This window comes from Ornithorhynchus anatinus, chromosome 2 (genome assembly GCF_004115215.2).
Source record: "Ornithorhynchus anatinus isolate Pmale09 chromosome 2, mOrnAna1.pri.v4, whole genome shotgun sequence".
Lineage (NCBI taxonomy): Eukaryota > Metazoa > Chordata > Mammalia > Monotremata > Ornithorhynchidae > Ornithorhynchus > Ornithorhynchus anatinus.
In genome coordinates, this window is record NC_041729.1 from 21,815,835 (window position 1) to 21,937,088 (window position 121,254).

Consider the following 121,254-nt stretch of genomic DNA (forward strand, 5'->3'; position numbering starts at 1 on the left):
TACAATACGATTGACTGACTGACCAAAGATCTTACAGTCTACAAGAGGAGTTTACAATCCACAGTCTCAGCAACACGTTTAAATTATAGTTAATTCTGCAGTCAGCCTCTGGTTATCAGGGTCTGATCATCCAGTCCCCTTGCTTCTCCTCCTTTCCTTTCTAGCTGCTGGATTTTGGACAGTTCACTGGTCATCAGCAACTTCCTCTAAGACTGAGCAGGAAAAGAGTGAGGGAAAAAGTTGAATCAGTCCCTGAGCTTCTTGCAGTCTTCTCAAGTTTACTGAGGAGGAGGTGAAACTCACAGTTGGCTGCATTATTCATCCTATTTTAGCTTTCTTTTCTCCTCTAAAGTCTTGAAGACGGAGACAAGGAAAGGGGAAGGGAAAAAAATAGGCCTGAACCCAACTGTAGACGGGCTGTTGTCTTAGGCCCCAGGCCTTATTTCATGAAAACAGAAGGCTCTCGGTCGCAGTGTTCTCCTCTCCTCCATGGGGCTTCCCCGCGAAGGTCTATTTCCCAGTCCATGGTATAATGTGCTTGGAGATCCTAGGAAGGAGGGGCTAGACTCTTGGTAGTCAGAAGGACATGTTTTCAGATCACAGGGTTTGCCCGGATAGTTTAGGAGAAAGAGAGAACCATGCAAGGAGGTAGAGCCAGACATTTTGTGTTCAGAATTTACCTTGTTAAAGGGCCCAACTTCTCTGAGAAAGAAAGGTGAAAGGATTCTTTTGCTTTTTGTCGAGAGAGGTCATTTCAGCTCCCAGAAGTGAGGAAGAGTGGGGAGGGAGGAGCCCCTTCAGTAATCTAATTCAAGGTCATGGGTTCTAATCCTGTTTCCACCATTTGTCTGCTGTGTGACCTTGGGTGAGTCACTTCACTTTTCAGGACCTCTGTTAACTCATCTGTAAAATGGGGTCTAAAACTGTGAGCCTCATGTGTGACAGAGACTGTGCCCAAACCAATTTGCTTGTATGCCCCTGTCACCTCCCAGGGTTTAATACAGTGCCTGGCACATAGTAAGTCCTTAATAAATGCCACAATTATTATTATTATTCAGGGAAGGTCTTCCTAGCTACCGTGTAAGAATGGGAAAGCAAATTTAGGGATTCCCAATTTGTAACTCAACAGCCCTCTATTCCCTGTCCACACAACAACACAACTTTATACTACCATTCCGACACACCCCTATGGGTACAGAAATCTGAATGCCTGAGTGCCTTTTCCCTGCAGATGTTCTGCATTTTGAGAATAACTTCAGCTTTATCCACTTTAAGAAAGCTACATGGTGGGAGTTTTGCTCCGAGACAAAGCCTCCCAGGAGAAGATCTTTTAGCAAGAGGACAAGTAATGCCAGCTCCACTTCATGCCTCTTTCATCACTGGCAGCCACCTGATCCTTGCCCCTCACTGTACCCTCCCAACCCTCAGTGTAGCCTCCCACTTCAGCTGGTCCACCTCATGAGCATCCTGCAGACTTGAAAACCTTAGAGATAGTTCCTTGCTGCTCCAGGGCAACTCTGAAGAGTGTCTATTTCTAGGAGGCTGAAGGGAGGGGTCCTCTGGGAATGAGCTGGGGCCGAAAACCAGGGACAATCCTGTTTTTTTTGTTAATGGTACTTGTTAAGCACTTACTATATGCCAGGAACTGTACTGAGCTCTGGGGTAAATACAAGCTAATCAGGTTGGGCACAGTCACTGTCTCACGTTTTTACAGATGAGGTTACTGAGACACAAAGAAATTAAATGATTTCTCCAAGGTCACACAGCAGGCAAGTGGTGGAGCTGAGATTAGTACCCACATCCTTCTGACTCCAGGCCCGTGCTCTATCCACTGGGCAACGGTCCTTCTCCAGCATGTTCTATCTTTCCAGTTCTACCCTATATTATACTTTCCCAAGCGCTTAGTACAGTACCTTGCATACAGTAAGCGCTTAATAAATACTATTGACTCACTACCTATATAGTTTTACCCTTTCATTCATTCAATCATATTTATTGAGCGCTTACTGTGTATAGAGCACTGTTCTAAGCACTTAGAAAGTACATTTCAGCAATAAAGGGAGACAATCCCTGCCCACACCGGGCTTACAGTCTAGAGGAGGGAAAACAAACATCAAAAGAAGTAAACAGGCATCTATATATAAATAGAATTATAGATATTTACGTATATACACAAGTGCTGTGAGGTGGGGAGAGGCGGGTAGAGCATAAGGAGTGTGTCGGGGTGATGCAGAGGGGAGGGAGAACTGAGAAAAAGGGGGGCTTAGTCTGGGAAGGCCTCTTGGAGAAGGTGAGCCTTCAGTAGGGTTTTGAAGGGAGGAAGTGTGCTAATTTGGCAAATGTGAGGAAGGAGGGCATTCCAGACCAGAGGTAGGATGTGGGCCAGGTGTCGACTACAGGACAGGCGAGAACGAGGCACAGTGAGGAGGTGAGCAGCAGAGGAGCGGAGTGCGTGGGTTGGGATGTAGAAGGAGAGAAGGGAGGTGAGGTAGGAGGGGGCAAGTTGGTGGAGAGCTTTGAAGCCAATAGTTAGGAGTTTCTGCTTGATACGAAGGGTGATAGGCAACTACTGGAGATTTTTAAGGAGGGGGGGGTGACATGCCCAGAACATTTCTGTAGAAAGATAATCCAGGCAGCAGAGTGAAGTATAGACTGAAGTGGGGAGAGACAGGAGATTGGGAGAACAGAGAGGATGCTGATGCAGTAATCCTCTCGGGATATGATGAGTGATTGTACTAATGTGGTTTCCTCTTATTCACAGAGGAAATGGACCCTACGTACCTTCCCCTTCAGTACACCTTAAGGTTTTCCTTTAGCCTTCTCTTTTCAGGCTCAGTATCATGATACTCCCTCTCAGGGTCGCACCTGGAGAGTTTCCAGTTCTCTACCAGTCTTAACTATGGGAGGGAGAGTCAAGCAGAGGCCTGTTCATTCCATTCCTAGCTTGGACAGTGGCTAGCGAGTGGAAGACAATCCGCTTACAAGTCAAAACTCACCCAGGGTGGGAAGCAGCGGTACGGGAGAGAGTCGAGGGCAGAGACTCAAGTTCACTGTGTGGAAGAAGTGAACCAGTTCCATATTTTTACCAAGAAAACTCTTTGGGTATGCTACCAGAACAATTGCAGATGGAGGTGGGGTGTTCTGGAAGAGATGTGCCCATGGTGTCCCTATTACTGGAAGCGGTGATGAATATAGGGAGCGAGTCAGGGTGACACAGAAGGGAGTAGGAGAAGAGGAAACGAGGGCTTAGTCAGGGAAAGCCTCTTGGAGGAGTTGTGCCTTCAGTAAGGCTTTGAAGGTGGGTAGAGTAATTACCTGTTGGATATGAAGAGGAAGGACATTCCAGGCCAGAGACAGGTGGTAGGTGAGAGGTAAGCAGAGAAATAGACAAGATCTAGGTACAGTGAGAAGGTTAGCACTAGAGGAGTGAAGTGTGCTGGCCGGGTTGTAGCAGGAGAGTAGCAAGGTGAGGCAGGAGGGGTCAAGATGATTGACTTCCTTAAAGCCAATGGGGAGGAATTTCAGTTTGATGCGGAGGTGGATGGGCAACTAATGGAGGTTCTTGAGGACAGAGTAATTGGGGCCTGAATATTTTTGTAGAAAAATGATCCGGGGAGCAGAGTGAAGTATGAACTGAAGTGGGGAGAGACAGGATGTGGGGAGGTCAACAAGGAGGCCGATATAGTAATCAAGGTGGGATAGGAAAAGTAATTGGATTAATGTGGTAACAGTTTGGATGGAGAGGAATGGGTGGATTTTATTGATTTAGGATTTAGTGATGGATTGAATATGTGGGCTGAATGAGAAAGAGGAGTCAAGGATGACACCAAGGTGGGCTTGTGAGAAAGGGAGGATGGTGGTGCCGTCTACAGTGATGAGACAGGGAGAGGACAAGTTTTCAGTGGAAAGATAAGAAGTTCTGTTAAAGACATACTATGTTTGAGGTGATGGGAGGACATCTAAGTAGAGATGTCCTGAAAGCAGGAGGAAATGCAAGACTTCAGAGGAGAGGGATCAGGGTTGCAGCAAATTCCAGGCATACTAAGGCCCTTCTAGCCTTCTCAACCACTCCTTGTCGGAAACCATAGGCTCAGAGGATTTAAGGCTTTCCCTTCCAAGTAACTTAGGTGGACAAAAGAGGGGAGTTGGAGGGAGGGTCCTGCATCATTTGACTGCCAGATTCAAGCAAATGGTGACGATTTTTTTCCTTCCTCAACTGTATGATTTCCCTCTCCTTCTTACCTCCCACACTCCAACTGATGGGTTTGCCACTCCAGTTTCATCTCAGCTCCCAAGATTTGTGTTGCTCCTCTGTGTCCAGTGGGAAGAAGATAATCAAGGAGAAGCAAGGGAAGCATTCTCATGGATGACAGTATGGTTACTGGCCAAAAGACTTGAATGTGGTGCTATTTTCCCTACTGCCCTTTTCACATTCACATCCTCCTGCAAATAGATCATTGCTATATCAATTCCATCAGACAAGTGACTGATATTGATTGGTTTCAGTGTTAGAATCAGCATGAAAGACCGTTGAGAAGCAGTGTGGCCTAGTGTATAGAGCACTGTCCTGGGAGTCAGAGGCCCCGAGTTCTAATCCCTGCTCTATGACTTTGCTGTGTGACTTTAGTCAAGTCATTCTATTTCTCTGGGCCTCATCTGTAAAAGAGGATTAAGACTGTAAGCCCCGTGTGGAACATGGACCGTTTCCAACTGATTAACTTATATTCATTCATTTATTCAATCTATCAATCATATTTATTGAGTGCTTACTGGGTGCAGAGTGCTTGGAAAGTACAATTCAGCAACAAATAGAGACAATCCCTGCTCACAATGGGTTCACAGTCTAGAAGGGGGGAGACAGGCATCAAAACAAGTAAACAGGCATCAATAGCATCAATATAAACAAATAGAATGATATATATGTATATATACATCATTAATATAAATAAATATAACTATAAATATGTACATATATACACAAGTGCTGTTGTGGGGGAAGGGGGTAGAGCAAAGGGAGAGAGTTGGGATGATGGGGAGGGGATGGGGAGCAGAGGAAATGGGGGGCTTAGTCTGAGAAGGCCTCCTGGAGGAGGTGAACCTTCAGTAGGGCTTTGAAGGGGAGGAAGTGTGATTGTATCTACTTCAGTGGTTAGTAGTCAGTCAATCACATTTATTGAGCACTTACTATGTACAGAGCAATGTACTAAGCGCTTGGGAGAGTATGATACAATAATATACCAGACACATCCCTTGCTCATATGAGCTTTCCTGGAACATAGTAAGCGCTTGACAAATCCCATTAAAAAAATTGAGGTCCTTATATGCACCTTAGCACTTGGTAGAGTGCTTGGCATATAGTAAGAACATAACAAATACCTTAAAAAAATTGAGGTCCCTGACATTCAGAATGGATTATAGAGGAACTGGGCTTTGTGTGTGATTCCTTAAGGTACTATATATTGAGCTGTGATTGGGTATGTGTAATTGATGCATCATAAGGAATAGACCTTCAGTATTTCTAGGGCAGGAGACCTGGGTTCTAACCCTGGTTCTGCTTGTTAGGGCTATGCCATGAGAGGTGAACGTTTCTGACCCAAGAACCATCTAGGGAGGTTCACGAGGTGGACAGACCCAGCAGGAATCCTGAGAAATAAATACTGGCTAATGTGGGCGGGGAAGACCACAGGGATCAATTACTAAGGCAATGACTTGGCCGCTAATTTTCTTAGCTGACTTCATATTTAAGTCAACAAATGTTTCCTCATACACAAACAGACCCAATCTGAACAGTTGATAAAGGCATTTTATAATTCTGGTTATATAAATAAAGAGTGGTGATAAGAGAAGTTGAGCCTGGCAAAAACTTGGCACAAAGCTACACTGCAGAACTCTTGCCCAGTATGATACCAGGATGATACACAAAGAGTTCAAAGGGTGGAAAAAGCCAGTTACTAATCTGATCACCTGAAATAATCTTGTTTTTGTTTTATGGCCTTTGTTAAGCACTTACTATATACCAGGGATTGTACTTAGCACTGGGGTAGATCCAAGCTGATCAGTTGGACATGGTCCATGTCCCACATTGTGCTTAAAGTCTTCATCTCCATTTTATAGATGAAGTACCTGAGGAACTGAGAAGTGAAGTGACTTGCCCCAGGTCACTCTGCAGACAAGTGGCGGAGCTGGGTTTAGAACTCGTGGGCAGGGAATATGTCTCCCAATTCTGTTCTATTGTACTCTCTTAAGGGTTTAGTACGGTGCTCTGCACACAGTAACCGCGCAGCAAATACGATTAATTGATTGAAAAGTCATTCCTATCTTTTTCCTTAGACCTCCTCATCTGTAACTGGCTACAGTGCTTAGGGACAGTGAGGACCAGCGGAGTGCAAAAGCTAATGGAAGGTAAGAACAGGAGGACCTCATTGTTGTGACAGACTAATGATTAATCCAGTCTCCAATGAAGCACTTCGACTATGATCCCTGTGTGGTACAGGGACTGTGTCTGACCTAATTAACTTGTAATAATAATAACAATAATAATAATGGCATTTTTTAAGCCCATACTATATGCCAGGGACAGTACTAAGCACTTGGGTTAGTAACAAGCAAATCGGGTTGGACACAGTCCCTGTCCCGCATGGGGCTCACAGTCTCAAACCCCATTTTACAGATGAGGAGAGAAGTGAAGTGACCAAGGTCACATAGCAGACAAATGGCAGAGCTGGGATTAGAACCCATGACCTGACTCCCAGGCCCGTGCTCTATGCACTATGTCAGTGTACATACCCCAGTGCTTAGAATAGTGTTTGACACATGGTAAGCCCTTAACAAATAGCATTAAAAAAAGCACTAGGATGCTTGGAGGGATCATCATCATAATAATAATATTAATGATGGTATTGTTAAAGCATTTACTATGTGCCAAGCACTGTTCTAAGCACTGGAGTAGATACAAGGTTATCAGGATGTCCCAGGTGGGCTCCCAGTCTTAATCCCCATTTTACAGATGAGGTAACTGAGACACAGAGAAGTGAAGTGACTTGCCCAAGTCACACAGCAGACAAGTGGCGGAGCCAGGATTAGAACTCGTGATCTCTGACTCCCAAGCCTGTGCTCTTTCCACTAAGCCACGCTGCTTCTCTGAGATGTGCTGTGATGGCTTGACTGTAAGCTTATTATGGGCAGGGAACGTTTCTGCTAATTCTGTTCTATTGAACTCTCCCAAGCACTTAGAACAGTGCTCTGCACACCACCGATAGATTGATTGATGGTTGCTATCCAAGACATCCATCCTAATGTTTAGAAATTTTCCATCTCTGTCCTTGACTTTTCCTTCCTTATCCCTAACCTTTCCTCTGTATCCCTAACTTTCCCTTTAATAATCCAGTAATGGGCCTCTTTTATTCAAATCCCTTTTGAACTTTCTAATTTCGGTCTACACAGCTTTCTGAGATAGCAAAGTCCTTACGTTCAGCACCCTTTCTACTGGATCATGAGGGGCTATCCCATACTTGGGTGGAGAGATGAAGTGAATGAGAGGGCTACGACTGAGAATTCTCAGTGTAGAAAACCTTTGAAAAACAGTTTAAATCTCTGATCAGTTCAGAAAGAGCATGGTCTAGTGGAAAATGGAAAGAGTCAAGGGAGTCAGAGATCTGGGTTCCAATCCCAGCTCCACCATTTGACCTCGGAAAAGACGCCTAACTTCTCTGGATTTCAGTTTCATCACCTGTAAAATGTTGATTAAGCATCTGTTCTCCTTCCACTTTATAGTAAGAGCACAATGTAGGACAAGGAGAATGTTCCGCCTGATTAACTAATATTGCCCTCAGGGCTCAGTACAGAGTAAGTGCTTGACAAATGCCACACTTATTATTTTAATTGAATTAGTGCTTCTTTTCACACTTCCTGTGGTCTCTTTCATCCTAGCTGGAGAGCCAACTGTTGTAATTCCGTTCTTTTCCGACACTAAAGCTGTCAGACCAGCCCCTCTCCTCTCCCCTTCCTCTCCAGAGCTCAGGTTGGTCTGTGTAATATCACCTCGAAGAAGACAGACGGATGTAAAGGAAGGGAAAGAAATTCAAGTTTTCAAAAAACCTCCCACCAAACCTAACAGAAAAAATCCCTAAATAACAAGTGATTGCATGCTAAAAGGGATAAAGTAGCGTCAGGAACCCTAGAACACCAGAGATAAGCCACCAGGAGGCAATGCTCACACAAATATTTCCCTTTGTGCCCCACCAGAACCCAGTTAAACCCTTCGACTAAATCACATACGATTAAGAAGAAAGTCTAGCAGAGGCGGGTCCCTTTCATTCATTCAGTTATATTTATTGAGCGTTTACAGTCCAACACAGCACTAAGCGCTTGGGAGATTACACTACAATAACAAACATATTCCCTACCCACAACGAGCTCACAGTTATTTGAGGATAACTATTAGATATTACTAGAGGATAACAATGATGGTTTCATTAAGCACTTACTTTGTGCTGGGCACTGTACTAAGCGCTGGAGTAGATACAAGCAAATTGGTTGTCACAGTCCCTGTCCCATGTGGGGCTCACAGTCTCAATCCCCATTTTACAGTTAACAGGCACTGAGAAGCGAAGTGACTTTTCCAAGGTCACCCAGCAGACAAGTGGCAGAGGAAGGATTAGAACCCACGCCCTTCTTACTCTCAGGCCCGGGCTCTATCCACTACGGGATGTTGCCGTGCAGTGCAGTTCAGAACCTAAATGTAAGAGAAAGAAAACTAGAGAAGTCTTGATGTCTATTGTGGTAATAATAATAATAATGGTATTTGTTAAGCGCTTACTATGTGCGAGGCACTGTTCTAAGCACTGGGAGAGATACAGTGTGATCAGGTTGTCCCATATGGGGATCACTCTTTTAATCCCCATTTTACAAATGAGGTAACAGGCACAGAGAAGTTAAGTGACTTGTCCAAGGACACACAGTAGACAAGTGCCAGAGTCAGGATTAGAACCCTCTGACTCCCAAGCCTGCGCTCTTTCCACTAAGCCATGCTGCTTAACATGGGTTTTGGAGTCAAAGGTCATGGGTTCAAATCCCAGCTCTGCCACTTGTCAGCTGTGTGACTGTGGGCAAGTCACTTAACTTCTCTGTGCCTCAGTTACCTCATCTGTAAAATGGGGATTAGGACTGTGAGCCCCACGTGGGACAACCTGATTCCCCTGTGTCTACCCCAGTGCTTAGAACAGTGCTCTGCACATAGTAAGCGCTTAACAAATACCAACATTATTATTCTTGTGCTTCACACTGGTGTGATGCATCCTAAATTCTGGCAGTGATGTCTTATGTCACCAGAGAATCAGTGTGACCTAGTGGAAGAAGCATGGGCTTGGAAGTCACCAGAGAAGGGTTCTAATCCCTGCTCTCCCACATACCTTCTGTGTGACCTTGGGCAAATCACCTAACTTCTCTGTGCTTCGGTTACCTAAACTGTAAAATGGGGATTAAGACAGCAGAGGCGTGTCCGTGTCCAACCTGATCATCTTGTATCTACCCCAGCTCTTAGAATTGTGCCTGGCACATAGTAAGCGCTTTAAAAATAGCATTTAAAAAATATTGGCTCAGCCATCAGTCTACCCACAAGGAACTGGACCTAGATAAAACTCAATCAGTGACATTTATTGAGCACAGTGCTTGGGAGAGTAGAATGCAATAAATCCCTGCCCACAGGATCTTATAGTCTGGAGGGGGAGATGGATATGAAAATAAATTATGGATGGAGAAAGGGCAGAATGTAAGACTATAATAATAATAAGAATAATAACAATGGTATTTGTTAAGTGCTTACTATGTGCCAGGCACTGTACTGAGCGCTGGGGTGGATACAAGCAAATCGGGTTGGACACAGTCTCTGCCCCACGTGAGCTCACAGTCTCAATCCCCATTTTACAGAGGAGGTACCTGAGGCCCAGAGAAGTGAAGCGACTTGCCCAAAGTCACACGGCAGGAGGGCGGAGGAGCCGGACTAAGTACGTACGTGTTGCGGAGCTGAAAGTGGGGTGATATAAAGTGCTTAAAGGGTACAGATCCAAGTGCATAGAGGATGCAGAAAGGAGTATGAGTAGGAGAGATAAGGGCTTAGTCAGGTTAGGTCTCTTGGAGTTGTGATTTTAGTTGGGTTTTGAAGGTGGAGAGAGAGAAAACTTGCCCCTCCTACCATTTGGATATGTACATATCTTTAGTTTATTCATATTTATATTAATGTCTGTCTCCCCCTCTAGACTGTAAGCTTGTTGTGGGCAGGGAATGTGTCTGTTTATTGTTACACTGTACTCTCCCAAATTCTTAGTTGCAGTGCTCTGCATACAGTAAGCGCTTAATAAATGCAACTGACCTACTACCCCAAACCTGATGTCAGTGGTATCAGAAGTGTCCGCAGGATCCTGGAGTTGGCTGGGCTCCACTAGCAGGCCAGAGTCCAGCTCAAACCCTTGCGTAAGACTTCACCTGGCTCCCAGCTCTCTCCTAGGATTCCGCAATTGCACAAGGGATGGGCCTGTCCAAGGAGGACAGCGAAACTGGTGAGGATCCAGCAGCCTCCTTCGGAGTTGGGGAGAGAAGATGGAACGAGATGGCCCGGTAGGTGACCAGTAGGCCGGCCGTGAGGAGAGCAGAGGGGAAATCTGGGCCAGTGGGGGCATTTATCTTCCATTTGACTTATAAGATGGTTTCTCAGCCTTGACTGAGCTCCACGCCCTCTCCAGTACTCCTGAGCCTCGATCTTGGAAATCCACTGCCCTAGTTCTGACTTCCTGGCCCAGTTCTGAGCACACTCCCCTCCTGCCCTGTTGTGTACATGTGGATACCCAACGGGAGAGACCTTGCGTTCGGTTCAGTCCTGGCTCCCTGGGATTGGGTAGGACTGCCTGGAGTTTTCTGCCTGGAGTTTACGCGTGACCTCGGCTTTTTGTTTTTGTAATGATAGTTGTTAAGCGCTTACTATGTGCCAGACACTGTCCTAAGCACTGGGGTAGGTACAAGATAATCAGGTCGGACACCCCGACCCACATAAAGCTCACGGTCAATCAATGATATTTCCTGAGCACTGTGTGTGCAGAGCACTGTACTAAGAGCTTGGGACGATTTAACCGAGTTGGTGGACGTGACAGTCATAACCCCCTTTTTATAGCTGAGGTATCTGAGGCACAGTGTAGACCGAGGCACAGTGTACACACAGCAGACAAGTGGCGGAGCTGGGATCAGAACTAAGGTCCTTCTGACTCCCAGGCTTGTGCTCTATCCACTAGAGATGACAGATTAGTGAAAATAGAAACAATTCTGTACCTGTCAGGCTGACTTCCCTGGATTCGGGGAGGATGTCGACACAGGGAGGATGCCCACAGGCGGGACTCTTCCCCAAACTATTCCCAGCACCCTCTGGGTTGCCAATCCCGGGTGAGAGAACTGCATCAGGCAGTTGGGCCTGCTTGTGGCAGAGACAGAAGAGGAACCTACTAAGGCTGTTAGGGCAGAATCTGTTATAAAACTCTCTTAGCTGCGGCCTGGAGAAGGTGACCTCGGTGTCCCCAGTATCCTCAGGCAGTGTCCATTCCACGGAGACCAACGGCTATTTAGTTAGTGTTTGCATTTAGGCACCTGGTGCTTTGCAAACAGAAACCAAGCACAAGGAGAGGGAAATGGTTTCTATGGTGAGGGCCAGCTTTGTGTTGAGTAAGGGAAAGAGGAGAAGGGGGAGACATATACAGCATTGAAGACACCTTCCTGGCCTGCCGGGGTTGGGGGAGTTTCTCTGTAAGAAGGTAGTGTCAAGTGCTCAGAAACTGTTCCTCACCTTTGACTTTAAGGCACTCATTCATTCAATCGTACTTATTGAGTGCTTACTGTGTGCAGAGCACTGTACTAAGTGCTTGGAAACTACGATACAGCAATAAAGAGAGACAATCAGCAAACCTCCTCCTACTCGCCTCACTGGTCTCCTGCTATAACCCAGCCCGCTCACTTCACTCCTCTAATGCTAACCGAGTCACTGTATCTTGATCTCATCCATCTCACCCATCAACACCCTGCTCACATCCTCCCTGTGGTCTGGAACTCCCTCCCTCTTCATATAATAATTATTAATATAATAATGATACTTGTTAAGCGCTTACTATGTGCCAAGCACTGTTCTAACTACTGGAGTAGATACAAGTTAATCAGGTTGGACATAGTCCCTGTCCCCTGGGGCTCACACTCTTCATCCCCATTTCTCAGATGAGGGAATCGAGGCCCAGAGAAGTGAAGCGACATGTCCAAGATTACACAGCAGACGTGGCGGAGCCGGGATTAGAACCCAGGTTCTTCTGACTCCCAGGCCCGTGCTCTATCCACTAAACCACGCTGCTTCTCATATCAGACAGACCACACCGGTCCCCACTCCTCAAATCCCTACTAAAACCACATTCTCCTCCATGAGGCCTTCCCTCATTAACCCCTCATTTCCCCTACCCATCCTCCCCTCTGCATCACCTGTGTACTTACTGGGGTCTATACCCAAGTGCAGCAGAGAAGCAGTGTGACTTAGTGGAAAGAGCACAGGCTTAGGAGTCAGAGGTCTTGGGTTCTAATCCCGTCTCCGCCACCTGTCGGCTGTGTGACTTTGGACAAGTCACTTAACTTCTCTGTGCCTCAGTTACCTCATTTGTAAAATGGGGATTAAGACTGTGAGCCCCACATGGGACAATCTGATTAACTTGTATTTACCCTGGCGTCTGGAACAGCGCTTGACACATAGTAAGTGTTTAACAAATACCATTATTATTACTATACCTTTAAGCACTTGATATTCACCCCACCTTTAGCCCTACCGCCGTTATATATACATATCCTTACACTCTTCCATTTCTCCTCTCTGCAATTTAATGTCTCTTTCCCCTTCTAGACTGTAAACTCCTTGGAGGCAGGGATTCTGTACACCAAATCTATTATATTGCATCTCCCAAGCTCGACACACAGAAAGCATGCAATAAATAGCATTGATTGTTTGACTTTTTTATGCACCTGCTATGTGCCAGGCGCAGTACTAAGCGCTCTGGTAAATACAAGCTAATTAGATTATACACAGTCCATGTCCCACATGGGGCTTACAGTCCTAATCCCCATTCTACAGGTGAGATAACTGAGGTTTAGAGAAATAAAGCGAATTGCCCAAGGTTACACAGCAGGCATGTGGGTGAACCGGGATTAGAACCCAGGTCCTCTGATTCCCAGGCCTGTGCTCTCTCCACTAGGCCGTGCTTCTCCTTAAAGCCTCCACTCGGCTTCTTCTCTCCTCTTCCCTCATCCCTTTGATACTAGTAACCCCTAGTCTCTTCCGTTCCTTTCACAGGAACTTTCCAACGCTTTTCAGTCCGGGAGACAAACCTCAACACTCCCTTTCCCACTACAACCTGTTTTCTCTCTCCACCTCGGTTTCCTTCTGCAATACCCAAAACAATTAATAATAATAATAATAATGTTGGTATTTGTTAAGCGCTTACTATGTGCCGAGCACTGTTCTAAGCGCTGGGGTAGACAAAGGGGAATCAGGTTGTCCCACGTGGGGCTCACAGTCTTAATCCCCATTTTACAGATGAGGGAACTGAGGCACAGAGAAGTTAAGTGACTCGCCCACAGTCACACAGCCGACAAGTGGCAGAGCTGGGATTTGAACTCATGAGCCCAGACTCCAAAGCCCGTGCTCTTTCCACTGAGCCACGCTGCTTCTCACTTAGAAAGTGAGAGAGAAAAGAGACTGGTGGGAAAATGGCTAGGGATTAGAGGACAATAAGGGAGGAAGAGGAGAAATGTGATCCACTGAGCTCCAGGATGGGTGGGGAGGGGTGCGTGTGTGGTGGGGTAGGGGGTGGAGGCAGGCCTGTTTGCATTTTTCAGCAGCAGACAGGAATGCAAAGTGGACTGTGGAGTGGGGACAAGGAGAGCTGTGAAGGGAGAGTTAGCTAACTGCAGAGGGACACAGGGTTCGAGGCCCCGAATGCGAGGACTGTCTGTCGGTGGCTGACCGTCCGGCCTGGGGCGGGGGCAGACCCGGAGGGTTTGAGTTTCAGAGGGGTGAGGAGGCCTTTCCTAGAGAAGGACCAGTTCTGACTCTTTCTGTTTCTGAAGTTTGGGTCTGGCTGGCCACGAAGCTCCCTGCGACTGGTAGGGCAGCCATCCTCTGAGACTCTGCCATTTCAGGTAGGCACTGACATACCTGGGAGGGAATTAGAAGGCCTTGGGGACCAAGCTGGACAACCACGCGGCGGAAAGTTTTCAGCTGGGGGTTACGGTGGTCTCACCCAGCTGGATGCACTTGCTCCCTCTGAACGGGCCCCATTCCTCCTTCTGCCGCAACATGGGGTGGGAGTGGGTCTGGCACTCATTTTCAAGTTTCCGTAAGGACTCCATCTGGCCCCAAACTTGTCTTCCCAGCTCTGCCTCTGGTCCAAAGTCTAATGCCTCTTGGAGATCAGATCTCCTCTCTCCCTCCCCACACACTGCCTGCTAAGGTCCTCAAGTCTCTGCCTCAGTTGGGGAATGTGTGTCATTTTTTTTAATAGTATTTGTTAAGGTCTTACTATATGCCTCACAGTCTTAATCCCCATTTTACTGATGAGTTAACTGAGACCCAGAGAGATGAAGTGACTTGCCCAAGTTCTCACAGCAGACAAATGGCGGAGCGGGAATTAGAACCCAGGTCCTGACTCCCAGGCCCAGTCAGCTCACTGAAGGCTTCCTTAAGAGGACCATTAATTAATTGGTGCCCTCTCTTCTGGGCAAATAGGAGAGGAAGCTGCCTCTGTCTTTATGTACCGAGTCCCTCCCTCTTCTTGCCTAGAGTGTACATTTAATTACTCTTTCAGTGCCAATTTTTCAATGCCGTGTTTCACTTTTAACAAAGTGCCAGAAGGTCTTCCCTCACCTCACAGTGCTCCTCTACATGGCCCTGGGTCTCTGTTCCAATATCTTTCTCTGGGTTTGTGCCAAGGCCACACACGTGATCCCACCGTCTCCAAATTATATAACGTGTAGTACAAATAAGGAGCCAAACAAGAGGCGGTGTTTGGTCAGGCCCAGTAACCCTGGCAGAGGGAGCAGGCGGTCCTGAGGTCGTGCAGAGGGACGCCCGGATCCAACTTTCCATCTCCCCCAGCCTCAAGTAGCTGAGCTCCAGGGCCACCATGAGCGGCAGAGTCGGAGATCTGAGCCCAGGGCAAGCGGAGACCCTGGCCAAGGTGAGGTAAACTGCTCCCTCCCTTCCGAGCTGCCCCACCCTCCCAAGTGGTTGGCATCTTCTCCCCCACCCCAACCCGGAGGATGACACCGGGAGGGATCTCTTGCCTCAGGGCAAGACCTGCCATGGCCTGGTGAATAGAACATGAGCCTGGGAGTCGGATTATAACAATAATCATAATGATTATGGTATTTGTTAAGAGTTTACTTTGAGCCAGGCACAGTACTAAGCGCTGGGGTGGATACAAGCAAATTGGGTTGGACACAGACCATGTCCTGCATAGTCTTAATCCCCATTTTACAGATGAGGTAACTGAGGCACAGAGAAGTGAAGTGACTTGCCCAAGGCCACACAGCAGACAGCAGGTGGAGTTGGGATTAGAACCCATGACCTTCTAACTCTCAGGCCTGGGCTCTGTCCATTATGCCATGCTGTTTCCCTGTTCTATTCTTGGCTCCTCCACTCGTCTGTTGTGTGATCTTGGGCCAGTTACTAACTTTTCTGTGCCTCAGTTCTCTCATCTGTAAAATGGGGATTAAGTCTGTGTGGGATGGGATTGTGTCCAACCTGTTAACTTGTATCTCCCCCAAGTCTTACTACAAGTATCATAAATAAAGGTGCTTTTGACCAATTTCCCTGCCCCTCCCTTTCCTCAAACAACGCTTGGTCTATCCTGTCAATTTTAGGTCCTTTGACCTCCGGTCTCCCCTCTAGATTATAAAGTCATTGTCGGCAGGGAACACGTCTACCAATTCTTCTGTATTTTATTCTCCCAAGCGCATACTACAGTGTTCTGCGCTCAGTAAGCGTTCAATAAATACCATTAATGGATTGATTGGTTGGTTGATCTGGAATGATTCACTTTCCCTCTCAGAAAAGTGGGTTCACGGCTTTAGGAAAGTGATAACATCACCATTCCCTGTTGCTCTAGTCTGTAACATGCATAACTGCCAAGTCTCTAGCTTCCAGCTCACAATCATATCATCAGCCTCTGTTTTTTTATGGTATTTGTTAAGTGCTTACTATGTGCCAGGCACTGTACTAAACTCTGCACACAGTAAGCGCTCAATAAATACGATTGAATGAATGAATGAATGGGGAAGATAGAAGCTAATTCATTCATTCATTTAGTAGAATTTACTGAGCGGCTTACTATGTGCAGAGCACTGTACTAAGCGCTTGGAATGTACAATTCGGCAACAGATAGAGACAATCCCTGCCCAATGATGGGCTTATAGTGTAATCAGGTTGGACAGAGTTCCTGTCCCACGGGGGGCTCACAGTCTTAATCCTCATTTTACAGATGAAGTAACCGAGGCACTGAGAAGTGAAGTGGTCTGCCCAAGGTTACACAGCAGACGAGTATCTCCTCTTCCCATTTGCAGTGCAGTTGGTCCCTTTTTCCAAAGGACCTGGACTACACTCCTTCTCTAGGGCCCTTACTGCCCAGAGCCAAAGCAGAAAGAACGTGGGGGAAGACAAAAAAGGAAATTAAGTTCTCTAGGATCATCTTCGACTTTGAACTTTGCAGCCTCTGGGCTCTGACTCATCTCCTTGGGTATCCAGAGCTAGTAGAGTTAAAATAGAGTGCTAACGTAGAGTCAACGTGGAGCTGTTGAAATATGGGTGTATGTTCTCCGGAATGTGAGAGAGAAAACCAACAGAGGCAAAGAGACTGAAATGGAAAGGCAGAGAGTCATTTACACCCAGTGGTCAGTTGGGAATCAAACTTTTCCCGATGTGTCTTCTAGAGCCTTTCTTTCTTGATGGATTTCGGGAGTGGGACTAGAACTAAGAGCCCTAAACCTAACGGCCACCGGTTTGGGTGGACCGGTGGCAGGCGATAATTGTGGCTACAGTTTGGAGCTTTATTTCAGGGCTCGGTGGGCCTTTGGGGGATTTTTTTTCTAGGTGTGATAAAGGCCACCGCGAAGATGAGGTCGTCAAATCCAGAGAATAGACCGTGCCTGGTAGGGAGCAAGGGTGACATGTTTAGAAATCACTTTTAATCCTGCTCCCCCAGGAAGGTGAATTGGGATAAAGCTTGGTCTGGGAAGGGTTTAGGCCCCATGCAATGACTGTGTGGGAGCTGGATGTGCTGGGTCAGAGAGTGGCATCTAGGGTGACAACTGGCCTGGTTCGGGAGCCAACAGACCGGTTTTCTGACTGCTTTTAGCATGGCATAGTGGAAAGTGCACAGGGCTGGGACTCAGGAGACCTGGCTTTGAGTCCTAGCTCCGCCAATGGCCTACAGCGGGACCTCAGACAAATCACTTAACCGCTCTATGTGGCAGTTCACTCACTTCTAAAATGGGGCTAAGAAAGATATTGAGCCCTGTTTGGAACAGGGACTGTCCCACAGAGGGTTTAATTAATTCCATTACCATCACTTATGCCTCTTATATAGCGTGGCCTAGTGGATAAAGCACTGGCTTGGGAGCCAGAGGACCTGGGTTCTAATCCTGGCTCTGCCACTTGCCTGCTGTATGACCTCGGGCAAGTCACTTGACTTATCTGTGCCTCAGTTTTCTCAACTGCAGAATGGGAATTCAATACCTGTTCTTCCTCCTACCTCGATTGTGAGTCTCAGCAATCAATCAATCAAACAATCAATGTACTTTCTGTGTGCAGAGCACTCTACCAATTACTTGGGAGAGTACGACAGAGCTTTTCATTCATTCACTTGTATTTACAGAGCGCTTACTGTGTGCAGAACACTGTTCTAAGTGCTTGCAAAGTACAATATAGCTATAAAGAGAGTCAGTCTCTGCCCACAATGGGCTTACAGTCTAGAGGAGGGGAGACACCTGATAAACACATTCCCTGCCCACAATGAGCTTACATTTCCTGACCGTGTCGGACAGGAACTGAATCCAGCCTGATTAATTTGTTTCTACCCTAGCCCTTAGAACATTGCTTGACATATAGTAAAACATTAACAAATACCTAAAACAACAACAACAACAAAAAAGAGGATTCCTCTGGAGCAAGAGGGAGAATCAGGGGACCAGAATCCAACTTTCCTCAAATGGCACTGATGACATCATCAGACTGTGCAGAGAACCAGGCATAAGGCGTGTTGTCTCCCTCTCTTCTGTAAGTGCCCTGTGGGCAGGGAACATGTGTACCGACTCTGTTATATTGTAATCTCCCAAAAGCTTAGTATAGTGCTCTGTAAACAGGAAGTACTCAATAAATAGTTGATTGATTGACTGATTGAAAGAAGGCATGAGATGAGATGACACATGCATCTCCTTGTCTGGTATCTGAGAGCACTTTCAGGAACCACCTTAGTGCTCCATCGCTATGCTCTTTAAGTGTCTACAGGTGGTTTCTTAGGCAAGATGATGCCAGGCAGAGAGAGAGAGTCCTGAGGGCCCTCACTTCCCCTTGACTGCCCCATGGAGTGCCCTCCCAGCTGGGTCACTTCCTTCCTAGGCTTCAGGTTTTCCATTAAAAAATTCTCATTTCTTAAGAATAGCATTGATTAAGTGCTGGGTTAGATGCGGGATAATTAGGTCAGACACATTTCCTGCCTCACATGGACCCACCAATCTAAGAAGCACGGAGAGCATTTTACATTTTACAGATGAAGAAAAGGAGGCCCAGAGAGGTTAAGTGACTTGTTAAAGGCTAAACAGTAGGCCAGTGGCAGAGCGGGGATTAGAACCTGGGTCTCCTGATTCCCAGTCCTACACTATTACCACCAGACCACCTCCAAATTCTTAAATATCAAGCAATTTAATAATGTTGGTATTTATTAAGTGCTAACTATGTGCCAAGCACTGTTCTAAGTGCAGGGGTAGATACAAGGTAGTTGGGTTGTCCCATGTGTGGCTCACAGACTTAATCCCCATTTTACAGATGAGGGAACTGAGGCACAGACAAGTTAAGTGACCTGCCCAAGGTCACCCAGCAGACAAGTGGCGGAGTTGGGACTAGAACTCACTACCTCTGACTTCCAAGCCCGGGCTCTTTCCACTAAGCCATGAAGCAATTTGGGGTAAAATGCTCACACCACCCCTTTTCTTGATGTAAAACCAAGAGTCAAAATGACAGTTGTATTCAAAATGATGTAATTCATCAAGTCCTTATTTTTATGGTATTTATTAGGTGCTTATCATGTGCCAGGAGATGTATTAAGCATTGGGGTAGATACAAGATAATCGTGTTGGAAACAGTCCCTGTCCCACATAGGGCTCACAATCTTAATCCTCATTTTATAGATGAGATATTTGAGGCACAGAGAAGTCAAGTGATCTGCCCCAGCAGATAAGTCGCAGAGTCAGGATTGGAATCCAGGTCCTCTGACTCCCAGGCCCATGATCTTTCCTCTAGGTCATGCAGCTTCTCACCTAATTCTCTGCACCTTTAGGGCAACCCCTAAAATAACCCTAAAGCTCAGTGGGAGCAAAATGCTGGGGGTCTGACAGGAGGGAGGGGTGGAGGAAGAGGAGGATGAAGATGGGTGGAGGCAGCAGCGGAGGGCATAGCGAGAGCCTGAGAGAGAGATGGGACTGATGTCGGTGCCTTTCCCTGCAGTTTCGGGAAAACCTCCAGGATTTGATGCCTTCCTTGCCCAAAACCGACGACTACTTCCTCCTGCGCTGGCTCCGAGGTAAGGGGTGCAGATGGAGAGGGTTTTCTGGGCAGAGGAGGAGGCATCCGGGCAAGGCAGACGAGAGGAAAGGATGTACTTAACATTCTTATTTGTAACACCCAAATCCTTCCAAGGATCAGAATATTCCATCCCATCTCTCAGCATCTCCCGGTTTCTAGGGTTTGGGCTGAGGTAAGGGGAGCTGGGAGGGAAATGGCGGTTGTTGGTCCCTAGTCTCTGAACAAGATCTTGGGAGGAGGGTGGCAGAAATCACCACATCTAAATCCTCAAGTCCTGCTTCTCCCGTCTCCCCTTCTTGCAGCTCGTAACTTCGATCTGCAGAAGTCAGAGGCCATGATCCGGAAGGTGAGTCTGACCCAGATCATCATTTCCAGCTCCTAGTAAGAAGAGTAGGAGGAGTATAGTATAGTAGGAGGAGGAGGAATATTTATTGAGCACCCACTTTGTACAGTATATTTGGAAAGATAAAAGAAGTAACAAGTTTCCTCCCCACAAGGGGGAATGGAGAAGACCAACATAAAAATATTCACACTTGTAGGCAAAATAAATAATTGAATGTACAATTGAATATATAAACATATATTTTGTAAGATTTAATACGCAGGGTACACTCCTCCTATAGTCCTCAATTGCTTTTCAATCTTTCCTTGGGTCCAGTTTCTTCAACTATAAACCTTTTCAGTGAGCAAAGACTCTGAACCATTCCAGTGACTCCATCCCCTGCCCCGGCTGAGAATTACTGTATAGAAAAGAGATTTAACTGCTACTTTTTCTGATGCCGTGTCTGCTGTGAATTTGAAGTTTGAGTTTCATCGAGAAGATTCCCAATCTCCTGACCCCTTTGAGGATTTTTGGAGCCTGTTCTGGTCTCAACTGAGGTTTCTGATTTGTTTATGTAGTACATGGAGTATCGGAAGAATATGGATATTGACAACATCTTCAAGTGGCAGGCTCCAGAGGTGAGGTCAAATAACCCTTTACCCTCGAAACAAACCGAGAACCCACTCCAAATGGAGATTTCTGAGTATGGAAAGGGGTGAAAACTCTCAAGTGGGTCTTTGGTGCTTTTAGACACTGGATCAGTCCTGGCCTTTAATCGTTAAATAAATATTGCATCATAGTCCTGGTGGTGTGAGCAATTCTCTCTTTCTACCGCCCACCCCGCACGCTCCGCTCCTCTGCCGCCCACCTCCTCACCGTCCCTCGGTCTCGCCTATCCCGCCGTCGACCCCTGGGTCACGTCCTCCCGCGGTCCTGGAACGCCCTCCCTCCTCACCTCCGCCAAACTGATTCTCTTTCCCTCTTCAAAACCTTACTTAAAAATCACCTCCTCCAAGAGGCCTTCCCAGACTGAGCTCCTCTTCCCCCTCTACTCCCTCTGCCATCCCCCCTTTACCTCTCCGCAGCTAAAGCCTCATTTTCCCCTTTTCCCTCTGCTCCTCCACCTCTCCCTTCCCATCCCCACAGCACTGTACTCGTCCGCTCAACTGTATATATTTTCGTTACCCTATTTATTTTGTTAATGAATTGTACATCGCCTTGATTCTATTTAGTTGCCATCGGTTTTTACGAGATGTTCTTCCCCTTGACGCTGTTTAGTGCCATTGTTCTCGTCTGTCCGTCTCCCCCGATTAGACTGTAAGCCCGTCAAACGGCAGGGACTGTCTCTATCTGTTGCCGACTAGTTCATCCCAAGCGCTTAGTACAGTGCTCTGAACATAGTAAGCGCTCAATAAATACTATTGAATTGAATGAATGAATGAATTCTCTGTGTCTTTGGGCCTACCTAGGTGATCCAGAAGTATTTACCAGGGGGCCTGTGTGGCTATGACCGGGATGGCTGTCCCATCTGGTATGACATCGTTAAATCCCTGGACCCCAAGGGACTCCTCTTTTCGGCTACCAAGCAGGACTTAATCAAGGCCAAAATGCGAGATTGTGAACGGCTCCTTCATGAGTGTGACCTGCAGACCGAAAGGGTGAGGTGAAGAGAGAGGTTTGGTCCTTACAGGAGAGGTGAGATTCCTAAGGATGGGGAGGTGAGGTGGAGGGTGATCCCCTGAGCTCTCAAACTCTGGGCAAGGGAATGGGATGTTCTTATCGACACATAACTACTCAGAGGATGGTCTACCAATCACCCTAATGGGCAAATCTGCAGAATATTAGGGTAAGGAACTGCAAAGGAATATGGAATCTGACTTTGATAGGGTGTGTGTATGGGGTGGCGGGGGGTGGGAGGGGTGGAAGGGGAAGAATTGAATCATAAAGTTGGGTGAGACCTTGACCTATGCTTTGGTCCAATTCTCTGAGAGCAAATGTGATCGGAGCACTTCCATCTTTGATCCAGATTTGGTTTGTCTCCAAGTAGCTAGGGAAGAAGGTGGAGACCATTGTGATGATTTTTGACTGTGAGGGTCTGGGACTGAAGCACTTCTGGAAGCCTCTGGTGGAACTGTACCAGGAGGTAAGATGGGACTGGGCTCCAGGTTCCATGATTCTGCAAACGAGGCAATGCCAGTTATTCCTATGCCTGTGGCACGACTGTATCTCCTAGCGTTTTCCTATTTCCTCCTCCTCGCTGCTTACATTTTATTTTTAAAAAACCTCCCTCAGAGTCTGCAGCCCACATACATCTAGCCGGTGCCAACCACAGCCTCTGGCTTAGTCCCACAAAGTGAAGACCACTTTGGCTTGGAAAACCAGAGGGACTTACCAACTCTCACTCTTCCTTGGCCCCTGGGAAAGAATTCTGGAACCCCAAGTCTAACTCTGATTAGCTTCAGTCCCGGAAAGCCTAAGGAGCTCCACCCCAGGCTCACAGAACCGTTACTTGACTCCACTTGGGCCCAGAAGTTATCAAGGATCCTGGGGTTCATGCTGAGCAGCTCAGATCTTCAGGGTCAGCTGTCCGTTGGCATTCACCTCCCGTGACCTCTCAGGGAAGACTCAGACCTTTTTCTGGCTCCCTGAAAGGGCTGGACGCTATTTGATTGGCCATTTCTCTAGACTGTAAGCTTGTTACGGTCAGGGAGCTTGCCTGCTAATTCTGTTGTATTGTACTCTCCCAAGCTCTGTACATAGAAAATGCTCAAAAAATGTGATTGATTGATTCATTGATTGATTCCTGGCCCCTAGTAGGCATTGGAGGAAGTGATATTCCAGCTGAGGTTGTGTGAGATTTTTGTGGGAATTCCCAGGTGGCCTGTGATGGGAAGTGATTAGTGGGGTTTTTTGAAGTGATTGGTGGGGCTTTTTTTCCCAGCAGCATTAGATGGATAGACAGGGAATAGAATGGACAGTTCTGTACCTTGTGTCACCATCATCATTCTCAGCGGTATTTATGGTATGCTTACCTTTCTCAGAGCACTGTACTAATATAGAGCACAACAGAGTTGGCTGACATGTGCCCTGCGCACAGTGAGTTTACAATCCAGAGGGAAAGACAGAAGATTTAATAATTTATAATATATAATTTGTAGCTATGTACGTAAGTGCCGTGGGGTAGAGGATGGGGCAAATACCCAAAGGTCACAGATCCAGGTACACAGAGGATGCAGAAGGGAAAGGGAGCTGGGGAAAAGAGGGCTTAATCGGGGAAGCCCTCTTGGAGGAGCGGTGACCTTAGTAATACTTTGCATCCTGGGAGAGTGGTTGTCTGACATATGGAGGAGAAGGGAACAAAGCACAGTGGTCAGACCTTCAGAGGTCCATCTGGCCTGATGGTGATCCAGCTCAATCAGTCAATCAATGATATTTATTGAGCACCAACTACGTCCTGAGCACTGTATTAAGCACTTGCACTTTACTAAGGTCAGACCCAGTAGGTATTTTGAATATGGTGTTCCGCCGGCTCAATCCAAAATCCCAATATCCCTCCCCATCCCTGGCTCCCTGCCCAGCCCTGCCAACTCCTCTAGCTCGATGAGAGCTGTGGCCTCGCTTGCTGCATCTTCCCATCCTGATCAGCAAAAAGCCAGCCAAAGTCCATATGAGAAGTTACAGAAGTCATTTTATTCTGCTCCAAGGGGTTCTCAAACCCAGGCTGGTCTCTATTACCATGCACCGCCTGAGGTCTGGGTTGAGAAAGGAGAGAGACTATCACTGGAGGCAGCTGAAAAGCATAGGGATCTTAGTCCCAGATACGTTAGGGGTATCTCACCGTCACGGTAAGCATCTCTGGGAGTGGTGGAATCTCTGGCTTGGGGCGACAAAGTGAAGAAGGGAAATAAAGGGTGTAAATTGAGCTCTGACTGGGACTGCCTTGGCTCCACAGTTTTTCGCTCTTCTTGAGGAGAATTACCCTGAGACTTTGAAGGCTATGATCATTGTGAAAGGTAAGCCATGTGGAATGGGGAATGTATCCGATCTGATTGCACTGAATCTACCCCAGCAATGTGCTCGATGCATAGTAAGCACATAAGCGTTATTAGAAGAGTCAGTCAGGGAGGGGAAAAGAATGTGTTTGGGTTGCTGTGGAATGTGATGATGTGGGGGAAGCTTTTGCCTTGGAAGGGGACCATTGTTCAGAGGTGGGAGATTAGAGGGTGTGGCCCAGCATAGTGGATAGAGCAGGGGCCTGGGAGTCAGAGGCTGTGGATTCTAGTCCCTGCTTGCCGGGTGACCTTGGGCAAGTCACTTCACTTTTCTGGGCCTAAGTTATTTCATCTGTAAAATGGGGGTTTAGACTGTGAGCCCCATGTGGGACAGGGAGTGTGTCCAACTCTGCCTACTACAGTGCCTGGCACATTGTGGGCGCTTAACAAATACCATCATCATTATTATCATTACCTCAATTTCCGGCCCAGGTAGCATCAGCAGTTACCACCCGCTCACTCAAGGATAGCCATTTCTTCTCTTTGGTGTAAACTGTCCCGAAGTTCTCATCCTGGGAGCGGGGCAAGAGTGCTGCCTAGTGAGAGTTGCTGAAGGGCATAGCTCCTCCCAGGATGGCACCTGGAGAGTTTCCAGTACCCTACCAAGTCTCGGCTACAGGAGGGAGAATCAAACAGAGGCCTACCCATTCCATTCCATTCCTAGCTTGGGCAGTGGCTAGCGATGGAAATCAATCTGCTACAAGTCAAAACTCATGGGTGCTGGGCAGCAGCGGCCTGGGAGAGAGTCGAGGGCGGAGATTCAATTTAACTGTGTGGAAAAAGGCAGGAGTAAACCACTTCCGTATTTTTACCAAGAAAACTCTATGGATGTACTACCAGAATGGTTGAAGATGGAAGTGGGGCTTTCTGGGAGAGATGCGTCCATGGAATCGCTATGGATCGGAAACGACACGATGGCATAAGACAAGACAAAAGGGTTATAAAACAGCGGGTGTTGCCCAGCTCTAACCATCAGGAGGCAAAAGGCAGGAATGGGAGTCTTTCTTCCCAGCCTCATGACTTGTGTCCTTCCAGCCACGAAACTCTTTCCTGTCGGCTACAACCTCATGAAGCCCTTCCTCGGTGAAGACACCAGAAAGAAGATTGTGGTGATGGGAGGTGAGGACCACTAAGGTCAATTATTATTATTTTATTGTGTTCTTCTGATACAACACACTGGCAATGCTGAGTCCAGCTTTGTGCTTGGATTCCTGACAGCCCATGAGAGCCAGAGTTCTTCTTCCAGGGAGACATAGACTGGCCCCTGAGCAGTAGTGGTCTTGTCCTCAATTAGCTCTTGACACTAGTAGCTCTAATAATAGTAATAGTAATAGATTGATTGAGGGCTGCATTATGCAGAAGGAAGGTGAAAAAAAGTGACACCTACTCTTAGAGAAGCAGTGTGGCCTCGTGGGAAGAGCACAAGCCTGGGCGTCAGAGAGCCTGGGTCTAATCCTGGCCCTGCCACTTGTCCGCTGTGTGACCTTGGGTAAGTCAATTGACTTCTCTGGGACTCAGTTTCCTCACCTGCAAAATGAGGATTCAATAGCTGTTCTCCCTCCTATTTAGATTTTGAGCCCCATGTGGGACAGGGACTGTGTCCAACCTGATTACCTCGTCTCGACCCCAATGCTTAGAACAGTGCTTGACTCATAGAATTTGTTTAACAAATACAGTTATTACTACATAGTGAGTGCTTAACAGAAACCATTGAAAAAAGAAAATCACCCTTATTCATTCAGTCGTATTTACTGAGCGCTTAGCCTGCTCGTTCTTTGGGACTTGCCTGCTCCCTGCCCCACCTTCGGCCATACCACTGACCCTCCCTCTCCCGCCAGCAAACTGGAAAGAGAGATTGCTGAAACTCATCAGTCCTGAACAGCTGCCCGCTCATTTTGGGGGAACCATGACTGATCCTGATGGAAACATCAAGTGCATAACCAAGGTACAGGGCTCCCAAGGGTTGGGGGGAGAATGCCTGGGGAGGGGGTGTTGGGAAGAGTTGAGTCTCCCCTCCCTTGCTTTGCCTGCTCACCCACCGTTCTCTACTTCCAGATCAACTTTGGGGGCGAGGTCCCCAAGTCCTTCTACATGCGGGACCAGGTGAAGACGCAGTTCGAGCACTCCGTCGTCATCAGCCGGGGCTCCTCCCACCAAGTGGAATATGAAATCCTTCTCCCTGGCTGCCTTCTCAGGTGGGGTCTTGCCCCCAGCTGCCCCTCTGGCCCCCCGTACGGTTCTGAATGGGTCCACAGGGATGGGTGTCTCCTCCAGGTGGCAGTTCGTGTCGGACGGAGCGGACATCGGCTTTGGGGTTTTTATGAAGACCAAGATGGGGGAGAGGCAGCGAGCGGGCGAGATGACAGAGGTGTTAGCCAGTCAGAGGTACAATGCCCACATGGTCCCCGAAGACGGGACCCTCACCTGCCCCGAACCCGGTGTCTGTAAGTATCCCTTTCCGCTGGTCCTGAGGTATATTAGGCTGGTCCTCCCCATACTCCTCTCCTGCTCACGTTTCCATACAGAAGAGCTTGGCCGGAGACGCCATCCTGGGTACTTAAAGCAGCTTGATCTGGAGAACCAGAACTCCTGGGTTCATTCATTTATTCATTCAATCGTATTTAATGAGCACTTACCGTGTGCAAAGCACTGTACCAAGCGCTTGGGAGAGTGCAATGTAATAACAGACATTCCTGCCTACAGTGAGTTCACAGTGTAGAGGCGGAGACAGACATTAATAGAAATAAGTAAATTACAGAGATATACATGTGATGTGGGGAGGGAAGGGAGGATGAATGAAGGAGCAAGTAAGAGCGGTGCAGAAGGGAGTGGGAGAAAGCCTTTAGTCCCTCTTATTGTGGCCTTAGTAAATACCAATTCTGCTAAGCAATGGGGGCTTGTGTGGAGACAATAGGGAAGGATAAGTGGACCTCATTAGGGATAGAAGACTGTGCCCAACCCAATTCGCTTGTATCCACCCCAGTGTTTAGTATAGTGCCTGGCTCATAGAGTAAGCGTTTAACAAGTACCACCATTATTATAAGCCATTCTTGGACTTGCTGCTGTAACTTAAGAGAAGCAGCATGGCTTAGTGGCAAGAGCAAGGGCTTGGGAGTCAGAGGACGTGGGTCCTAATCCCGACTCTGCCACTTGTCTGCTGGGTGACCTGGGGCAAGCCACTGAACTTCTCTGTGCTTCAGTTCCCTCATCTGGAAAATGGGGATTAAGATTTGTGAGCCCCATGTGGGACAACCTGATTACCCTGTAACTACCCCAGCGCTTAGAACAGTGCTTGGCACAAAGCGCTTAACAAATACTATAATTATTATCATTATTATTATTAGGGGTGACTGGGGCTGGTGCCTGCCAAGAGAAGGTGTTCAGTAAAAGGACAAGCTGCAGGGAGGGAAGGGTGGTTAGTCGGTCAGTCAATCGCATTTTTTGAGCGCTTATAGTGTGCAGACCACTATACTAAGCGTTCGGGAGAGTACAATAGAAAAATAGAACAGACCCATTCCCTGTCCACAACGAGCTTATAGACTAGAGGGGGAGACAGACATTAATATAAATAAACAAAATGACAGATATGTACATAAGTGCTGCGGGGCTAGGAGGGGGGATGAATAAAGGGAGCAAGTCACGGCAATGCAGAAAGGAGTGGAAGAGGAAAAGGGGAGCTTAGTCAGGCAAAGCCTCCTGGAGGAGGTGCGTCTTCAATAGGACTTTGAAGGTGGGGAAAGTAATTTTGTCGGATATAAATAATAATTATTATGGTATTTGTTGAGCGCTTACTATGTGCCAAGTGCTGTTCCAAGCACTGGGGTAGATCCAAGATAATCAGGTTGCCCCACATGGGGCTCACCGTCTCAATCCCCATTTTGCAGATGAGGTAACTGAGGCCCAGAGAACTGAAATGACTTGCCCAGGTCACAGAGTAGGCGCGTGGCAGAGCCGGGATTAGAACCCACATCCTCTGACGCCCAAGCCTGTGCTCTTGCCACTAGGCCATGTTGCTTCTCAAATATAAAGAGGGAGGGCATTCCAGGATAGAGGCAGGAGGTGGGCGAGAGGTCAGCGGTGAAGTAGACGAGATCGAGGTACAGTGAATAGGTTGGCATTAGAGGAGCAAAGTGGTTGGGGTGGGTTGTAGCAGGAGAGTAGCAAGGTGAGGTAGGAGGGGGCAAGGTTACCGAGACTGAAGAAAGTAGGCAAGGGCTGAGCACTGCAAACCAATTCTGGAAATGTCCAAACCCAATTTCAGCCCCTCGCAAACTCCTCCTCCAGAAAGAGAGATGTCTAGGACAAATACCTGCAGCCTCTTGGCCGGGCAGATGTAATAGGATGTTGTCTGCATCTCTGGCCCTCTGCAGACGTCCTACGATTTGACAACACTTACAGCTATGTCCATGCCAAGAAGGTCAGCTTCACGGTGGAGGTTCTGCTTCCAGATGAAGGAATGCAAGGCCTGGACAAGGATCTCACGGCATTCTAGTGGAAACATCGTCTTCTTCATCAAGCCCACCCCCTCTCTTTTGACAACCCTTTCCCCTTGTTGCCCCAACAAAGAAGGATTAGAGTTTTCCTGTCAAAATTTTATAGCATTGAGTCAGAGTTGGTGTTGTCCCCGGACTGCCTATTTATCGTGGACATGAGGGAATGTCTGAGAAGCAAATGTTTGTCGTGAGTGGTTGGGTACCAGCTGGCATGGCCAAGGAAAGAAGGAAAAAGGAATGAAGACCAAAATGGTGGGGAAGGGGTGCTAAGGAGGCACCTTGCTAATCATGTGACTGTAGTCCTTACTCTTTCACCTTCAACCATAAGGAAGAGACAAGGATTTGTCTATTTCATGGAGGTTTGGATGATTTGGGAAAGGTAAATTTTTTTTTAGCCCTCTTGCTGCAAGAGAAATAGGTGGTGATGGCGTCGCCCGAACCAGCTTATTTTTCCTGTGAGTTGGGCCTTATGTCCAGCCATAGCCTCACACACTCTAAATCAATCAGTGAATGGTATTTATTGAGTGGTTACCGGGCATAGAACCCATGGGAAAATACAGTATGAATAGGTAGACATGATCAGAGCCCACAACGAGCTTTCAGGCTATGATCTTGGGCTAGATTGGAGTGAGTAGGAGTTAATGGTTCAGTTAAATCGAGACTAATGTGGGGAAAACCACAGGGTTAGAGGCAAGGAAAAAAAGATTCAGGAGAGATGCCAGCCATTAACTTGGGATTCCGCTGTTTGTTGTGCTGTGTTTGGGAAATGCTATGGTTTTTGTTTTATGAATTGACATAGAAGAATTCAAGTAGTTCCTGTGCTCTCTGTAGGCTGCCTCCAAGAAAGACAGCCAAGAACTCCAGTCTCACCTACAAAGCTGCTACATTTAAAAGGCAATTCTTTCCTTTGGAAAACAAATTTTATCTTTTTAAGCAACTGAAAGAGGGGTGCTCAGGTATGAAACACACAAAACTTCAGAACCAATGTAATTCTTTTTCACGATCCTGTTATACACTTGAAATAAAGTCTTTAAAATTTTAAACACTCCAAAAAAATTCAAGACCAACTACTGTACTTAGAAAGCTAACCTAATAACCCCAGTCATGAACTAGAGTCCTAGAGCAGGAATCTGTTAGTTCATGGACTGGTGAGGGGACAGCAAACAAGGTATTTCATTACTTTGTTTGGGGGTGGGAAATCCTTTGTTACTATGTCAAAATTTCAAGAAAAAGAGACAAGGTCTCACTGAGGTTGGGATTTGGAAGGTCTTTTTTTATTAGAAAGGCATACGATTGGTTGCCTGAATGGAGCCATGGAGAGAAGCTAGGGAAGCTGACATGACTCTTGTCCCTTCGATCAGTGCTATTTCTTGAGAGCTTACCACATGCAGATCACCGTATTAAGCCCTTGGGACAGTACAACATTCCTCTTCTTCCTAGGCAGCCAGAATCGAAAGGGAATGAGGTGTGGCGGGAGAAAATGTGGGGCAGAGCCAACAACGGGCTGCTCCTTATGAAACATCTTGACCAGTTAGGTGACCAACTGACATCAGAAGGAAAATGAAGTTCAAATGAAGGGACACGTCCAAGTGAGGCACTGAGAGGGTAGCAGAAAGTGAGACTTATTTTGAAAGGAAACTTAAAACAGAAAAATCTCCTCCTTGGGTCAGCCGATAGATGAAAAGAATCAGTTCAGCATAAATCCCACCTCAGTTGGTGACTCCCCCTTTTTGAAAAATTGTATCTCTGTGGCAGGCAGTACTGGGGTAGAAACAAGATAATCTGCTTGGCACAGTCCCTGTTCTACATAGGGCTCCCACTCTTAATCCCTATTTTACAGATAAGGTAATGAGGCCTAGAGAAGCAAAGTGACTTGCCCATGGTCACACAGCAGGCAAGTTGTAAATACCCCTGGGTACATCCATAACTGGTCTCGCCCTCCCTTCTTGGTAGCCTCTGCCCCCCGTTTTTAAGACCAAAGTCTTCATGGCCTCAAAGCAGCAGTGTCAAATAGGAAGGTGGTAACCTCACTGCTGACGGCTCCCTCAGGACTTCGGATGACAGCATCTCACCCACCCCACCATCTTAGTTGAGAGCCCCTCTGTGGCTTGCAGAGAATTCAGGAGTGAGATCCAGTTTGAACTTCTGGCTTTGACAAAACTTTGAACTAGCTAAGATTGTAAGAAAACCCTCAGATGAGCAGCCGTTGAGGGATAAATAACACTCATGCCATACCATCCCAATAAGCTACAAAAACAAGGGAGATGAAATAGAAAGGTTTCCGTTTCAGGGTGATGGATCTGAAAGGAGTATTAAGTGGGGGATATTAACGAATTTTTGTAAAAATGATCTAGAAAGTAGGGCAAGTTAGAGGCAAAAGCAAAAAGGGGTAAGGAAGAAAGTGGCGCCAAAAAAACCCAAGTAGAGTAGCCTGAGGTAGCTTACAGACAGTGATCTGGTGCGGTAAAATTCTTCTTCTATAAAAAACCCCACTGAGTAATTTTTCAAGACTCTATGGGCAGCAGGAAGTCAGGGAGAGGAAGAAGCTGCTCTTGGAGCCAGGGTTCAGATCACCTTGATGCTGGTGGCAGTGTTGAGCTCCTACACACTGGCTCTTATTTTTCCATTCTGGAGACTTCAACTTGCAGCCTCTTCTCATCCAGCAGTGATAGGAGAGGTGCCGACGCTGTTCTCCCCACCCAAATTCAGAGGAGAATGACTGTAAGTCCCCATTCCACCACCCTCTAAGATGGACCCTGCTGGTCACTTGTGACCTCTGACCCACCCACCCCTTTACTTCCCTCCCTCAACCCTTTGGCCACAAAGTAGGGTACAGAACATGGCTTGTATTACTCCAGATTATCCCTGCCCTTACTTAGTAGATGGAAAGCGAAACAACAACTTGTAACAACTCTTGAGTTAGAAGACAGGCCAGGTCTGAAAGACAAATTCAACTTTTATTTCTAGTTTAATTGGAACATTCAGTTCTCATCCAGTTCTTCAGCAACATTTATCGGGCACATCTTGGTCTCTTCCTCATCTAAGGAAGCCACTTCTTCCACCACTATCTGCAACTCTTCCTGGTAGGGGCAGCTTCTCCTTTGTCTCTTAGGACGTGGGTGCTTGTGGTACCAGCACAGGCGACCCAAAGCCACAACTAAGCCCACAAAAGATCCTGTTACAAACAGCACCAGCAGAAAACTAGCTACAAATGCCAATCCAGACAGTACAAACTGCTTCAGTGTCTTGCAAGACGCTAGGAGGGAAGACAGGCAGATTGTGCTCATAAGTACCCACTCTTTGGACAAGACCACCCCCACATCTATCTGAGCTGCACTTTCAGACTCCTTCAGCCCAGCTCTCTGACAAGATCTGAGTTTCCAATCAGGGATTTAATGGCAGCTTTCTGGCCTCTTAGCTCTTTAAAGCTTGTCTCCTCCCCACTAAAATCCCAGCCCCCTTTGCAACCCCTGATCTGGCAGTGGTACTGTCTCAACTGCCAGACGAGACCATTTCAATCCTTTTGAGTTGGCCCACTATTTCTCCCCTAATCCCCGCCCCATCCCTGCCACAATTACAAATTACTCCACCTTACCATCAAACCACAACGGTGGCTTCCTCTGTACCAGCAGGGGCCCGACCACCACCTTATGAACTCTCCCTTCTCCAGGGAATTCTGAGAAACAAAGCCAAGATTAACTACATGAAAAGAGAGGACTCTTTTCCCCACAAGACTGAGTGGTGGTTCTAATTTTCCTCAGACATGCTTCTTCTGCACATCTGATGCTGAGGGCAGAAAAAGATACATGTCTCATTCAGAGCTGAACTCTTGAATGGCCCGAATTCCCCCTTAACAAGGAGTAGGGTGGGATCTTGACCATCCATATCCATTCATCATATTTACTGAGCACTTACTGGGTGCAGAGCATTGTACAAATGGCTTGGGAAAGTTCACTATAACAACAGACACAGCTACCAAAAGTTCTTGGGTAAATTAGATTTAGACAATTCTCAATTTATGACTCAGTGGGAAATCCTGTTGATTCATTAGAGGCCCAAGGGGCCCAACTGCTACCAGGTTGTCTAACCAGACCAAGCTCCCAACCCTTTTCTTATAGGAAAAAGGGAGTCCTGAGATAGGCATGACAGAGTGCACAGTTACCTCCAAGCCATGAGAAGATAAGGTTCCCAAATACCTTTGTGGTTCATTTCTGATGCGGAACAAATATCCCCACAGCAGTTACACACAGAGCTCTCAGAGGGGTCTTCCGGAAGAATCCACCTGCCACATGACAGACAAAAGAAAATATGCAATCAGAAAGCGTAGGAGTTCATTCATTCATTCAATCGTACTTATCGAGCGCTTACTGTGTGCAGAGCACTGTACTAAGTGCTTGGGAGAGTACAATAGAACAATAACAGATACATTCACCGTCCACAATGAGCTTACAGTCTAGAGGGGAGACAGACAATAATATAAATAAATTACTAACAGGAGCTGAACTGGTTGGACACTAAATGAAGAGGGAAGAATACTGCATGGGGTTGTATTGGCTGTAGACCTTCTTCTGCCTACTCTAGCCCTGGGAAATTCTTTTCTTAAGCCATAGATGACTCAGGTGGCAAAAACAGGTTCTAGGGATCACTGGAGTGAAGCCTCCACCTTTCCAGAACACAGACCCCCTACTCCTCCAGGCCCACTGCTCTCATTTTAGCATCTAGTATCCTTAGCTTTGGAGGACTCTATACCAACTCTGTTATATTGTACTCTTCAAAAGCTTAGTATAATGCTCTGCACGCAGTAAGCACTCAATAAATATGACTGATTGAACAGCCAAAGCCACCACTGAATGATGCAGCCTAAGAACCACTCCAAGCAAGCTCTGACCTGGACAGGAGAGGGTCGTATGAACAGGATTTCCGACCAGGCTCAAAGGCTCTGGTTTGGCTCCAAGCCCTCAGCCAGCATTGGATATAGACCTGGGGGAAAGACACACAGGAAGGGCATGTGAAACACCAGGTCTAGAACTCTAGCCTCCTGCAACCCGAGGAATAACAAGAAAGTGAAGAGGGGAGAAGTAAAATAAAAAGCCGCCATCCAGGACTAGTGCTCCCTCACTGTTCTTTAAGTCAGCTATCATATCTGAGGAAGAAAGAGGTCAGATTTCTCCTGTCCCATTTTAGAGAAGGAGCTGAACCCAAGGGAGGCAGCTGCCTCACAGGGTCTGGGCCATACCTGGAGAACCCCAATTCCAAACTTTCTGGCCCCTTCCCCCCCGACTCAGCCCTCTTGCAATGAGTGGATGGAGGAGATGGCTAGGGCTCGGGGTACTGACACTTAGCCGAAGGAGGCTCTATTGGCAGGGGTTGCTCAATCCACCTCAAGAGACCCCAGGCTAGAGACAGAACAAGCCTGGCAATGGTTGGGTAGACTTCTGAGTTTGGCTCCCTCTTTCTCCCCAGAATTCTTAAAATTCATTTTCCTTCCCTTTTCCCCTCACTAAGTTCCAGATTCTTCTGAAACTTGGACATGCATATTGGGAGACACTGAAGCTCCCAATATAAATGTACCAAGTCTGGAACCTGGAAATCAAAATCACCTTGGATACAATCTGTAGGATTTGGCATTCATATGGAGTTTCTGTCTCCTTTCACCCTCTGTGTTTTTTTCCCCTCCATGAAAAGTGGGATACCTCAAGACCACCATATCAAAGGGAGTCGTGCCCTCATCTCTGGCCCTGAGGAACAATTCCCCCCCAGCACCACACACAAACCTTCTCCGCCCACGCAGATATTGTTTGCCCACATATGATGCTGGCTGACCTTCTCCTGTACTTGCTCAGTAAACATGAAGGCGGGTACCACTAACTGCAGAACCATTTCCCCAGTGCGATTCCAGGATGCGGAGTTTCCAATCTTGTCTAAGAGGCATCTAGAAGAGAAGAGAGAAACCCAAACCAAGATCTGGGAAGGCCCCACCCAACGAAGGAAGCAGCCACGTTTTCCCCAAAGAGAGCTAGAAATATCTAGGGAGGCATAATCCTCTTCTTTGTTTTGTGGGAGGGGAAATAAATCATATTTTTTAGGCATCTTCCATATGCTGAGCGCAGGGAAGGTGTAAAAGAAACATCCATGCCCTGGAGGAGCTTACAGTCAAAAGGAGAAGACAAGCAAATATGTGGGTGGGGGAGGAGACAAAACTGGTCATAAGAGAGGGGAAGAGTGAGGAAATGAATTAGCACACGGATCAAACCAAAGCAACAAAAACAATGGAATGGTGGGGAGAAGGGCAGGGCTTACTCCCCTTTTGGGTTCAGCCGTGGAGAAGGAGGAAGCCTTTTCTATAGCTACATCCAATAGGGAGTCACATAAAGACGTAGAGGCCCCGACACCTACTTCCTCCACCAAGCCAAGACATTCGCTTCCCCGCTCCCTCGGGGAAACACTACTGACCCATGGTTGTTGACAAGGGCATAGAGCCTCCTGGAGTGGCTCAGGTGCCGGACCTGCAGCCCATAACATTCATCCACATAGATCCTCAGGAGCTGGCCAGGGAAGGGCTCCACCCGGGCTTCCAGAGTCACGGGGGAGCCCAACATGAAGGGATGAGGCTGTCCATCAGCAGTAAGGCCATCTGGGAAGGGGCAAAGAAAAGTTAGTCTTCACTGAGATGGCAATCCAAGTACCCATGGCTACTATGAAGGGCCCAAAAGGCTGGAAGACTCTCCACTATTTTTTAAAATGGTATTTGCTAAGCGCCTATTATGTGCCAGGCACTGTACTAAGCACTGGGATACATACAAAATCATCAGGTTGGACACAGTCCCTGTTCCACATAGGGCTCGCAGTCTTAATCCTCATTTTACAGATGAGGGAACTGAGGCCCAGAAAAGCGAAGTGACTTGCCCGAGGTCACACAACGGACAAGTGGCAGAGCTGTGTTTAGAACCCAGGTCTTTCTGACTCCCAGGCCCGTACCCTATCCACTAGACCATGCTGCTTCTCATTAGATTAGAATTTGGGTACCCTGAATCCCAGTCTCATGCTCTTCCCATGAAGCCAGACTCTTGTGAACTGAGCACAAAAAGTTCTGAAGAGTCCAGAAAAGTTTGGTCTATAACAGGGAAGGGAGGAGACTGCTAAACAGAAAATATCTGTACTTCTCTTAGAACGTAGTGTGGGTTGCTGGGGGGATGGGCGGGCACAGAAGATTTAGAGAAGCAGAACTTGGATAAAAGCACTGTGCCCTAATGGAAAGAACATAGACCTGGGAGTCAGAGGACCTGGGTTCTAATCCCAGCTCTGCCACCTGTCTATTGTGTGGTGCTGGGTTGGGATTGTCTCTGCTGCCAAATTGTACTTTCTAAGCGCTTAGTACAGTGCTCTGCACACAGTAAGCGCTCAATAAATACGATTGAATGAATGGTGTTGGCACGTCACAACTTTTCGATGCCTCAGTTACCTCTTCTATAAAATGGAGATTAAGACTCTGGGCCCCATGTGAGATATGGACTGTGTCCAACCTGATTAGCTTGTATCTACCCCAGTGCTTAATTCAGTGTCTGGCACTTAGTAATAAACACTTAACAAATACCATTAAAAAAATCTCAAAAACAAAGAAAAACACCATTAGAAGAGTAATGTAGTGACCTCAGGAAGGCAAAAGTTGAGTCTAGGCCCACTTCAGCCACAAGGATGGAAGATATCACTAACCATTCAGAATCCTCAGGGAAAAGTTCATGCCGGGATGTGTTGGGCGAGCAGTCTTGACCTTGGAGATTGGACGCGGAGGAGTAGTCAATCCAGAAGAGATGCCAAGGGACATTTCAGTCCCAGGGGGTTCAGTGATATTTTCATCACTCCAGAGGGGCAATACCGTGTTCTTGACAGCTACAAGAGGAAAAGGGTGATCAAGGTTGATGGGCTAACTGGAGGGAAAGAACATGTACTTTCCAAGTGTTTGGAGCAGCAGTGTGGTTTAGTGGCAAGAGCCCAGGCTTGGGAGTCAGAGGTCGTGGGTTCTAATCCCGGCTTTGCCACTTATCAGCTGTGTGACTTTGGGCAAGTCACTTCACTTTTCTGTGCCTCAGTTCCCCCATCTGTAAAATGGGGATGAAGACTGTGAGCCCCACATGGGACAACCTGATCACCTTGCATCTCCCTTAGAACAGTGCTTGACACACAGTAAGTGCTTAACAAATATCGACATTATTATTATTACAGTGCTCTGAATACAGTAAGTGCTCAATAAATGCAACTGAATGAATAAATAAATTCATTATTTTTTTTTCTCAGTGGCTGCTTCTAGTAGGGCCAAGACGCTTTCAGAGAACACCACAGAGGGAGCGCTGTTATTTCAGCATTTTAGCAGCTCTTTGCATTCTGACAAGAGATTAACACAGGCACGGTGGGGTGGGATCCCCCTGAAAAACAACAACACACAACTGGAGTCCACACACAGAACCTCACCATCCTGCATTCTCTCAGGCAGCCTGAGGCTGGTGTTCTGGAGTTCAAGATCCATCGAGATAGTGGTAGGTCCTGGGGTTAGAGAATTTGAGGCGTTGTCCCAGACGGGGGTCCCTGACTCTGAGGAAACTGAGGAACATAGACATGGTTAAAATTTCAGCCTCTGGGGAGCTACCAAATTCCCCCCTACCTCCCCCACACCCCTCCCCAAATACACACACACTCCACCCACTTTTCTCCAGCAACCTATCAGTCAGTTAGTAATTGCTAAGCAATTAACTCCCCGCTAAGTGCTTGGGAAAATACAAAGAAGTTAGTAGAGAAGCTTCTTGCCCTCAAAGAGCTCTCAACCTAGTAGCACTAAGGCCTTTTATTACTTGGGAGCAGGGGAAGTGGGCAGTCTCCTGAAACCAGGAGAGCTGCTAAAGGAAAAAGAGGGTCAGGATTTTCTATCATTTCGAGCAGGAGAAGTGAGCAGTCACCTAAAGCCAGGAGAGCTGCTAAAAGAAAAAGAGGCCAAGACTTTCTATCACTTGGAGCAGGGGAAGTGGGCAGTCTCCTAAAGCCAGGAGAGCTGCTAAAAGAAAAAGAGGGCCAAGGTCTTTTATCATTTCAAGCAGGGGAAGTGGGCAACCTCCTAAAACCAGGAGAGCTGCTAAAGGGAAAAGAGGGGCAAGGCTTTTTATCACTTGGAGCAGGGGAAGTGGGCAGTCTCCTAAAGCCAGGAGAGCTGCTAAAAGAAAAAGAGGGCCAAGACTTTCTATCATTTTGAGCAGAAGTGGGCAGTCTCCTAAAGCCAGGACAGCTGCTAAAAGAAAAAGAGGGCCAAGATTTTCTATCATTTTGAGCGGGAAGCCTCCTAAAACCAGGAGAGCTGCTAAAGGAAAAAGAAGGTCAAGGCTTTTTATCACTTGGAGCAGGGGAAGTGGGCAGTCTCCTAAAGACAGCAGAGCTGCTAGAGGAAAAAGAGGCCTGCAGGAAGAAGAAAAGGGATAAACTACCGACAAGGGTGAAAATGCAACCCTGGGGTGCGGAATCGGGGAGGCACCAGGGAAATTCGTTTCCCAACTCCGAATGGCTTACTTAGGTTCAACACTAGCCAAATCCCCAGGATCCCCCTCTGGCCGACCATCCCGAGAAAAGAACCGGCCTTGCCCTCGAGGATCATCAATTTCTTTTAAGGAGGGGCTTCCTGGGGGAGGGTAGGGAGGGAATACGGCCCGGCTGAAGGGCCTCAACTCTCCGCTGAGAAAAAAGCCTCGGCAGGTCAGGGCAGGTCAGGGCAGGGCAGGCCAGGCCGGGCCAGGCCAAGGGTGGGGGCGCGTTGAGCGAAGGACTGCCAAGAGGGCGATCGGGCCGCTCACGTGACCTGACGCCGACGACGCACGTGCAGGACTACGTGGTGACGTCATCACAGCGCCAGGGTGGCGGCAAACTTGAAAATGGCGTTGGCTGGTGGGGGCGTCATTCATTCATTCATTCATTCATTCATTCATTCATTTTTCTTTCTTTCTTTCTTTCTTTCTTTCTTTCTTTCTTTCTTTCTTTCTTTCTTTCTTTCTTTCTTTCTTTCTTTCTTTCTTTCTTTCTTTCTTTCTTTCTTTCCCTCTTTCCCTCTTCCCTCTTTCTTTCTTTCCCTCTTTCTTTCTCTCTCTCTCCCTCTCTCTTTCTTTCTCTCTCTCTCCCTCTCTCTTTCTTTCTCTCTCTCTCTCTCCCTCTCTCTTTCTTCTCTCTCTCTCTCCCTTCCTTCCTTCCTTCCTTCCTTCCTTCCTTCCTTCCTTCCTTCCTTCCTTCCTTCCTTCCTTCCTTCCTTCCTTCCTTCCTTCCTTCCTTCTCTCTCTCTCTCTCTCTTTCTTTCTTTCTTTCATTCATTTTTATTGAGCGCTTACTATGTGTAGAGCACTGTACTAAGCGCTTGGAATGGACAAATCGGCAACAGATAGAGACAGTTCCTGCCCATGGACAGGCTTACAGTCTAATCGGGGGAGACAGACAAGAACAATAGCAATAAATAGAATCAAGGGGATGTACATCTCATTAGCAAAATAAATAGGGTAATAAAAATATGTACAATTGAGCAGATGAGTACAGTGCTGAGGGGAGGGGGAGGGAGAGGGGGAGGAGCAGAGGGAAAAGGGGGAAAAAAGGGGGATTAGCTGAGGGGAGGTGAAAGGGGGGTAGATGGGGAGCAGAGAGAAAAGAGGAAGCTCAGTCTGGGAAGGCCTCTTGGAGTCGTCTACAATCGATGCCTAGAATTCCTTAACTCCCATTCTCTCCTAGACCCCCTCCAATCTGGCTTCCGTCCCCTCCACTCTACCGAGACTGCTCTCTCTAAGGTCACCCATGACCTCCTTCTTGCCAAATCCAATGGCTCCTACTCCATTCTGATCCTCCTTGACCTCTCTGCTGCCTTTGACACTGTCGACCATCCCCTCCTCCTCCATACCTTATCTCACCTTGGCTTCACGGACTCTGTCCTCTCCTGGTTCTCCTCTTACCTCTCTGGCCGATCATTCTCGGTCTCCTACGCTGGAGCCTCCTCCCCCTCCCATCCTTTAACTGTTGGAGTTCCTCAAGGGTCAGTTCTTGGCCCTCTTCTGTTCTCCATTTACACTCACTCCCTCGGTGAACTCATCCGCTCTCACGGCTTTGACTACCATCTCTACGCAGATGACACGCAGATCTACATCTCCGCCCCTGTCCTCTCCCCCTCCCTTCAGACTCGCATCTCCTCCCGCCTCCGGGACGTCTCCACCTGGATGTCGGCCCGCCACCTAAAACTCAACATGAGCAAGACTGAGCTCCTCATCTTCCCTCCCAAACCCGGTCCTCTCCCAGACTTCTCCATCACCGTGGATGGCACGACCATCCTTCCCGTCCCGCAGGCCCGCAATCTCGGTGTCATCCTTGACTCGTCCCTCTCGTTCACCCCACACATCCTATCCGTTACCAAGACCTGCCGGTTTCACCTCTACAATATCGCCAAGATCCGCCCTTTCCTCTCCACCCAAACGGCTACCTTACTATTACGGGCTCTCGTGATATCCCGGCTAGACTACTGTGTCAGCCTTCTCTCTGACCTCCCTTCCTCCTCTCTCGCCCCGCTCCGGTCTATTCTTCACTCAGCTGCCCGGCTCATCTTCCTGCAGAAACGATCTGGGCATGTCACTCCCCTTCTTAAACAACTCCAGTGGTTGCCTATCGACCTCTGCTCCAAACAAAAACTCCTCACTCTAGGCTTCAAGGCTCTCCATCACCTTGCCCCTTCCTACCTCTCCTCCCTTCTCTCTTTCTACCGCCCACCCCGCACGCTCCGCTCCTCTGCCGCCCACCTCCTCACCGTCCCTCGGTCTCGCCCGTCCCGCCGTCGACCCCTGGGTCACGTCCTCCTGCGGTCCTGGAACGCCCTCCCTCCTCACCTCCGCCAAACTGATTCTCTTTCCCTCTTCAAAACCCTACTTAAAAATCACCTCCTCCAAGAGGCGTTCCCAGACTGAGCTCCTCTTCCCCCTCTACTCCCTCTGCCATCCCCCCTTTACCTCTCCGCAGCTAAAGCCTCATTTTCCCCTTTTCCCTCTGCTCCTCCACCTCTCCCTTCCCATCCCCACAGCACTGTACTCGTCCGCTCGACTGTATATATTTTCGTTACCCTATTTATTTTGTTAATGAATTGTACATCGCCTCGATTCTATTTAGTTGCCATTGTTTTTACGAGATGTTCTTCCCCTTGACGCTGTTTAGTGCCATTGTTCTTGTCTGTCCGTCTCCCCCGATTAGACTGTAAGCCCGTCAAACGGCAGGGACTGTCTCTATCTGTTGCCGACTTGTTCATCCCAAGCGCTTAGTACAGTGCTCTGCACATAGTAAGCGCTCAATAAATACTATTGAATGAATGAATGAATGAAAGGAGAAGGGAGACAGAGGGTACTGGAGAATTCCTTGCCTGTTGGGCCAGCCCAGATTCAAACATCCTTTTCATCGATGCCCTTGCTTCCACTCAGAATGAGAAGGGAGGCTTCAACTGGCAGAGAAAGGTAGGCTAGAAACTCTGCTAGGGCTGTGTCTGGGCTGTAGGCATCGCTGATGCCTCTGCTCCTAATAATAACAATAATAATAATTAATATTGTATGTAAGCGCTATTTGCCAGGCACTGTCCTAAGCACTGGGGTGGATACAAGCAAATGGGCTGGACACAGTCTCAATCCCCATTTTACAGAGAAGATAAGTGAGGCACAGAGAATTAAGTGACTCGCCCAAGATCACACAGCAGAAAAGTGGTGGAGCTGGGATTAGAATCCATGACCTTCTGACTCCTAAGTCTGTGCTCTATCCACTATTTCATGATAACCCCTGGCTGGGGATTTCTTCAAGTACTACACTGAAGACTCAAGCCCAGCTGTGAGGAGAGTATGATGGATGGAAAGAATTGGAAAGAGGAAACTGAAGTTTGGCAGGGAGTGGGCTAGAGAAGCTGAGAAATAAAGTGGATAGAGACAGATATAACCACAGAAGACATACACAAACATAGGCAAGTCAAGAAAAGAGAGGGAGAGAGAGAGGCATGGAGAGACAGAAAGGGAAACACACACTTTCCCTCCACTTTACCCATCAGTCTTCAACAAGACCTAACAACTGAAAAGCATTTGAAGTTTCTGAGTGGGAATCAGGATGCTTAGAATTAGGATTTTAGGGGGTAATAGTAATAATAATAGTGGTGTTTAAGTGTTTTACTATGTAAGGAATTTACACAAAAATGTTATCTCCAGGACATATAAAAAACACTTTCTCCAACTCAGTCTCAGTCAGAAAAAAAAGATCACTAGGTTCTCTGCTCTCCTCTGGAAGGGGATCAGAGCCCTCTTTTCTTTCAGGAACTTAGCTAATGGGTGAAAAGGTCCTGGCAATCTCATTTGTCTGGAGTGGCTCATATGTTCGGTGTGAGAATATCTTGAACCACCCACCTCCTCCTTTTCTACCTCCTCTCCCTCCCTTCCCCACAACGTGCAGGGCCTTGTATGACAGAACGGAAGAGTTACAAATGATGAGCATAACATGTTCCTCCACTGGGGTTCTGATGTACCCCAACCCCTCCTCCGAGACTTCGGCTTTCCAGAGATGGCTCCTGTTGCCCCCCACAAGCAGAACTGGAGTGGGGATAAGGGGACACGGGGAGAGCCTTGCTCTTAATAATAATGATAGTATTTGTTAAGTGCTTACTATGTGCCAGGCGCTGTTCTAAGAGCTGGGATGGATACAAGCAAATCATATTGGACACAGTCCCTGTCCCACATGAAGCTCCCAATCTTAATCCCCCATTTTACAGATGAGGTAATTGAGATGCAGAAAAGTGAAGTGACTTCCCCAAGGTCACATAGCAGACATGTGGCGGAATCAGGATTAGAACCCGATCCTCCTGAATCCCAGATCCATGCTCTAACCATTCTGACACCTGTTTCTCAGCTCTTATTTCCTGCTCTCTGTGGGGCTGCTGACAGTCTCATTTCTTTTCTTGAGGCTACAATCAGATCCAGAAGCAGTAGAAGCCAAACTTCTTTCACTAGTGTTGGTATTTGTTAAGCGCTTACTATGTGCCAAGCACTGTTCTAAGCGCTGTGGTAGATACAAGGTAATCATGTTGTCCCAAGTAGAGCTCAAAGTTTTCATCCCCATTTTACAGATGAGATAACTGACGCACAGAGTATTCATGCAATAGTATTTATTGAGCGCTTACTATGTGCAGAGCACTGTACTAAGCACTTGGAATGAACAAGTCGGCAACAGATAGAGACAGTCCCTGCCGTTTGATGGGTAAAATGACTTGCCCATGGTCACACAGCTGACAAGTGGCGAAGCCGGGATTAGGACCTATGACCTCTGACTCCTAAATCCAGGCTCTTTCCCCTAAGCCACGCTGCTTCTCTGTAAATAATGTGATGGCATTTAAGTGCTTACTATAAGCAAAGCGCTGTTCTAAGCACTGGGGTAGCACCAGGTAATCAGGGTGTCCCACATCAGGCTCACAGATTTCATCCCCATTTGACAGATGAGGGAACTGAGGCCCAGAGAAGTGAAGTGACTCACCCAAGGTCACACAGTTGACAAGTGGCAGAAGTAGGATTAGAACCCACGACCTCTGACTCCCAGGCCCGGGCTCTTTCATTACTCGTTTTAGATTTGGGACCTGCGTCTGCAAAAACACCAATCACTTCTCCCTCTGCCTCTGAAGCTCCCGATGAGAGCGAAGGACAATCGATCACTTTCTGAGTTTGAGAACAGGGCCAGCAAATACTTGAGGTGAAAAGTCAAGAACCAGGAGGCCCCAAGGCCTGCTAGGTTAGAAAACAAACTGAAAATGGTAAACAGCTGGATTGGGCTAATAAGGTCACTTGAGCCGCTTACCCTCTTACTTGTCTGGTTAATTATAAATCTATTAGTACTTAGGCAACTTCTCTTTTAATCAATTAATGGATTTATTGAGCACTTTCTGGGTGCAGAGCACTGTGCTATGTGCTTGGGAGAGTAAATACAACAGAGTTGGTAGACATTCTCTGCTCTCAACGAACTTACAGTCTAGAACTGGAGACAGACATTAATATAAATGAATAAATAATGGGTATGTATGGAAATGTTATGGGCCTGAGGATGTGGTAAGCTCATTATGGACAGGAATCTCGTCTCCTAATTCTGCTGTATTGTACTCTCACAAGCGCTCAAGTACAGTGCTCTGCACATAGTAAGCACTCAAAAATATTTAGAGAAGCAGCGTGGCTCAGTGGAAAGAACCCGGGCTTGGGAGCCAGAGGTCATGGGTTCTAATCCTGGCTCCACCGCTTGCCAGCTGGGCAAATTTGGGCAAGTCACTTGACTTCTCAGTGCCTCAGTTACCTCATCTGTAAAATGAGGATTAAAACTGTGAGCCCCACGTGGGACAACCTGATCCCACGTATCAGGATAACTGATCCTCCCAGTGCTTAGAACAGTGTTTTCCACATAGAAAGCGCTTAACAAATACCATTATTATTATTATTATTGAATATCAAGTGCTTAAAGGGCACAGATCCAAGTGCATAGGTGAACGGAGAGGGAGAAAGGCTTTAAAGGTAGGGAAAGTGGTGGTCTGTCATAAGGAGGAGGGAGAGGGAGTTTCAGGCCAGAGAGTGGATGTGAGTAAGGGGTTGACAGAGAGATAGAAAAGATCAGGGTACAGTGAGTAGGTTGCCATTAGGAGAACCAATGGGCTCATGGTGCTGTAGTAAATCAGCGAGGTAAGATAGGAGGTGACACGGTGATTGAGTCCTTGTAGGCTGATGGTAAGGAGTTTCTGTTGAATGCAGAGGTGGACGGGCAACCACTGGAGGTTCTTGAGGAGTGGGGAAACATGGACCCAACGGTTCTGTAGAAAAACGATCCAGGCAGCAGAATGAACTATGGACTGGAGTAGAGAGAGGCAGGGAGGCTGATGCAATAAGCAAGGCAGGATTTAAGCGCTTGGATCAGTCTAGTAGCAGTTTGGTTGGAGAAAGAAGAGAGGCTGGATTTTAATGATGTTATGAAGGCAGAACCGACAGAAACTGATGACAGGTTGACTATCGAATGAGAGAGATGAGTTGAGGTGAATGCCAAGGCCAAGGGCTTGTGAGATAGGGAGGATAGTGGAGTTGTCTACAGTGATAGGGAAGGTAGAGGCAGGACAGGGTTTGGCTAAGAAGATGAGTAGTTCTCTCAGTTTTTTGGTTTCTCTGTATACCTTGATTTGCTCCCTTTGCCCTTCCCCACCCCACTACTCTGAGCCCCACAGCACTTATGTATCTGTAATTTTATCTACTTGTTTTAATAATGTTGGTATTTGTTAAGCGCTATGTGCACAGCCCTGTTCTAAGCGCTGGGATATACAGGGTAATCAGGTTGTTCCACATGAGGCTCACAGTCTTCATCCCCATTTTACAGATGAGGGAACTGAGGCACAGAGAAGTGAAGTGACTTGCCCACAGTCACCCAGCTGACAAGTGGCATCTCGCCTCCCCCCCACCCCAGACTGTGAGCTAGTTGTGGGCAGGGAATGTCACTGTTTATTGTTGCACTGTACTTTCCCAAATGCTTAGAACAGTGCTCTGCACACTGTAAGCGCTCAATACAGTTGAATGAATGAATGACTGAATATACCCAGGGTAGCCATTGACAGCCCTCAAGAAGAGCGGATCCTCATTTGCCAACCTCCAAGGCCTTTATTTTTGTGTGGTAAAACAGCTGAAAACTGGACTGAAAACTGAAAACTAGTATCAAGCTGGATGACCCACCACCCTAGCTGTACCTGCAGGTGAGGAGCTAGCAAATTTTCACTCATTTGTTTTTCAAATAAACCATGGTAGAGTAGATATGGCCTGTGCTCAGCTAGCTTATTTTGAAGCTGCTCCAGGTGTTTCACAATTACACAGTTACTGTTATGGGAGTCAGAGGACCTGGGTTCTAATCCTGCCTCCACCACTGATCTGTGGTGTGATCTTGGGTAAGTCACTTCACTTCTCTGGGCCTCAGTTACCTCATCTATAAAATGGGGATTGAGACTGTGCACTGCCCGTGAGACAGAGACTGTGTCCAACCCAATTTGTTTGTATCTACCCCAGCACTTAGTAAAATGCCTGGCACATACTAAGCGCTTAACAAATACCATAATTATTAGCTTACATTAGCTAATGACTTTCAGTAGGGAGCCTCCTGAGTTTCATTAAGAGTAATTTTTGAACATACACCAGGTACAAGGCATGTACAATTAAAGGATACCGGTGCCAACCAACCAGCCTCTGCCCTTGCCCCAAAGGGAGTTGGTTCCTCATCAACATAGGGGAAGTCATTTCCTCTCCAAGAGGAAAGGCAGTGTGGTCTAGTGGAAAGAACACAGATCCAGGAGTAAGAAGACCTGGATTCTAATTTCTGCTCTGTGACCTTGGACAAGCCACTTAACTTCTGAGCTTCAGTTTCCTTATTGGCAAAATAAGAATTCAACACCTATTCTCTTTTCTGCTCAGACTGTGAGTGCCATGTGGCACCTGATTATCTTGTATCTACCCCTGCTCTTGCCACATAATAAGCACTTAACACTATCATCATTAGTTCTATTATTATTAATAGGAGGTGGCCAGTTCTCTATCTGCTTTTGTGAATTCACCAAGGAAGTAACCCTGATTCTCCCCTCTCTGCCTTCACCCACCCTCCTCACAGACCCAAGATGAAAGGAATTGATTAAGATGGTTAAAGCCTGCTCTCTGTGCTGACAAACCTACAGAGGCCCCAGGGCCTTAGAGGGATCATTGGCCCAGGTGGAGATAGGATAGAAGAAAGAGAAAGAAGAAAAAGTTCATGGCAACCCTCCCCTGTTCAGAGAGGCCAATGAACAGATTTTGACCACACGAATGTAATTCATTTGTTACAGCCTTTACTAAGCTCTTATCGAAGGGAAGCCTTGCTGTTGGCCCAGTGGAAAGAGCATACATGTGTTAATCACGAGAATAAGGTTCCTGTCCTGGCTGTGCATACAGGGAAATACTAGTGGGTGGGCAGAGGTGGCGGGTCTGGGCATCAGGAAACAAATACCAACGTTATTATAATGGTATATAATAATAATAATAATGTTGGTATTTGTTTAGTGCTTACAATGTGCAGAGCACTGTTCTAAGCACTGGGGTAGATACAGGGTAATCAGGTTATCCCCATTTTACAGATGAGGTAACTAAGGCACAGAGAAGTTAAGTGACTTGCCCACAGTCACACAGCTGACAAGCGGCAGAGCGGGGATTCGAACCCATGACCTCTGACTCCCAAGCCCGGGCTCTTTCCACGCGGTATACGTTAAGTGCTTATTTTGTACCAAGCGCCGGGGTAGATACGAGGTAATCAGGTTAGACACGGTCCCTGTCCCACACAGGTTCCACGGTCTTAATCACCATTTTACCGATGAGGTAACTGAGGCACAGAAGTGAAGTGACTTACCCAAGTCACAGAGCAGACAAGTGGTGGAGCTGGGATTAGATAGAACCCATGACCTTCCAACTCCCAGGCCTGTGCTCTATCCCCTAGGCCACGAGCGCTAGGGAGAGTACAATAGAACAAGGCACATTCCCTCCCCACAACAAGCTTACAATCTAGAGGGGGAGACAGACATTAATATAAATAAATTACATCTATGTACATAAGTACTGCTGGACAGGATGGGAGAATAAATAAAGAGAGCAAGTCAGGGCTAAGCAGAGGAGAATGGAGGAGAGGAAAGGAGGGCTTACTCAAGGAAGGTATTCCTGCTCATGAGGTAGACAGCAGTAAAACACACATTTCTTTCTCCTGGCTCTCTCCAAAACAGCTTGATCCAGTAAGTCAGCAGGCTCCACTGGGTCGTCATCAACGCTATTACCTAATGCTAACAGTCCAGCGGTAACAAGAGTAGAATTTGAGCACCCGTGAGGTAGGGGTCACTGTAATGGACTGTTGGGCAGTGCAGAATAAAGGATGTGACCATTCCCTACCCACTCTCCTATTGCTCTGTTTCACATGGGCCTCCCTAGAGATTTCAGCCCCCTCTTTCCTCTGTGTCTCTGTGCTGGTCCTACCTACCCATTTTGCTAATAATAACTGTGGTATTTGTTAAGCTCCGACTACAACCCAGCCCACACACTTGGCTCCTCTAATGCAAACCTTCTCCTTGTACCTTGATCTTGTCTATCTCGCCACCGACCTCTCACCCATATCTTGCTTCTGGCCTGAAATGCCCTTCCTCTTCAGAAGCGGCATGGCTCAGTGGAAAGAGCCCGGGCTTGGGAGTCAGAGGTCATGGGTTTGAACCCCGGCTCTGCCACTTGTCATCTGTGGGACTGTGGGCAAGTCACTTCACTTCTCTGTGCCTCAGTAACCTCATCTGGAAAATGGGGATTAAGACTGTGAGCCTGACATGGGACAACCTGATTAGCCAGTATTATCCCAGCGCTTAGAACAGTGCTCTGCACATAGTAAGCACTTAACAAATACCAACATTATTATCATATCCAGCAATTATTCTTCCCAATTTCAAAGGCTTGTTGAGGACATCTCCCAGAGGTCTTCCCTGATTTAGCCCTCCTGCCCCTTTTCTCCTCTCCACTCTCTTTGGCATCACCCTGACTTGCTCCTTTTATTCATCCCCCCCACCTTCCAGCCCCAAAGCACTTTTAAGGGCTCAATAAATATGATTGAATGAATATATGTAATTTTATTTGTTTACAGTAATGTCGTTCTCCCCCTCTAGACTCTAAGCTCCTTGTGGGCATGAGACTGTTTATTGTTGTATTCTCCCTAGTGCTTAGTACAGTACTTTGCATATAGTAAGTGCTCAATAAATAACTATTAAAAGGAATGAATGTCCTGCCCCCAGTAAGAACTCAGTAAATACAATTGACTGACAATACTAAGCACTGGGGATAGATACAGTTCCATGTGGGGCTCAGAGTTTAAGTAGGAGGGAGACTGGGCATTGAATCCCCATTTTGAAGATGAGGAAACTGAGGCACACAGGAGTTTAATGACTCACCCAAGGTCACACAGCAGCTCCTTGATGAAGTCACGATTAGAACCCAGCTCCTCTGACTCTCAGGCTCTTTCCACTATGCCATGTTGCTGCTCAGGGGATTCTTCTGTGTCTCAAAAAGCCTGATACAGACTTTCTGGAGAAATTCTTCCAATGCAGTCATTGTTACTCAAATCCCAGTCCAGGCAGGGAGGGGTTTAAATTTACCCACGAGGACATCATTTTCCAGAGCGTACCTTTACTCATAGTTATAGAAGTACATCATGGGGGTTGCTGTGTTAGACCAGACAAAATACCCTGCCTCTTGAACCCCTACCAAGGTGGGCTGACACTGCAGGAAAAAGCAAACACTGGCTTTAACTACATTTAGGAAAATAAGGCCACTGTTTCTACTTCTTTAAAGTGGGAACTACTATGCTGAAGGCTGAGTGCCAACTAGTGTTCCACTGAGGAGTAAACAAATTATTTAATTGTATTTTTACTACACTTTACTAGGTGTCACAGTTATAAGCTCTGGGATAGATAGAAGTTAGTCAGGTCAGGTACAGTCTCTGTCCCCCATGGGGCTCACCGTCTAAATAGGAGAGAAATCAGGTATTGAATCCTCAGTTTGCAGTTGAGAAAAATTTAGCAACTAAACAAAGGTAAAAATAAGGGTATCTGTTAAGCACTTACTATGTGTCAAGCACTATTCTAAACTCTACGGTAGATAAAAGGTAATCAAGTTGTCTCACGTTGGGCTCACAGGCAATCTCCATTTTGCAGATGAGGTAACTGAGGCATAGAGAGTAAATTGCCCAAGATCACACAGCAGACAAGTGGCAAAGCTGGCATTAGAACCCGCATCCTCGGACTCCCAAGCCTGGGCTCTTGCCACCAGGCCATGCTGCTTCTCTAAAACAGGCAAGTGGCAGAGCCAGGATTAAAATCCAGCTCCTCTGGCTTGCAATCCTGAGCTTGGTAAAACTAGGCCATACTGTTTCCTTTGTGGGACTCTCTCCAACCTCACATATGGGATGTTCTGGGCAGGGCTGGGAACAGGTGCTATGGAGGGGTCTGGTACATTTAAGAGTCCAAGTCCTTATCTTAGCATTCTTCTTTAGGTGCTATTTGTGGTGTAGGTGACTGAAGAAAAGAAAGAGAGGGTGGAGGAGAGATTTCCTTGCTAACCACTTATCTGCTTGTGACCTTGGGCAAATCTCTTCTCTGCCCCTCAGTTCCCTCATCTGTAAGAGGGGGATTAAGACTGTGGGCCCCATTTGGGACAAGGACTGTGTCCAACCCCATTATCTTGATCTGCCCTAGCTCTTAGTACAGTTCCTGGCAGATAGAGCTACTGTGTGATTTTGGGCAAGTCACTTCACTTCTCTGGGCCTCAGTTCCCTGATCTGTAAAATGGGGATTAAGACTAAGCCCCATGTGGGAGAGGGACTGTGTCCAACCTGATTTGCTTGTATCCACCCCAGCATTTAGTACAGTGCTTGGCACACAGTATTTAAACACCACAATTATTATTATTTATAACTCCCTAACGCAGGGTTCTCATACATCCCCAGTCAGCAGATCCCACACTCAAGAAGAGGTTTCGAGGAGGGAAAAAGATGAGAAGGGGAATCTGTAGACAAAGAGGAGCAAGGGCCAAAATGCTTGACTACACCCCCAGGGAGCTACCCCCAAACTCTCCTTACTTAGCTCTTCACTAGATAAAATATAACTTTGCAGGTGCAGGTGTTTTATTCCTTTTTAATGGGAGGGGGGGAAGGGGAGGGAAAGGAAAGGAGCTTGTTACACATCAGAAGCCATTAACCCCTTCCTAACCCTGGGAAGGACTGAGCTTGCAGGCTGGATCTTGGTATCCAGTCTTCTTTGGTGGCGACAGAAGCAGAAGCCCAGGCCGAGGACTGTGATTATAGAACTCTCAAGCATCAGGACTCCCAAGGCTGAGGGCAGCAGGTTGGAGACTAGTCCTAAATGAGCTAAGAATAAAGAGCCAGGTTAAAAGACCGATATAAGGGAGGACTTAGACCACATCTTCCGCTGAGCTACAGGAAGCCAACCTACTCTAGTGGCAAGAACAGGAAGTTGGCTTGGGAGATGCAGGCTCTAACATTTGGGGTTTTTTTTGGATCTTTGCTTTGCCTGGGTGAGTTTCCTCACTCAACTAGGGGAAGAACGCTGTCAACTTTTTACTGCAGAAAAAAAAAATAACTGTACTTTGATCTTCACAGGAGAAGAACTTTATGAACTACAGGGTATTACTCTTATAGCTCACTAGCTTCAGGAGGCTGGATGAGAGAGACAAGATGGAGGATAAAAAGTATCTTGTCCATATCCAAGGTGAGGTACAAGACAGGTATGCTTCATTTCCGGCTTCCTTACCTCTGTGGTTCTTGACTTGAGCCATGGATTGAGAGGTGAGGTCACTATCCTTTATGGTTAAAGGGCCGACCACTGTACTGAAGACCTTGGGGATCTGCCCAGTCCCTAGGAGACAGACCAGTTAATTTTCAGAAAGTTTTCCACCAGACACACAAAACATGAAGTTGTTAGACGTCCTACTTCACCCCACTCTTGAGTTCAAAGGGTTCAGAGGATCCCCATTTCCCTTGGGTAAAATGAGGTGAGGGAGGAGAGAGAGAGAGAGAGAAAGCTAGGATCAAGGGAAGAAACTAAAGTCTTGCCTAGAAATAGAGTCTAGGTGCCCAGTGTCCTTGGGCTCACATTCTCCCAGGGGTCAGCTCCACTGGCTCACTGCACCAAGCTAGTGCAGTGGGGCAGTCCGACAACATGGCTGTCATTGACGTGCAAATCGAGTGTTAAAATTTACCATGGATGCCCTTCTTCAGCTCTGGCCTCCAGACCCCTGCTTCTTGGGGCTGGGAGAAGAAAGAGAAAGAAAGGGAATGCCATGGTTTTACCCAGGGAAAGGAGAGATTCTTGTTTAGGCAACGGCTAGTGAATGGAAGGAATATGATTTCAGTCAGTTCTTCAGGATGGGGATTCCAGAGGACAAAAAGGAGGACAGAGCTGATCTAAAGGGAGTTTAGCACATTCACATAAACCAGATCCTGTTCTTGAGGATGTACATTCCCCAACCCCACCACCAAGTTTTCCTCACTCCTATGGCCCATCTGGGCAGCATGAAAATGACCACAGTGATAGTGGTAGGACAAAGTCCACTTCCCTCATCACACTGCTAAGGTCACATCTCCCAGAAGCGCTTGGAGGCAGGAAGTGATTATGGTTTCCTGACACCTCAGGAAGTGGAGGTGGCATTTTAACAGCCTGCTGAAAGTCAAATCAGTCATATTTATTGAACACTTAAGGTACTAAGTGCTTGGGAGAGTACGATATAACGGACATATTCCTTGCCCACAGCAAGCTTACAGTCTAGAGGGCTAAGAGAAATTAAATATTGAGGCACAACAGTGAGTTGAGGGAGAAACCTAGCACCTCCATTCAGCATGTGACACGGGGACTGACTAAAATGGATAATCCAGACACCCACTGTATGGACCTGGGAATAACCGTGGACTCCTGCTGCCCTCTTCATCGCCTAGCCAACAGGGACCAAAAGACTGGGTTTGATTTGTGTTTTCCAGTGATTGTGCAGATGGGTCCCAAGGAGGGACTCCTGAGTCTGATTTGTCCATTGGATTAATAGCCTCCGTGTTCCAACCACTCCCATAACACATCCTCCCTGGGGCAGGGAAGGAGCCAGTGAGGAAAGCTTATATGTAAGTTTGGTCTGACCCTCTCCCACTATCCCAGACAGACACACACCTACAACCCTCCCACCCCTAGTAGGTGTTCCCTAATTCCCTTTCTAGGCTGTAAGCTCTTTATGGCATTTATTAAGCACTTGTGCTAGACATTGCTATAATAGATACAAGTTAATCATGTTGGACATGGTCCCTGTCCCACTTGGGGCCCACAGTCTCATTTTATAAATGAGTTAACTGAGGTAGAGAAATTAAGTGACTTGCTCAAGTTCTCACAGCAGATAAGTGGCAGAGGCAGGATTAGAACACAGGTCCCAACTCCCAGCCCCATGCTCTATCCACTAGACCACACGACTTCTCTACACAGAAATGTTCCCTGTGAGCAGGAATCAGGTCTACCATCTCAGTTGTACTGTACTCTCTCAAGAGTTTAGTATAATGCTCTGCACACACAAGTGCTTAATAAGTACCAAGTCAATTGGTTGCCTGCAAAGAGGCTTGCCCCAAAGCTCCACACCAGGATACCGAAGCTGGAGAAGGGAGGACAGAGAGATTCTGTTGGCCATGCGCTCTGAGGACATTCGGGAAGTTGGTGACAGGAGCTGTGTCACTCACTATAGCAGGGTACACGGCTGTTGTGATCTCCACACCAAGTGTCACCTCCTGCTCCAGGTGGGAGCCCAGCTTTACAGGGTGGTGGCTTTCTAGACCTGACCAAGGAGACCTTTCCCTGCCATCTGAGCAGAACAGGTATGCTCCTCCATTCTGAGGGGAATCGGTACCTCCAAGTTCCCTTCTGTGGCGGAAGGCAGCAGGTGGGCAGTGGCTATCGCAGCAGTCACACACACTTTCCAGCCAAGGATCGTCAAGGAGTTCCCATCTGTGAAGAAAGTCTCAAAGTCAGGGTGTGTTCCCATCTTTTCCATTGCAGGGTTCGCTCTTAGCGACAAAGGTGACCACTTCCCTTCGCCAGTTGTTAGGTTTTAGGGCGACCCTCCTTACACTGTGGTGGGAGGCCAGTGAGCGATCCCAGGGGTGGAAATTCCCTCAACCCTTGAGGAGAAAGGACGATGGAGGGTGAGGGGTTCCCTGACCTGGCTCAAGACACTGCTCATCTCATCAACACCCACCTGGCTGTGTCTCTGTGGAAGGAACAGGCTTTTTTGGTGACATCTGAGGGAACCTTGGGATCCCAGACCAGCACCCGGCAATGGAGATAAACCTACAAAGAGGAAAGATTCCCCCTAGCTAAGGAATCAGGAGGCATGGCAAGAAGTGGTGAGAATCTTGTTGTCCAGAGTGGAGGGGGTCTTATTCTAGCATGGAACAGAATGGAGCCTCTTTCCTGGGTGGGAGGGGTGGCGGGGGGCAGGGAAGAAACCTTGTTTCAGAAGGCAGCCGGCATACCCTCCCCTACAACTTCACCCGTAATAGAGTGAATACTGAAACCCAGCAGAGAGTCTTGCCATAAAGCTGCTTCCAGATGGAGGGTTAGTGGGAGAAGAGACGTTTCTGCAAATGTCCCCAGCCTTCCCTGAAGGACAAAAGCTCTAGAGCGAGGCAAGGGACCACTGCATCAGGAGGGTTAGCTGGTCACCTGAGCCAGCTGGAACTTGCGAGGATGTCAGTGAGGAGACAGAGATGGGAATGGCAGCTGGCTCACACTGACCTTGACCCCATCCTCCACCAAGGCAGGGCAGAACCCCATACTTACATCAGAGTCCAGCTCACTGAACCGGAAGGCCTGCAGGGAAAGCTGGAGCCTCTCAGGGGCCTGTCTGGGCAAGAAGTGGGACCTGGCTCTTCGGCCATCTACAAAGCATCTAATAATAATAATAATAGTAGTAGTATTTGTTAAGTAAGCACTTAATAGGTATCAAGCACTGCTCTAAAGACTGGAGTAGATACAAGTTAATCAGGTCGGATAGAGGCCCTGTCAGACATAGGGCTTACGGTCTAAGTAGGAGGGAGAACGGGCACTGAATCCCCATTTTACAAATGAAGAAAATGAAGTTAAGTAACTTGTCAGAGATCATATAGCAGACAAGTGACAGCCAGGATTTGAACCTGGGCCTGATTCCCGGTCCTGTGCTCTTTATAGCCAGGATAGAGGGAATTCTTCAAAGTGGAGCTCCCCAAATCTGAGAGAGGGGCCCCCAAGTCAGGGCCCCCCACTCAGACACATGCAGTGTGTTCAGTGACAGGAACAGATAGCCTCCTGAGGGCCAGGGACACATCTAATTCCCACCTGTGTATTTTCCCAGCACTTGTTACGATGTTCTGCACTCAGTAAGTGCTTAATACTAGAATTATTACTACTGCTGCCAGACTAGCTTAGTACTGGCAGGAGTCTGAGGATCGTGAACTGTTGAAAAGAACTCAACCATTTATTAAGAAATTTGTTAAGAAATTTGTTACAAGAAGCAGCGTGGCTCAGTGGAAGGAGTGCGGGCTTGGGAGTCAGAGGTCACGGGTTCTAATCCCAGCTCTGCCGCTAGTCAGCTGTGTGACCTTAGGCAAGTCACTTAACTTCTCTGTGCCTCAGTTACCTCATCTGTCAAATGGGGGTTAAACAAACAAAACAAACTGTGAGCCCCATGTGGGACAACCTGATCACCTTGTAACCCCCAGCGCTTAAAACGGTGCTTTGCACATAGTAAGCGCTTAACAAATAGCACAATTTATTTAATCTTGTTCTCCTCACTAAGGTAGCCTGTAAGCACACTTTGGGGTTGCCTCTTGGGACCCCCCACTTTTGGGGAAGATTTTCCTCATCTGAAACCCGAGATAAGAGCCTCTATTTTCTCACTTTCACTTGTTCAGGGCTTGGTAGCTCTCTCTGGGTCCTGGTCCCTAGCCTGCCCCAGGAGACCCAGGGACGAGACCCTCAGAGGAGCAGAGAGATTTTTCAAATCACGTACCTATCAGCGCTCCGTGAACTAAATGAGCCCACCCACCCATCTGCTGTTTGGTACCCATAATTCTCGATGATGCTATACTGCACAGGGGCCTGACTCAGCTCCGGACTGGAGGCAGCAACACACGAGTCCACATAGAGCTGAAGGGGCTGGTGGAAGGCACTGTGCACTGCAAACTCCACGACGACCGGGGAGCCCAGGAAGAAAATGCTGGCATTGGAAGCGTCAGGATGCCCTGGTAAGACAGAAGGGTTCCAAGTCAGAAGGTCAGGGTTGACCTTGGTCAAGTCCTCAGTACCTGTTACCTCATCTGTAAAATGGGGGTTGAGACTGTGTGCTCCAGGTGGGACAGTGACCATGTCTAACCTGATTTGCTTGTATCTACCCCTGCTCTTAGTACAGTGCCTGGCACATAGTAATCGCTTAAGAATACCAGTTATTATTAATAAATTTGTTAAATGCCACTTACTATGTGTTAAACATGGTTCTAAGGACTGGGGTAGATACAAATGAATCAGGTGGTACAGTTCCTGCCTCCCATGGGACTCAGTTTAAGTCAGAGGGAGAATAGGAAAACTGAGGCACTGAAGTGCCTTGCACAAGGTATCAAAACATCCGCCCTTTCCTCTCCACCCAAACGGCTACCTTACTATTACGGGCTCTCGTTATATCCCGGCTAGACTACCGTGTCAGCCTTCTCTCTGACCTCCCTTCCTCCTCTCTCGCCCCGCTCCGGTCTATTCTTCACTCCGCTGCCCGGGTCATCTTCCTGCAGAAACGATCTGGGCATGTCACTCCCCTTCTTAAACAACTCCAGTGGTTGCCTATCAACCTCCGCTCCAAACAAAAACTCCTCACTCTAGGCTTCGAGGCTCTCCATCACCTTGCCCCTTCCTACCTCTCCTCCCTTCTCTCTTTCTACCGCCCACCCCGCACGCTCCGCTCCTCTGCCGCCCACCTCCTCACCGTCCCTCGGTCTCGCCCATCCCGCCGTCGACCCCCAGGTCACGTACTCCCACGGTCCCGGAACGCCCTCCCTCCTCACCTCCGCCAAACTGATTCTCTTTCCCTCTTCAAAACCCTACTTAAAAATCACCTCCTCCAAGAGGCGTTCCCAGACTGAGCTCCTCTTCCCCCTCTACTCCCTCTGCCATCCCCCCTTTACCTCTCCGCAGCTAAAGCCTCATTTTCCCCTTTTCCCTCTGTTCCTCCACCTCTCCCTTCCCATCCCCACAGCACCGTACTCGTCTGCTCAACTGTATATATTTTCGTTACCCTATTTATTTTGTTAATGAATTGTACATCGCCTTGATTCTATTTAGTTGCCATTGTTTTTACGAGATGTTCTTCCCCTCGACGCTGTATATTGCCATTGTTCTTGTCTGTCCGTCTCCCCCGATCAGACTGTAAGCCCGTCAAACGGCAGGGACTGTCTCTATCTGTTGCCGACTTGTTCATCCCAAGCGCTTAGTACAGTGCTCTGCACATAGTAAGCGCTCAATAAATACTATTGAATGAATGAATGAAAACATGCATTTGGCAGAGCAGGATTAGAACCCAGCTCCTCTGACTCCCAAGAGTGTGTTCTTTCTACTTGGCCATGCTGCTTCTTTTATTTCTTCTGGCAAGCATCCCCAACCTTGGGGACAACCAGCAGCTAGGCAGATAGACCATTACTTTCCTCTAGGTTTCTGCCTTAGGCCCCACCTTTGGCTAACATTCTGTAGAAATCTCTTTCCAGCTCAGAACATTTTCTCTATTCGACCCATCAAGAATCCATCTCAAGGAATATAAGATGTCTAAACAGGAAAGGAACAGTTAAGCAACAGTCAAGGTCCATCAGTAGTCATAAAGTCAAACTAGGTCCTTTAGAAGAGGTGAGGCCCTGAGCTCTTTCTCCCCAGTAAGAAGAGGTGATTTGGTAGCTTTCCTTCCCCACAACTCTCCCAGCCCCTACCAGACTCTTTGGAAAAAGAAAGTGGCAAGAGGGAGATCTGATTAATATTATAATACTATTAATAATATAACATTAATTATAATAATGATGGTAAGCACTGTTAAGCACTTAGTATGTGCTAACCACTGTATTAAGCACTGGGATGAATAAAAGCAAATCAGGTTGGAATCAGTCCCTGTCCCACAGGGGGCTCACAGTCTCAATCCCATTTTACAGATGAGGGAATTGAGGCACAGAGAAGTGAAGTGACTTGCCCAAGGTCACAGCAGACAAGTGGAGGAGCTGGGATTAGAACCCATGACCTTCCCACTTCCAGGTCTGTGCTCTACAATAATAATAATAATAATGATGTTGGTATTTGTTAAGTGCTTACTATGTGCAGAGCACTGTTCTAAGGGCTGGGGTAGATACAGGGTAATCGGGTTGTCCCTTGTGAGGCTCACAGTCTTAATCCCCATTTGACAGATGAAGTAACAGGCACAGAGAAGTGAAGTGACTTGTCCACAGTCACAGCTGACAAGGGGCCGAGCCGGGATTATGCCATACTGCTTTTCTAACAATAACAATATTAATATAATAAATGATAATAATAATGATAGATTTTGTTAAGTGCTTGCTATGTCCTAAATGCTGTACTAGGCCCTGGGGTAGATACCACACATCATATGCAACTTAATCCCTATTCCACATGGAGTTCACAGTTTAAATTGTGGGCAGGGAATGTGTCTGCTTATTGTTATATTGTACTCTCCCAAGAAGTTAGTACGGTGCTTTGCACACAGTAAGCACTCAATCAATACAACTGAATGAATGAGTGAAGAGGGACAGAGAATGGGTATTTTATCTTTATTTTACAGATGAGAAAACTGAGGCACAGACAAGTTAAATGACTAGTTTAAAGTCACACACCAGGCAGGTGGAGCTGGGATTAGAACCCAAGTCCTCACTCTTTCCATTAGGCCATGTTGACTGTGGGCAAGTCATTTCACTTCTCTGGGCCTCAGTTTCCTCATCTGTAAAATGGGGATTAAGACTGTGAGCCCCACGTGGGACAACCTGATCACCTTGTATTCCCCCAGCGCTTAGAACAGTGCTTGGCACAGAGTAAGCGCTTAACAAATACCACCATTATTATTATTATTATTCTCAGTCTACCCTTCACTGCAGACAGGTCAGTCTTGCCCATTGAGTCAAATGGCCACTTGTGGGCAGGGAAAGTGTCTGTTATATTGTTATACCATACTCTCCCAAATGCTTAGTTCAGTGCTCTGCACACAGTAAGTCCTCAATAATTATGGTGGACTGCTCAGGGCCTATGTGGTCAGAGGCCACCACTGTGGACTCCCCAGCACTCCCAGCCAGGAGTGACCCTAGAAGAACTGGGGGAGGAGTGGGGGCCACTGACTTAGGCAGGCCCCTACCCCAGTGGTGGTGAGGAAAGAAAAACACAATGAAAAAAAAAAACAACAATAATGTTGGCATTTGTTAAGCGCTTACTAGGTGCAGAGCACTGTTCTAAGTGCTGGGGGAGATACAGGGTCATCAGGTTGTCCCACGAGAGGCTCACAGTTAATCCCCATTTTACAGATGAGGTAACAGGCACAGAGAAGTTAAGTGACTTGCCCACAGTCACACAGCTGACAAGTGGCAGAGCTGGGATTCGAACTCATTACCTCTGACTCCCAAACCCAGGCTCTTTCCATTAAGCCACGCTGCAAAATACATACATTTTGCTCAGGGACAACCTTTGTTCTTCTCTGGGAGAGAGAAGAACCTGAGTTCTAATCCCAGCTCTGCCACATGTCTGCTGCTGTGTGACCTTGGGCAAGTCAAACTTCTCTGTGCCTCAGTTCTCTCCTCCGTAAAACGGGGATTACGACTGGGAGCCCCATGGGGGTCAGGGACCGGGTCCAACCTCATCAGCTTGTATCTACCCCAGTGCTTAGAACAATGCTTGACACATAGTAAGCACTTAAATATCATCATTATTATTCTCTAACATCCCAATTCCAGAGCTTTGGATTTAGCCCTATTTCCAGATGCCTTTTGCTTCACTAAGAAGATCTGTCTCCCTAAACTGCCCGTTCTTCTTAGTGTCGAGGAGAGGGAGAGCAGCAGTTTTATCACCATTCCAAACTCACCATTCCCGAGGGTCACAATGAACTCCAGTTGCCCCATAGCCGACAGGTGGCCAGTCACAGAGGAGACCTCAGCGGGGACTGGGACCTCCAGCCTGGCAGAAGGGGAAAGACGACAGGCAGCATCAGGAAGCTTCCTTGGCAACCCACCCCCTCTCCCCGGCCACCACAAGGCTCATCCGGTTCCTTTAACGGCTGTATCCGCTCTACCCCCGCCATCCCAGCACTTAGGTATGAGTCCAGCTCCCCTGACGAACCGTCTCTGGTTCCAGCAACAGAAAAGCCCGGGCTGGGATTCCCATGCAGCCCCCTCCCCAAAATCTTGTAGTGGAGGAGCCAGCAGCCTGTTCAAGCTCTGTTCTGTCTTCCTAGGGCAGGAAGAGATCCTCCTCCCACGCCCTTTCTGAGGGAGGACAAAAGGGCGGCCTAGTACGGGGCTTAGTGGAAAGAGCACGGGCTTCAGAGTCAGCTGGTGTGGGTTCTAATCCCTACTCTGCCACTTGTCTGCTGTGTGACCTTGGGCAAGCCACTTCACTTCTCTGTGCCTAGTTCCTTCATCTGTAAAATAGGGATTAAGACTGTGAGCCCCACGTGGGATAACCCGTTAACTTTGCATCTGTCCTAGTGCTTAGAACAGTGCTTGGCACATAGTAAGCACTTAAATAATAATAATAATAATGTTGGTATTTGTTAAGCGCTTACTATGTGCCGAGCACTGTTCTAAGCGCTGGGGTAGACATAGGGGAATCAGGTTGTCCCACGTGGGGCTCACAGTCTTAATCCCCATTTTACAGATGAGGGAACTGAGGCACAGAGAAGTTAAGTGACTTGCCCACAGTCACACAGCCGGCAAGTGGCAGAGCTGGGATTCGAACTCATGAGCCCTGACTCCAAAGCCCGTGCTCTTTCCACTGAGCCACGCTGCTTCTCCATTATTATTAGAAAGAGCACAGGCCTGGGAATCAGAGAACCTGATTTCTAATCTTGAGTCTGCCAATTGCCTGCTGAGTGATCTTGAGCAAGTCACCTAACTTCTCTGGGCCTCAGTTTCCTTCTATGTAAAATGGGAATTCAATACCTGTTCTCCCTCCTACTTAGACTGTGAGTATCATGTGGGACAGAGACTGTATCCAACCTGATTAACTTGTATCTACCTCAGCTCTTAGAACAGTGCTTGCTATATTGTGAGAACTTACTACCAAAAATTTTTTTTAAAAAAAAAAAGTTTAAAACAAGGGGAAGGGGAGAGCAATACTCACTCTCTGTAGGTGCAGTTAATTCTCTGGCTGAAACCAGGGAGGGAATGACCGACAGGGGGTCTGTAAACCAGATCGGTGAAGAACTCCACCATTTTACCAGATGTCTAGAAGAGAAGACTGGAGTCATTCCTTTCGTTCTAGGGGGACCTTAGAGCACCAATGAAGACTGAAAACCCATTTCTAGAAGATCAGTTTTATCTGCCCTCATAGAACATGCAGACCTTATAAGGCCACTCATTTGGGAGTTCTCCTCACCATTGGCTTTAAGGCACTTGGTTCTTGACCTCTAACCTACAACCCAACCTGTATACTTTGCTCCTCTAACACCAACCTACTTAATGTGCCTCTGTCTCATCCCTCTCCTCCTCCCTTCCCCCTTCATATCTGACAGACTACCATTGTGCCCATCTTCAAAGCCATACTGGCATCATATCTCCTTCAGGTAGCCTTTCCTGACTAATGTCTCCTCTCCCTACTCTATTTTCCCCATCTTTCTGCATCACCTATGCACTTTGATACCCACCCAACCCCCACAGCCCTTACGGGCATATCTTTATACTGTGTTGCTTCTCCTATCTGTAGTTAAAAGGTAATATGTTCCTCCGCGACTAGGCCTTAAGCCTCTTGTGGGCAGAGATCATATATACCAACTCGATTGTACTCTCCCAGGTGCTTAGTACAGTGGACACAGCAAGCACTCAGTGAATACCACTAACTGATTCCCTCCACAGAATGAGTAATTTTGTTCCAGATGGTGGTGGGTAGGTGCCTGCTTTTCTTGGCCCCCCACCTCTTTCATTCTTCCTGTCTTCCTTCAGAACAGCTGCCTTTGTCTACAGACAACCCATTACTCCCACTCCTTCCCTCCTTACTGACCTGTAGACTGAAAGTTCCTTATGGACATCTCCCTTCTAGCCTGTAAGCGAATCGTGAACAGGAAATTTGTCTGCTAAGTCTGGTCTTCCCCAAGTACCTAGGACGGTGCTCTATCTCGCCACCGACCCCTTTCCCACATCCTCCCCCTTACCTGGAACTCCCTTCCGCTCCATATATGAGGGCCACCACCCTTTCCACCTTCAAACCATTACTAAGGTCACATCTAGTCCAAGAGGCCTTTCCCAATTAAGCCCTCTTTTTCCTAGCTTGCTCATCTCTGCACTTCCATCTGTTACCTTTGGACATTTGATAGTCACCCCTACCCCACAGCACTTATGTACATATCTTGAAATTATATGTTATTCATATTAATGTCTGTCTCTCCCTCTAGACTGTAAACTCATTATGGGCAGGGAACATCTGCTAATTCTGTTGTATTGTACCCTCCCAAGTGTTTAGGACAGGGCTCTGCACACAGTAAACCCTCAATAAATACCATTCTTTGGCTGATTCACTGTCCCAGAAACCCGGTTACAACACACCTCTTCTTCCCAACAAGGAAATCCTCACCTAGTCCCAAGCCCTGGTGCCGGCTGGTGCTGGAACCCAGTTGCCATTCTTTAAGGTGAGCCAGCTGAATTTGCTGCCCTTTCCACTCTGGCCACTTCCCATTCTCACAGGGTCCCAGGGGAGCCAGAGAGGGCACGGGGCCTTTCAGTCAGGGACTCCACACTCACCAGTCGTGAGAAACCACAGGCCTTCATCGGGTAAGCAAAGACAACGTAGCCGGGCATGGTGAAGAGGCTGGAAGCGGGGCAGCTGCCCAGCTGGAGATACTGGCTCTCCATAAAGGGAGACTTCTTCACAGCCAGCAGGACATCTGTCTTGTTGCACTCCAGTAAGAGGTCATCAGCTGGGCTGGAAGAAGCTAGGGAGAGTGGGAGAGTCACTCCTTAGAGAAGCAGTTGAACCTCCAGTAGAGGAGATTCATTCATTCAATAATATTTATTGAGCACTTACTTTGTGCAGAGCACTGTACTAAGTGCTTGGAATGCACAATTCAGCGATAGAGACAATCCCTGCCCACCAACAGGCTCACAGTCTAAATGGGGGAAATCCTGCAGCATCTTTACAAGCCTAATCTTCATCTTCAGGGCAGAGTAGATGGAGAAGCACCAGCACAGGTCAAGGAGTAAGTGGGAGAGACTAGAAGACAGGTTTTTTTTTGTGTGTGTGTGTGCTGCTTGTCTGCCAAGATACTACCTCCCTTTTGAGAATAAAATCCTCTCATGTGGTGACAGTTTCAACCACTACAAGCCTTACTAGAGGGATTATCTAGGCTTTAACTCCCAGAGGCAAAGCTATCCCCCTCCCACAAGAGAATAAGAAGGTCCAGAGAGCCAAGCGGCAACCATGACAACAGCAAAGGTACTAAGAAATGAGAGAGCCTCAATTCACACCGCCTGTTGGAGACTCACTTGCCCACACCAAGCTCCGACAAAGAAGCAGCAGCCAACTCCACAGCCCCATGGCCAACCGCATGAAAGGTCAGGCTTCCCTGCGGCAGGGCTCTATATACTCAGCTGGGGATGGGCCCCTGCTGCGGCCCATCCCCAGCACAGGTGCTGGGTGTTGCCGGGATGGAAAGCCAGAGATACTTTTCTATCCCAGCTGCAGCTAATAAGTGGGTCAAGGGAGGAAGTAAGAGGTTTGTGGGGTCTTGGGGTTCTGGAGCAGGCCTGAACATGCCTTGGGATTGACTGTGGATTTGATCGGCAGGGCCGAGGGGTGTGAGTGTACACAAGCAGCTTTGTCCACAACCAGACTTGGGCACTCCCGGAGGGACACGCTTGGCGATTAAAGCCTTCCTACTCCTTTTGCAGCAGGAGATACTAACATGGTGAACATTTTCACCTCCTTCAGAGTCCCTCATAGGGGGAGGGAGTTGCCTCTCTTAGGGTGGGCCCTGGACACCCCTAAACTCCTGAAGGTGCTTGGGGTTGAGGGTGCGGTGAGTGCACCTAGAGGCTCCTCCCAAGATTTGAGGGGTTCCATGCTGGGTAAATCACTTAACTTCTTTGTGCTTCAGTTCCCTCATCTGTAAAATGGGAATTAAAAGTGTGAGCTCCATGTGGGACAGGGACTGTGTCCAACCTGATCAATTTGTACCTCTCCCACTGCTTTGAACAGTACTTGACACATAGCTGGAGGAAGTTGCCTCTTTTAGGGCTGCTTGAGGTTGAAGGTGTAGTGAGGGCGTCTAGAGGTCCCTCCCAAGATTTGAGGGGTTCTATGCTGTCACCTAACTTCTTTGTGCTTCAGTTCCCTCATCTGTAAAATGGAGATTATAAGAGTGTGAGCCCCATGTGGGACAGGAACTGTGTCCAACCTGATCAATTTGCACCTCTCTCATTGCTTTGAACAGTCCTTGACACATAGCAAGCGCTTAACAAGTATCATAATTATTATTAGTTGGTTGGAGCCATCTTGAGCCCTTCCTTCTCCATACAGACCGGCACAGCAATGTAAATGGTGGTGGTGTGGGCATGGGGATTGAGAGGGGAGTGGAAAAACAGCCTGAGGGCAAGTAGCTCAAGGTGAGGGACAATTCCCCCAGTAGGAACACATTCCTGGCAATTGGTGCCTAAGGCACCGAACTGAGGAAATGATGCAGAAAGGACCCTGCTGTGGGAGGACTTCTGTGTGCCTCGGTAGAGCCTCCTTGGTGGCAGGTGGTCTGACTTCCCCCAACTGGATACTGAGTAGTTTAACAGTTGGCACAAAAGATGGTGAGATACCCAATGGGGCCACATCTCGACGGTCCTACTTTGGGTGGGAGGAAGGGCGCCGTGGCTCTTCCCTCTGCAACAGGATGAGGCGGCGGGAGACCCGACACCAGAAAAGAAAATTTCAGTTCAACACTGAGTCCCTAGAGGACACCACCACCACCAGGCCCCTCTTTCTCCAGTAGAGAAGCAGCGTGGCTCAGTGGAAGGAGCACGGTCTTAGGAGTCAGAGGTCATGGGTTCTAATCCCGGCTCCGCTGCTTGTCAGCTGTGACTTTGGGCAAGTCACTCAACTTCTCTGTGCCTCAGTTACCTCATCTGGAAAATGGGGATTAAGACCGCGAGGGACCCGATTACCCTGTATCTACCCCAGCGCTTAGAACAGTGCTCGGCACATAGTAAGCGCTTAAATACCAACATTATTACCTCCATCCCAAGTCAATGGAGCTCTCCCACCCTTCTGGAGCCTGCCTCCCGACGGCTGAACCCAGGGGCTGGGACGGGAGGCAGAAGAGGGAAAGAACAAGATCAGATGCTCAGAAAATAGCTTTATTGGGACACGGTAAGAGGCGAGGCCTCGCGTATCTTCAGCCCGATGGGTGAAATGCAGACTGCGGTTCCTGCTGCTGTTCTCCACGTGGCATCTGGGAGGATGGCCCAGCTTAGAAATCTGCCCCCCATGTGGTGCAGAAGCAACCCTGCCTGGCTCTGATTGCACTTCCCCAAGAGTCCTAAAAGGACCAAGAATTCTCCCTGAGCTCTCCCTTTCCTCCACCTCCTCCTTGTCCTCTCCCCCTCCCAGTCCCCTCAGCCGTCCCGGGGCTGATCCCGGCCGAGCAGGCCCCGCTCCTCACGGCCTTTCCGCAGCGGGGTTCCTGGACCAGGGGATCTCTCCCTCCCTGCTACCAAACACTCGTGTTTCTGAAGCCGATGAAGGGCAACATGCATGCGGGGGAGTTGTGCTGAGCGGGGGTCCGCCCCAGCGCGGGTGGCCACTGCATCAGGCGGAGCTGGGCTTCTCCTGAGTAGGGTAGAGTTTACGGAGGCTGTTGTCCAGCAGAAAATCCACTGACCTGTGGAAGGAGAGACGGAGGCCGTGATAAGCAGGGGATGGGGGAGTCCTTCTTTGGCTGGACACTGAGAACCCCCTCTACACACGGAAAGCTAGCGTGGCTCAGTGGAAAGACCACGGGCTTTGGAGTCAGAGGTCATGGGTTCGAATCCCAGCTCTGCCACTTGTCAGCTGTGTGACTGTGGGCAAGTCACTTAACTTCTCTGTGCCTCAGTTACCTCATCTGTAAAATGGGGATTAAGACTGTGAGCCCCACGTGGGACAACCCGATTCCCCTGTGTCTACCCCAGCGCTTAGAACAGTGCTCTGCACATAGTAAGCGCTTAACAAATACCAACATTATTATTATTATTATTCTCCTGTCAGCTCTGCAGCAGAGGGGAAACAAACTTCCTTTTGAGGGAGCCCCCTCTGCCCCTGAGCCCAATCAAACTCTGCAGCTCTGTCCCTCAGCGCTGCCCTCACCTCCCCCATCAGTTGACACCCCAGTCTCATCCTCCCGTCACCCCCGCGCCCCCATTAGCGCTCCCTTTGTTCTGCAGAAGAGAGAGTTGGAAGAGCCCATTGGGAGAAGGGAGCAGTGTCCCCGGGTGATAATAATAATAATTTTGGTATTTGTTAAGCGCTTACTATGTGCAGAACACTGCTCTACGCACTGGGGGAGATACAGGGTAATCATGTTGTCCCACGTGAGGGTCACAGTTAATCCCCATTTTACAGATGAGGAAACTGAGGCTCAGAGAAGTGAAGTGACTTGCCCACAGTCACACAGCTGACAAGTGGCAGAGCCGGGATTAGAACCCGTGAGCTCTGACTCCCGAGCCCAGGCTCTTTCAAGTAGCGTGGCTCAGTGGATAGAGCGTGGGCCTGGGAGTCGGAAGGTCATGGGTTCTAATCCCTGCTTCATCACTTGTCTGCTGTGTGAGGCCTTGGGCAAGTCACTTCACTTTTCTGTGCCTCAGTTACCTCTTTTGTAAAATGGGGATTGAGACTGTGAGCCCCAGGTGGGACAGGGACCGTGTCCAACCTGATTTGCTTGTATCCATCCATCCCAGCGCTTAGTACAGTGCCTGGCACCTAGTAAATATTTAACAAATACCACAATTATTATTAGTTTCTGAATCTTCCTTCATCCAATTGTATTTATTGAGTGCTTACTATGTGCAGAACACTATACTAAGCACTTGGGGGAGTACAATGTAACAATAAACAGTCACATTCTCTACCTATAACATGCCCAGGTCCCGACCCTACAGACTCTGCTTCGCTGACAAGAGCACAGGCTTGGGAGGCAGAGGTCGTGGGTTCTAATTCTGGCTCTGCCACTTCTCACCTGTGTGACTTTGGGCAAGTCGCTTCTCTGTGCCTCAGTTCCCTCATCTGTAAAATGGGGATTAAGACTGTGAGCCCCGTGTGGAACAACCTGATTCCCTTGTGTCTACCCCAGTGCTTAGAACAATGCTTGGCACCTAGTAAGTGCTTAACAAATACCATCATCATCATCTCTCTGAGGCTGAGATGCAGTGTGGCTTAGTGTACAGAGCACGGGCCTGGGAGTCAGAAGGACCTGGGTTCTAATCCCAGCTCTGCCACGTCTGCTGTGTGATCTTGGGCAAGTCACTTAACTTTTCTGTGCCTCAGTTACCTCATCTTTAAAATGAGGATGAAGACTGTGAGCCCCATGTGGGACAGGGACTGTGCCCAACCCGATTAACTTGTGTCTGCCCCAGAGCTTGGCACGTAGTACGAGCTTAGCAAGTGCCATAATTGTTATATTATTATTTTATTAACCTCTTCTCATTATCATCGCCTCAGGGCTCATGGAAGCACGATTCATTCCATCGTATTTATTGGCCACATACTGTATGCAGAGCACTGTACTAAGCGCTTGGGAGAGTATAATACAACAACAAACAGACATATTCAGCCCCACAATGAGCTCACAGTCTAGAGGAGAGCTCTGTGAGATGCTGCCCAGGCAAAGGGACACTCAACCCCTCCTCTTTCCCCCGCCTTTCCCCGGCGGCGGGGGGATCCGTACTTGTCGATAGGATGGATGATTACAGGAATGACCAGCAAGCCCAAGGTTGTGGTCGTCCACTTGCGGGTAGTCAGGGGCAAGCGGGTGGCGGCACCCAGGAGGTAGTGGCAGGCGGCACAGACGCGGTTGATGGTGAAGCCCGGGATGGCCACGGAGGCGAGTGCCTGCCACACAAAGGTGTCGAACACGGCCACTGCCGTCTGCGTGGTCTTCCTGGAGGGGGTCGCTGGAGACTGCGGACAGAGAGGGGCGCGGGAGGTGAGGGCGTGACTTGATTGAAAGCAGGAACGCGGCAGCCTCTAGCATTTGAGTTGAGGAGGAAAGAACTCTAGCGCGCAATGGGGTCCGAGTCAGTCAGTCAGTCGTATTCATTTAGCGCTTACTGTGTGCAGAGCACTGTCCTAAGCGCTTGGGAGGGTACACTACAACAATAGACAGACATATTCGCTGCCTACAGCGAGCTTACGATCTAGAGGGGGAGACACAGACATTAATATACATTAATAAATTACAGGTATGGACATAAATGCCGTGGGCTTGGGAGGGGGGAAGAAGAAAGGGAGGAAAAGCACGTGCACAGACTTCATTAGGTGAGGAGGCGATGCCAATCGGGAGTTGCGAGGAGGAAGACAAAGGTTACAGGTTTTGCCGGTGGGGGAGGTCAGCAAGAGAGGACGCAGGCCGTCCCACTATTAGAAGCTGCGTGACCTGGTGGAAGGAACACGCGGCTGGGACTCAGAGGACCTGGGTACTAATCCCGGCTCTGCCACTTGTTTACCGTGTGACCTTGGGCCAATCACTTAACCCCTTTGTACCTCGGGTACCTCATCTGTAAAATGGGGACTAAGACTACGAGCCCCATGTGAGACATGGACTGTGTCCAACCTGCTTATCGTGAATCTACCCCAGCGCTTAGTATAGTGCCTGGCACATAGTAAGCGCTTAACAAATGCCATTAAGAGAAAAAATGCTGACAAGTACTTTTGGGTCATGAGGTTTCCCCGGGTACTCACAGATGTTGCCTTCTTGCCTTTGTCAATGGCATCGGCCACCACGTAGCCGCTGGACACTGCGTAACTCGCCCACACCACCGAGGAAGGCACGTGAGCACGGAAAGCCTCACCCACCTCGTTGGCATAACCTGCAGGAAAGGGCAGCGTGAGTGGCGATCGGGGGGGCCCTCTCGGTGAAGCCAGGGTCACTGAGGCAGGGGTTGAAAGAGATGAGGGGGCAGAGGAGCTGCTTAGTGTTCCTTGTGAGGAGGGGAGTTCTAAGTCCCACTGGGGCAGATGCCCAGGTATTTGCCAGGGACTCTCTCTCATTCCAAGTGGAGCAGCAGCTAAGGGTTGAGAGGGCATGGAGGGAAGGGTTACCTCTCCTCTACGGGACAGGGAATGACATTTGGTGGGAGGAAACCCCGAACGACAGAAAGGAAGGGGGAGTCGGAAAGACAGAGAAGCAGGGCGGTGTTGTGGATAGACCACGGGTCTGGGAGTCAGAAGATCGTGGGTTCTAATCTCGGCTCCGCCACTTGTTTGCCGTGTGACCTTGGGCAAGTCGCTTTACTTCTCTGTGCTTCAGTTACCTCATCTGTAAAATGGGGATTGAGACTGGGAGCCCCACATGGGACAAGGACTGTGTCCAACCCGATTTGCTCGTCTCCACCCCAGTGGTTAGTATAGTGCCTGGCACATAGTAAGAGCTTAACAAAAACCATGATAATAATAATAATAATAATAAGTATGGTATTTGTTAAGCACTTACTATATGTCCAGCACCATTCTAAGTGCTGGGGAAGATACAGGGTAATAAGGTTGACCTACATGGGATGCATACTTCTAATCCCCATTTTACAGATGAGGTACCTGAGGCACAGAGAAGTTAAGTGACTTTCCCAAGGTCACCCAGCAGACAAGTGATAGAGGTGAGATTAGAACCCACATCCTCTGACTCCCAAGCCCGTGCTCTTTCCACTAAACCACGCTGCTAAGGAAATAGTAAGTGCTTAACAAGTATCATAATTATTTATTATAATAATAATGTTGGTATTTGTTAAGCGCTTACTATGTGCCGAGCACTGTTCTAAGCGCTGGGGTAGATACAAGGTAATCAGGTGGACCCACACGAGGCTCAGTCTTAATCTCCATTTTACAGATGAGGTAACTTAGGCAATGAGAAGTAAAGTGACTTGCCCAAAGTCACACAGCTGACAAGTGGCAGAGCTGGGATTAGAATCCATGACCTCTGACTCCTAGGCCCGTGCTCTTTCCACTGAGCCACGCTGCTTCTCAATACTCAATTATAATACCACTTTCCCCTTTGTGCCAATCCAATTTGGCCTCCGACCTTGAGCCCCAACATCACCCAGCCCTGTCCCTTCCAGAGAGAAAGGAGCATTGGCAAAGGAACTTACGGCCTCCAGTATTCTTTGTTGCTTACTTTTTGTTAATGGTATTTGTTAAGCGCTTACTATGTGCCAAGCACTGTTCTAAACACCAGGGAAGATACAGTCTACTCCGGTTCGACACAGTCCCCGTCCCCAATGGGGCTCACAGCTTTAATCCCCATTTTACAGATGAGGCAACTGAGCCACGGAGAAGTGAAGTGACTCGCCCAAGGTCACCCAGCATACAGCTCCGTCTCTAGACTGTAAACTCGTCGTGGGCGGGGAATGCAAGTGTTTGTTGTTATATTGTACTCTCCCAAGCGCTTAGTACGGGGCTCTGAAGACACTAAGCCCTCAATAAGTACGACTGAATTAATGAAGTGGCAGAAACCACATTAAAACCCAGGTTCTCTGACTCCCAGGCCAGTGTTCTTTCGACTGCTCCACGATGCTTCAAACCTGGGCAGCGGAGATGGTTCGATCCATTCGTTCCATCATTATTTATTGAGCACTTACTGTGTGCAGAGGCCTGTACTAAGCACTTGGAGAGTACAATTCCTTCCTTAGAGGTTGCTATGCCGAGAAAGACACTCTGTTCCCCAAATCGACTATTCCACGATGCTTCAAACCTGGACAGCAGAGATGGCTTGATCCATTCATTCAATCATTCAATTGTATTTGCGCGCTTACTGCGTGCAGAGCACTGTACTAAGAGCTTGGAAAGTACAGTTCAGCAACAAATACAGTCCCTGCCCACAACAGGCTCACAGTGTAGAAGAGGGGGAGACAGGCATCAAAACAAGTGAACAGGCATTAATAGGATTAATATGAATAAGCAGAATTATAAATATGTACATATATACATACTAGTGCGGTGGGGAGGGGGAGAGAGCAAAGGGAGTGAGTTGGAGTCTCGGGGCGGGGATGGGGAGCAGAGGAAAAGGGGGGCTTAGTCTGGGAACACACTCCCCCTGCACCCCCGCCCCATGGGGGAGGAAGGGAAATATAATAATATTCGTATCTGTTAAGCACTTACTATGTGCAGAGCACTGTTCTAAGCGCTGGGGGAGATCCAGGGTAATCAGGTTGTCCCACGTGAGGCTCACAGTTAACCCCCATTTTATAGATGAGGTAACTGAGGCACAGAGAAGTTAAGTGACTTGCCCACAGTCACACAGCTGACAAGTGGCAGCGCCGGGAGTCGAACCCATGACCTCTGACTCCGAAGCCCACACTGAGCCATGCTGCTGATCTGATAACAGTAATTATGGCATTTTTGTTAAGCGTTTACTATGTGCCAGGCACTGTACCAAGCACCGGGGTAGATAGGAGAAAATTGGGTTAGACACGGTCCTTGTCCCACGTGGGGCTCACAGGCTCAATCCCCATTTTAGATAAGGAGACTGAGGCACTGAGAAGTAAATCGACTTGCCCAAGGTCATGCAGCAAAGTGATGGAGGCGGGAGTGGACCTCATGCCTTCTCATGCCTTGAAGCAGCGTGGCTCAGTGGAAAGAGCACGGGCTTTGGAGTCAGGGCTCATGAGTTCGAATCCCAGCTCTGCCACTTGTCGGCTGTGTGACCGTGGGCAAGTCACTTAACTTCTCTGTGCCTCAGTTCCCTCATCTGTAAAATGGGGATTAAGACTGTGAGCCCCACGTGGGACAACCTGATTCCCCTATGTCTACCCCAGCGCTTAGAACAGTGCTCGGCACACAGTAAGCGCTTAACAAAACCAACATTATTATTATTATTATTATGATTCTCATCCCTAATAATATGAGTAACTGAGGTATTTGTTAAGCGCTTACTATCTGCTAAGCACAAGGCAAAATCAATACAATTGGAATGAACAGAGTCCCCTTCTACACGGACAGAGAAGCAGCGTGACTTAACGGCAAGAGAATGGGCCTGGGAGTCAGAGGATGTGGGTTCTAATTCCGTCTCCGCCACCTATCAGCTTTGTGACCTTGAGCAAGTCACTTGGCTTCACTTCTCTGTGCCTCAGTTCCCTCATCTGTAAAAAGGGAATTAAGACCGTGACCCTACCTGGGACAACTTGATTACCTTGTATCTGCCCCCAGCGCTTAGAACAGTGCTTGGCACATAGTAGCGCTTCACAAAATACCATCATTGTTTAAGATTACTAAAATGGAAATTAAAACTGTGACCCCCACGTGGGACAGCCTATTTATCTCGTATCTGACCCAGCGCTTGGAACAGTGCTTGGCACCGAGCGAGCGCTTAAACACCATCATTATTTATGATTATTACAATGAGAATTAAAACCGCGAGCCCCACGTGGACCAACCTCCTTCCCTCCTCTCCGCCCCAGCGCCTGGAATAGTGCTTGGCCCCGAGCGAGCGCTTAAATACCATCATTATTTATGATTATTGCAATGAGAATGAATAATAATTAGGATTATTGCAATAAGAATTAAGACCGCGAGCCCCACGTGAGACAACCTCCCTCCCTCCTCTCCGCCCCAGCGCTTGGCACAGTGCTTGGCCCCGAGCGAGCGCTTAAATACCATCATTATTTATGATTATTGCAATGAGAACGAATAATAATTAGGATTATTGCAATGAGAATTAAGACCGCGAGCCCCACGTGAGACAACCTCCCTCCCTCCTCTCCGGCCCCAGCGCTTGGCACAGTGCTTGGCCCCGAGCGAGCGCTTAAATACCATGATTATTTATGATTATTGCAATGAGAATTAAGACCGCGAGCCCCACGTGAGACAACCTCCCTCCCTCCTCTCCGCCCCAGCGCTTGGCACAGTGCTTGGCCCCGAGCGAGCGCTTAAATACCATCATTATTTATGATTCTCGCAATGAGAACGAATAATAATTAGGATTATTGCAATGAGAGTTAAGACCGCGAGCCCCACGTGAGACGACCTCCCTCCCTCCTCTCCGGCCCCAGCGCTTGGCACAGTGCTTGGCCCCGAGCGAGCGCTTAAATACCATCTTTACGATTATTGCAATGAGAACGAATAATAATTAGGATTATTGCAATGAGAGTTAAGACCGCGAGCCCCACGTGAGACGACCTCCCTCCCTCCTCTCCGCCCCAGCGCTTGGCACAGTGCTCGGCCCCGAGGGAGCGCCGAAGAAAGAGTGTAAGGGGGGAGGAGGAAGGGCCGGAGCCAGGGAGCAGTGAGGTGAGCGGCCCAAGGTGACAGGGGAGGGAGTGGGGCCAAGGGTCGGGGGGAGGTAGGAGTGCGGTCCGGAGGGGGGAGGAGGGGATGGGCACCTCACCTAAATATCGCAGCCAGGTGTCGCGATAGAGGTCGGGAGGGGCGCCGGGCCCGGGGGCGCCCATGGTGCCAACCTCAAGGTCGAAGGCCGGTCCTTAGGCCGCCCCCCGAGGCTGCCGGGAAACGGGGCAAAAGGGGCAGGCCCGCCCACACCCGCTTGCCCTTGCCATCGCTCTCCGAGGGGGTGGACACTCCACCCCACCGTTTAGCACACAGTCGGTGCCGAGCGGCCCGCCCTGCCGCCCATTAACTATCACCGTCATGGGATCTGTCGAGCGCTTACTCTCAGCCGTGGGCGTAGCAGCGGAATAAGGAAGGTCATTCATTCCTATCGAGCGCTTACTATGATACTAATACGACTTTGGGCGAGTCACTTCATTTCTCTGTGCCTCAGTGACCTCATCTGTAAAATGGGGAGTAAGACTGTGAGCCCCACGTGGGATAACTTGATTCCCCTGTGTCTACCCCAGCGCTTAGAACAGTGCTCTGCACCTAGTAAGCGCTTAACAAATACCAACATCGTCATCATCATCATTAATAAGGTGGGTATTTGTTAAGCGCTTACTAGGTGCAGAGCACTATTCTCTGACACAGGGGAATCAGGTTGCCCCTCCGTGAGGCTCCATCCCCATTTTACAGATGAGGTAACCGAGGCCCAGAGCAGTTAAGTGACTTACGTTGGTATTTGTTAAGCGCTTACTATGTGCAGAGCATTGTTCTAAACCCTGCGGGATACAAGGTGATCAGGTTGTCCCATGTGGGGCTCGAAGTTTTAATCCCCATTTGACAGATGAGGTAACTGAGGCACAGAGAAGTGAAGTGACTTGCCCACAGTCACACAGCTGACAAGTGGCAGAGGTGGGATTCAAACTCATGACCTCTGACTCCCAAGCCCGGGCTCTTTCCACTGAGCCACGCTGCTTCCTTTGTGCAAAACACTGTTCTAAGCACTTGGATTGTACCGTTCGGCAGCAGAGAGAGACGGTCCCTGCCCTTTCAATCAAACGTACTTGTTGAGCGCTTCCTATGCGCAGAGCCCTGGGCTGATAATAATGATGGTATTTGTTAAACGCTTCCTATGTGCAAAGCACTGTGCTAAGCGCTTGGAATCTACCGTTAGGCAGCAGAGACAATCCTTGCCCATTCATTCAAGCGTACTTGTTGAGCGTTTACTATGTGCAGAACACTGGGCTGATAATAATGATGGTATTTAAGTGCTTCCTATGTGCAAAGCACTGTTCTAAGCACTTGGATTGTACCGTTCGGCAGCAGAGACAATCCCTGCCCGTTCATTCAATCGTACTTGCTGAGCGCTTACTATGTGCAGAGCACTGGACTGCTAATAATGATGGTATTTATTAAGTGCTTACTATGTGTCAAGCCCTGTTCTAAGCGCTGGGGGAAATACAAAGTAATCAGGTTGTCCCAGTTGGGGCTTACAGTCACAGTCCCCATTTTACAGATGAGCTAACTGAGGCCCGGAGAAGTGAAGTGACTTGCCCAAAGTCACACAGCCGACAAGTGGCGGAGTCGGGATTAGAACCCATGACCTCGGACTCCCAAGCCCGGCCTCTTTCCACTGAGCCACGCTGTTTCTCATAAACTAAGCGCTGGGAACGTACAGTTCGGCAACCCAGAGACCATCCCTGCACGACAGTGAGCTCCCGCTCTAAAAGGGGGAGACGGACAACAAAACGAAACAACGCCACTTGTCTGCTGTGTGACCCTGGGCAAGTCACTTAACCTCTCTGTGCCTCAGTTACCTCAGCTGCAAAAATGGGGATTAAAAAACGCGAGCCCCACGTGTGACATTCTGACTACCTTGTATCTACCCCAGCGCTTAGAATGGTGCTCTGCACATAGTAAGCACTTAATACCATCATTAGTATTAATTATGAAGTAGGCAGGCAAGGTTGTCCTACTTGAGGCTCACAGTCTTAATCCCCATATTTACAGACGAGGGAACTGAGGCACTGAGAAGGGAAGTGGCTTGCCCAAGGTCACACAGCCGACAAAAGAAAAATTATGGTATTTGTTAAGCACTTACTATGTACCAAACACTGTTCTAAACACTGGGGTAGATACGAGGTAATCAGGTTATCCCGCTTGGGGTTCACAGTCTTAATCCCCATTTTACAGATGAGGTTCTCTTATCACTTCACTTCTCCGTGCCTCAGTTACCTCGCTTGTAAAATGGGGATGGAGACCTTGAGCCCCACGTGGGACAGGGAGAAGCAGCGTGGCTCACTGGAAAGAGCACGGGCTTTGGAGTCAGAGGTCATGGGTTCGAACCCCGGCTCTACCACTTGTCAGCTGTGTGACTTTGGGCAAGTCACTTAACTTCTCGGTGCCTCAGTTACCTCATCTGTAAAATGGGGATTAAGAGTGTGAGCCCCACGTGGGACAACCTGATTCCCCTGTGTCTACCCCAGCGCTTAGAACAGTGCTCGGCACATAGTAAGCGCTTAACAAATACCAACATTATTATGTCCAACCCGCTTTGCTTGTATAATAATGATGGTATTTGTTAAGCGCTTACTATGTGCTAACACTACACTACACTAGCTACACTGTTCTAAGCGCTGGGGGCGATACAAGGTGATCAGTGAGGCTCACTGGGGGGCCCACAGTTTTAATCCCTAATTTATAAATGAGGTAACTGAGACACAGAGAAGTCGATTTGCCCAAAGTCACCCAGCTGACAGTAGAGCCGGAATTAGAACTCAGGACCTCTGACTCCCAAGCCCGTGGTCTTTCCACTGAGCCACGCTGCTTCTCATCCACTCCAGCGCTTAGTATGGTGCCTGGCCCAGAGTAAAGATTTAACACATCACAATCGTTATTATTATTAGGACGCTTGGGTCCCTTTCCTGGTTCTGCACAGTGGGAGTGGGGGCCATTGGCTATTGCTGAAGGATAATTGTTATTATTAGAGAAGCAGCGTGGCTTAGTGGAAAGAGCCCGGGATTGGGAGTCAGAGGTCATGGGTTCTAATCCCGATCTGCCCCTTGTCTGCTGTGTGAGACCTTGGGCAAGTCACTTAACTTCTCTGTGCCTCAGTTACCTCATCTGTAAAATTGGGGGTGAAGACTGTGAGCCCCACGTGGGACAATCTGATAACCTTGTATCTACCCCAGCGCTTAGTACAGTGCTTGGCACATAGTAAGCGCTTAACGAATGCCATCGTTATAGCTCCCCTCCCCTCTTCCCCTCCCTTCAGCACTGTGCTCTTTTGTATATATTATTTATTACCCTATTTATTTTGTTAATGAGGTGTATATCTCCTTGATTCTATTTATCCTGATGATGTTGTCTTGTTTTGTTTTGTTCTCTTCTGCTCTGCTGCCGTCTGTGAGCCCGTCATTGGGCAGGGATGGTCTCTGATGCCGAATTGGACATTCCGAGCGCTTAATACAGTGCTCGGCACATAGTAAGCGCTTAACAAATATCATCGTTATTATTATTATTATTATCCCCGAGGCGCTGCTCCCGTCTGCCACGCTGGGACGTGCGGTGACAGATGGAGACTGTCACGACTGTCACGACTGCGGATGGGGGTAGGAGGGGATGCTGGGGTGGAGGCCAGGAATCCCAAGCAGACTCAGCGAGTGGAATTGGAGGACGGTCCCTGGAATCCCGTGACTGCAGCCCTTCCCCTCTCCCGGCTTTCTCAATGAGGCCTGCAGATATTCGCCCTCTAAACCGAGGGAAATTAAATATGCATGAGCCACTTATGTACGCAGCACACGCGGCAGCCGGGCCCGGCTGCTCTCTGAGACTCTCTTCAAAGCCCTACTGAGAGCTCACCTCCTCCAGGAGGCCTTCCCAGACTGAGCCCTCCCCATCCCCATAGAGAAGCAACGTGGCTCAGTGGAAAGAGCACGGGCTTTGGAGTCAGGACTCATGAGTTCGAATCCCAGCTCTGCTACTTGTCGGCTGTGTGACTGTGGGCAAGTCACTTAACTTCTCTGTGCCTCAGTTCCCTCATCTGTAAAATGGGGATTAAGACTGTGAGCCCCACGTGGGACAACCTGATTCCCCTATGTCTACCCCAGCGCTTAGAACAGTGCTCGGCGCATAGTAAGCGCTTAACAAATACAAATACCAACATTATTATTCCCCCTACTCCCTCCCTCTGCTCTCCCCTCTTCCCCTCCCCCTGACACTTGTCTATATGTGTATATTTTATTTATCACTCTATTTTATTGATGATGTGTATATATTTATGATTCTATTTATCGATTTTGAGGGTATTGATGAGGTGCCCATCCCCTTGATTCTATTTATCGTGATTATGTTGTTTTTGTCCGTCTGTCTCCCCCGATTAGACTGTGAGCCTGTCATTGGGCAGGGGTTGTCTCTATCTGTTGCCGAATTGTCCATTGCAAGCGCTTAGTCCAGTGCTCTGCACATAGTAAGCGCTCAATAAATACTATTGAATGAATGAATGTCTACTTGTTTTGTTTTGCTGTCTCCCCCTTATAGATTGTGAGCCCATTGTTGGGCAGGGATGGCCTCTACCTGTTGCCAAATTGTCTCTCCTCCCCTTGCCCCCCGCCCTCTGCTCTTCCCCCTTCCCCTCTGCACTGTGCATATTTGTATGTATTATTTATCACCCTATTTATTTTGTGAATGAAGTGTTTATCGCCCTGATTCTATTTATCTTGATGTTTTGCTTTGCTGTCTCCCCTGTTTAGACTATTGTACTATGGAATGAATGACTACTTGTTTTGCTGTCTCCCCCTTTCAGATCGTGAGCCCGTCAATGGGCAGGGATTGTCTGTTGCCGAATTGGACATTCCAAGCGCTTAGTACAGTGCTCTGCACAGAGTAAGCGCTCAATAAATACTACTCCCCCGATGAGCCCGTCAATGGGCAGGGACTGTCTCTATCTGTTGCCGGATTGTCCATTCCAAGCGCCTAGTCCAGTGCTCTGCACATAATAAGCGCTCAATAAATACTATTGAATGAATAAGTGCTCAATAAATACTATTGAGAAGCAAAATATATATATACTATAGAGAAGCAGCGTGGCTCAGTGGAAAGAGCCCGGGCTTGGAAGTCAGAGGTCATGGGTTCGAATCCCTGCTCTGTCACTTGTCAGCTGTGTGACTGTGGGCAAGTCACTTAACTTCTCTGTGCCTCAGATACCTCATCTGTAAAATGGGGATGAAGACTGTGAGCCTCACGTGGGGCAACCTCATTCCCCTGTGTCTACCCCAGCGCTTAGAACAGTGCTCTGCACGTAGTAAGCGCTTAACAAATACCAACTATTGAATGAATGAAGAAGCCTTCCCAGATTAAGCCTCACTTATCTCATCTCCCACTTCCTTCTGTGTCGCCCTGACATGCTCCCTTTGCTCTTCCCCCCTTCTAGCCCCACAGCACTTAAGTACATATCTGTAATTTTATTTATTTGTATTGCTGTCTGTCTCCCCCCCCCCAGACTGATTTTATTTAATGATGTACATCACCCTGATTCTATTTATTTGCCATTGTTTTAATGAGATGTTCTTCCCCTTGTCTCTATTTATTGCCATTGTTCTTGTCTGCCTGTCTCCCCCGATTAGACTGTAAGCCGGTCAAAGGGCAGGGACTGTCTCTATGTTGCCGATTTGTCTATTCCAAGCGCTTAGTCCAGTGCTCTGCACCTAGTAAGCGCCTCAATAAATACTATGGAATGAATGACTACTACTGAATGAACGACTGGCTGTCACCCGCCCTCGCCCTGAGGCGGCCAAGGGCGCCCGCCCCCCCCAACATGGCGGAGGGCAGGCCAACCCGCCCAGCCAATCACGGCCGAGGACAGCCCACCCGCCCAGCCAATCAGCAACCAAGCCCTCCCTCGGGCTAACTACAGTCTCCGGGAGGAAAAGGCACCACGCATGCGCGATGCTTTTTTTTTTTTTTGGCGGGTAAACGGGGCGAGGATGACTTGCTTAAATTCGTCAAGCCCAACCCCAGCTCTGAGGGAAGAGGAAGGGGCGGCGGGCGGTGCCTCCTGGGCCCCAGAAATAAAGGCTGAGGCAGAGAATAGCTTTATTCATTGGTCAATTGGCCCAGTGGAGCGTTGTAAACCGAGATTCCAAACCCTGCCCTCCCGTGCCCAGAACGGGGGCGAGGGGCTCATCCTGGCTGGTTGAGTTGCCTTTTCCCAACCCCTATCGCCCCCTGAACAGGAGGGGAAGCAGCACGGGCCCGGGGGTCGGAAGGACCTGGGTTCTAACCTCAACTCCATCACTTGTCTGCTGTGTGACCTTGGGAAGTCACTGCACTTCTCTGGGCCTCAGTTCCCTCATCTGTAAAATGGGTATTAGGACCATGAGCCCCACGTGGGGACAGGGACGGGGTCCAACCTGATTAGCTTGTGTCCACCCCAGCGCTTGACACATAGTAAGCGCTTAACAAATATCACCGTCATCATTATTATTGTTACAAACAGCGCGGGCTCTGGCCGCCTTAGTTTTTGAATTCAGAAATGAGGTTACTCAGGGTCAGTTTGGAACATCTGGCGGCCCAGATATCAAGTGTCTGAGTGGGGCGAGGCACTAACAGACAGTGCCCCCGGTTGCTACTGTACACCCAAATGGAAGTCCAGAGAAAGCCCTCACTTTGAGAGCAAGTAAGCCCCCGGAGGACGGGGCGATGCCTTTTCTGTGCTATGTAGAGCCCCTTCCTCCTAGGTAGGTGCTTAATAAATATTCACCCGTGATCACCTGACTCAGAATGAGGGAGGGGGGGAAAGAGTAAGGGCTGCAATTGCTGAGAGAATCAGTGCCCTTCAGTTTCAGGAAAATCAGCCTCCCATCCCCGACAAGCTCCCACTTGCCTCTTCTAACTCTGTTTCCTACCAATGAACTTCTGAGGAGCAGAAATATTTCTTCACCCTATGGGAAAAATCTGGGAGATTATGGATCTCTCTCTTCCTACCCCCATGAATTGCAAAATTCAAACAGGTCCCAACCCCACGTAACCTAACTCTTGGATCTAGACTTCATGTCGATGAGTCCTCTCCTCTTGCCTCCACCTGCAAGAAATGGGGTCTGGATGAAAGGTCATTACAGGACCAAGAGGCTCTAACTGGGAATTCCCATCTCTGACCTTTACATGGGATTGTGGTTTGTCAGCCTCACTTTGGGGATTCAGAAGCCAAGTTACTTGATAAGTGAGGGGCAGTGAACAGGAGCTGAAAATTAAAGGGGCTTGTTGAAGCAGCCTTTTACTTCACTGCCGCTTGGTTTTCGCCACTTGGCTCTCTGTACCTGTCCTTCCATCCCCTGAATAGAAGTCTGAAATTCTGGGGGCCTCTACTTGGGTTCTAATCCTGGCTCCATCATTTCCCTGCTGTGTGATCCTGTGCAAGTCACTTGATTTCCCTGCGCCTCAGCTTCCCTACCTGTAAAATGAGAATAAAATCCCTGTGTCACCCCGACCCCCTTACACTTTGAGTCCTATATGGGACAGGGACTGTGTCCTATCTGATTTTCCTGTATCTTCCTTAGTGCTTAGCAAATGCTTGGCACCTAGGAAGTGCTTAACAAATACCACAATTATAATTAGTATTACTATAGGGCAGGTCCTTATACTCTGGCCCTTAGAAGCTGCAATGTTCATTATCAGTATTAATTAGTAAAGTACATTTTCCCATGGAAGGAGCTTCCGAGAGTCTCAGATGAGGACTGCCTGTTTTCCTTCCCCCGTCCTTCCCATATCCTTTGTAGGGGAGGTCTGGGTTGCCACAACAGCCAGGAGGTGGCCCTCACTTGGGGGCTCTCTTCCAGTCTTTACCTATCCTCAGCTAACTATGGAAATGGGAAAACAGGCAAGTTGACACCCCGAAGCTGCGTACCCAGAAGTCTAACCCTAATTCTTCCCAATCCCGTTCCTTCTCCCCTATTCCATACTGGCACTAAAAGTGCTCTCCTTGACCCGGCCACCTGCTTCAAGCAGGCCTAGAATAAACCGAATTGGCACAAGTCAACAGACAGATGGGTCCCAAGTGGCTAGTGCCCAGCCTTCAAGGAACTTTTGTCAATTTGGGGGACGAGAGGGCCCGCCCTGAGCCGCTTTGGCCACAACAACCTACAAATCACCCCCCCACTAGCTGCCCAACCTCCAAATTGAAGGTCCCCAGAGCTCCCCTGGCTTCACCATAGCTGAGGAAGTCTTTCCCCGGGGGCAGCTCTAGTCCGGATTCTTAGTGCTGCAGGGGGCTGGGGTGGAGGAAACCGCAAGGGGCAGGAAACAACTGTGAGACAAAGAGGGAGCCCAGGTGTGATGAGGATAGAGGAGTTACTGCTGGGCTGCCGTGAGCTTTTTATCTCCCAGATGCTGCATTTTCTCCTCTGAGCCTTTGTCCGGAAGCAGAACTTCCACCGTGAAGCTGACCTTCTTGGCATGAATGAAGCTGTAGGTGTTGTCAAATCGCAGGACATCTGAGGAAACAGACAGTTAGGTATTCAGGCTGGTCTACCCAAGGCTAACAAGGCAGAATGCATTTCAAGCAAAGTTTAAATAGGGCTGGGATATGCACTCGTATAATAATAATAATAGTATTCCTTAAGTACTCAATATGTGCCAAGCGCTGTTTTAAGTGCTGGGATAGATACAAGCTCATCAGGTTAGATGCAGTCCCTGTCCCACATGGGACTCACAGTCTTAATCCCCATTTTGCATATGAGGTAACTGAGGCATAGAAAAGTTAAGTGACTCGTCTAACTCAAGTGGCACGTGGCAGAGCCAACACTAGAACCCGGTCCTGCGACTCCCAGGCCCATTCTCTATTCACTAGGCCACGCTGCTTCTCTATGTTCATACATGCATCTTGGTGGTGTTACACAGGACCTTGGGTTTCTATTTTCTGCTGGAAGGGAGGCTACAAAAAGGCACGCCCTGGACACTACCTGACTCACAACTGCCAGCGAGATACACTTTAAACACTGAGAGGTACTGGGTAGGCCTCTTTGAGAGAAAGTCAGCTGAGGGCAGCTGGTGATGAGGGGCTGGGAGGATGGAGAGGAATGAAAGTTTGGGGATTGTGTTCCTTAGACTGTGAGCCTCTGTGAAGGCCAATGACTATCTAAATTTTTCCTCCATTGTATTCCTCTCTTGGACTCGGTGCAAAACTCTACACACTGGAGGCTTTAATAAATACATAAGGAGTGGGGATGACCAGAGTAGGAGGTTAAGAGAGGCAGATTTTCTCAGGCCAACAAGACCATGGCAAAGGGTGGCAATAATCCCAGAAATACTGGTCTACCAGGTGGCAATTTGGGGCAACAGGCATGCTCCTTGATTGTCAAAAGGGGCAAATTCTAGGTTTGTTCTCTTCTCCAGAAATTTAGAGCCACTTCCCCAAGTGAATTCTGAAATTTAAGGTTGATTCCTCCTTTCTGCTCTTTCCTTTTCCTGGTCAGGGCACTGCCCTCTTAGTCCTACAATTCCAAGGTTGAAACTTAGAAGATTAATTTCTCCTCAGACCAGATCCTCTGGTAACACTGAGCTCACTGCTTCTACCCCTGCTAACGTAGGCCTCAGCAGGAGAGAGGTGCCCGAGTGGATATCTTTGAGATCTTAGACCATGCTCAGACCTGTTTCAAGAGTGTGGAAGTGAAATAATTGCCCGTGGTTTGTCCCTCTCCCCAACTTGGGGCTCTACTCGAATTCAAGCCAGTGAAGAGGGATTTATGATTAACCCAAGTATTATTCTACCAGGAATAGGGTTGGGTTCAAGATTTACTGGCAATATGAAACAGGATTTAAGTTTCTCTTGCTTGGAATGGGTAGGCACGGCCTTGCAAGAGGCAGCTCTGTTCTTTGCTGTTCCATCTCTTCATGAGAACCGCCCTCCTTCCAAATGAGCCTGTAACCTAACGCCTCTTTTCACCGGGCACCCGCCCAAACCGCATCATCAAATAATGGTTGATCCCATCTCATTGTCACTGCACCTGAGAACCTGGATGGGGGAGGGCCACACTTCTAATCCCAGGTGTGGGAAGGGGGCATTTTATAATAAATTTATAATAAGCACGGATAAGGCCCCGGAACTCAAACTCCACTCAAGGAAAGGCCCAGTGGGAGTGGGGATTTGAGTTAATCTGTCCCATTTATTGATTTGCCGGCCTATTGGGCTCAAAAGGAATCACTTGCTAAGAGGTTCTCGGGACGACAACTCTGACCCTGACTATACGTCCTGAAAGATTTACCCTGGGGTGAGCTTTGGCTTTTCTACCTGAGAAATCTAGCTGAGTCTACCTAACCTCTCGAGTTTAAAGCACACTGAGGTTCAAGGATCAAAGGGGCTGGTTAGGTATGGGTTTGGTATCATTGGACGGCAAAACACTTCCTCTACCCCAGGTCCCCTCCTCCTAATTATAAGATCTATCCCCCATTCCTGAGAGGTTTCTTTTGGGTCTGTTCTTTGACCAAGCTAAACAAACCTTCAGAGACAGAGACTGAGGTGGGGAGGCAGGGGGAAGGAGAGAGGCATGGGCCTTCAGGTGATTGAGGACCTGGTAGGAGAGCTGTGCAGAGGCTGCAGAAAGGACGTAGAAAGTCACAGGGGGATGAGGGACAGAGACTGCTGGGACTAGGAGTCAGGAGTGTGTGGGTGAAGAGAGAGACATTGTGCTCTCCTGGTGGTGCTGCCTTGGAGATGGACCTCTGAGCTGCTTTTCCCTCATCATCATAATCATCATATCCAGGGACAGATCCCTCTCTCTCCGGGGTCCTGCTCTACGAACTTACTTTCCATTTCCCCCTATAGCTATGCCACTGACAAAAAAACCAAAGATACAAACTTTGGGACTTAAAAAAAATGGGAAGCTTCATCTCCGCCTTAATACGCTATAGGGAAGGAGGAGTTTCGGGGCAGAAGACCAGTCTGAACCACTTCAGCATTCTGCCTTTGAGCCTCACATCCTCTCTCCCAATCCAGCAGGTTCTTCCTGCCTGTTTCCAAGAGAAACCGAGGCACAAAGAAATGTGCAGCAAAGACCACCTGGTCTTCTGGTTCCTGATTCAGCCCTGGTTCTTTTCACCCAAACTGCCTTTACAGTGAAAGGCTCACAATCTGGGATGCACCAAGACAGAAAGAATCCTAAGAAAAGACTGGGGATCCCATGGAGGGGCAGAGAGCATCTTGAGCATTTCCAGGCCAGAGCAACACTTACAGATTCCGGGTTCAGTGCAGGTGAGGGTCCCATCCTCTGGGACCAGGTGAGCGTTGTACCTCTGGTTGGCCAGCACCTCAGTCATCTCCCCGGCTCGCTGCCGCTCCCCTATTTTTGTCTTCAGGTAAACTCCAAAGCCAATGTCAGCCCCTTCCGACATGAACTGCCACCTGAAAGGGTGCGGAGACTTTAGCCGGATCTCCTGTTGGCCTGGTCTTCCCTGGTGCAACACGCCCACAGCTCCCAACACCTGCTAGGCCTGGAGCGGGTAGCGGGGCTCCTGGGGTGCCCAGTCCCTACCTGAGGACACATCCGGGGAAGAGGATCTCGTACTCCACCTGGTGAGAGGAGCCCCGGCTGATCTGCACCGAGTGCTCGTATTGCTGCTTCACCTGGTCCCGCACATAGTACTTCTTGGGGATGTCACCCCCGTAGTTAATCTGGAGGACAAGGACAGGATGAAGCAGGGTGAGGGCTCTGCTCCCGTCCCACCCTCTTCTCCCCGCGCCCCTCCCGGCCCCCGTGAGCCCTGTACCTTGGTTCTGCACTTGGGGTTGCCGTCCGGGTCGGTCATGGTTCCCCCATACTCCACAGGCAGCTGGTCCGGGCTGATGTGCTTCTGCAAAACCTCCTTCCAGTTTGCTGGACGGGAGGGAAGGAGGAATGTGGTAATTAATCTGAGAAATGCACCCAATGGTCAGTGAAAGCCCTCGCGGCAGAAACAAAGCAAAACCGACATAGCCATTTGCTGTCGGGAGGGGGGCGACTCAGATAGGGTGAGCAGAGAGGGGTGCAGACCTGGTGTCACTGATGCAGGGCTGTGGGAATTCATCTGAGAATTCATTAGAGAAGCAGCGTGGCTCAGTGGAAAAAGCACGGGCTTAGGAGTCAGAGGTTCTAATGCCGGCTCCGCCACCTGTCAGCTGTGTGACTTTGGGCACGTCACTTAACTTCTCTGTGCCTCAGTTACCTCATCTGTAAAATGGGGATTAAGACTGTGAGCCTCACGTGGGACAACCTGATTACCCTGTATCTACCCCAGCACTTACAACAATGCTCGGCACATAGTAAGCACTTAACAAAAACCAACATTATTATCTGAGACCCAGAGATGTATTTGAGAAGTCAGGGTCTGAGCTCCCCTTCCTCACATCAGCCCCCCTTGCTAGCACTGCCTTTAACACAGGCAGAGTTCATAAAGTTTGTCCCACTGGGTTCCATTTCCACTCATCGCTATAAGCTTAATTAGCAGATACATGAGACCCTTCTCTGCTCCATCTTCAGTCTCAACTTCACTTGGGCTGCTTGGTTTCCTTGGTCTGTTTGTTGTTTTTTTCCTTTTGTGGGGGTGGTGCCTGAAGTTTGGTCCTGGTGTTCCTTACTAGGGCATTTGGGGAGGCTTTCATTCATTCAGTTGTATTTATTGAGTGCTTACTCTGTGCACAGCACTGTACTAACCACTTGGGAGAATACAACAGTAAACAGACACATTCCCTGCCCACAATGAGTTTACAGTCTCCTGACAGGTAACATAGATCCTGAAGTGGTGTGGCCTAGTAGAAAGAGCACAGGCCTAGGGGGGAGAAGACCTGGGCTCTAATCCCAGCTCTGCCTGATGTGTTACCTTGGGCGAGTCACTTAACTCCTCTGTGCCTCAGTTACCTCATCTGTAAAATGGGGATTAAATCCTCCTCCCTCAGATGTAGACTGTGAGCCTTCGTGAAACAGTCTGTCTTGCATTTACCCCAGCGCTTAGAACAGTGTTTGATATGCAGCATGGCCTAGTGGAAAGAGCACAGACCTGAGAGGCAGAGGTCATGGATTCTAATCCCTGCTTTGCCACAAATCTGTTGTGTGACCTTGGGCAAGTCACTTAACTTCTCTGTGCCTGTTACCCCATCTGTAAAATGGGGATCAAGATTGTGAGTCCCATGAGGGACATGGACTGTGTCCAAACTGATTACCTTGAATCTACCCCAGTGCTTAGAACAGTGCTTGGCACATACCTAGCTTTTAACAAACACCACAATTATTGTTATTATAGTAGGTGCTTACCAAATGCTGTCATAATTAACAGCCACAATTTATTTATTTATATTAACATCTGTCTCCTCCTCTAAACTTAAGCTTGTTGTGTCCACCAACTCCTCTGTCGCTAACCTCCTCACTGTGCCTCGTTCTCGCCTGTCCCGCCTTCGACCCCTGGCCCACGTCCTACCACTGACCTGGAATGCCCTTCCTCCTCACCTCCACCAAATTAACTCTCTTCCCCACTTCAAAGCCCTACTGATAGCTCACCTCCTCTAGTAGGCCTTCCCAGACTGATCCCTCCTTTTCCCTCTGCCCCTCCTCCCCTCCCCATTCCCCCACTCTTCCCTACCCCCTTCCCCTCCCCACAGCACTTGTGTATATTTGTATATCTTATTTATTATTCTATTTTATTAATGATGTGTATACATCTATGATTCTATTTATCTATTTTGATGGTATTGATGCCTGTCTACTTGCTTTGTTTTCCTGTCTCCCCCCTTTAGACTGTGAGCCCGTTATTGGGCAGGGATTGTCTCTATCTGTTGCCAAATTGTACATTCCAAGAGCTTAGTACAGAGCTCTGCACACAGTAAGTGCTCAATAAACACGACTGACTGAATGAATGCTATATTGTACCTTCCCAAGTGCTTAGTACATTGCTGTGAACACAGTCAGATTTAATAAATACGGCTGATGGACCGAAATAGCAATCACTGCACTCCTCACTCTTAAAAACCAGCCTCTTCGTCCTACTATCCCCAAGCATTTCAGACTTGAGCCGATCAGAGGATCAAAAATGTCTCTTTCCTTGTTGCCAACTCTCCATCTCGTGAAGTGTAAACTAACGTGGAGGGCAGAACCCAGCTATTACTTTGCCACTGGGCCCAGGGCCTACATGGGTGCAGTGCCCTCAGCCAACGGAGGGAGAGGGACATGTGACTCTCACCCCGCCAACCAATAGGGCATAAGAGGGAGTCCTCTGAATGGGGGAGGGAATGCTGATCCAGCTGATTCTCAAACTCAACATACAAATACAAAAGAGGAACAGAAGAAGTGTGACAAAGTGGAAAGGGCGCAGGTCTGGGAGCCCAAGGACATACCACTATCCCACTCTCTGACCTTGGACCAGTCACTTAACTTCTTTTGGTTCCAGTTTTCTTTGTCTGTAAAACAGGGATTCAATACCTGTTCTCTTTCTGACTTAGGCAGTGAGTCCCACGTGGGACAGGGACTGTGTCCTGATTATCTGGTATCTATCCCAGAGCCTGGCACCTAGTAAGCGCTTAGCAAAGAACACGATTATTAGGAACACCATGTATGGCCTGGAGGACAGGGAGCTGGTTCTAGGGGGCCCTTGATCTTGAGTGATCAGCCTAGGGTCAATTGTTTCCTTCCCCTTTGAAGTTCTTCTGCGAGCTCAGCCCTCAGGCGGGTTTGTGGAGGGAACTGGCAGATGGGGATGAGAGAACACATTGAACCCGTCTACACAGTGGTAGCTGGGGAGATGGGGGCAAAGTGAATATGCCTCCCACACAAACCCTTCTCTCTTCTCAGATGACAGACAAGTTTTTATTTCACCTCACTGCACTATGGAGAAGCGGGGACAGGAAGGGAGAGTGGTCTTCCTTTTACAGAAGGAGAAATTGAGCCACCGAAGTCTCGTCATCAAACTTTTCAAGAAATCCCCTTTAGATTTGCTCTGGAGTGGAGTGTGGGCAGCTGGCCAAGGAGCCCCAACTCCTGTGGGGAGCACTATACTCCAGGCCAGCCCAAAACGGAGAAAATGTGACATGCTTTGGTTGTCAGCTCATCGGAACCATTTCTGGGGCGCTTACTCATCCTTACACACCATGCATGGAAATAAAATTCCAAGAGTTGAGGCAAATCCAAGGAAAGGATGGTGAAAAATCAGTTTCAGGCTTGGCTCTCTGGCTTGGGCAGCCCCGGCCCTCGCCCCTTCTGACTCTGCGCTGATGCAGGTGGGGCTTCTGGGTTGGCACCCTCCACGGCCCCACTGGTATTGGAACCACGGATTTGCATCTGGGGTTGCCACATTGGATGAAACGACTGTGCTTGTTTGTATATATTATTTATTACCCTATTTATTTTGTTAATGAGGTGCATATCTCCATGATTCTATTTATCTTGATGATGTTGTCTTGTTTTGTTTTGTTCTGTTTTGCTTTGCTGTCTCCCTGCTTTAGACTGTGAGCCCGTTATTGGGCAGAGATTGTCCCTCTCTGTTGCCGAATTGTACATTCCAAGCGCCTAGTACAGTGCTCTGCACATAGTAAGCGCTCAATAAATACTATTGAATGAATGAATGACTCCCAACCGCACAGTCACTCACCTCCCAGTACCATGATCTTCTTGCGGGTGTCTTCGCTCAGGAACGGCTTGATGAGGTTGTAGGCCACAGGAAAGAGTTTGGGGGCTGGAAAACAGACATCCCACGAGGAGAAGGTGGAGTGGAGAGAGGCCATGATTACTATTATTTATTATTAGCTAGGAAGGGAAAGAGATATCCCCACATTCTTCACCCCCATGATGCCCCATTTACCCATGCATACCCTGTTACACAGAAGCAGTGTGGCCTAATGGAAAAAGCATGGGCCTGGGAGACAGAGGATCTGAGTTCTAATCCTGGCCCTGTCAATAGCCTCCTGGGTGATCTTGGGCAATTTTTCTGTGCCTCAGTTTCCTCATCTGTAAAATGAGGAATAAATACTTGTTCTCCTTTCCCCTTAGGCTGTTGAGCCCCATCCGGGGAAGGGACTGGGTCTGACCTGACCACACTGTATCCGCTCCAGTGTTACGTTCAGAGCTTGGCACATGTTAAGTGCTTTACACATACCATATGAGCACACACACACACACACAGAACCCCAGAGATGGGAGAGGCAGCCTAGCTGAATATCTGTCCGATGGGTTTATAGGGCGATCCCTGTGCCAAGGATAACCCCCGTCACGCCTCTCTGTAGACTGGCAGTGCCGCCCCCGCTCTGTTTCCGTCTGATGGGTTTATAGGGCGACCCCCCACCCTGTGCCAAGGATAACCCTCGTCACGCTTTTCTGTAGACTGGCAGTGCCGCCCCCGCTCTGTTTTAGCTGACTTTCCAGCCCCAGATCCCAGCTCACCTTTAACAACAAACAGGCGCCTCAGGGTTTCAGGATAATTTTCTTCAAACATGCAGAGGAACTATGGAGCCAATGCAATCCTGGTCAGAGCTGCCACCCTTCCTCGAGATGCCATGTTCCCCGATGAGCCCAAGGATATCCCGCTCATGCTCCAGTATTCCTTTCCTTCCCCTCCCTCACCCCCGCAAAACCCCGGCAGGCGGACTCCTCTCCCCTTCACCTCTCCATAGGCCTCCACTGCTGGTTTCCAAAGATGCTTGAGGCCAAGTCCCTCACAGTCGTAAATCATGGTGATTGTCTCGACTTTCTTCCCCACCTGCAGGGAATGGAGGGACCCAGGCAGTCAGTCACACACTTTTTAAAAAAAAATGGTATCTGTTAAGCATTTACTATGCGCCAGGCACTGTACTAAGCATTGGGGTAGATACGGTTGGACACAGTCCATGTTCCACATGGGGTTCACATTCTCAATCCCCGTTTTACAGATGAGGTAACTGAAGCACAGAGAAGTGACATGACATTAACATCTATCTGCACCTTTAGACTGTAAGCTCGTTATGGGCAGCGAATGTGTGTTTATTTTTGTATTGTACTCTCCCAAGCACTTAGTACAATGCTCTGCACACAGTAAGCGCTCAATAAATATGACTGACTGACGTGCCCAAGGTCACCCAGCAGCAAACAAGTGGCAAAGCCGTGATTGGAACCCAAGTCCTTCGGACTCCAAGGACTCTATCCACTAGGCCATGCTGCTTTCCAGGCTGAACCTTCTATCTCTCATCCTTATGCAGAGGCACTTACACAGTTCGGTCGGCCGCCACTCCTAGGAAACAATTTATTTGCTCTTTTCCAGTTGGGAGAGTGATAGATTCCCGCTCACCCAACCCAAAGTGAGACTCCTTCCAATCACCTGGCCTCCTAACAGCCTCTCCAGGAGTCACTGAATGTGTCTCAGCTTCACCTTTGGCATCAATCCCATTTTAAAAATTGAGTTCAGTAGTAACCAAACACACATCCGTGCCAGGTACTCTACTGCGTATTGGAGAAACGCAAAAAGAAAAGCCACAGTCCCTGCTTTTCCGGAGAATTCTAATGGAGATACGGTAATGTGGCAGAGACCTTTTTACGGCTTTCCAAAATTACTCCTTTTTTCATTCTCTCTTTGGCATTGGGTGTTCTGGCAGGGTAATGTGGGCATTCACACCCCGATTTCATTTAAATGGAGCAAGATGGCTGGAGGAGGGGAAGAAGAAAGTGTGGCTAAGAGTGTGAGGCCCCTCTAGGAGGACCCACTCACTCTCTTCTGTCCTTCCAATGTCCCTGGTGTGTCCCCACCCCTCACCTTTTCAGTCTGTCGCTTGCACTCTTGTAACATCAGCTCGCAGTCCCTCATTTTGGTCCGAAGCAGGTCCTGCTTGGAGGCAGAAAGCAGCAACCCTCTGGCATCGAGGGGTCCAATGATATCATACCACACAGGACAGCCTTCATTGTCATAGCCGCACATGCCCCCTGATAAATACTGCTGGATCACCTGGACACAGATACAGAGCAAAGACAGTGGGTCACGGGGCCGCCAGAGCCCACGCCATCCATAGGTCACTATTTTTGAGTGCACAGATCAATTCCTGAGGACCGAGGTTGTGGCCAAACAGACTCAGGTCCCAGATTGGGCTCCATTTGGAGGTTTTCATGATTGAAAGGGAGTGATTTGTCCTCACCTCTGGGGGCTGCCAGCTGGTAATATTGTCAATATCCCTTTGCTTCCGGAACTCGACGTGCTGCAAAGACGGATGCATCCTTAAGTGTGTGTGCATGCGCGCGCACAAATGCATATTCCCCCCCCACCCTTTCTTCTTTGGACAGAAGAGCAGGAAAAAATCTTCTCCAAGGAGGCAGTGAAAGAGAGGAGGGTGGGGAACGTCCAGTTAAATCCCACGGGGCTTTTGTGGCTGAAGGAGCCAATAAAGCAGGAACAGTGACTGGGTTAAGGAGTTCTAGAGATAAGGGCAGCAGGAATCACAGAAGTATAAAACAGGAAGGGTCCTCAAGAGTTCATTTAGTTCATCCTCCTGCCTCTAAGCAAGGCTGAGGTTAAACCCTCCTTAAAAGATAGCGGCTAGACCCCAGTGCTCCAATATGATCTTGGGCGCAGATCAGAGTGTGAGGGGGGACTCCAGGGAATAAGGGGCACAGGACTGAGTTTCTCACCTTCCGGAGCATGGCCTCAGACTTCGGCAGGTCAAAATTTCGAGCTGCAACAGGAAGATCAAATCAGGATAAGATCTGGGGCTGTCTTCTCTCCTTAACCCTCTCACGTCTCCCCAAGGCTCCCCAGAAGGAGGTCCTCTGTCTGACAACCTCTCAGTCAAAGGTACTTCCTGAACAACTACTGTGGGCCAAGCCCCTGTTCGAGACAGCACACCAGAAGCAAAAGACAGGGTCCTTGCCCTCAAGGAGCCATCTAATATAGGAGGGAGGAAAACAAATTATATATAAATACTGGGGGCAGGAAGAAAAACAGGATATAACTGGTAACGGCAAGAATATGGAAGACAAAATAGATAAATGACATGCATCATTCCAAATATATCCTTCCTCTGTCAGTATACTTAGGGGAGGAGAATGGTTTTAAATTCCTAAGGGTGGCTGTTGGGCTGATGCACCTGTGGGGTGTTTGGGTGTGGTTGTGAAGTAATCAGAGAAGGTTTCCCAGAGGAGGTGGGCTTCTATTTTCAGGAGGGATTTGAAAAGGATGAGATGTATTGGTTTGGCGAGGGTTCTCCTTACTCCCTAATGGTCTGGAGGGAGTTCCAGGTGTGAGGAACAGAGGGAATGAGGGGTTCAGAGGTGGTAAAGTTGAGACTGAGTTACTGTTAGAAGGTGATCTTAGGAGAAGCAGAGTGAGATCTGGGGCGTAATGGGAGAAGAGTTGATGCAGGTGAACTGGAAAACATCCTTGGTGCCAACGGCAAGACATTTCTGCTTGATATGGAGAGAAGCGAGCTTTTTCTATGGCCTCAACTCTTCCTCGTGGAATCCCCGGACTCTGTATAATTCCCTGGTTACAGTGCATCTCTTCCTGACTTCCTGAGGTTGAGATTTCACCTCAGGATACAGGAGAAACCCAGGCCTCTGGGTCAGGATGATTCATTCAATAGTATTTATTGAGCGCTTACTACGTGCAGAGCACTAGGCCATTGGAAAAATTCCCAGGAGAAAGTAGAGGAGGAAAGATGAAGGGAAGGAGCTGACACTATATCCCCAGGACCTAGCTCAGTGCTTAGTACAGCACTCGGCACATAGTAACTGCTTAACAGGTAGCACAATAATAATAATAATAATAATAATAATAGTAGCTGTTGCTCTTATGGTACTTCTCATTATCTTGTCTTTTATGTTGATTTGGCATTTTTGCTTCATTTTTCCTTATATGTCTATCGCCAACCTCCTTTCTTCCCTACCCTCAACCCCCATGAGCCCCATAGGGGCCAGGGACATATCTAAGCCTCACCGTGCATTTCTTTCCAGTGCTTAGTACAGTGCTTTGCACCCAGAAGGGACTTAATAGAATGACTACTAAAACTCCTACTGCTGTATCCCTGATAAATAATACAGATGGGAGCGGGAGGAGTGTCCTCATTGATGCAAACAGAATGAACTCTGAGCCCCCTTATCACCAGACCCAAAGTCTTATCTCCTCTAAAGTCCAACTTCCAGGTCCCAATGAGCCCTGACCTGGGATTCCAGAGATCCAAAAGGAATCGTCCCCTCACTCCCTCCCCATCGGCGGAGCTGGCCAGAGCGGGAAGACTGCCAGGAAGCCTGGGCAGGACAGACTCTGAGCTACTTATGGGCACAGAACACGTCAACCAACTCTGTTACAGCGTACCCTCTCTAGCTCTAAGTACAGTGCTCAGTAAATACCATTGATTGATAGAGCTTCAGCTTTGGTTCCTGCAGTCCTGGTGATGGCCCTCAGAGGCCCTCCTTGACCTTCGCTACCACCGGCAGCAGGGTTAGGTGACCCCAGATGACATTCAGGATTTTGCCTGGCAGTGGGGGTTAGGGGAAGGAGGCATGTGGGATGAGTAAGCTGCATCTGAGGCCTTTTTTCAGAAGAGGTCTCCATAACTCTCCCGACTCCTCGTGCTACTACCCAGGATGGGACCCATTCCCAGAATTCCTATCCTTGTCCTCTCCACCCGAAGGCTTTGTATCCCAGGAAGCTGCCTTGGTGTTCCCACCCTGCCAGAAGACAGGAGAAGCATGCTGGTCTTGGGGCTTGGAAATTCTCTTCTTCTGTGTTGCCTGCCCAGCACTGAACTGCACCATTCTAGATATGGGAGTGGAAGTGGATGCAAGAGTTGATTCTGAAAGCAGGGAACTTTTCTACCACTCTGTTGTACTGAACTCTCCCCAGCGTTTAATACAATGCTCTGCCCCAAGTAATCACTCAATAAACGCCACTGATGACAATGACGTAAGGGACCCTGAGAGGTCAGTCTTTTCTCCAAGCCACTCCGGCCTGGTGAGACTCTTCGTCCCGTCTCTAAACCCCCAGCCAACCCCCGCCAGAATCTAATCCCTCATGCTGCAGCTTAGGCCTGCTTCCTTTTGTTCTGTTTTGGAGGAGGTGCAGAACAGCCTGTCATGAAACTCTGAATTCTGGATATTTTAATATCATGACTTCAGCAGGCGATTAAAATGACAGTTTGAAAAAAAATGGGAAAAGATCCTGAGCGAATACCGCCTACTGTTCAGTGGCTGGTACAGTTCCGGCTTGGTTTTCTACTCAGACCAAAAGGGATTGATAGCAGATCAGTTGCTGATAGAGCACAGTCCTGGGACTCAGAAGGACCTGGGTTCTAATCCCAGCTCTGCCACCTGTCTGCTGTGTGACCTTGGGCAAGTCGCTTCACTGTAAAATGTCCTGACTCCCCAAATCTGTAAAATGGTGATTAAGATTGTAAACCCTGTATGGGACATGGACGGTATCCAATCTGATTATCTTGTATCTACCCCAGTGCTTAGTACAGTGCCTGGCACATAGTAAGTGCTTAGAGTGAAGGCTTGGGAGTCAGAGGATGTAGGTTCTAATCCCGGCTCTGCCGCTTGTCTGCTGTGTGACCTCGGACAAGCCGCTTCACTTCTCTGTGCCTCAGTTACCTCATTTGTAAAATGGGGATTAAGACTATGAGTCCCAAGAGGGAGAACCTGATTACCTTGTATTTACCCCAGAGCTTAGAAGAGTGCTCAGCACATAGTAAGTGGTAAAGAAATACCATTATTATTACTATTGTTAAGCACTTAACAAATACCATTAAAGAAAGAAAAAGGTAGCACCGCTTCTCACATTTCAGCCCGGTTGCCAAGGCTGAGTTTAGGGAGATAAAGCAACAGGAGCTCCAGTGGGGCATAAGTCGTAGCTGGCCCAAGGGTCCCAGATAAGAAGGGCTGCTTTCTGAGGTGAGGGGAGGAGGAGTGGCTAATGATTTGTCCCCTACCCCACTTCACCACCAGCCTGTTTAGACTCGAGAGTCTGCCCGAAGGCCACCCTGACTAGCAACATTCTGGGAGGCCGGGAAAGGAGGTTTGGACGGCCCTAAAGTGCTCTGTCATCCAGGGGTCACGTGCCGAGAGCAGGGCTTTTGGGTGGGCACCGACATGAACAGTTGCAACTCCACAGCCCGCACCCTAGCAACTTCACACGAACACCGAGCTTCAGGCTGCCTCCATATAGACAATCTTGCTAGTATCTCTATAGGAAAATTCCGCGGAAATAAGGCCACTTGCTAGTGGAAAAACACCCAAAGCTGGGTTTAAGACATCCTTCAGAGGAAACTAAGAACATCAGAAACGCTATTACTGGGTCAGGCTAAATAATCGCACACACGCACCCCGCCTCTCCCCACTAGTGGGTTGCAAATATGAAGAAGGAGCAAGACGGCTCCCAGGCTAAAGGGGAAGCCAGGCTATGGGGGTGATTTCAAGCCCCCCTCCCCTGGTTAATTCCCCTGCTCACCCCAAGTCAATCTCCTTGGCAGGAGAAGGACCCGAGATGGCAAAGGGGACAAGTGACATTATCTCCCCAGGGGAAAGAGAGTGAACTGTGAGTTTTCTTATCTCAGAGAGGTGCTCAGGTTTCCCCTTATCTGCCAAGGTCCAAAATCCAGGATATTCGGCCTGGGCCTTGTCTGGGTTCACCCTTATAATAACTGTGGCACCCATGAAACTGTACTAAGCGCTGGGGTGGATGCAAGCAAATCGGGTTGGACACAGTCCCCGTCTCACATAGGCCTCACAGTCTCCATCCTCATTTTACTGATGAGGTACCTGATGCAGAGAGAAGAGAAGCGACTTGCCCAAAATCACGAAACAGACAAGTGGCAGAGCCCAGATTAGAACCCAAGACATTCTGACTCCCAGGCCCGTGCTCTATCCACCACGCCACGCCGCTTCTCTTAACCCTCGGCACGGCCAGGTCTTCTGTCCTCCGCCACCAGCGGCAGCTCCCCTCCATACAATGTCGCGCCTTGGGCCCATGTGCTTCCCGGACTGACCCTAGCAGCTGGCCAGCCGGCCACTAGCCCTCTCAACCCTGCCATGCCCTGGAGCCGTGGATGGCTGAACTGCAGGTTGGATTCAGTGTGGGAGAAGCGGGCTTGGGGCCTGTGACTGCTGGTCATGTTGATTTTTCCACCGTCTCCTCTTTCCTTCCATCCTCAGGTCCTCCTTCCCCACTAGGCACCTCCAGACTGGTCTCTCTGCTAAACCCTCACCGGTCACTGTCAATCAAAGGTGCCCGTGTCACTCTCACTCCCCCACAGTATGAGACGGGATGGGGGCCCAGGTCATTAGACGTGAAGGCATTTGAACCTCTGGGAGCCAAAATGAATAATAATAATTGTGGTATTTGTTAGGCGCTTACTGGGGGCTGGGGTGGAAACAAGCAAATGGATTGGACACAGTCCCTGTCCCACATGGGGCTCACAATCTCAATCCCCATTTTACAGAAGAGGTAACCGAGGCCCAGAGAAGTCAAGTGACTTGTCCACAATCTCACAGCAGACAAGTGACAGAGCGGGGATGAGAACCCATGACCTTCTGACTCCCAGGCCTGTGCTCTATCCACTAGGCCATGCTGCTTCTAACTAGGTCAGGTTAGGTTAACTAGGTTAGGAGAAGCAGCGTGGCTCAGTGGAAAGAGCATGGGCTTGGGAATCAGTGTTCATGGGTTCAAGTGCCAGCTCTGCCACTTGTCAACTGTGTGACTGTAGGCAAGTCACTCAACTTCTCGGTGCCTCAGTTACCTCATCTGTAAAATGGGGATGAAGACTGTGAGCCTCACGTGGGACAACCTGATGGCCCTGTATCTACCCCAGCGCTTAGAACAGTGCTCTGCACATAGTAAGCGCTTAACAAATACCAACATTACTATTATTATTAGGTTAGAAAGAAACACTCTGCGGCATCACATCACGGCTGCTTCCCTGGAGTTGACAGTGGTGTGAGAAAGGGAAGAGGGAGAATTTTTTTCAAATACACAATTCTCAGGTGGATCTTACTCACCAGAGAGCTGGGATTTATGGACAGGAAGAGCTGAGCCTCAATGGCCGCCCAAGTGTGGGAAACAAACAAGCTAAACAGCAGGAAGAAACATCTCCTGGGTGAGGCAAAGGCAGCTCAGACTAATTTAAGTGGCTGCGCCAGGGAGACGGAAGCTAGAAGCTGTGGCAAATTCTCTGCCCACAGAGCCCGTTTTCCCCTTGATAAAATTGGCTCAATGGCTGTATGCTTTTTATTATTATTATTATTAATAATAATGATATTTTTAAGTGATTACTATGCACCAAGCACTGTACTGAGCACTGGGTTGGATACAAGCGTATTGGACTGAACACAGTCCCCGTCCCACAAGAGGCTCACAGTCTAAATCCTCATTTTACAGATAACGTAACTGAGGCCCAGAGAAGTGAAGGGACTTGCCCACTGTCACATAGCAGACAAGTGGTAGAGCCAGGATTAGAACCCATGACCTTCTGACTCCCAGGCCCAAGATCTATCCACTACCCCCTTTTGTAAATCTTCTCTCACTGAGTACATTGGGGCCCGCTGAGCAAAGGGGAAGTAGGAAAGAAAAAGAAGCAGCACAGCCTAGTGGAAAGAGCACAGGTGAGGGATTCAGAGGACCTGGGTTCTAATCCCGGTTATGCCAAATGGTTCCTGAATGACCTTGGGCAAGTCATTTAACTTCTCTGTGCCTCAGTTCTCCTATTCTGACTGCGAACCCCATGCAGGACAGGGACTGTGTCCAACCTAATTAATTCGTATCTACTCCAGAGTTTAGAATAGTGTTTGAAACCCAGTAAGTGCTTAACAATTCCAATAAAAAGGTAGTTTTGTATTTTTCTTAATCAAATGTTTTCCTGCTAGCCCTTTAAGAAGGCCATCATCGCTCCCTCTTTCCTCCTTACTCACTGCAAATGAGGTTTCCTGTTCACACAATAGGGTCAAGTGACAAGTGATGGGTAGAGTTTGGTGATTTTGTTCCAAGACCATCCCAAGAGAATTCCCCCCCAACTTCAGCCATGCTGCGCTCCACACCCTTACTCCAGTTCCAGCCTCTCCATGGATCCAGGCAAGAAGCAGTTTATGTCCATCGTCGGCCAATGCTGCCACTAGGAACTGGGCCTGAAACCACAGTCCTTTCAGCTACTCCCAGTTTATTTCGGGGAAGGGAGACCGACTATTTTGGGAAGTGAGACGCAGCGTGGCCTAGTGAGAAGAACCCGGGCATGGGAGTCGGAGGACTTGGGTTCTAATCTTGGCTCTGCCCCTTGTCAGCTGTATGACCTTGGGCAAGTCACTGAACTTCTCTGGCCTCACTTTCCTCATCTGTAAAATGAGGACTACATCCTACTCCCTCTTACTTATACCACGAACCCCATGTGGGACAGGGATTGTGTCCAACCTGATTATCTTGTATCCACCCCAGCGCCTAGTACGGTGCCAGATATGTAGTATCAAGCATCATAATCATCATCATGTCTAAAGACTTTCTAGCCTCCATACAGTCGCTGGTTAGCCTACCTGGAGTCTTCAGCAGGTGAATCGTATGGGGATTTTAGCACAGCAGGGTACCAATGATAGGAAATACTGGTTTGAAGGGACTATTGGTTTGATCTAGCGCAGTATATAATGTTCTTATGTAAGAGTTCTGCATGTGAAAATGTACAGAAGGAAAGGATCGAAATGGAGTGTGAGCTTCTACTTGAGGGGCAGAGACCATGTCTTATTCCCACCCATTTATTCTTTCCCAAAGTTTAGTACAGTGCTCATTCTGGGCAGGGAACGCATCTGCTAACACTGTTTTACTGTACTCTCCCAAGCGCTTAGAGAAGTAGCATGGCCTAGTGGCGCAAGAGCATGGGCTTGGGAGTCAGAGGTTGCGGGTTCTAATCCCCCCTCTACCACTTGTCTGCTGTGGGACCTTGGGCAAATCACTTCACTTCTCTGTACCTCAGTTACCTCATCTGTAAAATGGGGATTGAGACTGAGCCCCTCGTGGGACCCGATCAACTTGTATCTACCCCAGTGCTTAAAACAGTGCTTGGCACATAATAAGCGCTTAATAGATACCATCATTATTACTATTATTATTGAGCTGCAAGTGCTGCATATAGCAAGCACTCGATAAATACCATCGATGATGACAGTACAGTGCTCGGCACACGGTAAGTGTTTAATAATTACTATTACTACTGTTCCTGCCAGAAGAGGCACCACGGCCAAGTTTCACGGGTTTGGGCCCTGAAGCCAACGGAGTACATCCTGGAATCTCTCAATTAAGAGTCGGGAGCCTGGAGAGAGAGAAGGGGCCTGCCTGGCCAGATTGAGTTCTCTTAGGTTTCCAAAAACCTCAGCCAATCCAGCTCTTTCCAGCTGCCCTGAAAGATGCCATTTGGAAGTATCGGGACAAGTCGCTCATTGGCACAGATGAGAAGATCTACTTTAGGGTGAGAGCCTGCCACTGACTTCCAGTAGGTCCTGGGACCGGTCAGCTCCCCCGGCTCCCTCAGATGGTCCGCCCCTCACCTCCCCAAAAGGGTAAACGGCTTTACTGAGTCCGCTGAAGTCTGAATCATCAGATGGCGGGGCTCTAGTGATCTCTGAAATAGCGGGGAGTGTTAAGCCGATGCCATCGCCACACAAAGCCCCCATGCCCAGCTTTTCCGTCGTCCCTGGCTCTCCCCCTCACCTCGGAGCCAGCGCAGGAGGAAGTAGTCGTCGGGGTTGTGTAGGGAGGGCAGCACATCCTGGAGGTTCTCCCGGAACTAGGGGAAGAGACAACTACGTCAGTGGCAGCTCCCACCCAGGCCCGGGGCCTTCCATCTCCACATGTATGTACCCCCACCCCGCCACCCCATTGGCTTCTCCCCCCCCTTTCCCTAGGTCCTTTCTGTATGATGACACTGCAGGTTGATGACACTGCCAAGCCTGCTGCAGCCCCAGGGTTATAGTCCAGATAGTCAAGGCCTCTGAACCTTTCCTGGCTACAGGCTACTGTCCCTGAGCAGGTTCTCCTGGTCATTCACTTCCCTAATCAGTGCCAGAGGTGAAAGATATAAGATCTGAAGTTTCCACCTCCTTCCCCACCCCACTTTACCCATGCGATTCCCCAAGGCTATGGATGGCTAAGGCCCCTCTGCCCAATCCCATCACGTTCGGGAATTACACCACTCCCAGAGTCTACAGGGTTCTAAGCCAAAGCCACAGACCACTAGCCACCTTTCTCAAGAGGGTCCCTATTTGGGGGATCCAACTGCTGCCTAATCCCATTCCACAGGTCATATTTGAGCCCGGTGGCCACCAACTCCAGCAATTTGAACATTTGACCGTATGGAACGAAGCCATTTTGGGTGTGTGTTTTTTGGGGGGGAGGGGAGGAAGTGAAATTCCGGGGGGGGGGGGCTCTCTCCTTCTCCCTCTCTTTCCTAGAGGCTGCAGGAGTCCCATGACTTGGAGAGCAACAGGGGCACTGCCAATGCCTCCCACGTTCTCTCCACCTCACTCTTTGCCTAGGTTATTTTGCCCTGACCCAGATTGGCTCTGGAGAGGGCACAGAGCCCAGGAACCAGGGACACTGGGTAGATGGCTATTAGCAACGGGGAAGGGTGGCCTTGGGTCTCAGACCTAGCCATGCCCAGAATCAACAAATAAGGTTGGTATTTGTTAAGCGCTTATTATGTGCAGAGCACTTCCACTTGTCAGCTGTGTGACTTTGGGCAAGTCACTTAACTTCTCTGGGCCTCAGTTACCTCATCTGTAAAATGGGGATTAAGACTGTGAGCCCCACGTGGGACAACCTGATTCCCCTGTGTCTACCCCAGTGCTTAGAACAGTGCTTGGCACAGAGTAAGCGCTTAACAAATACCAACATTATTATTATTACTTCTAAGCGCTGGGGTAGAGACAGGGTAATCAGGTTGTCCCACCTGAGGCTCACAGTCTTAATCCCCATTTTCCGGATGAGGTAACTGAGGCCCAGAGAAGTTAAGTGACTTGCCCACAGTCACACAGCTGCCGAGTGGCAGGGCCGGGATTCAAACCCATGACCTCTGGCTCCCAAGCCCGGGCTCTTTCCACCGAGCCACGCACGAGGAGATTTATTTCAGGGGTAGTAAGGAAAAGATAGAAAATCCAGAGGGAACATCCAAAGGTGGAGGCTGAGGAACAGACGCAGATTTGGGGAGGATGCCAGTGAGATGCAGCGTGGCCTAGTAGATAGAGCACGGGCCTGGGAATCAGAACAGCGTTTGGAACGTAGTAAGCCCTTAACAAATACCATTATTAATTAGGAGGACCTGGATTCTAATCCCGGCTCCGCCACTCGTCCGCTGCCGTGTGATTGGGCGAGTCACTTCACTACTCCGTGCCTCGGTTACCTCATCTGCCAAATGGGGATTAGGACGGTGAGCCCCACGTGGGATTTGGACCGTGTCCAACCTGATTAGCTTGTAGCTACCTCAGCGTTTAGTACAGTGGTGGGCGTATATGAGCGCTAAATGAAAAACACAAATCATCATCATCATCATCCTAAAAACCTCAGGGCTCACCCCTCGAAGGGATGGGGAAACTGGAAGACAGCAGTGGGGAAGGGGCATCCTAAATCGGCTGCAGGCTCTCGTTAGACTCAAGACAGGCAATCCTACCCTTCGATACTCCCTGGCCCGGGGGGCACCTGGGGATGGCTTCCCTGGGTCCGAGGGGAAACTGAGGCCTTGAGCGGGGAGGGGGCTTCCGGGGCCTGCGTGGGCGAGGCCGCTCCCCGGGGTGGCGGGGCAGAACGGGGCACCAGTTTGTAGCGGAGACGGCCGGCTGCCAGGCCCGGCGGCTGAATGCCGCCTTTGTGCCCGGTGCCCACCTCCGGGAGTGTCTAAGCAAGCGGCGGGCCCGGGGAGGGTGGCACCGCTCCGAGGATGCGGCCAGCGATGCCAGGGGCGAGGGGCTCACCTTGGCCAGCGTCTCCTCCTGCTTGGGGCTCAGGTCCCCGACTCGGCCGCTCATGGCGGGGGTCGGTGGGCACGGCTGCTCTCCGGAGGCCGGTCCCGCTCTCCCACCGCCCCCGGCCCGTTGCTGCCTTTTGCCGGGGCGGCGGGGCTCCCTGCCAAGCACCGCCCCTTAAAGGGGCCGGCGGGGCCCGGGGGAGCCCCCAGGGCACCGGCCGGACCCCTCCCGCCACCGCCCCGTCCACCCTCCGCTCCGCCTTCTCCAGCTCCGGGAGGGGCCTCCTCCTCCTCCACCCACAAACAGCCCTCCCCCTAATAATAGCGGTAATAACAATAGTCCTAAATGGGACGCTGCTATTTGCTAAGCGCTCACTACGTGCAGAGCATGGGGGAGATACGGGGTGATCCGGTTGTCCCCCATGAAGGCCCGGTCTTAATCCCCATTTGGCAGATGAGGTGACCGAGGCACAGAGCGTTAAGTGACTTGCCACGAGGGGCTCACAATCTTAATCCCCATTTTAATAATAATGTTGGTATTTGTAAAGCGCTTACTATGTGCAGAGCACTGCTCTTAGCGCTGGGGGAGATACGGGGTGATCCCGTTGTCCCCCATGAAGCGCACAGTCTTAATCCCCATTTTGCAGATGAGGTAACTGAGGCACAGAGAATTTAAGTGACTTGCCCACAGTCACACAGCTGACAAGGGGCAGAGCCCGGATTCCAACCTATGAATTCAAACCCTTACTCTGGGCCAGGCTCTGTACTAAGCGCTGGGTGGCTTCAGGACAATCGGGTCCTCCTTTCCCACTGTAATAATAATAATAATAATGATGGCATTTGTTAAGCGTTTACTATGTGCAGAGCACTGTTCTAAGCAATGGGGGGGATACAAGGTCATCAGGTTGTCCCACGTGGGGCTCACAGTCTTAATCCCCATTTTAATAATAACGTTGGTATTCGTTAAGAACTTACTATGAGCAGAGCACTGTTCTAAGCGCTGGGGCAGATACAGGGTAATCGGGTTGTCCCGTGTGAGGCTCACAGTCTTAATCCCCATTTTACAGATGAGGTGACTGAGGCACAGAGAAGGTAAGTGACTTGCCCACAGTCACCGCTGACAAGCGATGGAGCCAGGATTAGAACCCATGACCTCTGGCTCCCAAACCCGGACTCTTTCCACTGAGCCACGCTGCTTTTCTGGCACCTCCAACCTGGTCTCTCTGCTCACCGGTCACTGTCAATCAAAGGTGCCAGTGTCACTCTTACTCCCCCACGGTTTAGGATGGGATGGGGGCCCAGGTCTTTAGACGTGAAGGCATTTGAATCTCTGGGAGCCAAAACAAATAATAATAATTGTGGTATTTGTTAGGTGCTTACTGTGTGCCAGGAACAGTAGAGTGCTGGGGTGGAAACAAGCAAATGGGATTGGATATGGTTCCTGGCCCACATGGGGCTCTCAGTCTCCATCTCCATTCTACAGATGAGCAAACTGAGGCACAGGGAAGTGAAGGCACTTGCCCACTGTCACACAGCAGACAGGTGGCAGAGCCGGGATTAGAACCCATGACCTTCTGATTCCCAGGCCTGGGCTCTATCCATTGAGCCATGTGGCTTATGGTTCTCATTAAGTGCTTGCTATGTGCCAAGCACTGTTCTAAGCACTGCAGTAGTTCTAAGGTAATCAGGTTGGACAAGTCCCTGTCCCACATGGGGCTCACACTCTTCAACCCCATTTTACAGCTGAGGGAACTGAGGCCCAGAGAACTGAAGTGACTTGCCCACTGTCACAGAGCACACAGGTGGCAGAACCAGGTTAGAAGCTCCTTCTGACTCCTAAGCCCGTGCTCTACCCACTAAGCCATCCTGCTTATGGTGCTTGCTAAGAGCTTACTATGCGCCAAGCACTGTTCTAAGCATTGGTTGGACACAGTCCCTGTCTCACATGGGGCTCACTCTCTTCATCCCCATTTTACAGATGAGGTAACTGAGGCCCAGAGAAGTAAAGTGACTTGCCCAAGGTTACCCAGCAGACAGGTGGCAAAGCCAGGTTGGAACCCACGTCCTTCTGATTCCAAGGCCCTGGCTTTATTCATTTATTCAATAGTATTTATTGAGTGCTTACTTTGTGCAGAGCACTGACCTAAGCGCTTGGAACGGACATTTTGGCAACAGAGAGAGACAATCCCTGCCCAATTACCGGCTCACAGTCTAAAGGGGGGAGACAGACAGCAAAGCAAAACAGAACAAAACAAAAACAACATCATCAAGTTAAATAGAATCAAGGAGATATACACCTCATTAACAAAATAAATAGGGTAATAAATAATATATATATAGGCCATGCTGCTTCTTACCTGGGATTCCTCAGCGAACACCCAGAGCAGGGGTAGATTCCCCACAGGGAAGCGACAAGGAGACAACCAGGGTGAATGGGAGGGGACTCCTCTGCTCCCCTCCCTCCAGTCCACTAACCTAGATGTGCCCCTTCTAACGGTAGGAGTCCCTCAGGGTTGACATCAATCCCGACAAAGTATGAGTTGGAAGCCTCCCTTCCTGCCCTGGATTTCCCGACTTAACCCTGTCCTTGATCCAGTGGGTCACTGCTTCCTAGACGTGCACATCGCCAGAGATCTATCAGAGGACTCTTTCTTACCTCCCCTGCATTGACTTAAAAAGCTCTCTAGGCACGACGGGTTCTCCCACCCCTGCTTTTAAAAACTGTGCAACCTCCAACAGTATCACTCCCTCCTCAGGACCCTCATCCTCCCTGCCAGAGCAGCTCTCTGCTCTTCTCGTGGCTTGGTGGAGAAAGCACAGGCCTGGGAGTCAGAAGGACCAAGGTTTTAATTCCAGCTCTGCTCCCTGTCCGCTGTGTGACCTTGGACAAGTCACTTCACTTCTCCGGGCCTCAGTTACCTCATCTGTAAAATGGGGATTTAAGAGTGTGAGCCCCATGTGGGACAGGGTCTGTGTCCAACCTGAATAACTTGTAACTACCCCGGCACTTAAAACAGTGTTTGGCATGTAGTAAGCACTTAGCAAATGCATGATTATTATTATTATTATTTTGGAAACCTCTCCCTTCTCGCCCCTGCCCTACCTCCCAGGGCAGCACTGAGGGGGCACCTCAGACTGTCTGGGGTGAAAAGCTTGAGCGTGTCCCACAGAAGAATACATTACCAGTTCATCCGTTTCATGAAGTTTCATGAAGCCAAGCCAAGGGCTGACATGAACAAAAAGCACATCAAAAAAAACCAAAACAACAGGCCATTGTTTTGTGTAAATATGGGGATTGAAATCAGTGGCCCGATCACCAAGAACTTAAAGTAAAATGAATAGCTTAAAGCAACCTAATTCAGCACTATCAAATCCTAATAAATTGGTGACATTCTCTGCAAGGGAAATCTAACAGATATTTAAGGCCAGACAATTCCATTACATCCTAAATTAAGAAAGGCAGGAAGGCGAATAAAAGTGATTGCTCATCCCCATTGCTGGAGAGAGACAGGGAGGGCACTGCTCGGAATCAGGGTTGGCCAATCCTAATTATAAGGAAGAAGGCCAGCCCCGCTGTCTAGGGGTGGAAGAGGGCGGGAAGACCGTGCGTCTGCTCCTGTGACAGCTCGGAAGTGTTCCAATCCATCGGGGGTACCTTTTGAGCACCGTACTTAGGTGCTCGGGAAAGCACATTACAACAGAGTTGATATATAAGATCCCTGCTCACGAGGGAGCTTATGATCTAGAGCAGGAGACAGACTGAAATAAATTACAGATGGGGGGACTGGCAGGTTATATATATATAAGTGCTGTGGAACTGAAGATGGGGTGAGTATCAGGAAGCAGTGTTGCCTAGAGGAAAGAGCACGGGCCTGGGAATCAGAAGGTCCTGGGTTCTAATTCCAGCTCCTCCACTTGTCTGCTGTGTGACCTTGGGGAAGGAGCTTTACTTCTCGGTGCCTCAGTTACCTCGTCTGTAAAATGAGGATTAAGACAAAGAGAGCCTACTTAAAACTCACCTCCTCCAAGAGGCCTTCCCAGACTGAGATCCTCTTCTCCCTCTACTCCCTCTTGAAACCCCCCTCACCTCTCCGCAGCTTAACCCTCTTTTCCCCCCATTTCCCTCTGTTCCTCCCCCTCTCCCTTCCCGTCCCCTCAGCACTGTACTCGTCCGCTCAACTGTACATATTTTCATTACCCTATTTGTTAATGAAATGTACATCGCCTTGATTCTATTTAGTTGCCATTGTTTTTACGAGATGTTCTTCCCTTTGACTCTATTTATCGCCATCGTTCTCGTCTGTCCGTCTCCCCCGATTAGACCGTAAGCCCGTCAAACGGCAGGGACTGTCTCTATCTGTTGCCGACTTGTTCATTCCAAGCGCTTAGTACAGTGCTCTGCACATAGTAAGCGCTCAATAAATACTATTGAATGAATGAATGAATGACAGGGACTGTGTCCAACCTGATGATCTTGTATCTATCCCAGTGCTTAGCACAGTGCCAGGAACATAGTAAGCATTTAACAAATACCACTTTTTTTAAAAAAAGAAAAGGAAGCAGAAGGAGGCCACACGGTTGTTATCCCATGACGTTTTGTAGGCTGGTGTGGTGAATGGCCCAGTCCTTGAGTCTGGATTATTTCAGGATTATTTCAGTTGGGAGCTCTCCCGAGGAGGTCTGCACATGATGGGATAGGGGTGTGGGGATTCTGACGTGCTCAGATCAACTCCAATCGTGAGGGTTCTTGGGCCCAGGCCAGCTTGGGAATGAGACAGTAGGGACCGGGGTGGAGAGGGCCATCTCACCAGGTTCCCCGACCAAACATCAGTTGGTGGGAGGTTGCGAGGGAGGGAGGCCAAAAAGAGAAAGAAATGAGAGAAAACAGAGTATAACAGAGGAGAGAATGTTCAACCCTCTGAAAGTGTGAAAACCTGACCTACGATATAAAACATCACAATAAAATCATAATAAAGCACCTTGTGTCTTCTTCCAAGTTGCTCCATATGCTTTACAGATATTAATTCTCACTGCCGCTTGTGAAGAGAGGGAGTGCTTATGCCTCCTTTAACATCTATAAAAAAGGGGGAAGGAGAAGGTCTCTATCTCAGGTCACCTGTCATGTCTTTGGCAGCACCAGGGATAGAATCCAAGAGTCCTGCCTTCCAATACAGGGTATTGTCCCCTAGGAAGTGGGAGGCAGGGAAGGTATGGTTTCACTCCATCCACCCAGGGGCAGGGAGCTTCAGCGATCTGACTGGTGGATTCTCTGTTTTCAATGGCTCCTTTGTGTCCTGTCTGCAGTGCTCCAGGCAGAACTTCCCACTCTGAAGCTGGCTATTTGCTCCATTCTTCCTTACCACTCCCCATTCTAATAATAATATAATGGTATTTGTTAGCGCCTACTATGCGCCAGGTATGTATTAAGCGCTGGGATAGATACAAGGTAATCGGGTTGGACACGGTCCCTGTCCCACATAGGGCTCGGCATCTCAATCCCCATTTCACAGATAAGTTAACTGAGGCACAGAGAAGTGAAGTGACTTGCCCGAGGTCACAGAGCAGACAAGCGGCAGAGCTGGGATTAAAACCCAGCTCCTCTTTCCCCTCCTGCCTCTCCAGCTGTTCTCCTCTGTTCCCTGTAGAGTTCAAAGCCCAGCGCAAATTCAGTCAATCAATCAATTGTATTTATTGAATGTTTACTCTGGGCAGAGCACTGTACTAAGCACTTGGGAGAGTACAATATAACAGAGTTAGAAGACATGTTCCCTCCCCACAATGAGCTTACGGTTTAGAGAGGGAGATAGAAATTAATGTAAATAAATGTTACGGATATAAACATAAATGCTGCGGGGCTGATGGTGGGGTGAATATCAAGTGCCCAAAGGGTACAAATCCAAATTCATAGAGCTACAGAGAAAGAGGGAGTTGGGGGGAAAAGGGCTTAATGGAGGAAGGCTTCTTGGAATTTAACTCAGCTCTGGCCACACTGGCCTCAGACCCTTTCCTCGCCATCTTTCCCACCACTGTAGACAACATCACTATATTCCCTTTCTTCCAAGCCTGTAATCTGGCATTATCTTTGACTCATCTTTCTCATTCAACCCACATATTCAATCTGTCTCCAAATCCGGTCGATTCTGCCTTCACAGCATCGCTAAAATCTGCCCTTTCCTCTCCATCCAGACTGCTATCAGGAAATGCAAGACTGCAGAGGAGAGAGGTCAGAGCTGGAGATGTAGATTTGGGAATCGTCTTTGGTATTTGAAGGCGTGGGAGTGAATGAGCTTTCCTAGGGAGTGGGTGTAGATGGAGAACAGAAGGCGACCCTAAATTGAGCCTTGTGGGACACCCACTGTTAGAGGATGGGAGGGAGAAGAGGAGCCTGCAAAACAGACCTAGAGGCCTTTTCTGACTAAGCCTCATTTTCCCAACTCCTCTTTCCTTCCGCATCACCTATGCATTTGGATCTGTACCCTTTAAGCACTCCATCATCAGTCCCACATCACTTAAGTACATATCCATAATGCATCTCCCACTCTAGAATGTAAGCTCCTCCCGGAAAGGGAACATGTCTACCAAATCTGTTGTACTGTGCTCTCCCAAGCACTTAATATAGTACTCTGCACACTCTAAGTGCTGGATAAATTCCACTGATTGATTGTCTGCGAGTGGAATACGAGGCTGACAATCAGTGGTTATGGATTCTCTGGCTCGATTTTGCTGGCACATAAAGAGAGGCAGGGTGATATAGTAATCAGCATGCGGTTTGGAAGGTGTAGAGTTGTAGAAAGTCATTGACTACAAAACTTCTGGTAGCTGGTGTAGCCATCAGTCTTTTCATTTAACTTTTTCTTTTTTTAATGACATTCTTTAGGCGCTTACTATGAGTCAAACACTGTTCTAAGCGCTGAGGTAGATACGAGTTAATCAGGACAGATACGGTCTCTGTCCCACAAGGGGCTCGCAGTCTAAGCAGGTGGGAGAACAGATATCGAATTCCCATTTTGCAGTTGAGGAAACTGAGGCCCAGAGAAATGAAGTGACATGCTCAAGGTCACACAGCAGGTATGTGGCAGAGCTGGAATTAGAACCCAGGTTCTCTGGCTTCCAGGCCCGTGCTCCTTCCAGTGGGCCATGGTACTTCCCAAGCAACTTCCCTTAGCTCTGACCCTACAGTGAAGTGACCACAGCTAGAAGTGTTTGGCTTCCTCTGCAGGGGTAGCCTTCCTCCAGAAGGCCTTTTATCAAAGTTTAGCATTCAGGGAACAGACCGGGGTCACCCCAAACCGGAGAGGCAGTGTGGCCCAGTGGAAAAAGCACAGGCCTGAGAATCACGTGGTCTGGTGGAAAAAATATGGGCTTGGGAGTCAGAGGACCTGGGTTCTAATTCTGGCTCTGTTTCTTGTCTGCTGTGTGATTTGCTTGGGTAAGTCACTTAACTTCTCTTTGCCTCAATTTCCTCAGCAGTTAAATGAGGATTAAGTCCCTCCTACCTATACTGTGAGCTCCATTTGGGACAGGAACTGTGTCCAAATTGATAACCTTGTTAGCCAGCCAATCGTATTTACTGAGCGCTTACTGAATGCAATACAATAATAGACACATTCCCTGCCCACAGTGAGCTTACAGTCTAGAAGGGGAGACAGACATTAATATAAATAAATAAATTACAGGTCTGTGGGCTGGGATGGGGGCTGGAAGGGGGAACCACGCCAAGAGAAGCAGTGTGGCTTAGTGGAAAGAGTACGGTCTTGGGAGTCAGAGTTCATGGGTTCTAATTCCCGCTCCACCACTTGTCTGCTGTGTGACCTTGGGCAAGTCATTTTACTTCTCTGTGCCTCAGTTACCTCATCTGTGAAATGGGGATTTACACTGTGAGCCCCATGTGGGACAACTGATTACCTTGCACCTACTCCAGCGCCTAGAGCAGTGCTTGGTACATAGTAAGCACTTACCAAATACCATAATTGTTATTATTATTAATAAAGGGAGCAAGTTAGGGCAATGCAGAAGGGAGTTGAAGAAAAGGGAAAAAGGGCTTAGTCAGGAAAGCCCTCTTGGAGGAGATCTATCTTCAATAAGGCTTTGAAGAGGGGGAGAGTAATTAATTGTCGGATATGAGGAGGAAAGGTGTTCCAGGTCAGAGGCAAGATATGGGTGAGAGGTTGGCGGTGAGAGAGACAAGATCAAGGTTAGCATTAGAGGAACAAAGGGTACAGGTTGGGGTGTAATAGGAGAGAAGCGAGATGAGGTAAGAGGGGGCAAGGCGATTGAGTGTTTTAAAGCCAATGGTGAGACGTTGCAGTTTGATGCGGAGGTGGATGGGCAACCACTGGAGTTTCTTGAGGAGTGGGGAACTTTTCTGTAGAAAAATGATCCTGGCAGCAGAGTGAAGTACAGACTGGAGTGGGGAGAGACAGGAGGCAGGGAAAATAGCAAAGAGGCTTATACCCTAATCACGGCAGAATAGAATAAGTGATTAGATTAATATGGTAGCCGTTTGGATGCAGAGGAAAGGGTGGATTTCAGTGATGTTGTGAAGGTCGAACCTACCCCAGCACCTAGAATAGTGTTTGGCACATAGTGCTTAAGAAATACTATTCATAATGATAATAATAACATCAATAATATTAATACTGATTCTGTCACTTATCTGCTGTGTGATCTTGGGCAAATCACTTCACTTCTCTGTGCCTCAGTTCCCTTATCTATCAAGTGGGGATTCAGTACCTGTTCTCTCTCCTACTTGGACTGTGAGCCCCATGTGGGGCCTGATGATCTTTTATCTACCTCAGTGCTTAGTACAGTGTTTGATACGTAGTCGGCACTTAACAAATACAACATTGCAGGCTGATTCTTCTTGTCACTAGAGTGGCCACAATTAGTGGAGGTCAAAATGGGTCAGGGTGGGAGTCAATGATCCAAGCGCATGGTAGGAAGGGAAAAAGTGAAGGGTAGCAGGGTGGGGAGTAGGGTGAAAAGGCCAAGAAAGAAGGCAGAGCAAAGCAGCAAAAGGAGGGGGTGGGAAGATAATGGAGGCAGAGGCGGGGGCTTCAGAGAGGCACACTCTCACACAGATAAGGCACGCACACTCACTCAGCCATTCAAGCAAACATATAGGTCCTCAAACTGTTGACTCATGCCCACACACTTGACCTATACCGGAGCAACAGCCATCGGGGTTGGTGATGTTCAGCCGCAGCTGAGGGGACCCCCAGTCACCACCAGTCCTACAGACTTCCCGTCATGGCTGTCCGGTGAGGAACTACCGGCAGGAGTCCTCCGTCGAAGCCGGCAAACCGTGACAGCTGATCCGACTTTCTCGAGGGCGGCCCTTCTCCGTACTTGTCCAGACCACCGCTGCTCTCATAGGAGACAAAGTGGAGCTTTCGGGGGCCCTGCCAGCAACCTGTCAGGTAGCAGGATCAGGAAACAGAATAGGTGCTTGTCCACTGAGGGATGATCCGTGGGGGGAGAATCTAGATTCTAGATCTACTGGGGGAGAATCTAGAGCAGAGCAGATCCGAGAGGTTGACTTGGACCTAGGAGATCCAGAGTCTATTTGGGTTTCGTTCAGCCTCAGCCTGGAAATGAGGGTCCGCACTCTTTCAGGCCACCTAGTGTCAACACCACCATCCTCCCTGTCTCCCAAGCCTATAAATTTGGCATTATCCTTGACTCATCTCTCTCATTCAACCCACCTATTCAATCTGTCGCCAAATCCTGTTGGTTCTATCTTCACATCGCAAAAATCTGCCCTTTCTTCTCCATCCAAACTGCTACCAGGTTGATCCAAGCAATCCCTCGTGCTATCCCTCCTTGACTGCTGCATCAGCCTCCTCACCAATCTCCCTGCTTCCTGCTTCCTGTCTCGCCCCTCTCCAGTCCTTACTTCACACTGTTGCCTGGATCATTTTTCTAAAAAAAACGTTCAGTCCACCTCTCCCACTCCTCAAGAACTTCCAGCGGTTTCTCACCCACCTCTGCATCAAACAGATGTCACTTCCTTTCTCTGGGCCTCAGTTACCTCATCTGTAAAATGGGGATTAAGACTGGAACTGTGGGACAAGGACTCTGTCCAGTGACAGACCGCCAGTCTCTCCACCTTCAAAACCTATTAAAATCACCTGTCCTCCACTAGGCCTTCCCCGATTAAGCCCGCTCTTTCCCCACTCCTACTCCTTTCTGTGGCACCTATGTGCTTGGTTCTGTACTCTTTAAGCCCTTGCTATCCATCCCATCCTCAGCTCCACACCACTTTTGTTCATATCAGCAAATTATTTTCATATCTGTCTCTCCCTCTAGACTGTAAGCTCCTTGTGGGCCATGAAAGTGCTTATCAACTCTGTTGTATTGTACTCTTGTCAGGCACTTAGTACTGTGCTATAAACACAGCAAGTGCTCAATAACTGCCACTGATTTGTACAATCCTTTCCAGAATGGATTGAAATCCCTTGTTTTTTTGTGTATTTTTTCCAACGGTATTTGTTAAGCACTTACTATGTGACAAGCACTATTCTAAGAGCTAGGATAGATACAAGGTAATCAGGCTGGACACAGTCCCTGTCCCGCATGGAGCTCAAAGTCTTAATCCTCGTTTTACAGATGAGGTTACTGAGGCACAGAGAAGTGAAGTGACTTGCCCAAGGTCACACATCAGACAAGTGGCAGAGCTGGGATTAGAACTCAGTCCTCTGACTCCCAGACCTGTGGTCTTTTCAATAGGACATGCTGCTTCTGTCTGGTCCCCAGTGTTCAGATTCTCCCAGACTGATTTCTACTCTTGGCTATTCATTCATTCAACATATTTATTGAGTACTTATTGTGTGCAAAACACTGTACTAAATACTTGGGCTAACTGCAGCAGCCTCTCTGGGCTCCTCTCTGCTAATTTTCACATGCCAGGTCGGATCCTAAATCAAAATGGCTTCTTAAGGTGTAAGGGAAAGAGGGCCATTTTCTATTTTTTCCTTTAAAGAGAAGAGAGGGACAGTGGGTCCCAAGCAGGGGAATTGGCTGACTTCTATTCCCATCTGGATTTCTGAGCCTTTAAGTCATGTTGTTGGTCCAGTGGAAAAGTCCCAGTTAATACTGGTAGTATTTGTTAGATGCTCAATGTGTGCCAAGCACTGTACTAAGCTCTGGGGTAGACACAAGGCAACCAGGTTGGATAGAGTACCTGTCCACATGGGGCTCAGAGTCTAAATAGGAGGGAATAGGATTTAATTCACATTTTACAGATGAGGAATCTGAGGCACGTAGAAATTAAGTGACTTGCCCAAGGTCACACAGCCACCAAGTGACGGAGTCGGGATCAGAACTCAGGTCATCTGACTCCCAGGCCCGCTGTCCTTCCACTCGGCCACGCCGCTTGCTCTTGGGGCTTAGCCATCGGTGGTGAAGGGTTCTGACTAATGAACCACATAGAGTGGGCAGGAATTCTGGAAAATAGCTGGCGAACGTGGGCGGCGAAGAGCACAGCAGCTACCAAGGAAGCAGCCTGCTGGGTTTTGGCAAAGCACCCAGATCTCTGTTGTTATCCCTTTGGCCATCAACAGGTCCTTCAGGTAAAACACCTGTGCGTGCCTGTTGCACAGGGTTACAGCCCTGCTACCTATTGGCTTGTTGCACACTGTCCTGTAAGCTGTAAGCTCATTGTGGCCAGGGAATGTGTCTGTTTATTGTTGTAGTGTACTCTCTCTGGCACTTAGTACAGTACTCTGCACACAGTGAGTGCTCAATAAATACCACTGGCTGACTGACTGCTCCAACGAGGGGGCACGCCTGGCAGGGGAAGAGGAGAGAGAATGGTGCTGCACCAATCTCTAACACTACAATCGATTCCTTCATGTGGGGGCTCCGTTCTGTAGTGTCAAAATCAAGGGCTGTCGTTCCTCCTCAATGGAAGATTCCATCACCCCTGACTCACAGAGTCTCTTCAGATAACACATCCTTCCCACTTCCTGGCCTCAGTTTCACCACGTGGTAAACAGAAGTGGGTCAAACCCCTCTCCCTTTGGCTGCTGGAGGGGTTTGCTTTCCAGGGCCCCACGAAAGTGTGAAACACAGTCTCCTTCTTTGGTCCCTCCTGGTCCCTCCATCACAGCCCCCTTCTCCCCACCACAGTCCAGATTTTGGGTTTTGAAGACACAAAACCTCATCCTTGGCCCTGAGCTCCATGTGTTAAGTTCCTTAACTTCCCCCTCCTATCGTCTTCTAATCCTAATCTCTTTCTCACAAGTCTCCGTTGCCTCCAAGGGGTCAGATCTCTTTAGAGTGAGCTGCCCCAGTTACCTTTGAAAGGAGAGCCTAAGGAAAGGGAGGAGGAGGTGTGGGGAGGGGGCGGGAGGGATAGGAGTCCAAGGCTTCCAGGTGCTCTAGTGGGGTGAAGGGGGAGGGGATGGAAGAGGCTGGTGGTTGAGGCCCGAGACTGGAGACCCAGATTCACATAAAAATGAGGGTAAAATAACCCTTTCGTGCTCCCTCTTAGGCTGTGAACCCCATGTCGGAAAGAGACTGATCAATCTGATTATTTTATGTCTGCCCCAGTTCACAGCACAGTGCTTGGCACAAAGTAAGTGCTTAATAAATACCAACGTCAGAGTGGCGGGGGTCCAGCACCTCATGAATTCAAGGGAGGATACTCTGTGTCTACACTATTTCCCAGGTGCTTATAACAGTAGATTGCATATACCTCATTCAGGACAATCAGTCAATCTGATTTACTGAGCGCTTACTATGAGCAGAACACTGTCCTAAGCACTTGGGAGAGTAGAGAATTAGCAGACGTGTCCCTAGGAAGGACTTACTGTATCAAACATTGTTCTAAGCGTTGGGGGAGATACACGTCAATTAGGTCACGCATAGTCCTGTCCTGCATGGGGCTCAGGGTCTTAAGTAGGAGGTAGAACAGGTATTGAATTCCCATTTTCCAGTTGAGGAAATGGAGGCCAAGAGAAGTAAAGTGACTTGCCCAAGGTCACACAGAAAACAATAAATACCATTATTACTATTGCTGGAGGATTCACACTTCTAGGAATGGATGGGGTTGCTGACATAGGTGCAGTTCTGTATAGGGCACAGTCACCCCACCCCTGACTTTGCCACCCATGCTTTACCCCTTCAGGAACTGAGCTACAGCAAGGACTAGATTACAAACTCACTGTGGGCAGGGAATGGGTCTACTAACTCCGTTATATTGTACTCCCCAAGTGCTTAGTATAGTGCTCAGCACAGAGTGAGGGCCCAATAAATACAATTAATTGATTGATTCTTTTAATGGTATTTGTTAAGCTCTTACTAACCACTGTACTAAGTGCTGGGGCAAATACAAGCTAATCAGGTTGGACACAGTCTCCGTCCCATGTGGGGCTCAAAGTCTTTATCTCCATTTTACAGATGAGGTAAGTGAGGCTTAGAGACATGGAATAACTTGCCCAAGGTCTCACAGGAGGTACATGGTAGAGCCGGATTTAGAACCAAGGTCCTTCTGGCTCCCAGGTCCGTGCTCTATCTAGTAGGCCATGCTGATTCTCAATTGATTAAGTGACTTGGCAGGGAGGTCGGGATAGGGATTAGGGGTTCCTTAGTCCTCTGACTCCATCATTCATTCATTCATTCATTCATTCATTCATTCAATAGTATTTATTGAGTGCTCACTATGTGCAGAGCACTGTACTAAGCGCTTGGAATGTACAAATCAGTAACAGATAGGGGCAGTCCCTGCCCTTTGACGGGCTTACGGTCTAATCGGGGAAGACAGAGAGACAAAAACAATAGCAATAAATAGAATCAAGGGGAAGAACATCTCATTAAAACAACAGCAAATAAATAGAATCAAGGTGATGTACATCTCATTAACAAAATAAATACCCAGACTCCCCAACTTGGAGCAAGGACCTTAGTTGCGTTAACTGCCGGTGTATCTGCACTGAGCTCCAGGTCTCCAATTCCCAGATGCTCTTATAGACTTTAACTGCCTCTCACTGCCTCCACTCCCTATGATGTAAAGAAGGAAGGGCCCTGTACAGAAGCAGCATGTTGCAGTGGATAAAGCAGTGGTCTGAAAGCCAGAAGGTTATGGGTTCTAATCCTGGCTCCGCCACCTGTCTGCTGTGTGACGATGGGTGAGAACACTTCGCTTCTCTGGGTCTCAATTACTTCATCTGTAAAATGGGGATTGTGACAGTGAGCCCCATGTGGGACAGGGACTGCGTCTAACCCGATTTGTTTGTATCCACCCCAGTGCCTAGTACAGTGCCCGGTACATAGTAAGCACTTAATAAATACAACAATTACTAATTAATGTTGGTATTTGTTAAGCGCTTACTATGTGCCGAGCACTGTTCTAAGCGCTGGGGTAGACATAGGGAAATCAGGTTGTCCCACGTGGGGCTCACAGTCTTAATCCCCATTTTACAGATGAGGGAACTGAGGCACAGAGAAGTTAAGTGACTTGCCCACAGTCACACAGCCGACAAGTGGCAGAGCTGGGATTCGAACTCATGAGCCCTGACTCCAAAGCCCGTGCTCTTTCCACTGAGCCACGCTGCTTCTCTATTATTGACCTTACTATTATTGACCTTCCTTGGAATCCCTGGTTTAATTGTTCCCCACCCACACTTCCTTGCTTATCCTGTACAGCCACGACCACTGCCCAAAATGAGAGGCCCGGAGACTGAACTCTTCACTAGCGGAAGTGAGTTGGTGGTGGTGGTCTGATCAATGTCGGGAAGGTCTTCCCGAGCCCTCCGCTGACCCAGAAATACCCTCCGTCTCTGGTCACAAATGACCACCGAGTGTCAGTTTGGAGTCTCTGGCATCTTGCTTCCAAAACGTCTGGCGAATGGGCTCAAGAGCCTCTTGAAATGGATCCCTCCTGCTCGGGACTCCGGCCCTCCTTCCCAGTGCTTAGACTAATCTTTTTCAATCCAAAACAAACCCCCTCTCTGAGGAGCCCGCCAGGAAATCTTGGTGAGGAAAAAAAAAAAAGCAGCAGTGCTGAGGGGCTGAGAGATGCTGAGATGCCATCTGTCCAAATGGAAACTGGCGGGTGGCTGAAGAGAAGAGGAAATGGTCCGCCCCCACTCCCTCCCAAGCCGGTGATCTCCCCCCTCCTCACCCGCCCCCCGTGGGCTGGGACTAGAGGCTCTGCTGTCTCAGTTCTCTGTTTCTTTCTCTGCTTCTCTCTCAGAGAAGCAGTGTGGCATAGTGGAAAGAGCACGGGCTTGGGAGTCAGAGGTCATGGGTTCTAATCCCGGCTCCGCCACTTGCCAGCTGTGTGACTGTGGGCAAGTCACTTAACTTCTCTGGGCCTCAGTTACCTCATCTGGAAAATGGGGATTAAGACTGTGAGCCCCACGTGGGACAACCCGATAACCTTGTATCTACCTCAGTGCTTAGAACAGTGCTTGGCACATAGTAAGCGCTTAACAAATACCAACATCATCATCATCATCATCATTAGCTCTGATCCTGAAGCCAAGAGGGAAATGGCCCTCCAGGCCCAAGATGCTAGAGAAGCAGAATAGCCTAGTGGATAGAGCACGGGCCTGGGAGTCAGAAGGTCATGGGTTCTAATCCCAGCTCTGCCACTTGTCTGCTGTGTGACCTTGGGCAAATCACTTCATTCCTCTGGGCCTCAGTTACCTCATCTGTAAAATGGGGATTGAGACTGTGAGCCCCATGTAGAATAGGGACTGCATCCAACCTAATTTGCTTGTATCCAACCCAGCTTTTAGTACAGTACTGGCTACTGGCACAAAGTAAGTGCTTAACAAATAACATAATTATTATAATTACAGCCCCAGTGCTCAGGCAACACTACATTAAAGTGAATTAGGGCCCAGATAATAATAATAACAGCAACAGTATAATAATAAGCAAAAGCAGCATGGCGCAGTGATAGAACATGGGCCTAGGAGTCAGAAGGTCATGAGTTCTTCTCCTGGCTCTGCCATTTATCTGCTTTGTGACCTTGGGCAAGGCACTTCACTTTTCTGTGCCTCAGTTACCTCATCTGTAAAATGGGGATCGAGACTGCGAGCTCCATATGGGACAGGGATTGTGTCCAACCTCATTTGCTTGTACCCAACCCAGCCTGGCACATGGTAAGCACTTAATAAATACCAATAATAATAACACTGAAATCTGTTCAGCACTTATAATAATAATAATAATGATAATAATGATCATTATTAATTATTGATATCATTATTGATAATGATCTACATCTCCGCCCCTGTCCTCTCCCCCTCCCTTCAGGCTCGCATCTCCTCCCGCCTCTGGGACGTCTCCACCTGGATGTCGGCCCGCCACCTAAAACTCAACATGAGCAAGACTGAGCTCCTCACCTTCCCTCCCAAACCCGGTCCTCTCCCTGACTTCTCTATCACCGTGGATGGCACGACCGTCCTTCCCGTCTCTCGGGCCCGCTATCTCGGCGTCATCCTTGACTCGTCTCTCTCGTTCACCCCACGCATCCTATCCGTTACCGAGACCTGCCGGTTTCACCTCTACAATATCGCCAAGATCCACCCTTTCCTCTCCACCCAGACGGCTACCTTACTGCTACGGGCTCTCGTTATATCCCGGCTAGACTACCGTGTCAGCCTTCTCTCTGACCTCCCTTCCTCCTCTCTCGCCCCGCTCCGGTCTATTCTTCACTCCGCTGCCCGGCTCATCTTTCCGCAGAAACGATCTGGGCATGTCACTCCCCTTCTTAAACAACTCCAGTGGTTGCCTATCAACCTCCGCTCCAAACAAAAACTCCTCACTCTAGGCTTCGAGGCTCTCCATCCCCTTGCCCCTTCCTACCTCTCCTCCCTTCTCTCTTTCTACCGCCCACCCCGCGCGCTCCGCTCCTCCGCTGCCCGCCTCCTCGCCGTCCCTCGGTCTCGCCCGTCCCGCCATCGATCCCCGGGCCGCGTCCTCCCGCGGTCCCGGAACTCCCTCCCTCCTCACCTCCGCCAAACTGCTTCTCTTCCCCTCTTCAAAACCCTACTTAAAACTCACCTCCTCCAAGAGGCCTTCCCAGACTGAGCTCCTCTTCTCCCTCTACTCCCTCTGCCACCCCCCCTTCACCTCTCCGCAGCTAAACCCTCTTTTTCCCCTTTTCCCTCTGCTCCTCCACCTCTCCCTTCCCATCCCCACAGCACTGTACTCGTCCGCTCAACTGTATATATTTCCATTATCCTATTTATTTTGTTAATGAATTGTACATCGCCTCGATTCTATTTAGTTGCCATTGTTTTTACGAGATGTTCTTCCCCTCGACTCTATTTATTGCCATCGTTCTCGTCTGTCCGTCTCCCCGATTAGACTGTAAGCCCGTCAAACGGCAGGGACTGTCTCTATCTGTTGCCGACTTGTTCATCCCAAGCGCTTAGTACAGTGCTCTGCACATAGTAAGCGCTCAATAAATACTACTGAATGAATAATGATGGCATTTGTTAAGCGCTTACTATGTGCTGAGCACTGTTCTAAGCGCTGGGGTAGGTAGGAGGTAATCAGGTTGGCCCAAGTGGGGTTCACGGTTTTAAACCCCATTTTCCAGATGAGGTAACTGAGGCACAGAGAAGTCAAGTGACTTGCCCAAAGTCACACAGCTGGTCATTGGTGGAGCCAGGATTAGAACCCACGACCTCTGACTCCCAAGCCCGTGCTCTTTCCACTATGCCATGCTGCTTCTCTGAGCCAATCACTGTACTAAGCACTGGGGTAGATAGAAGATAATCAGGTTGGTCACAGTCCCTGTCCCACCCGGGGCTCCCAGCCTCATTAGAAGGGAGGATAGGAAGCGGATCCAATCAATCAATCGATCATATTTATTGAATGCTTTTACAGATGAAGGAACTGAGGCACGGAGAGATCGGACAAGCCACTGAATCTCTCCGTGCCTCAGTTCCTTCATCTCTAGAATGGAAATGCTTTACCAACTCTGTTATTATTGTATTCTTCCAAGGGCTTAAAACAGTACTGTGCACGCAGTAAGCATTCAACAATTATGACTGATGAAGTTGATGAAGTTTGACTTATGAGTAGTTTAAGCTTGTAATTTTCAGCCAGTGAGCTCAGTCGGTGCTAATAATGCCAAGGTCACGGGTTCTAACCCCATAAGGGCCATTTATCTTAAGAGATTCCTGACTAAGCCCCCCATCTTCTTCTCCCACTCCCTTCTGGGTCTCCTTGACTTGCTCCCTTTGTTCATCCCCGCTCCCAGCTCCCCAGCCCTTATGTATGTATCTTTATTTATATTAATGTCTGTCTCCCCCCATCTAGGCTGTAAGCTTGTTGTGGGCAGTGAAGGTTTCTGTTTACAGTCGTATGTACTCTCCCAAGCGCGGAGTATAGTGCAGAATAAGCACTCAATAAATACGATTGAATGAATGGATGAATGAACAAGTTATTTATTTGATAAAACCTGCAGGCACCAGCTCCCACCTCAGTGGCGTTCCCCCACACCTGAAATGCTGGATGCAGGGAGTAAAGCTCTCTATGATCATGGGGCCTTTCCCTAAAACCCTGTCATTTTGGGGATGCCCACTGCTCCATTGTGATTACAGGCTACATGGCCCACTCTTTCAGAATGCAATATAGTCTCATGTATTTGTCTGTTTTTTTAGAGGCCCTACAGACGTTATCTCATTATCTCTCAGAGGAACATCGGGGGTGGGACCCACCGCTGTTGCCCTCTCTCCCCTCCCTCCCACCCCTCCGACTTTTAGGCTCAGAGCCGCTGCCCGGTGCTACTTTTCTTTGCCCCTGTGAGTCACTGTCCGATGTAGAGCCTGTGATGGTCTGTCTGGGCCGAGAGGACACCCAGTTCTGTCTTGCTGGGCAGTACCGTCCGGAGAGGGGTTTAGCAGACAATTGAATTCTAAGCCTGGCTCTGTTACTTGTCTGCTGTGTGACCTTGGGCAAGTCACTTCACTTCTCTGGGCCTCAGTTACCTCATATGTAAAATGGGGATGAAGACCGTGTCCAACCTGATTAGCGTATATCTACTCTGGAGTTTAGTACAGTGCCTGGCACAGAGTAAGCACTTAACAAATGCCACAATTATTATTATAGTGCCTGGCTCATAGTAGATACCATACAAAAAAAATCAGTGTCGGTCCTCCCTGCTTCTAGACATAACTTTTTTCCCCAACTTCCCTGAGGGAAGCTCATTTTGCATAATTCATTCATTCATTCAATCGTATTTATGGAGCGCTTACTATGTGCAAAACACTGTACA

General features: G+C 48.6%; 4 protein-coding genes and 1 non-coding gene across 8 annotated transcripts; 2 read left to right on the plus strand and 3 right to left on the minus strand.

Moving 5' to 3' along the window:
* Positions 1-2,847: 2,847 nt before the first annotated feature.
* Positions 2,848-2,986, plus strand: LOC114809321. Its single transcript, XR_003757108.1, has one exon. It is a non-coding gene; the product is annotated as a small nucleolar RNA SNORA7 (small nucleolar RNA).
* A 12,072-nt stretch (positions 2,987-15,058) lies between these two features.
* LOC100088088 (SEC14-like protein 3) lies at positions 15,059-29,790 on the plus strand. 2 transcript variants are annotated; one of them, XM_007664209.4, is made up of 12 exons: positions 15,059-15,253; positions 19,790-19,865; positions 20,170-20,213; positions 20,768-20,827; positions 21,659-21,847; positions 22,237-22,332; positions 24,142-24,202; positions 25,277-25,360; positions 26,080-26,186; positions 26,297-26,436; positions 26,516-26,685; positions 28,612-29,790. In XM_007664209.4, the coding sequence occupies exons 2-12, from the start codon at positions 19,814-19,816 to the stop codon at positions 28,731-28,733; spliced, it is 1,125 nt and encodes a 374-aa protein (XP_007662399.1). In that variant the 5' UTR covers positions 15,059-15,253; positions 19,790-19,813; the 3' UTR covers positions 28,734-29,790. The 2 variants fall into 2 exon arrangements, with proteins under 2 accessions (XP_007662399.1, XP_007662398.1); XM_007664208.3 differs by having other exon boundaries at positions 15,059-15,248.
* A 1,882-nt stretch (positions 29,791-31,672) lies between these two features.
* LOC103169153 lies at positions 31,673-63,183 on the minus strand. Of its 3 annotated transcripts, XM_029049389.2 has the most exons (18): positions 63,103-63,183; positions 62,362-62,552; positions 60,749-60,852; positions 59,493-59,584; positions 55,452-55,629; positions 54,191-54,299; positions 53,607-53,698; positions 53,259-53,356; positions 51,134-51,238; positions 37,204-37,332; positions 36,448-36,624; positions 35,340-35,368; positions 35,188-35,294; positions 34,558-34,666; positions 33,623-33,714; positions 32,931-33,016; positions 32,330-32,410; positions 31,673-31,990 (listed from the first exon to the last, which is right to left on the minus strand). In XM_029049389.2, exons 1-18 carry the CDS (start codon positions 63,164-63,166, stop codon positions 31,716-31,718), a joined length of 2,118 nt encoding a protein of 705 aa, XP_028905222.2. In that variant the 5' UTR covers positions 63,167-63,183; the 3' UTR covers positions 31,673-31,715. The 3 variants fall into 3 exon arrangements, with proteins under 3 accessions (XP_028905222.2, XP_039766523.1, XP_028905215.2); XM_039910589.1 differs by having other exon boundaries at positions 35,188-35,368; positions 54,191-54,254; XM_029049382.2 differs by having other exon boundaries at positions 35,188-35,368.
* A 1,755-nt stretch (positions 63,184-64,938) lies between these two features.
* Positions 64,939-73,440, minus strand: MTFP1 (mitochondrial fission process 1). Its single transcript, XM_029048715.1, has 4 exons — positions 73,170-73,440; positions 68,537-68,664; positions 67,524-67,756; positions 64,939-65,483 (listed from the first exon to the last, which is right to left on the minus strand). The coding sequence occupies exons 1-4, from the start codon at positions 73,231-73,233 to the stop codon at positions 65,411-65,413; spliced, it is 498 nt and encodes a 165-aa protein (XP_028904548.1). The 5' UTR covers positions 73,234-73,440; the 3' UTR covers positions 64,939-65,410.
* Positions 73,441-79,579: 6,139 nt separating this feature from the next.
* SEC14L2 (SEC14 like lipid binding 2) lies at positions 79,580-102,179 on the minus strand. Its single transcript, XM_029058112.1, has 12 exons — positions 102,022-102,179; positions 99,767-99,842; positions 91,717-91,760; positions 91,227-91,286; positions 90,851-91,039; positions 89,729-89,824; positions 89,509-89,569; positions 88,721-88,804; positions 84,875-84,981; positions 84,640-84,779; positions 84,340-84,509; positions 79,580-81,603 (listed from the first exon to the last, which is right to left on the minus strand). The coding sequence occupies exons 1-12, from the start codon at positions 102,073-102,075 to the stop codon at positions 81,461-81,463; spliced, it is 1,224 nt and encodes a 407-aa protein (XP_028913945.1). The 5' UTR covers positions 102,076-102,179; the 3' UTR covers positions 79,580-81,460.
* Between the last annotated feature and the right edge of the window lie 19,075 nt (positions 102,180-121,254).

What these genes read in the sequence shown, in the direction of transcription:
- LOC100088088 (XM_007664208.3), top strand. Translation starts at nt 15,195, where the DNA reads ATGAGCGGCAGAGTCGGAGATCTGAGCCCAGGGCAAGCGGAGACCCTG. An exon ending in TGGTGGAACTGTACCAGGAG is followed by an intron (nt 22,333 to 24,141) that starts GTAAGATGGGAC and finishes TTGGCTCCACAG; the next exon opens with TTTTTCGCTCTTCTTGAGGA. An exon ending in CTGCCCCGAACCCGGTGTCT is followed by an intron (nt 26,686 to 28,611) that starts GTAAGTATCCCT and finishes GGCCCTCTGCAG; the next exon opens with ACGTCCTACGATTTGACAAC.
- LOC103169153 (XM_029049382.2), bottom strand. Translation starts at nt 63,166, where the DNA reads ATGCGGTTGGCCATGGGGCTGTGGAGTTGGCTGCTGCTTCTTTGTCGG. An exon ending in TACGACCCTCTCCTGTCCAG is followed by an intron (nt 33,017 to 33,622) that starts GTCAGAGCTTGC and finishes GTCATGTGGCAG; the next exon opens with GTGGATTCTTCCGGAAGACC. An exon ending in ATCAGAAATGAACCACAAAG is followed by an intron (nt 32,411 to 32,930) that starts GTATTTGGGAAC and finishes TTTGTTTCTCAG; the next exon opens with AATTCCCTGGAGAAGGGAGA.
- MTFP1 (XM_029048715.1), bottom strand. Translation starts at nt 73,233, where the DNA reads ATGGGCGCCCCCGGGCCCGGCGCCCCTCCCGACCTCTATCGCGACACC. An exon ending in CACCTGGCTGCGATATTTAG is followed by an intron (nt 68,665 to 73,169) that starts GTGAGGTGCCCA and finishes CCTTTCCTGCAG; the next exon opens with GTTATGCCAACGAGGTGGGT. An exon ending in AAGGCAAGAAGGCAACATCT is followed by an intron (nt 67,757 to 68,536) that starts GTGAGTACCCGG and finishes CTCTGTCCGCAG; the next exon opens with TCTCCAGCGACCCCCTCCAG.
- SEC14L2 (XM_029058112.1), bottom strand. Translation starts at nt 102,075, where the DNA reads ATGAGCGGCCGAGTCGGGGACCTGAGCCCCAAGCAGGAGGAGACGCTG. An exon ending in CTGAGGCCATGCTCCGGAAG is followed by an intron (nt 91,287 to 91,716) that starts GTGAGAAACTCA and finishes CCGTCTTTGCAG; the next exon opens with CACGTCGAGTTCCGGAAGCA. An exon ending in GCGCCTGTTTGTTGTTAAAG is followed by an intron (nt 88,805 to 89,508) that starts GTGAGCTGGGAT and finishes TCTGTTTTCCAG; the next exon opens with CCCCCAAACTCTTTCCTGTG.